At 35.0% G+C, this 103606-nt stretch overlaps 4 protein-coding genes across 6 annotated transcripts; 1 reads left to right on the top strand and 3 right to left on the bottom strand.

The window, feature by feature from the left end:
* Nucleotides 1–10462: 10462 nt before the first annotated feature.
* On the bottom strand, nt 10463–29019 carry LOC147070915 (insulin-like peptide receptor). The gene is made up of 5 exons (XM_085948980.1): nt 28128–29019; nt 19330–19532; nt 16769–16906; nt 14265–14439; nt 10463–12945 (listed from the first exon to the last, which is right to left on the bottom strand). Exons 1-5 carry the CDS (start codon nt 28521–28523, stop codon nt 10828–10830), a joined length of 3030 nt encoding a protein of 1009 aa, XP_085805106.1. The 5' UTR covers nt 28524–29019; the 3' UTR covers nt 10463–10827.
* Nucleotides 29020–40234: 11215 nt separating this feature from the next.
* LOC147070914 (26S proteasome non-ATPase regulatory subunit 8-like) lies at nt 40235–50046 on the bottom strand. The gene is made up of 5 exons (XM_085949079.1): nt 49870–50046; nt 46876–47051; nt 44122–44329; nt 41973–42137; nt 40235–40427 (listed from the first exon to the last, which is right to left on the bottom strand). Exons 1-5 carry the CDS (start codon nt 49978–49980, stop codon nt 40296–40298), a joined length of 792 nt encoding a protein of 263 aa, XP_085805205.1. The 5' UTR covers nt 49981–50046; the 3' UTR covers nt 40235–40295.
* Nucleotides 50047–60933: 10887 nt separating this feature from the next.
* LOC147070912 (nuclear RNA export factor 2-like) lies at nt 60934–84735 on the top strand. Of its 3 annotated transcripts, XM_085949078.1 has the most exons (12): nt 60934–61046; nt 61641–61688; nt 63518–63752; nt 66599–66691; nt 67951–68185; nt 69104–69230; nt 69707–69923; nt 70804–70990; nt 71667–71800; nt 72532–72729; nt 83542–83654; nt 84144–84376. In XM_085949078.1, exons 3-12 carry the CDS (start codon nt 63558–63560, stop codon nt 84223–84225), a joined length of 1581 nt encoding a protein of 526 aa, XP_085805204.1. In that variant the 5' UTR covers nt 60934–61046; nt 61641–61688; nt 63518–63557; the 3' UTR covers nt 84226–84376. The 3 variants fall into 3 exon arrangements, with proteins under 3 accessions (XP_085805204.1, XP_085805202.1, XP_085805203.1); XM_085949076.1 differs by lacking the exon at nt 61641–61688 and having other exon boundaries at nt 60934–61091; nt 84144–84735; XM_085949077.1 differs by lacking the exon at nt 61641–61688.
* smid (nuclear valosin-containing protein-like smid) lies at nt 76062–79348 on the bottom strand. Its single transcript, XM_085948712.1, has one exon. It carries the CDS (start codon nt 79238–79240, stop codon nt 76397–76399), a length of 2844 nt encoding a protein of 947 aa, XP_085804838.1. The 5' UTR covers nt 79241–79348; the 3' UTR covers nt 76062–76396.
* Nucleotides 84736–103606: the final 18871 nt, after the last annotated feature.

Here is a 103606-nt window from a genome sequence, read left to right as displayed (position 1 = left end):
CTTGAAAAATAAAAGTAAATGCCACTTCAACATCATAATGGGAGATTTCAATGCACGTATTGGATCATACCAAAGAGATGACGTAGCGGTCGGACATTTCGGACATGGCTCAAGGGATGGTAGAGGGGACATGCTTGTGGAGTTTGCTGAAACCAACAATCTTCACATCATGAATTCCTTTTTTCAACATAAACCTACACGTAAATGGACGTGGAGAAGCCCGACAGGAAGGACCAGCGAAATCGATTACATCCTCACTGACAGAAAATATACATTTTTAAACTGTAAAGTGATCAATCAGTTTAACACCGGCAGTGATCACCGGATGGTGAGATGTAAGATAAGATTGAACGTCAAATCAGAAAGATCCAAACTGCAGAAGAAGTCAAATGCTCGCGTATACCTGCAGAACAATACTGAATTCCAAAATGAACTCAAAAATGCACTATCGGCTTTCTTAGATGAGAACGAAACCGTTTCCCTATCCAACGCGGAGGATATAACGAATATTATTCTACAATGTGCAGAAAAAATAGGCGTAAAAAACTCAGAAGTTACACTTTCCACCAAGCTTTCGAAGGCAACATTGAATCTTATGGAGCAGAGAAGAAAAACCAAGAGCGATAGACAGGCACAAAACGATATGGAGTTTTCATCACTTTGCAAAACCCTCCGAAGGAAGATTAGAGAAGACCTTCGTAAATTCAATGTAAACCTCATACAAGCAATTGTGAAAGCAGGCAGAAGTCTAAACAAAAACAAGCAATGCTTGTCGATAGGAAAACGTCAAATCACAGCACTAAAAGCAAAAGATGGTTCTATCGTCAGAAATTGGGAACACTTGTTAAGCCGAGTTGAAGAGTTCTACAGCGATCTCTACAGTGATGACACTGACAATACGACTATAGACTTAGATCTTCAGAGAAATGGAAATTCGGAAGACCATACTCCCGAAATTACATCCTGGGAAGTAACCCATGCTTTAAATTACATGAAAAGTGGGAAAGCCCCCGGGGAAGACGGTTTAACGATAGATATCCTCAAAAAAGCAGGAAAGGATGCAAATGAAGTACTTGCACAATTGTTCACAGCCTGCATATGCAAAGAGGATGTCCCAGAGGTATGGAAAAATGCCAGCATTGTCATTCTTCACAAAAAAGGTGACAGAGAAGACCTAGCAAATTATCGTCCAATAAGTCTACTCCCTATTCTCTACAAGACGTTCACAAAAATTCTCTCAAACCGTCTGCAAAATGTACTAGACGAGAACCAACCGAGAGAACAAGCCGGATTTAGAGGAGGATACAGCACTATGGACCATATCCAAGTCGTCAGAGAAATCATAGAGCGGTACCAGGAATACAAACTGCCACTATGCATGGGTTTTATAGACTATGAGAAGGCGTTTGATTCGATAAAGAAATGTTCAATACTCGACGCACTCAGAAAACAAGGAATCCCTGGACGCTATATAAATATTTTCAATAATATATACAGTAGCGCAACAGCATCTGTAAATCTCCATAAACCATCGCGCAGATTTCCTATCAGCAAAGGAGTCCGACAAGGTGATACAATCTCACCTAAACTATTTACAGCTACCCTTGAAGACTTATTCAGGCAACTTGACTGGAATGACAAAGGGATCCCCATAAATGGAGAATACCTGAGTCATCTGCGCTTTGCCGATGACATAGTAATTTTCTCGCAAGACTCAGAAGACCTCCAAAGCAGAATGCAGGAACTCGCTGAAGTAAGCAACAAAGTAGGTTTGAAAATAAATGTAACAAAGACGAAAGTCATGTTCAACTGCTTTGCAGGCCAAAAAGAGATCCTCATCAATGGCACTCAGCTCGAACAGGTGAAAAGCTACATCTATCTGGGACAACAAGTATCTATAGATGGATGTATATTTGATGAAATTGTTCGCAGAGTAAAGCTAGGCTGGAGTGCTTTTGGCCGCCTGAATAATGTCTTCAAAAGTGACCTTCCACTGTGCCTAAAGCGCAAAGTGTTCAACCAGTGTGTGCTTCCCGTGATGACATATGCGTGTGAAACATGGGCCCTAAGTAAAAGAGAGATCCAGAAACTTAGAGTAGCACAACGTGGTATGGAGAGGTGCATGCTGGGCATAACGCGAAAGGACAAAAAGAGGAATGAGTGGATAAGGAAGCAGACAAGGGTTTGCGATGTAATAAAGTTTATTAAAAGCCTTAAATGGAGATGGGCTGGACACATAGCTCGAAGAAGAGACAATCGTTGGACAAATCTAGTCATCCAGTGGTATCCAAGAAGTACAAAACGTCCACAAGGTAGACCTAGAGGCCGCTGGATCGATGAAATGATAAAGTTCTGCGGAAGTACGTGGCAACGCAATGCACAGGACCGAGAGAAGTGGAAGCAACTTGAAGAGGCCTTCATCCAGCAGTGGATAGATTCAGGCTGATGATGATGATGATGATGACTATTACCTTATGACTATATTATAAGTGAGCAAGTTACCACGGGCGTGTCATTTATGTTAGCAATACCTGTAGAGTAGGAACCTTTAAAGTCTTAATGCGACCCTGTGCTCTTGGATATATGTCTTTAATTTTCACATATATAACATTTAATAAATAACACAGAATATCTAATATTATGTTAAAATATTTACCTACATAATGTAATGATATCTATTCCAGTCAATAGATGTTGTTTTAAATTATAAAAATTCTTTAAAAAGCTGATTTGATTTTATTGTAACGTATATTTAAAATAAAAAAATGCCATTATTACTTTAATTTGCAGTTTATTTGTTTCCAAAAATAAACCTTAGCCATTAATAATTATTTAAGTTTGAACAAAAAAAGATTTTTTTTAAATAGATTTTAATAAAATAAAACATTGAAAATAAAATTAGTCTTTGTCTTTCGTAGTAATACGTCATACTTGTTGGGTAAGTTTTATAAGCGAAGAATGTTGCGGATACCGTTATTGATATCGATCGATACACTTTTATCCTATCGATGTCTCCGGAGAATCTTCACGCTCTGTCATGACGTTGCTGTGGTTTCCGATGAAACCAATCTTCAGGGATTCATTGAGTACACCCTCTTAACTCCTAACATTTAATAAAGGAAGCTACTCCAAAACCATCTCATACTTGTGACTTAAAAATAATTAAAATAACATGAAATTAAATTGTAAACAATAATAAACTTGTTTTTATTATTCAACGAATAGTTTATAAGATTTGGGATTGTAACTTTTTTATAATTAACATACATAATTTAAAACCCTTCAAATAATATATACTGACTACGAAAATATACGATGCCAGCGTGACTCGAACCCACATCCACTGGATTCGCGCCAATATACATACCTTACCAACTGAGCCAAGTGACGTACTCGAAGCTTAGTATAAAGTTACTCCAAACGTAATGTGCTATGACTCACTACCGTAAAGCAGCACCGTCAGAATATGTAAATGTTAAGGTTATTTTTATTTCCAGATGCATTTCAAACAAATATTTGCTTAATACATATTTTCTATTAAATACTTCTTTGTTGTATGATTTTCAACTGTGTACTACAATTTAATTTATAATGTACGCAGACAATTTTAGTTTTATATCTTTGCGGATAGACACTGTATGTTTCAAACTACTATTTTTCTCCGTCGCTACGTCGTTTTTTCTTCACCGTTAGACGTCGCTATAAATTCAAGTGTCAAACAGGTGGTTTAATCAAGTACAACCGTGACTTCCATACAATACGCATCGAGTTGAATGTTCTCCGAGTCAATCCCATTTGGATAACGATTTCTGTTTGAAAAATGTAAAGTATAGGTACCTAATTTACAAAAATCTCCTGTAGGGTGTATGTACTTTCAAGTAGCACTTTCAGTCCTCTTGTAACCAGTCCATCTAATAGTATTAATATTATATTGTGTTAAAATTATATTCTACCAATCGTGTACTATTACAATTATACGTCAGCTTACGTTTCGTCCGGAAAATTGAACACGCAGGATCCATTATAGATTTAGTCTTTACAGCGATTGCAACATTTCGTGATCATGGTGCACCCGGCCAAATAATTTTTGGAGCAGCCGGGTGGGGGACCAAGGGGCCCTGGCGCCCCCCAAACATGAAAATGATCAGAATGATTTTAAATATTGAAATTGAACGCCAATAAACTATAGCTTTGGGCTTAGACAAATAAAAACACAGCAAGAAAATGATTTGTAATTCTCCAGCACCCTTTTTAGAAAAAAATCTTAGATTTTAATTTCTAACACAAAAATTTCGAAACACTAATTTCAGGTTTTTTTAGAAACCCAATCCCTAATGGAACTGTCAAAATTTCTTGGTGTCCACCCGAATTCCGGAGTGGTGTAGGTCATGGCTGGGGAGGGCTGATAGACCTCTAGCCTGAGGGCCCGGGCTGTGGGGGGGCCGGCGTATTGGGTTGACCAGATAAGTGAGATAAACACACATCATAAATTAGCTTTAATAGTAAAAAAAGTCGCCTGCGGCGCTATTATACTTCTTGGGCATGAACATTTTCAATTACTTATATAATTGTGCAATATATTTTTTGATTATTATGTGTCGATACTCGAGAGCTCCATTATTAAAGTAGATGTATTAAAAATCGCCAATAATTCACAAGTACCCTTAATTTGAACCAAAACACAATTTGAAAAACGTTAATGTAGTGTTTCACACTGCCTTTAATCTTAGCGGTAGGTAGGGGGCCCGCCAAATATCCTAGCCCGAGGGCCCGTTTCAGGATGTGGGGACCATGGTGTAGGTACACTGAGTGCGATAGACAAAAGACCGATAAACTAGAAATTAGGCTGTGAAGAAGATAAAGAGCCTATGGGACTAATTTACATTCTCCTCCTTGGCCTCCCCCCCAATATTAAATCCTGGGTGCGCCACTGTCTCTGGCAATGTCTAGAAGTCAAGCAACTACGTGAAACGCAATTCAAAACACGAGAATGATCTATACCAGTGATACAGAAGGGGTGCTTCGGCAAAATTTTCAGCAGCATTCTAAGCTTACCAAGAATTATAAAAAACAATTAAATAATTTAAAAAAATTGAGATTTCCTCTGCTGGTATCTGTCAAAATTGAGTCTAATAGTAAAGGGGACTTTTGTACGTCACTGCCTTATGCTGTGCGCGTCTCTTTGGTAATTTAACCCTTCGGATCTTAATGTGTCATCCGGGTTGGGGTTCCTTGAGTTTTTATAAAGTGATTCAAGATTTCCGCGAATCAAAACACATTGGAAAATATCATTGCTCGAAGGAAAGATGAAAATTGAAAATAATAAATGTACCTACTGCACGTGTTGACATAATAATAATTTCAAAAAGAACCATAACCACGGACATCTGATGTAGGTAGCAAACATGGCTAATTTCTCAATTTTATTAAGCGATGACTTTTATTATTTATGGTATTAAAAATATTTTACATAGTCAATTAATGTTAATTTATAAAATGAGGAAAGGTAAGATTTCTCAATGATATAATATTCGTTTTCCTACAAAGTCGTCAGATTACTATTTAAGCAAAGTTCCCAAATTCTTTACAGCACTTTAATCCTATCATTTCCTTCAATAATTAATTTATCTTATAAACATTTTATTGAGTTTAAAGAATCATTTTAAAATCGTTTAATAACCATTATATTTATCCACGTGCAAACTCGTGAAATGGCGTCGTTCATGTTATGCTATGAAATACATTATCAATAATTAATAATAATAATAATAAATATTATACATAATAAATATACACGTAATAGTGACAACTGCATATTATAAGTGCATAAGTAAATAATAATGCATCAAGTACTTCTCAGGTTGCTTATTCAACTGATACAAGTATTAGGTACCTATCTACCTACTTATCTAAAAGTAATTGCAAATCCATAAATTTATTAATTGCAGTGTGCTGGCGATTTAACGGGTACATGTGGCATATGATGGTAAAAATAGTGAACTTTACAAATTACACATTCAATAAAAATAAACATTAAAACATTAAAAAAACAAATAAAACAATATGTATTAAAAAACAGTACATACCTCTAAAGAGTAAATACAAAAATTATAAAGTAGATTAATGAAAATATGCCCCCCTATTTTAAGATTTGTAAAACAATGTCCACATCATGGCCCCCACAAGGGGGGGGTGTTAGGGTGTTGGGGGCCCGGCGAGGCGAGTCGACCAGATAAGTGAGATAAACACACATCACAAATTTGATTGAATATTCTCCTAAAGCAATATTATTATTTAAAATTATGTGGTTGTATGATACAATTTTTAATTGTGTATCAATACTCGACAGCTCCATAATTCAAATGGATGTATTAAAATATACGGCGTACACAATTTGGAAAACGCTACTGTAGAGCGTCACACTGCCTTTATCCTTAGCGATAGGTAGGGGGGGCGCCAAAGCTCCTAGCCTGGGGGCCCACTTCACGATGTGGGGCCCATGGTCCACATAATATTATACTCATCCTCAGGTAGATAGAATATATCAATATGCGAAGCGATTTGATTGGAGATATTGCACTCCCAATTGGCATCACCAATGGCAGGTTAGTTCTACATCTTGGAAGAACAAACAACTAATAAATGATGCTGATTTCTAATATAGTTATCATGGACGCATGGTTCAATACTACCAATAATGGCAGCGTTCTCATTTAAACCCCGTATAAGTCAGTATAAATTAATACGTGGCCAAATATAGGTATCATACCTAAGTAAGCATACATACCTAGAAGGGCCCGTAAACGAGCCACTTTTTACGGCAATTTGATACGGCAATTGTGTCGCCGTTAATAGTTCCCCAAAACTCGACAATAGTAATCTACGTTGCCGAAACTTTCCATCCATTGCCCATGCTCTCTGGCAACATGGTTGGTCGATATTATGTAATATCGAACGCAATCGAAAATACGGCAATAATTGCTAGATAAATAAATCTATTTCATTCTCGCTCTTCTCCATGTATGCGTCTCTGTTTGACCTCACCCCCAGCAACAATAAAAACATTGTATGTAGTGACAGCCGATTAGACGTGTCGTTATTAATATTATTATGGTGTAATCACTAATCGTCAATTCACACTACCTACGTACAATAAATAAATGGACAAACGACAGGGTATTGGAGCTTATTGATGTGGTTTATTTACGTCCGGAGCTTTGGAACACCGAATCCAAACTATAATGATCCTAATATGAAAAGGCCAACTACAAAGCTGCACAAACGTAAAATTTTGACATTCTTTTAAAGTTTTCAATTACATAATTATCAATAACTAATTCCTGGTTTATATTACTTATAGTTTCACGTTTGTTTAAAAGTAGGGCCCGATCCAAATCTTTTTTTTCATTTTGGATTAGTTTGTTTATGTGATTATTTATATGGTGCAGAAACTTCATTTCCGGCCGTTGTTGTCACGTGTACGCACAAAATACATCAGCCTCACTTACCCGACACTGTTGACGGGTCATACATTGCCCAGCAAGTAGCAATAGTTGCACCATTTTTTTGGCAATTTTATCGGCAATCTGCAATTTTTTTATGCTCGTTTACGGGCCCCTTAAAAGTAGGGAAATTGGATATAACCAATGATGGTATCCATACAGCCTCAAAAAACGTACTAAATGAGTTTTCCATCATCAATACTCATCTTTTTATTCGTGAAACAAATTCGGGAATTCAAACTTGTAGATAGCTGCTTTGTATAAAATTTCTAATATTGAATTACACATATTTCATCGATGTAGTTTGTAGGTAAACCATTTTGTTTACATTTCCATAGCTACGTATATAATCTAGATTCAATAATGTTAGCTCTGAACTATCCCCCTTTGAACATAAAACATTAACAAAACATAACGAAATCAATATAATATTTTCATACAACATTACAAAATAATACCTCATTTATAGGTAGTTGCTGAAAATTGTCGTGTAAATTTGACAATTACACATTTAAGGCAAATGCGAATGCTCACCCTACCAGAGGCACCTAGTGGAATAATACGATCCTTGCAATTTGAAACAATTTATTCATATTTTACAATTTTTACTTTCACGTATAAAATGTTGTTACAAAAGTCATACCCTGCCAAATTGAGCAAAAAGCCGTTCGAATGAAAAAACTATGACTACATCCAAACTACCTACTCATAAACTAATAAACGAGCCAAGTCAATGAGTTTCATAGTTCATCATTTTATTACAATCCAAGACTTATTCCTATTAGATTAGAACGCCAAGAGACCTACAAGGTCTAGCAAGGCAGCTGGCTCTGCTAGTCATAATTAATAATTTCTGAGCTGGATTAACTATTAAACAAAATAAGCATGTGCTTATGCCACAATGGTAAGCTGAGCATCACATATATTTTCCATAATCGTGCAAAACTGATGTAAGTGATACAGCTGAGCCACACAAAGGGGCTACTTGTTTTTTTTTTAAATGCATAGGTACATAATAAAAGCAATAATATAATAGTAATAATAAAATTGATCTTAGTAATATAAATCAATTTTGCGATCACAACAAAATTAGAACCTGGTAACTATCACACGGTCCTGTCTGTCTAAAAATGCGCATTTAAATACTTACCTATCTACTGTACTTAATGTTATTTATTATGTCCAATATTTTTTTTATTTTAAATTAAAAATCAAATTTGATTTTATTGTAATATCTTAATATTTTAAATTAAAAATACCTTGGTTATTTTAATTTGCAATTTATTTGTTCCTAAAAAACATAACTTAATCACTAATAATTATTCAGATTGAAATAAAAACAGTTTTCAATTATAGATCTACCATCGTAAGTTGGCGGCCGGTCGAATTTGAAACTAAAATTGTCTATCGAGGATAAATTTGTTACAAATGCCATTTAATTTTACAACATGTTTGGATTGCATAATATTTGTACAGAAATCTATTACCAATAAAAAATTATAAATTACCATTTTTTTGTTAGTTATGTTAATATTCTCAATGTCATACTAGCGCCCTCCCTGAAACGCCAATTTATGATGGTAGATCTTTACCATCTAATTTAATATTTCAATACATTTTAATATTTAAACTAAACAATAAAACAATTAGGAACTTCTTAAATCGGCAGTAAGACGAATCTATTAAGAACAAAAAAAATCAGTCTTGAGCAATAAAAACAATATTTTATTTGCCTACTTAAATTTTTTCATTGAAACTTTTCAAAGTATTTTTATATCAAACTATATGGCATAATCAGTGGCAGCTGCTCTAACGTCGTGCTACTGCAACGCACTCCTTCCATTTTTTAAAACATCGTTCATTATTGTGTAATTCTTATTTATTTGGGTATTATATGTACTCACTTACCGCAATGTGAACCATATTCCTACTACAAACGTTATCAATTTGACGTTTTGATATACCACATACATTCGTTATACATACATACATATAATATACTGGACGTTTCTCGTTGCATGATAAAAGTTTGCATACCATTAACCAAACATCATTAAATAACCAATTAAACACTGTTATCAGATTTATTGGTTTCGTTCAGAAACTTAACTCTATGTCATGTTTTGTGTATTTATTTGTATTTTACTACTAATCTAGGACCCAATATAAATATGAATTATGTTTGTTTTTATTAAAGTAGTCGAAGTAGCTTTGCAAAGTATTTCTATCAGTGTCGAGTGGTTTATAGATGCTGTGGATGCCGTGCATCCCAAAAACATATAAAACATCCATAAGCTAAATAACATAAACTAAATAAGGAGATTTTTATCATAATATAAATATATTACACATTTTAAAAGAAAAAATAATATTCGATTAATCACACTTCTTTCGATATGAACCAACGACATTATAATATTATTTTTCAAAGTATAACTATATTTTCCGTACAAAATCTACATATTTATATAATCAGTAGAAATAAGGAATATAATATTATTAGGTAACTAATGAATTGTTGTTTTGGTAGATAAAAGAGTGTCTCCGATATTAAAATTCACCGCATGCCACTGTTTTTTTTCTTAAATATTAATTTTATATAATATAATATGGCTTAATGACACGTATGATATAATAATATACGTCGATAAATCAGAATTCAAATTGACATATAATCAATTATTAAAAATCACATTTCAAAAAATCTTAAAACGTAAAATTCACAAAAATCCATGTTTCTGATTCACAAAAATATGGTTGAAAAATTGATTCAACAAACTGTTCAATTAATATTACGTAGTAAAAAATATTTTTTCTTTAATTTGGTTCGTATACACATTTTTATTACCTACCTAATCTATTAAGAGTAATTTTATTTCATTATAATAATGATTGTAATACCTAGGTTTACGCGCAATAGTTTTTATCAATTATATATATAATAATATTATTTCCCATTTAAAAATTAACACAACGTTAAATAATAAAAAAATAACTCTGGAATAAACAGCAGTTCTACCGTAGTACATGTTCGAAACAGGACACCCCCTAATCACATTTTTCTGTTTGCTCACACTCTGATTTGATAGGACTTAAAAGTTACCTATTTCTTCAAGGTTGGAAATCACCTCGATTACTGCAGAATATTTGAATTGAATAGAATTGGACGAGTACAGAACGTGGTGAAATTTTCTGTACAGGTGTTTTGTAAATAAAGTCCACCAGTTACTAACTTATTACTAGTAAACTCTTAATAAGGCTAGAAAGTGGACTGTGTGAAAGAAAATCACAAATTTAATATATATCTCAATAGCATAATGATATTTCAAAATATTTCAACAAAATCTACTCTACCTTCGCTAAATTCGTCATCAGCAAATCGTACACCATAATAATCACGAGGAATCAAGACATCCAAGTCGTCAAGGAGGGGGCAAAAGCTTCTTCTTCGCGTATACAGATAGTAAACAATCCCCGCAACGAAACAGAGTGCAATCAAAATGCCAAAGAACATGCCCCAGTTAAATTTGTTCAAATTACTCCGCGCGTCAGATATTGTGAAGTAAGTAATACTAGTAAAATTTCCATCGCCCGACAAAGAAGTAGGTCTCACTCTGACGCTGTACTTCCCTGGCAATAAGTTTGTAACCGTAAAGATGAAATTATTTTCTTCGTGCTGCTTTCTGGTGATGCATTCTAAAACTGGTTTAAAATTCTTCACCTCCAACCTTTTGTATTCGAGCGTGTACGTTAAAATTACCCCATTTACATGCACAGGTTCCGCCCAGTGTACATGCGCAGAGGATTCATTCACAACTGTCACTTTTAAAACGGTTATCGCATCTTTGGAGGCATTTCTTTTTGTTCTTTGCATATTTATTGCAAATGATCCGCAATCGGATGGATCATCTCCCATGCAAAGTGCAAATTTGATCACGTATCTTGTGAACGGCTTCAATTTATAGGCTGTATAATTTTTATGTGTAGTTCGAAAATCGGTTGAGAAATAATGATACTGGTCTCCTTGTGTAACGTTTCTTAGTACAGGTCTTGGAGTTGTTGTACCGTTCTGCTCTATTTCAATCGGCATTTGGAAATCATCAACCTTTCGTTTCCCTCGTTCTTGTACCTTTTGTGGCTTTTCAGGCTTCTCCTTTTCAGTTATTTCTTCGTCATCAGTTGTACATTTCAATTCATTCAGTCTATCGTAAAGTTCCCCTCTGCCTAACGTCGTATTGGTTCGTATGCACTGGAAAGCACCACCTGTGAATAACGCCATCGTATCACTCGATAAGTCATTTTCATCTGCTATCTGTTCCCAGAAAGGTTTAACACCTGAACACGAACAATTATGTTCTGACTCTTCAATTTCTTCTTGTAATGTTTCCAAATTGATTGTTTTTGTGTCTTCTTTTGGGAAAGGATTCAAAGGATGCTCACAATAGTTTCTTCTATCGTATTCTTCTACCACATCAAATTGAATGTGAAATTCTATTAAATGCCTCGTTATTTCACCTTTGTAATCTGGATCTACTTTCCAAAATACTGAAATACTATCCGGTTCAAAACTCGCCGTCATAACATTAATTGGCATCGAAGGCACCGCCATTTTAGTTGTAAAGAATTTTATAACACTCTGGCCGTGCTTTCCCGATGGTCCACCAATATAACCTCTCGTAGCACTATTGTATGTTTCTACGTAAAACGCATATTTAGTAAACGGCGTTAAATGTGTTATATTGTAAGAGAGTTTAGTTGGAAGAAGATTCTTAGGCTCAATATAAAAATAATGTTCCCACCCGTGCTCAAAACAAGAATCTCTACCAAAATCTGTAGAAACGTCATCATCTGGATTTTCCAAGTAATAAATTAGATATCCTAAAATTGTTTGATTGGTAGAATTAGACAAAGGACGTTCCCATGTTATTGTGACACTATTTTTGTCTATAACATTACTATCTGTTGCAACATCTACAAGGTGACAAGTCATTTTATATCCGTTTGAAACAGGTGAAACATCAAAGTCAGTCGTGACTGTATTGGTAATTCTCTTTATTTCTTCAATCTCACTCAAGCATAATTTGGCATTATAATGAAAAGACACAGTGCCGTTTTTTATAATCAGTGTACGCGAATCATTCCAATTCCAGAGGTATTGTAAATTGTTCATCTCGTATACTGATAATGCAAACCTTCCATACTCCAACTCTTCTGCGTGAATTATCTTCAAGCTTTTAAAGAAACTTAATGATGTTATTGATATTGAACGATACACTTTTAAATATCCTCTTATCTCTTCTATGTCTCCGAAGAAGTCTTCGAGTTCTGTCATGACATTGCTGTGGTTGCCCAGGAATCTTATCTTGAGGGATCCGTTGATTATAGTACACCCTCGAAAATGCTGTGCTTCACCAATAGAAGTAACTTCGAAACCATCACAAATCTGCAATTTAAAAATAACGAAAATACAATACACACATACAAGAATAAATTATATACCATAGGTAACTAAGATAAAATAAAAAAGATGCCCATATTTTATTATATTGTCATAATTTTTAAGGCCTATCTTTCCTCTTTTCTCAAACAAATTAATAAAAAACTATGTAAGTATGGGGCTGTACGTCAGTAATGGAAAGCCTCATTTGCGTGAGGGTGAAATTAGATCTTTGAAATAAAATACAACACTGAATTAGTATCAATGTGCTTTACCAATTAACATGTGCATTACATCTAATTGCGATTAAAATTAGTAGTTTTTACATCTTGAAGTAATTAACAAATTGCGTTCATTTTTGGCAATCGACTTTTGTGGTGTAAATACTGTAAATCAAGGAATCAACAATTACTAACTGAAGTCAGGACTTCTCCAAATTTTAGTTATAATGTTCTTGCACTTGCTATTTTTTCTAGTAATTATTATAATATATCTGAGCTCTTTTCAAATTGTATTCAATAAAATAATCTTAAATTCTCAACTCTTGTGAATTACTCCTTGAATAAAACAACAAAATGTCGTATTTGGAGGGGGATTTACTGTTTCATCGGAAACAGCGACGCACGGTCATATGGAAGAACGTTGTTATTTTGTTATGATTAAATTGCGAACATTTAAAATGTGGATATGCGCTGAATTTCAAACAAATGATTGTGCAAGTGCATTAATCATGTAGTGACAGAAGTTTACAGGCAATTGCATAATCTGTTTGCTGGTAAATATGAATTGGTCCGACCTAGGTGTAAAATCTCAACAACAATAAAAATATTAAATATGCATTTGCCTATATGCTGGTCTGGAATATGCATAATAATTTAAAAATCAGGTCTTTATTTACCATGCTCTACCTACTTACAGTGTACAGGGCGTACGCCCCACCGTGGGGCAATTTGAATGTTTTGGGGGGCAAAAAGGTCATCTTGAAAATCATTTGAAGACGAAGCATAGTACAAGGATCACACTAATTTTCTTTCGAGTTGTACTTGTAACGTCATCTGTAAGTATACATATTTACTTAAGATAGTTAAATTAAAAATAGTATATGCATTTTTTATTTGAACCGATTCATATTTTTTCAAAATTAGTTATGTAACTATAAAATTTTGATGGGGCATGGAGATTTTTGAAGCGTTGAAGTGAGTCTTGGCAGAAATAAGGTTGGGAAAAACTTCTCTACACCTTGCTCCATATTTTTTTTCTATCGCTTCTAGTAGTTAGTGTGCAAAAATTTTCTATCTGAGGCTATGAATTTTAATTTTACTTACCATAGAACATTTGTCGTAGCATTGGACGCAAGTTTTCATGTTGTCAACATTTTCTTCGGAAAAACCTTTGGGACATTTGTGTATACATGTGTTGTTCCAGATCCATCCAGCGTTTCTGAACATCATTTTGCAAGTCTTTTCCGAAATGCAATGATTCGCGTCGGGATATAGATACCTAAAAAAATAATATGATTTGCTTTAAAATTCGGGAATATCACAACTCTGATAATCCATTCATTGTGATAATCTACCACTAATTCAGGTTAATAAGACAATAAATCATTGCACCAATATTATAACGACCATCACATTTGTAATAACTCATCAATGGCGTAACAAGAGGTGTAGGGGCAAAGAAGCGGGGTTTCGTTGAACGTGCAAAAATAAAAATTGAACGGAAAATTTTATCTTAAAATGGCCAAATTATGGAGAAAAGAACCTTCTTATAATTATGATAAAAAGTAATGGTTTATTTCAATTCTTTTTGGCGTTTATTATCTTCAAAAAATCTGTTTATGATAATATCGTCACTGTACAAGCCAATTGTCGTAACCCTCACTTTTCACCGAAGTGACATTTCGATGAATGATTTATTGCATATTTATTCTTATATGAACTGGCCAAGTATCATAAATCCCAAAAAAATATTTCATATCTCATAAATAATTCAAAACTATATACCATTCGTAACTTGGCAAAAAATATTCCAGCCAAATGCTGTAACCCTCTAAACGCAAGCCACTGGTCAATAATAAAATTCTTAATTTGTAATAAAATAATAAGTAAATCCAATGCCCACAGTTGTTTTCACTTCTTGAACAATTTGATATTTAAGGGTTTACGCCAATAATTGGCCTGTACAGTGACGATATGTAGTAAAAATTACGTTGTCGATTATTGTTTATTGATTGTTTAGTATTTCGTCTAGTGAATTATACGTAATGTGGAAAATTTATCGACTTTCCTTTATAGCTAAGTATTTATATGAAGAGTTCTATGAGTTTTCAAAATACATGACGTATTAGTTAATAAATCCGTATTATTTAATTCTGTTAACGGTAACCAGACACCATCGAACTTAGAACCTATTTATAGGCTAGTAGTAAGTGTGCATTTTTTTGTTACTTCACCTTACTATGCTCCTGGTTATCATCATGATAATGATGATGAGCTGGGATGTCCGTGCACTAGAGTGTACGTGATTCCTATTCTGATGTAATATATCGTAATCAAGATCTTTCGCTCGTCATAAGACGCCGTAAACTTTTTGAAAGCTGAGAAGCTTTCTTTATTACAATAATTATAAGTAAATATAAATGCTGAATGAAGTCCTTCTCAGAATGGGAGTTTACTTTTGAAGAGAGAAATGTATAACAAACTTACAATATCCAAGTGTCCATGTCCGATCCAAAGCAACCATATTTAGATAAATCATTTATTTTATTCTACTAATAATTTACAAGATTTGAGAATGTAACATTATATATTATAGTGAATATTCAAATATGGGCAATTAATGAAACTTAAATTAAAAACACAAAATCCGATAGTCAACATTAATGCAATTTAATAAACATTTCATGTAAGAAGTAGTAGTAAATTCATCGTAATTAAGTAGTATGCACGTAGTTTAGTTGGTTAAAGCATATGTGCGCGAATCCAGTGGTAACAGATTTTAGTCTTAGGGCCGTATGTATGAGATTCCGAAATTCTTTATAAGCTATTTAACCGATTTTCTACCATATAGCTTATAGCACTGTTTGTGACGTAAGCAATCTGACGTCACACGTCATTCAAAATGGCTGCTTTATATGTCATTTCAATAATGCATTCATTACAACACACGTTTGCTTGAGGCTCTCGTTCATTTTGTAGACTCTGTAAAACAATTGCGAATTTTAAAAACAGTTCCTAATCGTGCGTTTTATTCATTTCATTCATTCATTTAGTCTTATTCCGTTTTTACACCTCATAATAGAAGTGATTGAAGTGAAGTTAGTCATAATATTATAACTGTATGTATTGCCACCAAATGGAAATGTTTACTATTTACTCTATCCTTTCGTACAGTAGAATTATAAATTAAATGTGATAAAATAACTGATAAATTATTTAAAGTTCATAATAATTATTCATTTACAATTATTAAATTTATATGGTACCGTTCGCACACTTTCACACACATTTACAATTCAAAATTTTAAATTAATGATCGGGGAATGAAATTTTATAAGTTTGCCATTATATGTACGCCATGATACATTATGACGTCACATCGTGACGTCGCTAACCAACGGATTACATTTGCACTCATGCATACAAATGAACAGTATTTAGCCTATAAAGTATTTGGGAATCTCATGCATACGACCCCTAGGTATATTATAATATATCTGGGGTGTTTTCAAATTATGTATACTTAACCACTTTATAAAAAAAATATTAGAGACTTGATTGAAACTAAAACTAATTTACTTGTTTAAAAATATGGATTAACAACTTACGTTTCGTTTGGACATTTTGAGACGCAGGACCCATTATAGATGTAGTCCTTGCACCGATAGCAGAGTTTCGTGATCGTGGTGCAGCCGGCCAAACAATCATCTGGACAGCGGGAGGGGGAAGGAAATCTTTGGCAAGATCTATAAATCGAGAAATCACACGGTCACTTTAATCTAAGGATTTATAGCCAACCGCGCAATTCATGTTGTTATAGTGGTTGTGGTGGCAAAGTCTGTCTTTTTAAGGGAAGAAGGTACAAGAAAAAATAGTAGGTAAACGCGTGGACGACCAAGTAGGGAGCGTTAAGCCTAAAAAAGATGAACTTTTGGACTATTTTGTATGGTAACTCCAATGTTTCTGTGTGGATTTTAGTAACTCACGTGTGTTGACTCGATTCATCATTTTTCTTATTTGTGTGTATACCTATAATATATTGGGTTTTGAATCTATTTGTCACATTTATCTAATTTTTCGATTTTTTAGACTTGTAGCCTTTTTCCACGATTATTTGATAATGCTTACGGCCAGATGTAGCCAATTTAAGGATTGTAATACCGAATGAAAATACCAATACCGATAGTAGATTATTCGATATTCGTGAAATATAGGGGGAAAATAGAAGTATCTACCAATAATTAATATAGATATAAAAATCTCTTTAAAATATTATTATTTTATAGCAAAAATATCGAAATAGGTACTTATTTTATATGTAAACTTTTAAAATAGGTAAATGTAAGATATGGTAGATATGCCGATGTTTACAAATACCTAGTAGTTGAACTATTGGTACTTTCTTCATGATTATACAAACTAACGGTATTAAACCGCGATTTCAGATATTATCTACTTCAAAATATATCGGACAACGTTTGAAACCCGCGAGTGACTAGCGAAAATATTTGGATAAATTTAAAATTACAGAAATAGATACCTACCCACCTTTAATACAAGTGCATTTCGTAAATCTGCTCGTGTCATTGCTAGTCACCAACGAAGTCGAAGGGCAACGGAAGTAAACCTGACATCGCATAATCCGACAAAAAATTACAGTCCTGTTAAACTTTTTATGTTGATCAATACATTTTTTTCCATTTTCAATACCGAATATATTGGTATTGTCTGATTTTTAAAACCGGTATTCCGGTATCGAAAAATACTGGACTACCGGTATTGCAACCTTTAGTCGTCATCGGTTTTTTCATATTTTAATCATAAATTACAGTTCATAGAATCATTTTGATTATATAGATGCACACTCTTTGTTCTCACCGTGCATGTTATTAATTTATTAAATAACTCACTAAGTATTTATTTGCATTCATAAATAAGCATAATATTCTATTATTTTAATATAATTGAGTAAGATTTCAATAAAAAATAATGTATTCTTTCAATCAAAGTTATTAATTATTTTATACGATTATTTATTTTTTTGAATTCAAAAATCAGTTTAGTTGATTATAATAACTGATTTGGTCAAAACCAAAGGGGTTACATACTCTCTGCTCTCTATAATATTAAAGTTAAGTTAAACAACGTTTCCAAACAGTTGAAATGGAGATGGGTGGGGCACATTGCTTGCCGAAAGGACAGCCGCTGGACAAATGCCGTCGTCCAGTGGCACCCAAGGGGCACGAAACGGCCACAGGGTCGCCCTAAAAGCCGCTGGATTGATAAACTGGTAAAGTTCGGCGGAAATACGTGGCAACGAAAGACACAGGACCAAGAGAGTTGGAAGAAGCTTGGGAAAGCCTTCATCCAGCAGTGGAGTGGCCCCAGCTGATGATGATGATGATGAAACAACGTTGATATTTTTATTTTCAATATAGGTTGAAATGGTACCTCAGTATATCCTCTGTTAATATAATTATTATGATACAACTTTCAATATACCTAGAAAAGTCTCAAATTGAGAAAATATTATTATCTCCATATATATTATTCATTTTGTCAGTGATGGGGAGTAGTCATTTTTCTTTTAACGTAGTTACTCGATTATTATTATTATTTATCCACGTGTAAACTCATGAAAGGGCGTCGTTCATAGTAGCTATAATATAATTATCATGAAATATAATAAAATACACATATTAAAAGGTTTGCTCTACATAAATATACTCGTAATATTGATAAATACATTTAAGTAGGTATATAAGTAAATAATAATCCACCTTTCAGTTTGGTTATCAATTATCATAAATAAAATTATTCAACATTATACTCATCTAATGCCGTGTTCTCACGTGGCGATTTTTATTGCTCAACTTTATGTTAAATGTTGAAAAATAAATTTATAAAAATTTTCCCACAAATCAATTTTAGTTGAATCGATAGTCGTAAGGAAACTGGCATCGAGTTGATTAATAATTATTAATTCGTTAAGGTCATTTCGTCTGACCAATGTTAATACTTTTTTACATGAAGAAACCATATTTAATTTTTGATTTTCTATATTCCATTTAAAATAATTTATTACTCTGATTTTTTTTCAATGATCTAGCATTTGAAGGGGAAATAATATTAATTTGAGAATATAGAGTAATATAATATTGACTTTTACTTGGAATTCCAGCACATATTATCATCGCATCCACGACAGGTGTCCGATCCAGGACACATGGACGGTCCATTCCCAGCGAAGTAGTGTCCTGCAGTACGTCCAGTCAACACCTCCCAGCTAACGGATCGTACTAAACATAACTTGGAGTTATGATATATTCTCACTGCCCCACGTTGAATCATTGTCAAAGATTTTAGACCAATCTGAAAGATAAAAGAAGAGATTAGTCCAAATTAATCGTTAGACATAACCCCCATATCCTAAGGTGGGGCCCCTGGTCAGGATGTTTGGCGGGCCCTCCTACCTATCGATGAAGTAAGGGATAGTGTGATGTTCTATAACAGTGTTCCATACGTGGATTCCGCGGAACCCCAGGGTTTAAAAGTGAGGTAAAAATAATGGTGGTATTAGGTACATGATGAATTATTTAGCGATTGTTTTTTACAGGGCTCGAAATGGACCGGAACGCACCGGAGCGCCGTTCCGGTTCATAAAATCCACAAAATGATTGCTCCGTCTCGTGGAAATATTAATTTGACCGTCTGAGCTACATATTTCATATAATAAAAAATAACACACTTATTTTTATAAATCACATTTACAATTAATGTAGTTATAGTATTATATAGTTGATATTTTCGTAAAATTATCGAGCGCTCCGGTTCGTAAAATTTTCCATTTCGAGCGCTGGTTTTTTATTTTTTTGAAGAATTTCACTTGAATTATTATTAAGTTGTCGGCACTCATCATCTTATTATGAAGCACTGATCGCGACCCCTTCTGTGGTAACCAAGTAACATGCGTATGCGACCTTCGCCACATTGGATAAAAATATTACATAGTCAGGAAACACACTAAAAATAATCTCTATATATATAAAAATCTCGTGTCACGATGTTTGTGGTCGAACTCCTCCGAAATGGCTCGACCGATTTTTATGAATTTTTTTATGTATGAGAATAGGTCAACAAGTATATTTCATATCGCTAGGTGATTAGGGTATCTCTATCCAGTAAAATTTTCTTTTATTTTTTTGACAATTTTTTTTTTCTATTTTTTTTATTAATTGGCATAAAAAAATACCTATAATCCAAAATTTTCATTTCCTACCCCCACCCTCTCATTTTTTAATCGCGATTTTATTATTTTTGTATGAACAAATTTAACCGTCGTTCGTATTTCAAACAGAACGAAATTATGTATGTTGTTGAATGACAGATGGCGCTACGTCCGAGAAAAATTCAAGAGAAGTGTCGCGTCATTTTGACATTTCATTCGGCATATCACAACGCAGTGCCTGCAAAATTTTGTACGATTTATTTTAATTTATCTATTTTTATGTGCGTGTATTACAGTGCACAATGCCAGCAAGACGCAAGGGGGGCCATTTGGGCCGTCGAACGAATAAAGCAACAAACATGCGAAATAGTAGAGCAGAAAGAACAGACGAACAAATCTAACAAGATAACAAAAACGTGCGTGTAAGCATGTCGCAATTGCGTGCATCTCAATCACAAGAGGCACAAGCTGAACGAAATCAACAACGACAATTGGAACGGAGCCAAGCGCGCCGGTTCGTAGTTAACACACGCAGAGAAAATGACCGACAACGCCAACAAGTACATCGAACATTTACATCCGCTTCGTTCCTTCGTCTCGCATTCGAGTACGAGCCAGATATTGAATATGCTGCTCATCCGAAAGTGCTGATTGGTGCTATGGACAAAGAATGTCCCCATTGTCATGCGCTCAAATTCAAACATGAGTCAGCCGGGATGTGTTGCGCATCAGGAAAAGTGCAACTACCAGAAATTGAGATACCACCAGAACCATTGAATGGCTTGCTCATCGGCACGGTTCCAGATTCAAACCTGTTCCTGAAGTCCATTCGCACATTCAATTCATGCTTCCAATTGACTTCGTCCGGAGCAACAGAAATAGTTCACAATACTGCGGCAAATGGTCAAAAATTCCATTCTACGTTCAAAATTAACGCGGCGCGGCGGTAAGGACATCAATCATGTGGACGCACGTTGCGGCTACAATAGCCTCAATTCGCCTAATGCCAGGCGCATCGTCGGCGAACTAGACGCCCTGTTGAATAAGCACAATGAATTATTGAAATTCTTCAAAGCACACCTACACGAATTGCAAAGTGACAAGCACGCTATTGTCATCAATCCTGATAAAACACCAGCTGGAGAGCACGTACGTCAATTCAATGCGACTGTTGTTGACGACATTGCTGGAATCATGGTTGGCGACCGCACATCGATGCGAGAAATCGTGATTCGAAGAAGAAACAATAATCTGGAGTTCATCGCTGACACACACAGTTCATACGATGCTCTCCAATATCCGCAAATTTTCTGGAAGGGACAAGACGGATATTGCATAAACATTAAACAACGAGATCCTGTCACAGGTAATTCATTCATTATGAACATCATTACTCATTTTGAATTGAGAAAATGAATGGTTGATGTTTTTTTGTTTTTATCGGCGGTCATCGTCTACAGCGCTCTATTCCTCTTTCTGTCATAGATCCCATCCCCACAGACTTACGATAGATTCGTTATTTTTTATTTAACAACCAAAATATTCACTAGAAATAATTTATATGGCAGAACAACGTTTGCCGGTCAGCTAGTTTTAAAATAAAATTCTACACAATAAATCATCATTTAATCATATCAATCATTATCTCACATCAAATTTCATCGCATAGCCACATGTTTTTAAGTGTTTATATTGTTAAATAGAGCCTTCTACTATCAAAGCAAATTTATGGGGTGTGTTCCTCTCACTTGACTGCTCGACCCGCCTCACCAGGTCCCCAGGCTAGAGCCCTGTCAGCCCCCCCCCCCTCCCTGCTTGTGAGGGCCATGACCTTAATCAACACTCAGACATGACCGATAACCACAACCACTTGTGGTTAACATACGCTGTGACAAATTTTTTGTATGTGTCGTTCACAGACACGCTACGCACGACAGCATTGGCTTGACTTCCGATGCATATTCGCACATATAACCACAAACCAATGCCATGCGTCTGGCCAGTCACCGGGCAACACGTGTGCTAAATACGTCATACATTCCAAAATTGGCAGCCATTTGTGGTTGCGGTCAAACACCGATTGGTTTATTTGCGTTAAACCTTTAAAAAAAACATGATTATGGCTTAGACTAGTTCTTCACGACACTGACTGGACGGTGGACAGCTGGACGACGGACATCAGGGTGCCGTTACAGACGAATGAACAACGTTAAAAAATCCTATTACATTATGACTTGAAACAGCGTGTTATCAAGTTCATCTAATGTTTATTTATCTAATAATAATAGATAGTACCTACCTATAATAAAGACTTTTCGAATTGTCACAGTTTTCATTTTCTTTAATGGTGCTATCTGTCAATTCTTAGTGTAAAGCCATTGAATTAATTAAAATACAATATGCATTAAGTACTTATATCACATAGTTTTATTATAATCAGGTAAATTTAATTGATTTATTTTAACATAAAATTTTATTTTATTATTAGGTAGGTAGTTATCTATAGCTTTAAAAAAATCAAATTTTATTAGTATAAATTACATAGCTTTAATATTATATAATGTTAATATATATCCGTTGACAATCTCCTATAGAAGCGAACAAAACCAGGGCAGATTATTTATTTAATATATTATGTATATTTATAATCGCACCGAGGACATAATCAACTCAACGCTATAAAGGAACATAACTATAACCTTATTATAATGTATTTAAAGATGTGAGCAATTGTATCATCAATGGTTTTACAATAGTAAGATAAACTATTTTAATTAATCTGTACGGCGCCCAAAGTACCGTCGTCTAATTGTCCTGGCGTCCAGTTGACGGCGCATAATATTTTCGTAGATCCGTATGAGCTTTATGGAATACTATCATTTTCATATATTCCGATAATATGTGGATTTAATGAGAGAGAAAATAGAAAGATCACAAAAAAAATGTGCTAATATACCGATTTTATATTTAAATTTAATTTTAAAAAGTTTTAAATGCACTGGTTTAACACTAAACGTTACACGATTCTTCAATTGCATATGTAGGTATACTATATAACAATGTATACAAAGAATTTTATAATAGCTCATTATTTTTTAATGTTTCATTCATTACTCACTACCTCATTATTGATTGATTTGATTGGGGTTACTTTCAACTGGTTTTTATTGGATATTAGAAAGATGACATATTATTTCATTCAATTATTTTTGATTAAGCCATCACCGTTTATTGCTCAATGTGCATTCAATAAATCATATCATTATCATAATACCTTGTCTATGGACTTCGTAGAGCAACAATATGACCTTCCTTGAACGGTTTCTTATTAACATTAACGTGACCGCAAAAATTAAATAAATAAATAAAAAACACACGAGTACTTAGTTACCAATATTATTTTTGCACAAATCTTGATAAGATAAAAAGGTATAACTTCGCATTATATATTTAAAAAAATAATCGTTTACTGACGTAGTATCCTACTAAATATTAAAACCACAATAAATTATTGCTCGATATACATTCTAGTGAATAATTAAACGAAAAAATTAACTAGATTTTAAAGTAGAAACATATGTGAAATACAAAAAAAAATCGTTACTTACTAGGTAGGTAGCATTTTGTATAATTGTTTAATCAAAACTTATTAAGTATTGATTCCGTTCATTAGTGTACTGAATGATTATTATATTTATTTTTTGTATATTACATCCAGCAACAGAAATAGTAAGTAATCAACCTTCGCTGGAAAGGCAAGATTTAAAAAAACCATACAATTATTATTAAAAACCCAATCAACCAAAACTAAAATTTCCCAGCACGTCAACAAATTAATATGTTGGTTTTGTGACATCATATATGGATGATCCCTTACTTAAATACTTTCTTTGCATAATCGCTTAAGCATAGATTGATTGAAATCTAGGTTTTTAGTACTGACTAGCAGAATTTTATTGTCTGACAAATGATCTGACAGAAAAAAAATATCAGCATGGCGTGTTCTGATATATTCTGATTGTCGGAATTGACTTTAATTTTATGGTACACTATTTCCTAGGACTTGTATAAATAAGATACTTCAGTTTATTTAACTTAATCTAAAGGCTTGACACATATTCGTAGTTAGTTCTGATCATCGGGATATGGCAACTCTGTCCGGAATATAATCGTGACCAGTATGTTTAAAGAAAGTAATATATTGAATTTAATAGTTTAATATAAATAGCCTGAGCAAACAATTCTAATATGTATAAATTTTCTAAAAGTGTAAATTTCGGGAGATTTCTATAGAATATCACTTATTTTTAATGACATAAATAAGTACAGTCAAAGATATTAGAAAGGTTGAAGAAAACCTTCTTGTATAATAGAGATGGAGCCTAAACATATGAAAATTATTATGACACAAAATCACCACCGTGACCACTAATGTTCATACAAACTATTGTAAATGTGATTTATATTATTTATTTGTTTCATACAAAAGTGACACCTACGTATAGAAAGGCTCAGTTTGGTATTTTATGGATATATAATATAATATAATACAATATATGGATAATATATTCATATTCCCACAACTTGTACATAAAATTATCATTACTTACTGTTTTCGATAGTGTTTTCATGGGAATAGTAAATATGTAGTTAAAAATGAGCAAAAAGCTGGTATTGGAATTTAAATCAGGACACTCGATAGGAAAAAAATTTGATGTCCATTCTGTAACTCAGCGCAGTGACGTTCCGTGGGGGTAGGCAGATCATAAGTTGCACAGTGATGGCACATCATAAAGGTCGGCGAATGAAGAAACGAATACAAGTATTACAACTTTTGAGTAGGTTTTCTATAAAGCAGACGATTAGGTTGCTTCATTAGAAGTATCGACAAATCCAGACAACATAGCTATTGTTGTATTTTAATAACCATTGTAATCGCACAGGGGAAAAAATCACAAGGGTGCATCCAAACCTATCTGCGCTATATTGACATCCAATTGCTTAAAACCACCATTCTGTTTCTGTAGATTTTGTAGACTGTGTGTACGTCAATTTAAGAGCATTTGTGTATCTGTCTGTTTAAGAGTTTAAAATAACTGAAAAATTTGCAAACACAGTTTAAAGTAAAAATAATTACAAGATAAAAAGAACTTTTTATATACAACGTTTTTAATTTTTCTGTTGAATCATATAAACTTGACTTGACTAGCTTAAACGATCAAAAAAATTTGTACTTGACAGAAATAATACTACTGAAATGTCATTTTGACATGTCATATTGATTTCCATAGTACCGCACGTATATATTAATAATTTAGTTAGTAGGACCCCAGACCCCTAGCAACCAATAATGGTGTCGAAATAACTTTTCATACAAAACAGAATTAACTGAAAATGAATTCAATTCTACTTAAAGATGGCTAAAAATATTAAAAAATGCATTGGCATCGTGTTCTGATATATTGTAAAAGTTTCAAATGTCTAGCTAGTCGGGAAGTTAGTTAAAAATCGATTGCAAGATTTGTACCGGACAAAGAACCACCGGACAAATAAGCTAAAAAAAACGTTGTAATAATAAAAGGGGACGGGAATTAATTTATCTAGGGACGTCACTGACTGCGTTGAATGTGATGTTCAGGAGGTCTTAAATGTACCCTGGCATTAGGGACACACATTAATTTATTTATTATTATGCATTTCAAATACGATAATAAAAAGTAAACACAACATACATAAAAGAAATATTAGTTTCACAAAATTGTGTCACACTCGTTTATTATCTCACATCATTTATTATGTTTTATTTAAGTATTAATTTTAACGCTACGTAAAATAGTCGAAGAGATGGTCATTTATGATTGAGCCAATTATTATTTCACGTGCTATCAAGTCGGTTTTGATTATTATTTATTTACTTTTAGAGATAAAACATCTTGTCGTAATTTTAAGATACTATGCTACTGAGAATGATTCAAACAATTAAAATTGGCAACGTTACATTTTATTATATTTCCCTTATTTATTTATTTAAGATAATTTTTTTCTCGGCAATTTCAGTGGTTTTTTTTTTGAAACAATTAAATGCGGCGTCATCGTTTGATTTTTTGTTTATTTCCGATTATCTCACATTTATTCATTTTTGAATTTTATAATTATTATTAAATTTAATTAATTACTTGATAAATACGCAACATTATGTGTAAATTACAAAATTATAGACATTATACTGTCAATTATTAATCATTGTATACAATTATTGAGAGTGATCCTATGACGTCATATAATTGTAATTGTAATAATTAAATAACTATTATTTCATTGAAAGATTTACTCTTATCCATTTTGTCTATCGGCGATTTGTTTCTAAGCGGTGACGTAGAATGGATGAACAATATACTCGTATTATAATTGAAATATGTAATGACTACTAATAAAACCACTCTGTACAATTCAATATACATATTATCATTTTACAAAAATATTGCTGTATTGCTATGACCGATTATAACGGTACTGTGGTGGCAGATGGTTATAACCTTATAACTGCAGTTTTTTTTCACTTTTTATGTTTTCTTTCACAACATGTTCCAAATTGTACATTTTTTGGTTGTGGCAAAATTTTAGAGCTGCAACTTTATTGATCGCAAAGTAATGTTAAAAGATATCTGCATCTGACCAAATGTGAGAAAAAGGTTCATAAGACAAAAATATATACTTATGTAAGTATCTGCTGAAGGGCGGACGTGCTCAGCGTGGGTCAAAATTGAGCTTTTATTCTATTTTCAAAGCATGATCCTGGACATTCCTTAAACGTTGTAGATAATCTATTTATATAATTTTGAAGCCTTATTATCCTTTATATTTATTATAAACATTTGATGACTGCATAAAGTATTTTTATTACATAAAATAGTATTCTTTTAAACCTCTCGCTCTAATGTTTTAGAATATAGTCATATTTCAGTACATAAATGTGCAGTGGTGTTAAGATTTTTTACATTTATTAATTTTTAAACGCATTTATAAAACCATTAGTATAATTTATGTCGACATTATTATAGTGAAATATTTACGATAAAAAATCATATTGATAATCTCTGTGATCCCAAATTTGACAAGAATTAGGCATTTTATTATTCAAAAAATGGGCAAGATTAACATATTTGAAGATAATTCTAAAGATATTAATTATAAGCTATGTTTTTGACCATTCAAGTGTGATAAACATCCTACGAATAATGATTGCTTTATAATAATTATTGACCGAAGAATATGGTAGTGTTTTTTTTTAAATACGCCATTTCTTTTAGCATGCCCCAGTGGTTAAGCTACAACATACGGCCGTAGCCATAAAAAAAACACTACCTTATTCTTAGGTCCAGTTTGTTCAATATTGAATGTATGTTATAATGTTTTATGACTTTTAATATTTAACTGATCATTCTTTCAACAGTATTCACAGTTCGTAAAACTGTAAAAATAGCAACAAAACTGATTTATATCCATTATATTTTTTAATTGAGAACATAATTTCTTGTGAAATGGGTAAATATGTAATAATAATTTTGTAATTGTAATGCTTCTGGTTTTACATACTCTTACGATGTCTACGCCGCTGTTTAGTGATGGATAATTTTAAACTGGGCCCCTCAGGACCCAGTTTATGGCTGGAAACAAGACTGAATTATTATAAACACGATAGAATTACTTAATCAACATATTACAGTATTAATGCCTACCTCTTCGAGATCCATCATGTGATAAATTACGAAAGAATAGTTCATGAAAAGTTTTTGTCCTCTTATTATAACCAAATTCGGAAACAATTGACCTAATGATCGCAATCCGTCAACTTTGTAAAACAAAACGTACTGTGTCACTTCTCGCAATTCGGGAAAACTGTACGCGGACATTTGAGCGTCGGTGGCTCCTTCTATTAACACAATGTGCAGAGCTCCCACGATAATTGAGCAATTTCTCAAATCCTCCAACGCTTTGACGCTGTTTCTTATATCCTTGCGGCCGCAGATTCCTTGGTTCGGCAGAACATCGCCGTCCAACTCAGTAGCGGCTGTCAAAATAGGTGGGAAAACAAACGCGCCAACCAACGCCAACGAAATCGAAAGGAAAATCATTTTCACAGTCAGAATATCACACTTTTATCTAATAACGTAATAATCTGTCATTTTTGTTTAAAATCACACGCGCACATACACCACTGCCGCATTTTCCGGCGTATTGCCTCACAAAATAATAGTAACATGATTTTGTCTATGATTATTGTTAAATAGTTACCGGCTACTAAACCGTGTTTAATAAAAAAAGAATGTCACTTGTTCGAATTCAAATAAAAGAATGTCGCTGTTTATTTTCAAATGAAAACACTGGCATTTAAAAACGTTCTGTTTTTAAATATTTACGTATGATTATTATTAAAGAAATTTAATAATGTCCAGTTGTATTTTATTATTATCTGGTGATTTATTGCTTATATTAAAAACAAACTCTCGCGTGATGATAATGAATGTATCATCGAAGGAGCGTATCGCGCGATATTGATACTGATATTGTTTATTAAATGCAACTTGCCGGTCACCGGTGAGATCGGAGTGAGACTGCCCGCCGTAACTCGATAAGTCATAAATTAAACCGCTTGTCATTCACAATAAATTAATAGCGATTTTGCCATATTGACATAGCTTACACGACAATCAGTAATTAAATACCTACTGAAACGTATTACACGCCACCCATAACAATTTTATATTCGACGCGCGAAAATGTTCTTTAGGTAGGTACGCTGTTTCATCAATGGTGCATGTCTCGTTCGATTTTTAAAAAAATATAAAAATCTCCTATTAGGTATACTTAATCATTTATTTTTAAAGAATATTTATTCAGTACCTACCTACCTATATTATAATTTCAATTTAATATGTACATTTATTATAAAGTCTACAATATATAGTATCCGTAAACAAAATAAACACTGTACCTATACGATATTATTGCATAAAAACGGGGCCCAGGTAATCGACGCACTCTCAAACCTACTTTAAAAGGTGAATTTAAAGAAGATTTAAAGAAGAAAGCGTGTGGTCCACAGGTGCATCCTAAAAATTATCAATAAACTACTATATTAAAAAATGTAAGTAGATAGGTACCTACGTGTGTAATTATTTTATACTTACTTAGTAAATTGTAATTAACTTTACTTCTTCTGAAGATTCTATATCACTAATATCACGTAAATATGTTTAGAATAATATATCAGAGATCAGAGCTACCAACGCTGCAATACCATACACCACAACTCAATTAGCTACAAATTCTAAGAAAATAATATGTACCCATGACCCACATAAGGAGGGGGCTGACAGGGCTTTAGCCTGGGGGCCCGGGCTCTTGAGGGGGCCAGCGTAAGGATATATTTTACTTGAAGAGTATTAATTTTTTTAAATGTCTAGTTGCGTGATGCTATTTTTGATTATTGTGTGTCGATATTCGACAACTCCATAATTCAAGTGGATTGATTCAAAAATGCAAAAAAATCACTAAAAATACACCAAATATCCTTAATTTTACCTGAAACAACATTAAATATAGAAAATGATTCTATGTAGATCATCAGCGATTGGGGCCCGCCAAAGATCCTGGCCTGGGAGCCCGCTTCAAGATGTGCGGGCTATGTATGTCTACCTACCTACCAAATAATAGTTATATAAAAAATGCATTTTTTCAACAGCATCCCTCCAAGCATGAGTCACCTCACGCCACAGTACAATATTCTACGGAATTTGTTAATACGAATCAAATATGGGAAATCACAAAACTGAGACATCACAATACTTAAAACATTACTTTAGATAAAAAGAGATAAAAACTATACACAACGAAATTTAAAAAAAAATATTTTTCCTTATGACAAGCTAGAGAGGATGACGAAATATTGTAAATTCTTATGTATCACCACGATAGTGCTAGTAGAGTAAAAGTGGGCTCTATGAGGTTCAAGGGGAGTCGTGACAGACAAGTTACGATTGGAAATCAAAATGAACAAATAATAAAATTATCTGAATCATTTTATGAGGCTTACAATGTTTTTTTCTTCATTAAGTGAGATGTTCTGCTTATAGGTATTTGAATAAATATCGCATTTCCATATAATATGTACCGGTTCTTACTAGTATAAGTATTTTTATATGATACTTTCACAATGATTAGCTATCTTTATTCATATATTTTTAGTCATACTTGACTATTATCAGCAATTATTATTTAATCATAGATTTACTTTATCTGATGCAATATATATTCAAAAAGCAAGCTGCATTAGTTACCTAAGATGCCTGCTGAGTAGAACAAAACATTGCAGGCGCAATACTTCGTAAGACCAGATATTTGTCAAATTAAAATAGGAAGGTATGGCAGTATAGATAGGTAATAAAACAATAAACATATCGTTACAAGAGGTAACAATCCGTCGTGAACATAATTAAGTATAATTCAAAATTCATTCATAATCGGCTGTCATTCTATATCCATTAGTTTCATTAATAAAATAATAAGAATTTAATTAAAATACTATTACGTAGATACCTGCTGATTGCAGTTAAATGTTAATCGTGTGCTAACGATATTATATTTGAACGAAATAATAATATTATATAAATAATTTTTACTTTTACAACTTTCTCTTCCGAGGAAAGTTCCTCAAACACAAAGTAATTTAGTTTAATACAAATCTACATAGACCTAATAATTACAAGTCGTTATAAACAGTAATTTACTAATATTTTTCTACAGAAGTGAGCTATAGCTACAACTATTGTAAATTACTATAATATTCTGAATAGTCTAATCAGAAAATAGATACTTGGTAGTATGTATTAATAATATTAGTAATTACATAAGTGCGTAGTAATTATGTTAATATCACCAAGGGACTAAAAGGCTGTTAATCCCTTGATCCCTTATTAAAAACCAGTTGGAAATCCCTACATTAAAGCAATTTTTAAACTATTATTGGAAGTAGTTGGGGTTGATAACATAATATTTGCAAATGTGTTCACATCACCACTATCGCACGGCAAGGAAATAATATATTATTTACATTACATAATACAGAAGATGGATCCTTTTTGATTAAAATCGCTGGTTCCAACTTGATGACGTGTAGAATGCCATTTTTATATTAAAAAAAACAACCTCAATACCTTCTCACTTTTTATGGAAATCAATATTGTGGAATTCCTTTTTAGCTACATATCGATTTTTTTCAATTTTTTTGATTACGTTAGATTCCTTTATAATATACAGGTCCGTTTTAGGGCGATTATACCGATTGGGCCCAATCGGGCCTCCCATCTCACGCTCTTAGATGACATCGAAAATAACAAGAAAAAAATAAGCAAAACAAATCAAACTACAAGAGAAAATTTAGTTTTAAATAAATATAGGTGGACAAATATTTGATTCTAAAACATTTAACACGCAGGATCGATCCCATAATGTAACAAATTTTTGACGTGTTTCTAAAAAAAGATAATATCCAAGACTACCTCGGAAAACACATTAAATATTAATTGGTATCATCATATCACAGACTTAGAAATTGCATCTTTACAAACCAATATCAATGACTGGAGAAATGAATAGGTCAACACACTCCAAGAGAGACTCTAGGGAACAATAAAAGTTGAAGATTAAAGTCGTCTTGATAAGGTAAGTACTTAGCTGGTTTTGTTAAATTATTAAAATGTTCAACAAAAACAGAATAAAACTACTTTTTTAACGTAAACCATTCGCACTGCCGTAAGTGTTAAGGATAATACAATTTTCACTCCGTACCTAGGGGTCTTACGTACAATATACTACAATCGGTCCCCGTACTTACTAGAACCGGTGCTAAGTGTATTTTTACCTAAGAACCTGTACTATAGATAATATACTCGTACCACCATAAATCGTCAGGTATTTGAATTTAGAACTGAGCTCATCCCAGTATAAAAAAAGTTATTGAATGATTTTAAATGTCAGCATGTGGCGCCCTCAATCAGAGGACAACTTATACTGGTGGATCTATACCTATTGGTTTGCCATATTATAGCAGGCATCTCCAACTTCAAAATTAGCAGTGATCTTACCACACTCTCCCATTATAATTATTAAATTTAAACATATTATAATGCCTCAGGACACTGAGGGGTAACAAATTAAGCAGAAATACTCACTATCACAAATAATTAATATATAATCTCCCAGTCTTCGTAAAAAATACACGATTTGGTATTCTTTTGGGCAGTCGTTGCACTCATCGTTGAAACTATTATCCTACTAAGCGCACAGCCTGTTACGTGACAGTAAGATGAACTACGCCTTCGTTTAAAGCGCGAAGATTCTCATCTTCTCTTGCTCTCACTTCTGCGGCAGGCTGTGAGTTATGACATATGAATCTAGTGATACAACGGGGTTATGCAGGATATATTATGTTAATTTTAAAACGCCTTCACGTAAGCTGGTTAATGAAATAAAAATAGGAATGGTTAATGATTCTCCTTCAAAATCTCAAGGGAATTATAATTATTATATTACATCTGAATTTGCACGCTTTTTACATTTTCACGACTCAGTGTATATGAGTACATAATATATACTGCGACTTTTAGCTACTCGTAAATTCGCAAAAGTCTAACGCGTTACAGTTTTGACGTTTCGTAAGTCAGTGAAAGCTGTTTATTGGTGGGTCCATTGGTATTTGATGGATTATACAGCCAATGAGGTAAGGTGCAGTTGAGTCAAACCTAAAAGTGACGTATACGATTTTTGCTCGTAAAGGCGTGTCCACAGTGCCGCAAAAAAATCAAACCTCATCGGGGCTACGCGAATAGTTATTTGCACATGTATATACCGATTCACAATCTTATAAAAAAAAACTATTGAAACTTAACACTCGACTCGCTGCTATATACAATTAAAGAATAAATACGAATTAACATTGCTTCACCATTTTCAACGTAACATTTTACCTTCAATAATACAAAATGGAATGTCGTTATACAATTAAAGTCTACAGTCAATCAAATGAGTTGCACCAGTAGATGTTCCCTTTTATCAATTCCTGAATAATGCAACAATCATAGAGTAAACAAATATTACCTTAGTTAATTAAAAATATATCTTAGTTTTACATTTACACTCAATAAAATTCCCCTGCGATGAATTTATCGCGAATCTTTTGCTACCAGGGCTGGATTTAACTCTTTGATTGAACTCAAAAAACAATCCTATAAAAAAAATCTAAAAATCTACAATTTGTTAACAATACTTTTTGTTTTTTGTCAAAACAAAATCATTTATTATTTCAGAAAAAATATATTCCCACTAGAGCGATTGAACTTATTCGCAATATGCGTGTTAGATGGCTAATGGTGTTTCACAAATTATTTGTTTTACATTTATATCAATCTGGAAAATTTACTTTCGCCCAAAAATAAACGACTTATCTCTGCTTAAGTATCTAAGAAAAATTATAGAACAGCTTGAAAATTGTTAATACTTAATACCGCTCGCAGCCAGCTGGAGTCTCTAGCGGCCGCGCAACTTCTGTGACATTATTTTTCGTTACGCCTGTGCGATTTTTCGTAACTAATTCGCCAGGGAGGTCAAGAAAAAAGCATGTTCCATGCTAAAACTATTTAACTATACACTTAGCGTATCATACATGTATCTTCAGTGTTAATAATTGCGCGATTGTCTACTATGCTTGGTCAATCGTCTGTATTTAGATATTGCCGGGCGTTGGAGTCTCATAAGCGACGCTGACGCTGATGCTGATCTGACTCTGTAGTGTATCTGTTCGACGAGACTCATAAAATTCTACATACCGACCTACCTATTATGTATTTCACGGCCCCTTACCAATTTGGAAGGTTACACGTACATATTAAGTACCTACTTATTATATTTCACCGTAGTACATTTTACCGTGAGCTGTCTTACTGTAAAGAGATGGCCGTATAGCATTGAGATCAAAAAATGATGCATTGTTCATTGCACCATGTTGAGCATTGCAAACAATATTGTTTCAATTGTATTAGATCCAATAAAATATAATATTGATTGTTATTAAATACCTGACAATAACGGACATTATTATCAGATATTTGATATGTATTTACGAGCACCTACCGGAATTTACTATGAATTATAGGATATGATTATATTTCTAATTTATTTTTCTACGGGGCTCGAAATGGAACGGAGGGCACCGAAGCGCCGTCCCGCTTCATAAAATCTCCAAAACTATCACTCTGTCTCGTGGAACAATTTATTTGACCGTCTGGGCTAGATAGACCATATATTATAACAAAAAATCTAACACGCTCGTTTTTATTAAATTAAATAACTACTTAAGTATGTTAATATTTTCGTAAAATTATCAAGCCCTCCGGTTCGTAAATTGTCCACTTCGATGACTCCTTTCCTACCTATTTTCTCTGTACTTGTATTCCAGTGGTTTAATAACGTATTTTGTCAGTATTTTATTTAGATTGTATTCAGTGACGTCCCTAGATAAAATGCCCACCTAGGCAGCACCAAAAAGCCGCCTCGTTTTTTATACAGTATTTTTATCATCCTTTCATGAGTCCAATATCTAATAAATGTGTTGTATGGATGCATTACTAATAAAATATCAGACTAATTATTCGCAAATTTGCACGAGTCGTTTCTGATCACCAAGTAGGTCAAAGGGCAACGGAAGTAAACTAGATATCGCGAACTCGATAAAACCAGTGAGCTGATTTTGTTGATGTAAAGATATTTTCGTTATTACTAAGTTTAGGTAGCTATTTCTATATAATCCAAATAATTCTCCTCGATTTGCCGCCCTTCAAGTAACTGCCGCCCCCGAGCGACGCTCAATCTGCCTACCCCCACGGGACGTTACTGATTGTATTTCCGATTCAACACTTCACGATGAACCGTGATACGGACAACTGCTTCCGTAAAATTTTCCGCACACGAATTTGTGTGTCTTGGACTATAGCCCATTTAACCCTATGGTAAATCTGGTCCTGTTTTCTTCGTATGGAAAATCTGTGGAACGTTGTATACCTAGGTTGGTATATTGTTATATTCGTTTTACCTCATATTGATAGTATTATCATGGAATATAGCAATTAATACTAATATATTATATACAAATCATGTGTGTTATTATAGTAGAATCATCTCACTACACATAAGCTTAATACCTATTTTAAAAGTCATATTTTACTTTCTATCAGGGTTGCCAATCTATATAGCCACAATTTTAATAATTCGATTTTTGTGGTAGGTAAGACTTTAACTGTAAAACTACTTAACTATATCATGATACTGCCTGTATTCATCATCATTATTGATGCTTCAACACACCAGCCTTGATAAATCCCTGAAGACGTCACCAAGTTGATTCCATTCCTCTCGGTCCTGTAACATATAGGTACATCGTCAGACTTCCACAATTTCTTGTGATAACTAGAAAACTAGATTTTTCCAGCAGTTGTCTATTCTTCTTCTTCGAGATATGTCTCGCGCCAATAATTTTACCAATCTCTATTACCTGCATGTCCTTGTTTGTTCCCATACTTAATTTCGGAGTTCGTCCTTATGCGTTACTTTCCATACCACGCTACGCTATTCCAAGTTTCTGACTCCATGCTTACACCTGGTTAAACATCAGGATAATATTATATAAATGTTTCCTCATAGTTTATTAATGAAATATTGCATTTCAAATGCCTTCTTCGAGTGGTGCTTAGAGTTTGGGATTTTTCGTTAATTTTAGATTGTCAAGCCTCGAGAATAATTTTAGAATTAATCAATATTTCATTAGAATTTGAGATTCTTTTATTGAGTTCTTGAAAATGTTCGCGATGCATTACGCAAGGCTTATTTTCCCGTCAGGCAGTTTCTCCTCGTTTTTTTTTCCATGGAAACGAGCAGTCTTTTAGCCTGTCTTTAAAAAAATCATGCAGAATTTGTAACACACCAAACAAAATTCCCCCATAATATAACTTTTGATTTTGAGAAATAATTGTGTCAAAACGTGGTTACAAATTCGATAAACAAAAACGTAACACCTGTTGTAGTTGTTTCCGTTTTGTTTGATTTCATTTCCATGAGCGCTGAGGAACTTAATTCGCAAAACGATGGTCCAAACGGCAAAAGTGAATTAATGTTTCTAGTAGATATATTTTCGAGAAATATTGACTCTACACGAAAATTTAAAATGAACTCCAAACTATAACTCAGAAAATGAGGCTTTGTGCGTATTTCGTTTCGTTTCTCGGGTTTATTAAATTTAATGTTCGGTAAATGTGCCGCAGAGGTGGACATGAGATTTTACAACTTTCTTTTTATACCAAACCAAACCAAACCTAACCTAACCTAATCTAACCTACCCCAATCTAATATTACCTCATATAATCTTAGTTTGTGATAATGGTGTATCAAAATGTATGAAAATTTCAAATTTTCAATTAACGATTATTGGATCGAAAAGCCCATGCGCCGACAGAAAAAGGTATTTATTATAATAATTGTCTACATGGAGCTGTTTTCGTAAAAAAATATATATAAAAGCTCGTGTCCACCTCTGCGGCACAATTACCTAATGTTCTTCCACTGTGAAATGTCAGGTGTGTACCAATGATAACCCACACGTTGACTTGATAATCAAGTGATGAAAATGCTTGGAAAATGGTAGTGTACGGTTTTCTAACATCTTCTACACTTCTGACAAAATTATAAACTTGTTTGAGGACACGTCTACGGCTGGAAAATTGTCAAAGTGTGAGTTTTTAACTTTTCTATTCCATGGACGATGACTATAGAGTGTTATAGACAATACGGACAGATTCACAGACTTATTCTCTCGGCACAATAGTGTAGAATCAACTTTTTTAAGCTTTATAGCGCCTGTACACGTGCCTGGATATATTTGCAGCGATAGTGAATATTTTAAACTATCGTGACAATAACTGTTTACACCAAAGAGATTGAGTCCAATCTCTTTGGTTTACACGTAAAAGTGCTGACTGTCTCTCCAATCTCATTCTTCAATAGTGAACGAGACGCGATGTTGTCATTTTATCGTACTATTTGACAGGTCGTAAAAATCGGTTAACCTCAAAATGAGTCTCTGCGCGATGTAGTTCGTTTTTTTGCCGGCAGGTTCGCCACTATCGTTCTACTGCGCAGGCACAGGTCGAAAAAATCTCAACTGTCGCATGAAAATTCAGAAGTTTCCGAACTTTTTTTGATTTATGCATGCAATCTTGCAACTTGCATGACAATACGTGTTTACACAAATGCATTTTCTTATGGCCCCGATCACACATTCTATCATGCATGTGTAAACGGGGTATTACTTTCAATTTTTATTCAACGAAATTGAATTACAGAATCCGGACTCGCGAATTGAATAATATAGAAATTGCCTGCAGAAAATTCCTAATATTAACAAGAATTATTTTGTACACCTTTGGCATGGCCCCCACAAAGGGGGGCTGACAGGGCACTAGCCTGGGAGCCCGGGGTCTGAGGGGGGGCGTCGTGGCGGGTCGACCTAACAAGTGAGATAAAGACACATCACAAATTTTCTCTAATGGTAAAAAAGTCGCCTGCGGCACTATTTTACTTCAAGAATAATTTAACATTTAAAAATGTGTGGTTGTGTGATGCAAATTTGTCGATATTCGAAAACTGTATACTTAATTCAAGTGGATTTATTCAAAAATACAAAAAATAGCTAAAAATTCATTGAATGCCCTCAATTTTACCTGGAACACCGTTTGGAAAAACACTTCTGTAGAGCGTCACACTGCCTTTAACCCTAGCGATAGGTAGGGGGGCCGCCAAAGATCCTGGCCTGGGGGCCCGTTTCAGGATGTGGGAGTCATGATCTTTGGACAAGCTTTCCATCTACTGTTATAATACTTTTAATTATAGAAGAATGTTCTCTTTATCTTTGAATTGCACTGATAAATAATTAATAAAATAGGTATCTATTTAGATAAATTATTCAATAATTTTACAATAATAAAATGACTATTTCAATTTAATTTTTAAGTAAACGGTAGCCCTGTGTACAATTTTTAATAAGTGTCATCAAATTAACCCCATTTGATCTCATATCACAGTGGTGACCTTTATGATCACTTCATTATTCTATACTGACACACTTAATGTTATCTGTATATTGAATAACCCAATACATCTAGAGCTGTGCCTACGCAATTGGAGTTTGATATTAATATTATTATAATAACATTATCAATTGGACATGATTACAGCGATGTGATCAACTTCGTGAAATCTCTCTAAACGGAATCGACCACAAAGGTATGATCTATTTTGCTTGAAACTGGCTGAAGTGACAATAAAACTTTACTGATTGTAATGTCTAATGTGCTGAAAGTCTGACCAAACAGCATAACTACCCCATTGTTAAATAATACTTATCTTGAAATAGCGACCGCTCCGGTCAATGGCGCCCGCTGCAAACAAATGATCAGGTACCTACCTACTGACTTTTCGTGGCCGAAATTGGAAGATTGCGATTTGAAAAAAATGTGTTCCAACAAGATGGGGCCACATGCCATACAGCTCGTGAAACACTGGGTTTATTGGATGAAAACTTCAATGGCGGTTTTATTTCAAGCATCGACTTGGCCATCAAGATCGTGCGATTTGACACCTTTTGATTTCTTTTTGTGTGGTTACGCGAACGGCAGCGTTTATATTTTATATACCAACAATCTGCAAACTCTTGTCTTGCTAAGGACAACATCCGTGACGTTATGGGTCAAATAAAGCCCAAAATGTGTAGAAAAACTCATCGAAAATTGTGAGCTGAATGATATTGTGTTCCATGTGTAATTAATTGTAGACTAAATTATCAATTGAAATAAATATATTCCCAAAAAGTTAACAATAGAAACGTGTTTTATTTTAAAAACCAATTCATACCAGAACTTCGATATCCCTTTATTTGAAGGCACTCGACTGGCTCTCTATTTTCAGCATTTTATAACCTGTCATTAAGTCATAAACCAAAGTTGCCTTCCAAGTATTGGTCTATGCCGACTTGCTTTCGCATTTTATATCTTATTAATCTGTTAATACTTTCTTGAGTCACAAACTCAAGGAAGTATTCCTGGTTGGAAGGAGAGGAGCTAGTTCAAAAGAATGACAAGTCCGAAGACGTCTGATGCCGTAAATGGCAGGCATTTGAGATAAGGAACACATAAATTGTCCATATTACATTTTATACTGTCGTATGAGAAAAAGATGGCCATATAGCATTAAGATCAAAAATTGTCACGTTGTTCATGAAGCGTCGAGAACAGTATTAATGTTCTAATTTTATAAGATTCAATAATAATGTCAATTTGATATTGATTGGTATTGAATATTTGAAAATAAAGCTGTCATTATTATTTGTTTTTATTGCTATTTTGAATCTACCTATTATTGTACATATTAGTATTTAGTCACAACACACTCGGTCCACCATGGCAAACAATCCTAGATTTACATTGTCAGGGAAATATGTGTCGAAGGGCGGCTCTCGTGGTGCAGTGCGTAAGGCACTGGCCTTCCACCCGAGAATTCTGGGTTCGATCCCGGTGAGGACACAATATTTATGTGATTTTCTCAAAGCCTGGGTGTTTGTGATTGTTCAAAATTACTAACCTTGTATGAAAAAGCAAGGATATGGTTATCAATAATTCTAAAAAAAAAAAAAGGGTCGAAGACTCTCCCTCAATAAAAATTCATTGTGAATAAAAAAAATTGATTAATGAAAGTACAATTTATTTATTTAATATATGATTTATAAAAAATATACAATATTTTATTCACACAATCATTTCAAGTTCTGTGGCATACGAAACGGTCTGCTCAGCCAATTCCAGGGAAGGAAATTTTTCTTCAATATCCTTTTTATCCAAATCAAACTGGTAAAAGCCATCTTTATTTAATTTCCAGTCCTGAAACAATAAAAAAAATATTATAATACAATCCAAAAAGAAAAATCAACCGTAAACACAAAAGAAAGAACTTCCGCGATTGATATAAGTGCAGCTTCATCAAACAGTACCGGCTAGAAGAGGATAAAGCAAAGATCGAGGGCCCGATGGTGGTCAATCTCCGATATGGAATGGCACGAAAAGAATTATAAAACAGCAATGGTCATAAAACCGAACAATATAAAGATAGCGGTAAACTAATACCAACAGGTATATTCTCAACAGTTATCACTTTAGCACGTTTCTCTAATTCGTAATATGGTGAAAAATTAGATTGGTAGACATGTCAGTCAAATTTGGATATCTTCGTGCTGCCGAACCCAAGCGGATAAGATTGAACACAAGCAGATAAAGCCGACCCAGCGCCATCTAGTCGCATATGAGCCGAACAGAAGAATTTTGTATTGGCACGTCAGACATATCAACATAACCTACAATTTTATTAGTCATGTCATTGCGATTGCAGCAAAACAGTAGGATGTTGTGTCTCAATAATTCTCAATATGAAAAATTCACATACTCTGTATCGTTCTCAAAGTTAGCACAGCCAACAGAGGGGCTCTTAAAAGATATCACCTTTTAACAGTTCAGACGGTTAACTTTTTTACATAATTAACCGCCAGAATACGTAAAGTGATATATTTTATCATATTTAGCCTTTTTTGATCTTAAGTGATATGTTAAAATAGGCCTGCTGCGATTGATTGCATTGCTATATAAGGGTAATTTATTTTCACTGAATCCACTACACAAAGCAACAAGGATCGGTTGTAAGTCATTCACTACTTTGGCTGCCGACTTTGGTATGTAAATATTACGAAGATAGGTATATTAAAAATAGCTTAAACGAAACGAAATTTACAACGACATATTTTAGGATTCTAAATGCATTCTGGGCGTTTGAACGACAAATACCTAGTACTTTTTGGGATATTTTTTTATAGGACACTACAAGGGATTCTTTTAAAAAAAATCAGTTTTTCATCTCAACGATATCAGAAAAAAAAACACACTTTCCTATTCAATAATTTCATTTTGTCCAGCCGAAATTCTAAAAAATTTAATCCACCAAATATTTTCATTGACCAGTAACCGTAACCACACAATACTGCGGTACTGGTGACAGAAAGGTAAGAGACAACACAAAAGAAAGAAAGAAAGAGAAGGGAATGTCCATCTACATTTCAGTACCGAGGCACAGACGGACCTCGTCCGACGCTCAGGCTCGGCCCACTATAGCGCGAACTAGTTCATACAAAATGTACGGCCCCGGACAACATCCGGTTCAGAAACGGCCCGGCATAGCATGAATCATCCTTTATTCTTAATTTCAAACCCTTTTATGATACCTAATATCAAAATATATAATATTATGTTGATTTCTGAGATGAGAAAAAATTGTTTATAATTAGCATCTAAGGATACCTGAAACTCTTCACTTTCAACTGTTATACGGGCCCGTAACACTCTATAAATACTTAATTAAAAGTAACAAATAATACTAACAGCGCGATAGTTGGTTATTTCCTTTAAGTCAACATTTAATCTTCTGGCTGCTTCGGCTTTGGATATTTTATGGTATGCTTTCTCAACGCAGGTTGCTATTTCACCTCTCACTGTGTCCAACAGGATGTCCATAAATAGGGTGTAGATCTCGGACGGCACATGGCTCTGGAAATATATAAAACAACTCATAAACACATTGTTCACATAATTATTCAATGACAGACTTTCAATTACCTAGTCCAGGGGTTAGCAAACTGTAAAAAAAATATATGGTGAATGTTTCAGAAATTTTCTGCTTTCTTAATATCGAAAATACCGTTATTTCAGATTTTTTGAATACCAGTATCGCAATCCTTATTTCCAACAATGGATAGGCATATTCCGTACACAGGTTGTGTAAAAAAGTAGTTAATATTTTTCATAGCGACCATAATAGTCCGGCGCGTAAGGCGCTGGCCTTTTATCCGGGGGTCCGAGTTCGATTCTCTATGAGGTCACAATATATTATTGGACATGGGTGAGTGATTGTTTCACTTCTACTCCTCACATAACTGTTTGTGTATACCAGGGGTCGGCAAACCGCGGCTCTTTGGGTATTGGCAAGTGGCTTTTTGCCAAATTCCCAATTCACATTTTTTATAAAAAAGATATAATTATTGTTGTCGTTTTGAACCCGCCCATTGCAAAAGTCGATAAATTAAATTTTTCTCCATTTCATATTGACACGAGCACTTTTGAAATAGATTTTTTTTGGTGGATTTAACAAGCAAAGAGTTAAGTAGCTTCAAATTTGTAGGTCTTGCCACCAAAATTGAGGATTTAGAGAATGAAAAATGCAATTTAATTTCACAACACAGCGGAGCGCTCCAAAAGATCTACATAATAAGGTAGATACTACGATTTTTAATACATGGTATAGCTTTCCGAACTCATATGTGCAATATAAATAGCATTTAGAGAAGCCAAATAACCGATGAGAATTTGGAGTCGCGCTAAAATTGAAAACTACAAGTAACATACCAAACATACAGATACTCTCCAAAGAAATGCAAGGAAGGTCATTGTTCACATTAGTTTTAAGGAATGCGTGAAAATTGTATGTAACTCATTTATTGTAACAATAAAAAAACTTATATTTGCGTTAGCTTTATTCGCAAAATCTTCTTCACTTGATAAATAAACAATAACATTCACTGAAATAAATCATATTTATAAAAATATATGTACCTATGGCTCTTGAAAAAAATTTTAACCGTTGTGATACTCATATTAGGCTCTTTTGGTCCAAGAGTTTGCCGACCCCTGACCTAGTCGTATGAAATTTGAAACTGCGACGGATGACAACGTGTTGGAGATATGCGACATTGATGAGTATGTCATGAACTGGTGTTTCATCTTTATATTTTTACGGGCACAATATTTTTGATTCCCGAAAAGTTTTGTGCCATAATTGAAATTGGATATTATAGCGAAAAACCATACAACGAGCGGCCATGTAGTGAGGTATAAATGTACAATTATATTATTAAGCAGGGTCCTCTATACATTGATTATATACTATTGGGCACACTAGGACTTATGGTACTTTATGGTGAACGGCAGAAAACTCATGGGTAATTGATAATAGCAACTTCATTTACAGTTGGATCATACCAAACATATTATTTAGTTTGATACTAATTTACACATTCGACTTATACCAATGGCAAAGAGTGGAAGTAGGCTATTAACGTCCAACATAAATAGTGCACACTAAACTTTTTCAGTCATACTTATTTGTTTTCATTGAACTAAAAATACATTTTGCAGATGGTGCTGGTCAGCGTACTTCATAGGTGAAGAATAGTAAATTTAACATTGTTGTGACATAATCTCTAATATGCATAGCTAAAAATGTTATTTTTTCATCCATTGGTTCTGCAGGCCGCCTCACTAAGAGCTTTCCTAAGAGATTTTTAACACAAAATGAATGTTAGCCATTTTTGCTCAACCTATTAGATTCATATTCAAAGTCCAACACACACATTGAAAACCAACATGTGAATTTACCAGACCTGGGATTCGAGCATAAGACTCATGACTTCATAAGCAAACACGTTACCACTCGTCGATTACTGATGATCTATACTAATATTATTACCAGACTCACCTTGGCCAAGAATATTTTATTGTAGTTTCCTTCCATCAGATATTGTTCAAGGGCCAACGGATGTCTGATGAACGGGTCTGATTGAATTTTTTCAGCTGGCAACAATTCTAACTCGGTGTGAAATTCGGCAACACGGTTTTGACACAGTAAAAAGAGCAAATTTAATCCTAATAATTGGAAGGCATGAGGGGATTCCGGGATCTGATTCCTGAAAACAATTAACATATTATTATGCAGATATTTTTTAATGTTTTTCAATTATTTGCATTAAGTATTCAGAATTCAAATTAAGTTAAAAGATAAACTCATTCAAAAAGGTATATAGAATTTCTTTCGACCATGTCCGATCCTAATAGGATCATATGGGCCTCCACATAGAGGAGGTTTGTATTGACAGATTTTTTTTGACACCCACGATGGTCGCGTGGCTTAAACGCCGGCCTATAAAGTCGAGGGTCCCAGGTTCGAATCCTGGGTCTGGAAAGTACACATATTGTTTTTCAATTTGTGTATGAGTCAGAGTATGGACCTAATAGGTTGAGCAAGTGGCTGACATCCATTTCTCGTAAAAAGAAAAAAAAAAAAAAAAAATCTGTCAATAAAGAATAATAGTAAGTAAATAGATCAATAATCCTCACTATGTTGACGAAACAGTACTACTGGCGGATAATTCTAAAAGCCTTGATTTAAGTAAGACATTCGGACTCAAAATGAATTTTCCAAACGTTTTACAAAAGATCTAAAATGTCCAGCTGGATACTGAGTGCAAGACGGTTTAGCTTTAGATAGTTGACTAGAATAGTGTAAAATACCTTGGTTACCATCTGATTGGAAGTCAGGAGCCAGATCATGAAGTTAAGATTAGAAATAAGGTAATCGATATTGACCCAAACATTGAAGAAGCATGTATAGTTTTAACAAAATCTAAGAAATATTTACACGCAATATAAGGAGATTCTTAAGGATACGACTATTACAAAGATAAGTCACAAATTTTTTAATGAAGGCACTCCTAGTGAGATGTCCGGGGTTCCAGCGGCTAGCTCAGGTGTCCATCGAACCCCGGATTCACAAAAAAATGATATTTTTGGTGCAGGAGAAATTAAATGAAACCACGTCTGTCTCGTGCGTAACTTGGTATTATCTTATATTTTAAATTTTCTTTACAGGTTTAGAGATTTTGTTTTTACAATATGTTTCGCAGGTCCGTACGTGTTGGAAAAGGACGCTTACTAACTTTCTTTTTCTCTTTTTAAATTTCCCGTACCCACGCCGACCAGCAAAAAGGACTCTCGTGATTGGCCAAATTTTATCGCGTGATCTTTTTGATTTGACGAATCACGAGGACCACCTCAGCGCATGCGCGCGGAGATTTTAACGTTACCGCCATGCGCGGCAAGATTTATTATATTTGAATAAGTACTTATATTTAATCTTAAAATTATCTCTTTCATCCATCATCATTTATACTTTTTAAATTAAATTAAATTTATCTTAATTACACCTCCGCCCAATATGTGATTTTCACACACCGGACGAAGGCCTTTACTTATGAATAAAAAATACTTACGTGGTTGAGCAAGGAATCAGATTAGATGTTTTATGAAGCCGTTTCTAGAGGTCAGGGTTACGTTTCGACTTATAGCTACTAAATGATTATTTTACACCGGGAGAAGCCCGCCTGTAACAGGGGTGTATCACTAGTACTAATTAATTATTAAAACGAAGTAAGAACCAGTTACTTTAGAAACAAGCAGTGAAAATCCTTAATATCGCGATGACAATTGAGGTGCTGACGATTAAACAAGTCCAAGTGACAGATTGGTAAATGCAAATAGTGCAGTTTTCATAACACAATTATTTATACATGAAAAAGAATTCATGTGTAAATAACAGTAACAAGGAAATTATAAACATTTTGTACCTAAAATTTCGTTATATCCAGAGGACATGGTGTATAAAATATTGTTATAATATTATTTGCATAGCAACGTATATTATAATTTGAATGTTTGGCCCTAACTTGTCCTCCTGAGGATCATTTGAGAACAAAACCTCATTGACAGAATGTTGAAAACAGTTATGTAGAATTTATAATCACATATTAAACTTTGAAGTTGATTTACTCAGCTTGCACGTGCGTTGTATTCGTTTAATTCTCAGCACCTCTCAATTAAGCTATGGATATAAATTATTTTTATTGTATCCTTTATTCCTTAGCCGGCTCGCACATCACAACTCGCCTCGTGTGCCTGACCGCCATACATCAAAACTTCCGAAAACGGGCAGCCGGTGTTCCATGATACAACCTCGCACATCTGCCTAGCGACATCGACATTCGCCGCATCGCGGCTGCTCCGAACGCGGCGACAGTCTGGAGAGAAATGGCCTATTGTGCGGCTGTGCGCATGCGCGGAGTCGATATTGGCCGATGTCGACATGCAGACTCTGGCCAATGCAACTCGACGCATGCGGCAGCGTCGCAGCGTCGCAGTTGCATCGGCCAATCTGCGAAGCTCCATTTGATAACGTTTGTTTCTTGGTTTACGATGATGTCACATCGACGAATTCGTCGAGTTCTGATGTGCGAGCCCTCTTATACATAATTATTAAATGCATAAATAGAGGAATATTATTTTCTGTCCTATAACGTTTCAACCTACTCCATCATCATCAGGAGCATGACAACCGATGTCCTCCGACCACTCTCTCCTCCTGACCGTATACAAAATAGCATAATAAATCTTAGCATACTTATAGTCGAAGTAGTAACATTTCAGCTGAGCCATAAACCTCTCAAAGGAGGTTGTGTCTTTCACCGCTACGGCCCATTGACAACCAATCTCCAAGATATCTCTGGCCAAAATAAGTTCCTCATGACTTGCAACATCAGTGCTGATGGGTAAGAATGCAATTCCAGTTAATGCAACCTGAAAAGTATTCACATGCTAAATAAATATCAATGGAAGAGAATGATAAGCTTGCGATGGATTATTGGGGTGGTTTGAGCAGGTTCACCCCTCACCATTGATATACTACTGGATGAATCATATGCTTCTTAAAATGATGCCCGATTTTCAGCGACTCGGCCTAGCACCCTTAGGTTCACTATTCCAAGAACGCAAATTTAGTTTTACAGCCAGGGCAATACGGGTGAAATTCGGGAATCCGTGTTAACGGTCTTAACGCATTATACCTACAAGGAAATATTATAAGACGATATTCGGTACATTTTTAAAATGACACTTGTATGGGAACTGCTCATCTAGTAGTATATCAATGTCCCTCACTGTATTTTCCCCCTAACATCATAGGTATAAACAAATCAATATTATACATAATTTGAAATATTGTCATTTCAATCATTTATTTAAATTCTTTCAAAAGATAAACATTATGTCTATGTGAATAGAAGGCAATGGTGATGGGTGGAGGTAAACTGTTAAGATCCAACATAAATAATGCACACTAAACTTTGTTAGTCATAATTATTAATGTTTTCATTGAACTAAGAATACAAATTGCAGATGGTGCTGGTTAGTATTAAAAACTCATTAAACCCTGCCTAAAGCAAACCACAATAGTTTAAGTATGTGCAATGGGCGATCCGATAATAGTGCATACTTTTTCAGTCATATTTTTTTGTCAGTTAAGAGCCCATATGCACTTGCGGCAGGTCGCGTCGCGGCTAGCCGCCTATCGTTTTTTGTATGCAAAGTGCCTACACCATACGCACTACATCTCGGCGGTTTGGCTACCGCGGCGGTTATCATGCACAACGCGGCCCGCATGCGGTCTACTGCACCGCGGAGCGCTACGCACTAGGCGGTTAGACGACGGCTGACCGCTTTTGTTAAAAACTTATTCCGATATAGATTTCGACACGGAAAAATTTATACACGATGTAGAAAAACGACCTTGCATATTATGGAACATGAAATGTGCCGAATATTTAATTTATTTAATTTAAAAAAATATATTAAATTAGTAGGTACTCACTAATAAACGATAAGAATTATAGTAAAGCAGTGGATCCTGGAATCCTTTGGATCCTTTGGAATGAACACCCAAATATTTTATTTCTGAAATTAATATTAAATGAGTGTACTAACAAACAAGGAGGAGAATAAAACATTTAAATCTCCGATACGTTTAATTTTATAACTATTCTCAGTTGATTCGCCCCTCCTTTAAGTGTCCTAGTTCCAAAACTGTTCAGACAACTATTTATAATTAAATTTGATCTATCTGGGTTCTCAAACATCCTGAGCTAGCTAACAGAACTCCAAGATAAATCACGTTCATTTTGAAACTGACTGCGGCTAGCCGCTAACGTAACCGCTGTCCCCGCGGTCAGCCGCATTGCGGATAACCGCGAATACAACCGTGACTCACGGTTAGCCGCCGCGGCTAGCCGCAAGACGGCCTGCCGCTAGTGCATATGAGCCCTAAGTTTTTAAAATTCATTAAGCCCTGCCTCTTAATGACATAATTTTAATTTTAGATATTTTATAATGATTGACAAATATTTTTTGACTATTATCTATAATGGCTTGGCTTACGCAGGGTTTAGGTAATTAAATTTTACAAACTAACCAACACTATCTGCAATTTGTAGTCTGAGTTAATGAAAACAAATTGTATGTATAACTGGCAAAGTATAGTGTTAACTATTTATATCGGATCTTAACAGCCTACCACCAGCCTTTGCTACTGATACAAGGTATTATATATATATATATATATATATATAGGTATATATGTGTATTTATCCAATTTTCAGATGTTATTTTATAACTCAACTCGAACAAAAACACTAAAAGTTTGTTTCGATCGCTAAAACATAAATTATTGCACATGCCTAATTAATTTATACCAGCAAGAAACTAGTAACAGAAGACCACAATATGAATATGTTTTTCTTTTTTCGACCATGTCCGATCCTAATAGGATCATATGGGCCTCCACAGAGTAGAGGTTTGTATTAACAGATTTTGTTTTTTACGAGAAATGGATGTCAGCCACTTGCTCAACCTATTAGGTCCATACCCTGACTCACACACAAATTCGAACCTGAGACCCACGGCGTGATAGTCCAACGCTTAAGCCGCGCGGCCACCGTGGGTATATATATATATTTAGACAACGAAAAATAAAGATTAAGATATCACATAATTTCGCGTATTCTCACACTGTAATAATAATCTTTGCATCACTTCACATTCTACTATATTCACCTGTTTACAAATGAAAGAAATTTGTATGTCTAGACCCAGATCTAAGTAGCAAGGTCGTTTTGGAAGGCTCTTTTAATCCTCAGATGCTGCATTCCGTGTCAATAATACATATAGCTATTGTGCACATTGGAACGGAAAGGAAGAAAATCCGAACCAGTACCTTGCGCTAAAACTGACCTACAATAAGAGCCCTGAACGAAATTTCAAGTTGCATCCCCATAATTGACGAAAAATATTGATAAATATAGATTCAAAATTGCCATGTAATGCTTCTGTCATCAGTTTCTGCCATGCTTTTTATGGAATGAATGCTCTATATCACTAACTAGCAGAGCTCGTTGTTCCTATAATAATAATTATGTTAAATATATGCAATCCCTAATTACTTAAAAACACAAAAGAATGGATAATTATTTATACTTTCACGGTATACGAATACCCCAAAAAAAGTTTGGTTTACTTGCAGGTCATTCCCGTTAATACCGAAGCAGAAGTATTAGACTAATCTTACCTGTAGTTGGTCTAATAGCCCACCACATTTCTCTAAATTTACAGGTTTCTTTTTCCACTCTGAACTTAAAGTTTGATAAAGAGCGGAAACGTTATTCAAAGCTGAAGACATAATTCTTGCTTGAGTTTGACAGGAGATTACACAGCAAAATATATTTTTTAATTCATAGACAATTTGAATCTGTTGACTTGGGTTGCCCACAAAACATTTTAACTTAATTACCGTTAATAATTATTTACTGTAAAGTCCGTTATAGAAAATCATTGAATTATAATTACTATTGAATGCAACTTTCATCTATTTTTTTTTTGATAATTTTGAATACATTTTATTAATTTATTTTGATTAGATATACTATTTTTGGTAAAATAATGAAAAGAGTTTTACCTACCAATAAAACTCTTATTATTCATGTTGACTTTGAAGTCCTTGAGATAGGGTTAGCTGAATATTAATATATAAATAATTATTACATACCGTAGTATTTTGAATTGTTAATGTCGAGCTATTGAAAGATCGACGTATGATGAAAATTTATATTATTCGAATTTGACTTTGACTTTGAAGTCCTTGAGATAGGGTTTGCCCTTTCTTCTTCGCGTGAGGTTATATTCTACTAATTTATTTTCCTTTTTCTTGTCGTTGGTCATTCCTCCCTTTTTATTTACTGGTCACGCCCGCGCGTCCATTATGTAGGGAGTTTGGGACCCCTTTGTCTTCATTATGATATGGCTCAAGGAACCAGGTAGAAGTTACCTGGACTTCAAAGTCAACATGAATAATAAGAGTTTTATTGGTAGGTAAAACTGCTTTCATTATTCGAATTTGACTTTGAAGTCCTTGAGATATAATATGTTTGTTATCACCTGGTGTTGGGTATGCCAAATTCCTGTATGTGACAATGATTCATTGACACGGTATAGACCATTGTGACTTTCAATGTATATGGTTGAATAGAGAAGTTAATGGGTTCTTTTCCCCTTCTGATGGTGGTGTGTCCATCGTTCTCTGGTAGTTGTCGTGAAATGTCGTCTCACTACGCCAGTTACCTCTCTTTAAGATATCATCTATTGGGTATATTTACAGTTTAAGGAAGCCACCACTGAGCGGACACTGCCTGGTGGTTCTTGTACCCCTGCTTCCAACAGTACTGACCTTATCCAATTTCCTATAACTCTCCTGGTGGCTGGTATTTAGTGGTCCTCTTGAAGATATAAATAATTCCGAAATATCCCACCTTCCTCCCTCCTTGGGTTTGACAATATGCAGACGAGTTTCCGAAACTAGAATACAGGGTCGATGTTCTGACACGTGGAAGCGCTTAGCTTCCATTCCGATTGACGATGCTTGGCGGTATCTGTCTTTGCGCCAAACATTGGCCACACAATTATGTGGTCACCTTTATCCACCAACCCATTGTCTACTATCACTGAGTGGTGTGATGTCATGAACCCTTCGTCCCGATGCGAGAAGCAGCCGAGTAGCTGTCCTGCGAGACGTTTCGTATACGTTGTACTCCACCGGTGTTATTTTCCTAAGATGATCTAGGTACCACTCGTCCTGGATCCCAAACCGGTGGTTTGACGGGTTTGGTTTTATGTACCAAAATTTCCTTTAACATATTGTGTTGTACTACCACGTTGATGCTGATATCTACAATGATCATCGGTTTGCAAAATGTGGCTATGGCTGACTTATGCACCAGGATGGTGTTGTACGACAAACCCTCCGTGCTGTGCAAGTAGCCTAGGTATCTGGCCAATTCCATTGATTGAGGGCTATTATGATCCATTAGGATCGTTTTACCCATTTCATTGTCTTCCATTCGTTCCAAGCTGGTTTGTAAGTTTTTAGAGTCGAAGGCCGCCATCTGGAAGTAAGAAGTGCTCTTTCTTCCACCATTCAATTTGATGTTATTTCACCCCACCCAAAATTACCCATAGTTAAAGGGACAGGTCCTGGGTCCTTGGAGGTGGACGGTTGGTCTCCGTACATACTAGTGTGGTATGTAGGTGAGGTATTGTATTAGGTGGTAGGTACTATCACCCTTTTTCGTAAGTCCACTCCCCAAAAGCATTGTTTTCAGCTCGGTGCCACTAGTAAGTACTTCCCTTTTGCTGAGTTCAGGTGCGCTAGGACTCGTGGAAGTAAGTTTGGTGGGAGAAATATCCTCGCCAGTCTGAAGTCTTATACTCGGCTGCAGTGACGTCCCGTGTGGGTAGGCGGATTGAGCGTCGCTTGGGGGCGGCAATTACTCGAAGGGCGGCAAATCGAGAAGAATCATTAGGTATATATAGAAACAGGTACCTAACTTAGTAATTTTGGAAATATCTCTCCATTAAAAAATACAGCTAACTGGTTGGAAACAAAATGTATTAATTGATATGGAATGTTTAACCGGAGTGTATTTTTTGTCGGATTTGCGATGTCGAGTTTACTTCCGTTGTCTTTGGACGTCACATCCTTGATGACGACCAATGACACGTGCAGATTTGAGAATTATATTTGAATTATAAGCAGGTATATACTCGTACTTATGCTCGAAAAACATCTTCTTGGCTACGTGTTAAAACTGCAACTACAAGCTCCTCCCATTTTTAACCGCAATTCTATTATAAACTAACTAGCTCCTCCCATTGAGTCGAGAACAGCGCTTTCCGCCTTTTGCCTAAATCTTTTTGTTGGAGAGTACCTAATTAATTTATCCAAATATTTTTGCCAGTCACTCGAGAGTTTTGGTAGTTGTCATGTGTATATTGAATTGTACTTATCTGAAAACCGTGGACTCACAATATTGTCTTATAAAGTAGAGATGGCATTTAAATTAGACCTATATATTTTGTTAGTATTGTAACCATACTACACATTTCTTATATATTGAAGTCATGGAAGGATGATAAAAAACGGGTTTGGGTCGAAATCCCGAAGGCCGGAATCCCGAAGGCCGAAATCCCGAATGCTGAAATCGCGAATGGCCGAAATCCCGAAAGCCTAAATCCCGAAAGCCGAAATCCCGAATACCGAAATCCCGAACGCTGAAATCCCGAATGGCCGAAATCCCGAATGGCCGGAATCCCGAAGGCTGAAATCCCGAAAAATAAAAAATACAAACACCAATAATTGCGCAATCTCGAATTGCGCAATTTTTACAAGAGATACAAAAGCCCATTTTTTCTGGAATATTAAAAAAAACGAAAAATAAACATCATTGGAAAATGGGTTTTGCTGATTGCGCAATTTTTTGCAGGAGAGACAATTTTGTAGAACAAATGGATTTTGTATCTCTTGCAAAAATTGCGCAATCTTGAATTGCGCAATTATCGATGTTTGTATTTTTTATTTTTTTATATTTCCATTATTGGTGTTTGTATTTTTTTTATTTTTCGGTATTTCGGCTTTCGGGATTTTTTTTTTCTAGATGCCTTTATGGATACCTCGCATTTACTATCGAGGTTTCTTAAGGACTTTGGCACGCAAACTACTCTACTTGATGCTAGTCAAATGAAAATTGTGCCGGCTGAGAGAATATGCCTTATTGAAAACTGTTCTTCTACCCGCATCGGGTATTGCTAATTTGAATTCGGCCAGGGCCTATGAAACCGCCTTGCAAAAACCCTGGAAAATTTTTAGTAGCGCAAGGCGGAGGTGATTCTGATGAATATTTTGTCGTATTCATTGGGAACTGAGGACTGCGATCTGTAGTCGAGTTTTTTCCCGTGGTAAAAGAAATGTCGCAAAGGACGGGAGGAGTCCAATCTCTTTGCATAGGACTGATATTCTAAGTATATACTTATCCTATTTTATATGATCTGAATGGCATGAATCATCTTTACATGTCAACATTTATTATTTTTATTCTTTTTATTACATCAATACAGAAATTAAAAAGTGCATCTCTTCCGGCCTCGTTTGCCATGGTCCCCGGAAGGTCTCGAATGTCCGCATCTGCCATCTGTAATAAAAAGTTCAGGTTGTGCCGCTCCTTGCTAAAGATTTGACAATCTAGGAGTAAATGTAAGATGTCCTGGTCGCTTCCGTCGTCGCATGGACACTTTCCATCAGATGTTATTTTAAACCGGTGCAGGTATGCTCGCATGACTCCGTGACCTGTAAGAATCTGAGTCATCTCAAAACACAGCCCCTTATGCACCCTGACGTCTCGTGCTGCTGAAATCGAAGGTAAAAACTTTCGGGTCAACTCCCCTGTCGATGAGTTTATGTATCGTGAGTTCCATTCGTTTTTCACCATATCTGAAATTGTAATTTTCGCGTAGCTCAGAGGAAATTTGTCATAAGCTATCGCGGTCTTGGGTTCAGAGGCACCATGCCAAGCCAATTTGTCAGCTCTTTCATTTCCTTCTATCCCGGTGTGTCCCCTTATCCACTTGAAGTGCACCTCGGGGTGGCGCTGTCTCAGTAGAGCGGACTCGCTGTGAATAGAAAAGACAATCGGATTAGTAGACAAGGGATCTCCAATTGCTTGGATTGAGCTTTTGGAGTCCGAATAAATACAAATACTATGGTTTTCAGTGAGCTTTCGCTGGATTGGATCTGAGCCTGCCCACTCCAGATCGCATTGGATGGCATAGAGTTCGGCCTGCATTACCGTACAATAGCTGGCAAGGCGGTACTTACGAGCCGCTATCTCACCGCCATTAATGTATGCCACAAACCCTGCACCAGTACCGCCATCAATTTTGCTCCCATCCGTGAAAATCGGCATGTTATTGCATTCGTTGCTTTCCAACGTTGCAGGATAAGAAACCACTTCAGAAAATAGTCTAGCCGGGTGTGGCAGCCTTCTATAGTCCACCGGGCTTTCGGGATTTCGGCCATTCGGGATTTCAGCATTCGGGATTTCGGCCTTCGTGATTCCGGCCTTCGGGATTTCGTCCGGCACCCATAAAAAACATTGTATAAAAAATGGGATGGCATTTTAGCCCTGCCTAGGGGCGGCATTTTGTCTAGGGACGTCACTGCTCGGCTGAAGGCGTCGTGAAACAGCGCGCCACTGTCTGCAACGTCTTGTGAGACGTATGTTGCAACGACATGTGCTGTTTCGCTTGCGAATAAATTCACCTTGGGAACACCCCATCTTTGAAACAGGGGGGTGGTTGCGGTGTTGATGAGGCGCTATTCGGGAATGAGTTGTCTGCGGGAGAGATGATCTGCCACGTAGTTGTAATTTCTGCGGTGGTATTGTGCAGTAAACGTGATGTTGGCTCGACTGGTAAATACTAGTATCTGTCGGCATAGAGTTAGGAGGGTGACAGATTTTGTGCCTCCCTCGTTGTTGATGTATTTGTTGTCTGTCTGGAGAAGCAGATCTGATCCTATGATTGCTTCTACCCGAGATTGAATTGCAAACATTTCCTTCCTGTTGGAATGCCATGCCATGCTAACTGGTCTCGTGCCCACGTACCTGATAGGTGGTGTTCATTCAGTTGGGCTCCCTAGCCTGTGTCGGCTGCGTCTGTCGTCAGGAAGTGATTGAATGTCGTTCTGTGTGTCAACTCTGAGGAGCCTATCATCTGGAGCTACCACATGATGTCATGTTAGACCTGTGGTGGGATTATCGCCTATTGGCGAGAATGGGACCTCGATAATATTGATGACTGGAGCTTTGTAGCCGTTGGCAATGCAACCTTCCTCGTGGAGGTAGTATGCGAAGTTAAGTCGCCCCAGAAGAGATTGAACATGTGCCTGTCTGAGGAACCAATTGCCTTTTTGTACCTGCGTTGTGTCAAATCTGAGAATCCTATTGCCTAGGGCCACAACATGATGTCCTGTTGGGCCTGTGGCGGGATTGTCATAAATTGGCGAGGATGGGACCTCGGCCATATTGATGACTGGAGCTTTGTAGCCGTCGGCAACACAACCTTCCTCGTGGAGGTAGGATGTGAAGTTGAGTCGCCCCAGAAAGGATTGGATATGTGCCTGTCTGAGGGATCAACTGCCTTTTTGTACCTGCGTTGTATCAACTCTGAGGATCCTATCGCCTAGAGCCACAACATGATGTCCTGTTGGGCCTGTGGTGGGATTGTCATCAATTGGCGAGGATGGGACCTCGGCCATATTGATGACTGGAGCGTTGTAGCCGTCGGCAATGCAACCTTCCTCGTGGAGGAGGTAGGATGTGAAGTTGAGTCGCCCCAGAAGGGATTTGGACGCAAACTACTCTACTTGATGCTAGTCAAATGAAAATTGTGCCGGCTGAGAGAATATGCCTTATTGAAAACTGTTCTTCTACCCGCATCGGGTATTGCTAATTTGAATTCGGCCAGGGCCTATGAAACCGCCTTGCAAAAACCCTGGAAAATTCTTAGTAGCGCAAGGCGGAGGTGATTCTGATGAATATTTTGTCATATTCATTGGGAACTGAGGACTGCAATTTGTAGTCGAGTTTTTTCCCGTGGTAAAAGAAATGTCGCATAGGACTGATATTCTAAGTATATACTTATCCTATCTTATATGATTGCAGTCACTGGATCTGAAAGGCATGAATCATCTTTACATGTCACCATTTATTATTTTTATTCTGGATATGTGCCTGTCTGAGGGACCAACTGCTTTTTTGTACCTGCGTTAGCAGATGATGACGGAGTGCTACACACTTCTCCGGCGAAACAAACCTCCGCTTGTTGTGTGTGTCCCACGTGATGTCCAGGAACCCTCATTGTTGGCTTGGGATCAGACAGGATCTTTTAATATTTATTAACCACTCTAAAGACTTTAGGAAGGTTATCCTGTATTCCACCTGAACCGAGACTGTTTCTCGGATTGGTTGACTACTAAGAAGTCGTCTAGGTAAGTGAATATTCTCACCCATTCTTTCGTAGGCGTTCGGCGACCCAATTGGTCAGGGATGCAAATAATCGGAGCGGCTGACAGTACGAACGGGAGACACGTGAATTGTAGGAGCTCCCCTTGGTAGGCTAGTCCCGCTAGTCGAACGAATCGACGATGTTGAGAAGCCATGGGTACCTGGAGGTACGCCTGGCTTAGATCTATTATTACTAGCCAGTCTTCTGTTTGTAAGACGGCTGGAACCTCGTAATGGTGAATTAGTTTGAATGGCTTTGACTGTAGGAACGCATTCAAACGCTTTCGGTTGAAAACAGGGCATAGGGTCCCGTCTTGTTTTTTGATCAGAAACAGGGTTGAGAGAAAACTGGGGGTTGGACCCGCTTCTTCTAGAACCCCTGAGTTATTTAAGTCCTCGATCTCGAGAGTGACCTCTGCTGATTGTTGCGTTTGAAATTATTTCCGTAAAAGTAAAGAAGGACTTACCAATGATGGTGTCCGCACAAAATGTATGCGTGCTACGGCTATTATTTTTACCAATGTTGGGGGGGGGGGGTACACTACGCCATCCAGACTCCCCGAAAGTCTCTTAGGCGGCCCCCAATGTTGTTGGTCGTCCAGATGCGGTCACCTCCGCTTAGAGTACGGATCCCTGGTGGAGCCCGTACCTCCGATGGAGAACTCTCTTCCCACAGGACGTCGCCCCTTGGGAGTACCCCGACCATAATGTGAGTTCGAGGGCCTTCCAGGACTCTGAGCTCGGAGGAATCCTTGATAGTGCCTCCCGAGTGAAGGTATCCTTCCGGTAAGGATCTGAGTTATGTTCTCGCAAATTTTATTATGCGTTGTCCCCAAAACCTTCTTCGATTTTTTGGTATAGGCCCATCGCTGTTATGATGTTTTGAGGATTGGTTACCCAATCCACTAACCCTTGCGTACCCTTCCAGAAGCTGTCCCGTTGGAAAAACATCGCATTCTAGAGTGCCGCGATGGTCCTCTCCTTCAGATGGTTAGCTGATGACGAGTGGTCGCACCGACGCAACTTGTCATTTAGACCTAACTCTACGACCGTAGGGGCCGCCAAGAATTGTTTTTTGGGCGTTGTGCCACTCCTTGCCGGTCCCCCTGCCTAAATAAGGTACGTAACGAGGATACCTCAAACATCAGCATCTTAATCGACGCTCGTACGTAGAACTTTTCCTCCTGTAGCAGTTCTGCTTCGCCGTCTGGTGTCCATTGCTTTTAGAATATCCTCCTCACGGTCATTCAGATGTTGCGCCATAATCACTGATCACTTAACGTTCACTTAACTATCACTTAACTATCGTCCAAGATAATTTTTTGATAATTAGAATGAACTGTCAGACGCAACATGTAAACAATAAGAAAGTCAAATCTAGAATGAAGACAAAGGGGTCCCAAACTCCCTACATAAAAAATGGACGCGCGGGTATGACCAGTAAATAAAAAGGGAGGAATGACCAACGACAAGAAAAAGGAAAATAAATTAGTAGAATATAACCTCACGCGAAGAAGAAAGAGCAAACCCTATCTCAAGGACTTCAAAGTCAAATTCGAATAATATAAATTTTAATCATACGTCGATCTTTCAATAGCTCGACATTAACAATTCAAAATGGGGAGGAGTCCAATCTCTTTGCACGGTATGTAATAATTATTTATATATTAATATTCAGCACTTTCATAAAAAATAAACCTACCATCATCATTTTATTATTTATTTTTATATTGGTTCTAGGTACAATCTGATGTGGATCTTGGCCGCTTTAAAAAGATTTTTTTATAATAATTTAATGGTACTTGATAATATTAATTATGATTTTATAAATATCATCTAATCTTATTATAAGTTCATACGCTTGTGGTACTTACTAGGTATAATGATTAATATTTTTTTAATACTTATTTATAAATACCTACTAGGTACCTATCCGAAAAAAAATTGACGGTGAATCCAATCTTTTAGACCTACCTAGATACCTAGAATACATTCCCCATTCGTGAACGTCATCCCACTGCTGTACATTTGGCGGTGCATCTGGAGAATGGTCAACGAGTTTATTTCAATGCATCGAATGTTGTTCAACGTGCTAAAACACCTCCAGCGACAACATTGACCAGTTTGTTTCTTTTCTGAGATGCCACGTTATTACACTTGGAACGCTTCATCTAAGAAATTTCAACGTCGGAAGCAAGGCGATGCGGTTCCTGACCATCCGGATGTGCGTTCTACTGATGCTATTGGTCGCATTTACACAGTTCATCCGAAGAATGATTAATGCTTCTACTTGCGGTTGTTGCTGGTGAATGTTAGTGGTTCGACATCATTTGAATTACTTCGAACTGTCAATGGTGTAGTGTGCCGAACATTTAATGCTGCATGTCAACAGCTCAATTTGCTTGAAAATGATACTCATTGGGACATGACAATCGCTGAAGCAATTGTTTCTGCATCTCCAATGCACATTATTTGCTATTATTATTTCGACATGCTTCCCATAAAATCCACCTGAATTGTGGAACAAGGCAATGATGCCATGTCAGAAGATATTTTACATCGAATTCGTGTCAGTTCAGGGAATCCCGATCACGATGTGAATGAGGAGATACATAAACAGGATTTGCTTTTAACCGAAGACACGTGTTACCTCATGTGCGGCAGTTTGTTAGTCAAGTTAGGAATGCCAACGCCACATTGTGGAATGAACGACGCTTTCAATCGAGAATTGGAACGTGAACGTGAATATGATCGAGAAGCATTGAACCAATCATTTCGATCAGTCTGTCCAAGATCGACCGCTGCCGATGAAATAAACGCTTGGCTCAATTCATCGAGTCTGTGGCGCTATGTGAAGAAACTTCAGCTGACGACAAACATGCGAGTTGCATTGCTAAACAATCTATCTGCCGAAGATTTCTCGAAGAAATTGCTGACTATCGGTAACGGCCGTGTTCCTATCGACGAATCGAACGGATTGATTTTTTTGCCGCTGAATTTTTGCAATTTCGTCTCAGTGAAGGACGACCTCATCAACAAAGTATTCCCGAATATCATTGCTAACCATAAAAATCACAATTGGTTGAGTGAACGAGCAATTTTTGCGGCAAAGAACAAAGATGTGGATCACTTCTTCACAATTCACTTCACAATTCAAAATCAAATCGTTGGTCCACTGTATTCCTTCAAATCTATCGACTGTGTAACAAACGAAGACGAAGCAACCAACTATCCAACTGAATTTTTAAACTCATTGGATCTGCCTGGCTTGCCACAGCACAATTTACAACTGAAGGTTGGCTCGGTAGTCATCATGCTTCGAAATCTGAACCAACCAAAACTATGTAACGGAACGCGCTTGGTGGTGAGAAAACTCATGGGCAATGTGATTCACGCGACGATAATCAAAGGAATGTTCAAAGGTGAGGAAGTTCTCATTCCGAGAATACCAATGATCCCAACCGATGTGCCATTCGAGATTAAACGAATTCAATTTCCGATTCGTCTTGCATTCGCCATGACGATCAACAAATCACAAGGTTAATCCTTGAGTGTTTGTGGCCTGAATCTAGAAAATGAATGTTTCTCTCACAGTCAATTGTACGTAGCATGTTCACGTGTCGGCAACCATCCGCTTTGTTCGTTGTCGCACCTGACAACAAAACAAAAAATGTCGTATATCACATGTTGCTTCAATGAAGGGAATCGACCCGAGTGCAACCCATCTAGAAAATAGTTTAACAGAAAGTAGTGCAACAATGCTACGCGAATCATTTCGATTCGCTTCAATAAAGCAAATGCCTTGCTGCCGCGTGAATTGCATTTATTTCAATGTAATTAAAATGGGTACTTTTCATTTTGATTTGATTTTTGCACATTTATTGAATTTAATTCATTTTGAGTAGGTATTCATTTTAACTTAATAAAAAACTGAATTTAATTCAGCTAATTAGTTAACACAAGATTTATTGATTCTGAGGCGGTACGATGTTCGCCGGGTCAGCTAGTATTGTTATAAATTAAAAACTTTTGATTTAAATTGGATCTATTATGACGTAGGTAATGGAAAAGTCTCAAAAATATCCATATTTTAAAAATTATTAAAATAAAGGTATTACATTATCATTATGTATATTAGTAAGTATCAAAGTCTGTTTAAGTATCGCTTATTAATTAAATATTTATGTATACCCGGCCAGTTTATTTTTGTTATTATCCACATAATAAATTTGATTCAATTTACTTCTGCAGAAATAAATGTCAAAGCAAGCTCGTCAAACTATCAATGTTTACTATAATAATTGATTAGAAAATACTGTTTGTCTAGTATATTTTGAGTTTAATGAAAGTATTCGTACGTAATTATAAATTTAAATAGCCCTTTTGAAAGCGAACTAAGGTTAATTTAATTTTTTTCAGTCAATCTTGTAATTTTTATTCTGTAGGTTTTAGGAATCAAAATTGACATGACAGTGCCGGCGGCAAAGTAGTCAATATTATAAATTAAATACAATAAATCATTAAATATTGATGAATGAATGATTCTGTGGTTCTTCTGAGATGCCTTGTAAACTTATAAAGTTTTTGGCTGTTTCTAATATTTTCGTCAAAACAGTGATGCGATTTCGTACCTAAACAAAAACAATTATCCAGTATAAATTTTTATTAATAATATATTATCCAAATAACGGCTCTTTTCTGTTTAGTGGAAGCCAGCGACAATTTTTTTTTGAAAATAGTCGATATACTGGATTATTTGTTAGGTTAGGTTATCATTCTTGAATTCATGTTTTTTGCCGAAATCGGCTATGAAAATGGCCGTTGTTCCTGCCTGGCATCCAGTAAACAGACTTGTACCCATATAACTTAAATTCCGAGAAAATCTACATGTTTATAAGCAAAATATCTATCGTAGACCTCTATCTATCTCTTTCCACACTATAAACAGGGTGAAGCCAGGGAACTCGGAAATAATGGGAACTGAAATACCTAACGGGTAAGGCGATAGCAAGTAACCGACTCGAGTAAGGAAGAATCCGGGTTAAACTTACACACGTGTCAAGAATACGTTGTACGTCGAATACTGAAAACTGATCTAGGTTTATGCATTTACGCTCATTTAATGTTGGTGTATTACACACACTATTGCACGTGCATAATGTGTGCTTCATTTTCGTAGGACACTCACACATTCAAAAACCCTGCATCAAAATTCGGCGTATTGAATATAGCCTATCGGTATTCTATTTATTATCTGTTCTGTGGTTGAAGCAGTCATAGTATTTCATACCATAATATTACTTCCTATATTATATACAGTACCTACTCCGTATTATTGACAAACAGTTCAAAACCATTAGCTCTTAGTTTAAAAACCAAAATGATTGCTATATTGGGTTTGTTTTTTTATTTATTTTTTAACACAAAAAAACAAACCCCATGTGGGTACTTATTATAACTAGATAACATAAGCATGGCGTTTTTGTAGTTTGGGTGGGTTCGCAAGTTTTTGGTTAGTTACGAAAACGGCAGCCCATATTACACGTAGCAAATTGTTAAAATTATTGTCAATATGAATTATTAAATTAAGTACTTATAATATAAATCGTGTATTACTATGACATCTCATCTGATTCACTGTTCTGTTCTGAAAATAATAATCATCGCTGTCATCTGACTCCACACCAATGATTATTATCAAGTTTTCCATATTGATGTGTCTATTCCTAAATCATTTGCCCTATAAGAATGTGCGATATTTACATCTCACAGCATTTTTTTCTATTTATTCAGAGTATAATTAAGTAAGGAATAACCGATCAAAAATGTTATGTTCGTCATATCCGCATTACTCTTTTAATGGTGCTAATAGAAACGCCAGTTGCCAGCAGATTTAAGAACACTATTTATTTAAAATTGTACTGTTTTTTCATCACTTTTTAATTTTCAGTGACATTAAAAACAATAATTTTTTGTGCTTGTCTTTGCATAGGTTTTTGTAATACCCCGATAAAAATGGGATATTCATTGTAAATTTGTAAATATACTATTGTATCGTGTAAAACCAATGACATTATTAATGGACAACGCACTCAACACAGTAGCTAGCAAGTAAATTCACGCATAGCGACATTCGCACATGTATAGGTAGACGTCACGCAGTTTCCATTATGCGATATCACGCATTGCGAATTTATAGCAATATCACCTTTATTGTAATGGCGTTAGAACAGTGTTTCTAGTGTCAATGTTCATTTGAGCGAATCCGTTCGAACCGAACCATTCGGCAGACCCGACAAAAAGCATCGGGAATTTATAGCAATATCACCTTTATTGTAATGGCGTTAGAACAGATTATTCCATTCGGCAGACCCGACAAAAAAGTGAATGTCACTTTTTTTTCCAGATGCTTCATCCATATTAATGTCATTGTGTAAAATAGACTTTTCACACAAAGACGCGGCGTTTACACACCTACTCTATGCGCACGAAAGTAAGTGTGCTTCTGCGCAGGTCCGTGCTTAAGCTGTTTAGCTAATAGAACTGTTATGTTTCGACATTAATTTAGACAAATTCTTGTGTTTAATTACCCTTTTCGAGGTTGGCTAAACTTGACAAACATGGTATACAATGTGACTCCTGTTGGCCGTGTTTATTATTAAATTTGACCGCATGTTATAAATTTGATTCAATATTCTATGAAATGCGTACTTTTGATTTATACATTTAAAACTAATTATTTCCAGTCATCTTACAAGTAAGTATTTCTTTGATGATGGAGTATGTACTATAGATTTATTTTAAATTTATACAATGTTGTTTTAGGCACCAGTGTTCCGCTAATTGATTACGCTTTGATTCCAAGATGGAGGTGATTGACAGTAGTGACAGCGGTACCTCCCTTTCGGAGATGGAGGTGTCGTACACCCGGAAACGGAAAGGGCAAAAATGTAGGAGGGACAGAAATAAACAGAAAAATAAACCAATCATTATTTCCGAAGATGAACTCAATGAAATATCTGATGATGAATCCGGGTTGTACACTTGGTGCGCAGTTATTGTAAGAAATGAAAATAATAATTATTTTATATTTAATTATTAAGATATAGTAGAACTCTCTTGCAAAAAACTCATCTAACCATGATTTAAACTGATTTTCATGTAAATTGTACATATACGTTATAGCCATGAACATTTATTCAAATAACAGATACAGATATTTTTAAAATGAGTACAAATCATTGTTTGGTGAAATGCTCGACAAAATACATGCCATCCGGTTTCAATTTGCTATTCTCCCATCTGTAATTTGAATGAATGTTCACGGCTATAATGTATATTTACAATAATTACTGTTTACATCAGTGGCGAAGGATGGAGGTAGGCTGTTAAGATCCGACATAAATAATAAATACTAAACTTTGTTAGTCAAACGTATTTGTTTTCATTGTCATAAGACTACAATATGTAGATGGTATTGGTTAATTGGTAATTCGACGAGAACTAATGAGTATGACTGAAAAAGTAGGCACTATTTTGTTGTATCGCTCATATCATACCTAAACTATTATGGCTTGGCTTAGGCAGGGTTTAATTACATTTCTAAAACTAACCAGCACCATCTGCAAATTGTATTCTTAGTTCAAGGAAAACAAATGAGCATGACTGACAAAGTTTAGTGTGCACTATTTATGTCGCATCTTAACAGCCTATCTCTACCCTTTGACACTGATTTACGTACAATTTACTGGGCACTATTAAAACTATTTGATACGTATTAGTCGCTTAATTTTTTAAATACTTTGTAAATGGTAATCCACGATGGCCGAGTGGCTTAAATGCCGGCCTATAGAGTCGAGGGTCCCAGGTTCGAATCCTGGGTCTGGCAAGTAAACATATTGTTTTTCAATTTGTGTATGAGTCAGAGTATGGACCTAATAGGTTGAGCAAGTGGCTGACATCCATTTCTCGTAAAAACAAAAACCTGTCAATACAAACCTCCACTCCACTGTGGAGGCCCATATGATCCTATTAGGATCGGACATGGTCGAAAGAAAGAAATCTTCTATGCATATTTTTACCATGTGAAATTTATTACGCTATAAATCTTTTAGAATCTATTAGTACTCTCTGGATATGGATGCCAAATTGAAATAATATGTAGAATAGTAGGTTACCATTGAAAGATTCATTTCTTAGATAATTCAGCCAATTGAATTTTGACAAGATTCCGAAAAAAAAATCTAACAGTCAACAATAATCGATTTCACTATGTGAAATTATTCAGTGGAACCCTGATTTTAAGTCCTCGGAATTCATGTTTTCCAGCTTTTTGTACATAGTTTCTTCAGTAGGTACCATTTAATTTTGATACGTCATGTATAGATATACCATCGTAAATCGTTAGATGTTCGAATTTAGAACTAAGCTCATCACAGTATAAAAAATATTGAAGGATATGTAAAATGTTAGCATGTGGTGCCCTCACTCAGTGGACATCTTATACTGGTGGATCTATAGTAACCGGTTTTACATTTTTATTTCCCGCTATTTACATCTGAAATACATATTCAAAATTCCATTACAATTAAAAATTAAATTTATTTTACACATTCATTTATATAAATGCACGGCAATCATTGAAATGAATATTTAGGTGCAGACTGCATCGGCAGTTCTTTCTGCAGACACGTCTGCAGTGTCCAAGGCTAAGCTTACGCAACATGATTGATAATTTTAGTATTGTGTCATTCCCTTTTGGCTCAAATGTTATGGTCGCTTGTTGCTGACATTTTTCATTCATATTGTTTAAATCATTTTTTTTATTTGTTGTGTTGTTTGTTTTTTTGTGCATTAATAAAGTACAAGCCTAAAATATGTATCAAACCAATGTTTTCTCTATTTACGTGTAGTATTCTGGTTCGGCGAAGGATAGGTATTGCAGATGAAAGACGGTAGTAGTTGTTCATGATGATGGAAGAGGCGAGAATTTATTTATTGTTTCAAATAACTATAAGGGTACAATTGATGCAATATAATAAATATAACAGTAATTCGGTGCACTGTGTCTTTAACGGAAACTTGTAATCAAGTGAGATGTCCAATCGATTCTGACCCGCTATGTATTGACTGGCGCACTATGAAAGAATATGTTGAAATTATTATGAAATAATATTAATTCGTAATGTTATAACATTGCAGATCCGCTATCTCATAACTATATATAGGTATTGACTGATTGTATGTGGAAAATGAATATTTAATAAATAATAATATTATAATTGAAATCTGGGTTATAGGAATCCGATGACAGCCACATACATATTTTTTTTAAGTTCCTTCAAAAACGTAAAATCGAGGTTTCACTGTAATTTATTAGTTACTAGATACCTAATTCAATTTGTCAAAATTTATAAAACTTCATAAATTTAGTGTGATTATTTACGTTGTACTGCCAAAATACCCGTTTCTTTACAAAGTTTTTAGATTATATTATACATTTTTGATTAATTACTGTTACCTGATCATTTGGACTACCGATTTTATAGCGCATGTACACGTGCGTGGATTTACTGCCACCAATTAATAGTATGTAAATTCAACTATCGTGATAATAACTGTTTACATGTAAAAGTGCTGATTGTCTCGCCTCGTCAGGTGTAAGTGAGACGCGATGTTGTTATTTGACTGGTTGTGAAAATTGGTAAACATCAAAAGTGCTCTTCGCAGTGAAGCTCATTTTTTTTCCTGCAGGCTCACCACTATCGTTCTACTGCACATTTTATTGTTATGGCCGTGATAATATGTACTGTCAGCAGTAAATCCATGCACGTGTAAACGGGGTTTTACTTCTCTTCACCTTTTTAGTGCAGTTAATTTTTTTCTTAAAAACTTATTATGTTTTAGGTGGAAATGGGAACATTTGCTTCACGGCATCTAGTCCTCAATACAATTATTCAGAATGTCCAACCGCATATATTCATTCCGGTGCTTTGCCAGGTATGTATATCCTATAAATAATATATGTTAAAAAAACCTTAACCTATATATAAATAATCACAAGATAAAAAGAACTTTTTATATACGTTTTTAAATTCTGTTGAACCATATAAACTTGACTTGACTAGCTTAAACGATTAAAAAAATTTGTACTTGACATGTCATTGATTTCCATAGTAACACACGTATATATTAATAATTTAGTTGCTAGGACCCCAGACCCCTAACAATCAATAATGGTGTCGAAATAACTTTTCATACAAAACAGAATTAACTGAAAATGAATTCAATTCTACTTAAAGATGGTTAAAAGTATTAAAAAAATGCATTGGCATCGTGTTCTGACATATTCTAAAAGTTTAAAATGTCTAGCTAGTCTGGAAGTTAGTTAAAAATCGATTGCAAGATTTGTACCGGACAAAGAACCACCGGACAAATAAGAATACGAGCTAAGAAAAACGTTGCAATAAAACAGAATAAAAGGTTGCTTAAAGTAATAAGTAATTACATTAGTTACAAACCATATCTATTGCAAATTCATTCGAAGTCAATTTCACACTCTTCTCATCCAAATCAGCTCTGAAAAACCATGTCAACATTATGAAGACAATGTTAGATTTACTCAATCAGTCAATTCCATAAATTAAATGTGCTATACTATAATATATAATACATAGATAAATCTTGAAACTTGAATTTGTTATGAACTGTGTCGATTCATTATTAATTAAATGAACAATCACATAAAATCGTGAAAATCATACAAAAGTAAACAAAAAGCAAAGCGAAAGTATTAACGCTAGATTTATTTACCAGGGATCTAGTGAGATAAAAGCGCAAACATAAAACAAGTTTTCTGTACAAGGGACCATCAGTATTTTGATGAAGTCGCAATAATTAATCGTAACACAACTATAAAACAAATAATGACATACATAATAAAATGTACATTAAAATAGGTCGCCATCTTTTAATGCGATTATGCAGTTCTACTGTGACATCGCCATCAAGTGCTGTAACATAAAAAGTTCATTATGACTCGTCTACTTGTTGGTCAATGTTCAATTGGCCTATCTGCAGGCTTAACTCATCATTTCATTATGTGTGCAATTTTGTTTGCTTGTTCGATGGTAATCAAATAGCACGGCATATGTGTTGCTTTCTTTCACTGCTTCACTCCACTATGCGTGTAATTTCGCAAGCATGCAAGCAAGAATATTTAATTGGCAATAATATTTTTATGGATTATAATGTTACAGACAGGCGAAATGGTTAATAAATTTTACATTTGCAACTCGGATGCGGCTCTGAGGAAGTTGGCGGATATCAGTTACTTGTGCGTCTTCAAGGAGCTTTCTTTTCAATTGAGAGTCAATGATAATGACATCCCGTACAATCCGATAGACATCAGGAAGACAATCGATGATCTTCTGAAGGTACGAATGACAATGGGCAGCGGTGAACTGGATTTATCCGATTTTCACAACCATCCTGGTAATTTTCTTACTACTTATGTTCAGCAATTATTATCATCATCAGGAGTACGCAACTATGGATGGGTTTTGGCTTTCTCCAACAACTCTCTCCGCTTGTCCGTAGCAGAGGCAAAGACTCCATACTAGGCGATTATTTAAAGCCTACCTTCTTAGGAAAAATATTTTTTAATTGCATATGGATATCTTTATATAATCACTTGATTATTTTATATTCTATAAAAATAATTTATTTTGCCAACAACAGATGTCGTATATTATGTAGGAATGTATTATACAGATGACAAAACAATCTGCAAAGGTTTAAAAAAATATACCACAGTGCCTATCTGTCTTGACGTAAATAAATGTCAGATTATTTGTCAAGTAATTGTAATATTTTTTCTTATGGACTTTACGTCACGTAACCTCAGTCAGTCTATCGAGTTGTATGAAATATGGTAGGCTCCTATTGCAGAGCCTAAAATCTTATTAAAGCACATAATATTGTTGTCATGATTAATAATTAGATAATTTAAAAAAATAATTAATTCAGTCGTAGAAATTCTATCGTACTCTAACGCATATTGCGGAGATATAAGCATGCCGAATGCTTTCTCTCTCGCACTTGTGGTTCATTTTTGTTCAGGCCATAGCAGTTTTTAATACAACCGCGTTTCTCAATTTTTGTTTCTTCATATGTGTAGCTCTCTTCCCATGTAGAATCCGCTTTAGTTCTGGCTAATTAATAACTAAACAAGCTCACCTTTCCAAATAAGCACTCCATTACTTAAATGCAAGTTAAGGTAAACCTTACCTTTAGCCCATTACTAAAAATCTTTCTAGATGTACTTTTGGGTGTCAATTTTTTTGTGCTTTCAAATAAAGGTGTTATTATTATTACAATACATAATTATGAACATTATTTTTATGTTTACAGATATCGTGAATAAATTATACATTCCATTGTGTTTCCCGGCCAATCAGGTTTTGGTAACATCAAGAGTCAATGCACTATCGTTGACGGATTATATTCACACTCTGAATTTGGAGAATAACGGACTAACGTAATTATACTTTTTTCATTTTGTGTACTAATGGTTCTATGCATAATGGCACTTATTTAAATATATCGACTTGTGGAGGATTCATTTCAAGGAGGTGTTGTGGTAGGTAATTGATAATATGAACTCCATTTTTATAGTTGGATCTTACCAAATATATTTAATTTGATACAAATTTACACATTCGACTTATACCATTACTTAATAATATATGGATAATGGAATTGAATTTAACTTATTGAAAGGGGCTCGAGATTACAACGCACTCTGTTGATCCAAAAACAAGCCCGGGGAAGTTACATTTTGTATCATATGCTTGCGAACACGGTAGCAGGACAACTTTACTGGTCTTTTATCAGGTATCAAAAAGGCCAAAAGCGGTTATTTTCAAACAAAAATCAAATAACAATTCAACTCTTCACCTGTCTTAATGATGTATCATTATTACAGCTATGTAACACAATTCTTTTCTTTTTCAGGGACATTAAAGGATTCAGCATGGGAACCGTATTCAAAAATGTCACTACGTTAAATTTATCCAACAATAATCTGCCAAACATGCGTATTCTGTTCCAATGCCGCGATTTGGACTTGAAATGCCTCCATCTTGACAGGAACGAACTGTGCTCCAAGTATTCGACAGGATCAGAGTATATTATTCCTGTGAAGATGTTTTTCCCTGGCATCAAACAATTGGTAAGATTATTTTATAAGCGATATTATTTATCTTTTGTTGCGGTTGCTGGGTTTCGAACCTGTGCTCACAGAAAACTTCTCGCGACGAATTCGCACGCTCTATTTTGCTACTATGTGAATAGTTTGCTCCTAGCTAAAAAAATACCGATTTATACTAGCCACTATGTAAACCAACATATTTGTAATAATAAAACTAAACATGTATTTTACGCACGTTGTCGCGAAAATTATACAAATTTTTAGTCCTTGACGGCAACATTTTACAAGCAGCGAACACATGTAGTCTACAGTGGACTGTCAAAATTAATTTTTATTAGGCCGCGTATAGATATAACAACTAGCCAGAACTACCTGTATCTTTAGGATGTTCGCACACAGCATTAGTACGTCAACCACTTGTGACTTGGTAGACATTGAGTCGGCAGCTTGTGGTTGTAACCATTCACCCTTCACACCTAAATACTCTTCACTATGACGTGAGCTGTAAACACGCATATTGAAACTGCAAGTAATATGTGCAATATGTGTACACACTTGTCAGACCCAGGATTCGAACCTGAGACACAATTAAAAATAATGTTCTCAATATAAGTTATTTTTCCCAGTTAAAATAAGTGATACACAAATAAAGATCCCCTTTGGTAAAAGAAGAGCGACTCGACGGATTTCTAAACAGATTTTTTTTACGAGAAATGGATGTTAGCCACTTTCTCAATCTATTATGTATGTCCATGCGGTGAATCTAACTATACATTGAATAAAATATGTGGATTTGCCAGACACAGGATTCGAACCCGCAGACCCTTGAATTTAATTTTGTGATCAGTCATCAATATTATGTAGGATACAGTCTTCGATTTACAATTTATTATATTTACAGGACTGCAAGCATTTTTCTGAGAATAAGTTCCCACTAACCATTCGGAATTTCACTGTGGACAGAAACGTGACAGGGCTGGTGGATCATTTCATGGAAACTTACTACCGCTTGTTTGATTCTGAAGAAATCGGACTCCTGCTGAAGATGTATTCCGAAACAGCCTTATTTAATATCATATTCAAAAAGAGTAAGTCGTTAACCCCATTTTTCCATCATGAAAAAATGCGTGTATCAGTCGGTTGCTGGAAATATCCCTATAGCATTTACGCACCACTCGTTTCGGTTGTTCTGAAGTGTACTGAATAATGATGACACTGTATTATTTAACAACTCAATTGATGGCATTGTAGAGATACATAATCGACAGGTTGCATAGCAGTAGCACCTGTCCCGGTTTAGATTTGGCAGAGAATGTTGACCATCAGAAGAGATGGCACTTCGCAAATAGAGCTCCGTTATCTGAATGGGAATAGCTGGAGCAATATTCAACATGATGCGGAATATCTGGGATTCACGGTTGTACTCGGTTAAAGCCAAATGCTACCTGTTCTACACTTACATTCTGACAATTCTTCGTTATGGTAATGAGCCATGACACATAATTTCATGCGAATATTTCTTCACCTAAATTTTGTCAGTTGTTTGAGTGAAGTTGTGTCCAGCTTGGCAACAGCATGGAAACCGTCAAATTTGTTCATTCGTTTGAATAATTATTATTATGTAACACATCATAATAATATATGATATTATGCATATTTACATTCCCTGGTTCGCGGATCCTTTGGATCAAGGATTTACGACTAGTGGACTGCCTTATGGTGAAACCTAATACATATTATATAATATTGTTAAATTGTCTGCAGATCTACGGTATTTTAGGAAAAGGAAGAACTTTGATTGCTGTCAAGGGTCGAGGACCATAATCAACTACTTCAATTCCCTGCCGGCCATGCAGCATGATCCATTTAGCTTCTCAGTGGATGTTCCATTCACTACAGTAAGTCCAACTGAATACTTATAATTATTTGTCACAGATGTTTACTAACGTTCCATCTATTCACAATTGCCGCATGTAAAAAAATTGAGTCTATTAGATGTATAATTACAGTGGCACTCGCTTATTACGATCACGGATATAGCGAGATCTTGGATGTAACAAGGATACATTTGTTGACATTTTAGTTTATGATTTTCTCCATAAGTTTATTCACTTTTATAATGAGCTACTATCGTTTATACCGAGCTAAAATATGGTTAAAAAAATTTCTTAAAACTGTTAATGTGTCGATTGTTTAAAAACATTCGACCCTAAGCAATAAAATCCGCCGGAATCGGATTAGGTTTATGACACTAGTTAAGTGTCTTAAGTACCTACTTCATTTTTTTCCTAATTTATAAAATCCCCGCAATGTGAAGTACATATTTTTAATGCATAATGAAGTAAATATTATATACTGTGAAATAATGGGACAAATGTTGTTTTCAAAACTTTTTTAGCATTGCATTTTGTTAAATAGTCATCCTGCATGACTATAATATAAATTTTTTGTAATATTAAACAATCTCAATACTTTTTCTTTCCATACGATGGCCCTAATTGAATGAAAAAAAGAAAGGACGTCGCATGGATTGTTATTAATCTTGATTGCTGTAAATCCATTAACTTTCTGTCGGTATTACATGTTTTACAATTTTAACATTACATGTTTAAATGTGTATTTTTTACAGAACGATGCTGTGTGCATCGTGATATCAGGCGCGCTGAAACTGCCCACGACTAGTCTCAGTGAAGAAGAGCCAGTTTTCGATTTTACGAGGACATTCATCTTGGTGAGGAGTGGTGAGGAACAATACAAGATCACCAATGACATGTTCTACATCTTTTCACGGCAGACCGCGGATTCGGACGCCTTCTCCGTGACAACGGTATTTATTTAACTCTTAACAGACTGGGTGGATAATAATATTGATTCAACATTTTTAGAATACATAAATCCATTTTTATTTTATTTTTACAGCTTTGCTTATCAAAGTCAAATAGGCATCTTCAATGAGATTGAAGAAGGTTCACAACGCGTATTTAAAAATAATTTCGATCAGAGCGATCTGGGTTTGACCTCTGCATCTTAGGCTCTATGCAACTACTTGTAAGTAGGTAGTAGTAAATATACAATAATTGAGAAAGATTAGATTATATTATATTTAGCGGTAGATTCAACGAGTCGTAGGCCCTACTTCGCAGTGGCGGGCCCCCAATGGAAAAAATGTTAATGAAATTTAGAAACACTTACGAAACATACAAAAAATAGGAATAAATTGTAAAAGATTTAAGTTTTGTTCCATTCCATTTGAGTCATTTTTTGCGACCCGGGTTTCGCCTTTCGGCATCTTCAGGCACTATGATAACTCCATTAAATTCCCAAGACGTTGCCATTTTTTTCCAGTATTGATGATTTTACACCTCTTGAATGTATTATTTAATTTATTGATTATTATTTTCGACCATGTCCGATCCTAATATGATCATATGGGCCTCCACATAGTCAAGGTTTGTATTAACAGATTTTGTTTTTTTACGAGAAATGGATGTCAGCCATTTGCTCAACCTAGTAGGTCCATACTCTGGCACATACACAAAATTGAAAAACAATATGTGTACTTGCCAGATCCAGGATTCGAACCTGGGACCCACGACGCAAAAGGCCAACGCTTAAGCCGCGCGGCCATCGTGGGTATATATAATGATCTATTATTACGGTTTAACGATGTATACGTCTATTGATTGTGTTATTAGTGATAGGGGTTTTTTTATAAACACTTCAACTATTCATAATTTGCTTGTTATATTTTTATTGTGATCCTTGACTTAATATGTAGGTGATAAAACTTTTACCCACTCTATTGTATTAATTTATTATATAAGTTATAATTAATTATATTTGTTGTCATTGTGTATTTACCTGTTGGTGAGTGCACATAGTGCCTGAAGATGCCGAAAGGCGAAACCCGGGCCGCAAAAAACGACTCAAATGGAGTAGTATAAAACTTAAATTTAATTCCATCAAGTACCTCCGATCGATATTATTAATATTAAAAATAGGTATATTTCTGAGGGTTTCCCAATTATTTGTGTTGAATAAAGAATGTTAGATTCATAAATTTTGTGAATAATTATTCGTTGATCAAAAAATAGTTTTAAATTAAATTTGTCTAATTACCCAAAAATTGCTGATGACAGTAATAATTTCAAGATTATAATAATAAAAGTAATTATTTTTTCGTCTTTGATACATATTCATTTAAGTGTGCATTGAAAAAATATTGTGAATCTTTGGTGTAATGGAGCTATTTTATTGAATATTTGGGGACAACCTTCAAACCTTCAACACTAAGGTGGATGAGAGATAAAGGAGTGTAAGAACTGAGGATGAAAAAGTGCTTACTCGCAAGAAGTAATTTGAAATTTTGTATGCAAATGAATATAATATGTTATGAACGACTTAATTTTTGCTCTTTCTCACCGAGTCAGCGTTATACAAAACTGCTGATGGCTTGTAATTCATTAAATAAATAAATTAATTGCGCACTCCCCGCATTTGATTTAATGGTACTGTTTATATTTGAGAGATAACTTACTCTCAACTACATAAAATATATTTCTTAACTCATAAATAAACATGGATTAAGATTAAGCAATTATTGCTGTATGAGACTTGTGACATCTGTGGCCTTATTCTAGCCGTACTTCATTGTTAACACAAAATTTAACATTAGTACACACAAGGTGTTAAATTTTGTGAATATTACTGCTAGAATAGGTCTACTGGTATACAATTTATCGACAATGAAAGTCAAGGGCATACTTTTTACATTGATTCGAATTCAAAAACTAATTTTAATGTCGTATATTATAATGATGTGCGAATGATTAAACTTAATACACATGCCCCAGTCGAGTGCTTAAAGTCAGACAACGTTATCTACGAAAAAGTGTTTTTTTTTTTTTTTTTGAGATAACGTTATTTTACATTTACGGCTACATGATAGTCAAACAACGTTATGTCAATCTTTTCTAATTTCTTATTAAATCATCAGTAAATTTTAACGCTAACTACATAAGTTACCCTTGTTTTCATATTTTTTAAAAACTATTTCTATAAATTTTAACATCATCATAAGCAAGATAAATGTACAATACACAATAAATTATAAAATATTAACATTAGGTTTTAAATAAACATTTCCCTTGTTGAGTTACAAGAATCTAAAATAACGATTTTTGGCTCTCCTGTAAAGTTGCACTTTTGTAGATAGTGTTGTTTGACACTAAGCCATCGCAGTGACCAATCAACTTCAAAGTTTAATAATACATGATTGTAAACTATAATATGTAATTGTTTTCAACGTAAAAGAGGTCATACTCTCAAACGATCCGTTATTTCTATCTCAAGAAAATACATATGTTGATATTTTTTATGTTATTAATGTTTTTGGTATCTGAAGGATAAGTCGAGCCAAAATTTTCAAATCGCAATTCTCTGCTTGCAGGGTAAAAGTTTGTAAGTTGCATTTTTACGAAGTTATGATTTTAATGCCAATGTGTGTAAAGAATTGTGGTCTTTTTGTACTATGTTTATCCTGAATACAGCGGCAAACACATTTTGAAAATAGGCGATATACTGGATTATTTGTTAGTTTAGATTAGGTTAGGACATCCTAATAAATAATCCAGTATATCAGCTATTTTCAAAATGTGTTTGCCGCTGTATCCAGGATAACCGACAGTACCCTCTTTTTTTGTGTATCATAGATTTTGTCACATGTATGCAAAATAGATATTTTAATTTGTAGAAATAGCTTAAATTGAGAAAATCATTTTTAACTTGATTCAAAACATTGAATACAACACTTAATTCTACATAAATAATCTAAGAAATAAAAAAAAGATACACCAATTGACTTCTAAGCAAGAGTATTTTGAAAACCGTGATTTATTTCAAAACCGATTATCTCGCTGCAACCAAACTGACTTAAGCATTTTTATTTTTACCCTGAAACCACAGAATTGTTACTACGAAAATGTTGGAAATTAAGTGGTTTTGTATAAATAGGTACCTATGTGTTGATTTGAAAACTGCTCATTTTCTTTTGTCACTGATACTAAGCATTTCAATTATTTGTAATACGCACCTTACGTGACATCATACAATTTAGTATTACGAATCTTCTAGAACCCATCAGAAATAAAACACGGGAGATAGTTTGTACTCTTACATTTTTATTGTATAAAATAATGTCTGCAAAACACACAATCGCTCAAATCTGCAGTCTACTTTTACTCGTCGGAGTTCCACAAACGTGACCCCGGCCCAAACGCTTCGGAAACTAATTCACAACGAGTCGATCCATTATCGGGACACGCTTAACATAATCTACATATTATAATATACATAATCTAAGTTGGATAGAAGGCGCATTCGCGAATCATAATATCACGCGCACAATTTTCCAAATGTTCATTTTAAATTTACACATGGTGATGACTATTGGTTTAAATTTCTTCAATTAGTCTCAGTATTTTTAAAAAAGACGCTCAGACGGTGTCCATAGATTCTTCTGTGTCCATCTCCACATCGGCCTTTTCCTCCCCGGCAGAGGCATATTTTTGGCGCAATTTCTCATAGTGCTGCTGCTCCTTGGCCGACACGGACGGTCGCATCTTGGCCAGTGCCTTGCGGAAATGGTCGGCCGACACGACCAGAGGAGAATCTCCCGGCGCGTCTCCGGTGATGAAGTCGGTCAGAGCTTGTGTGGCGGCCAGTCTCACCAGTCCCGCCAAGTCGGCCCCTGTGTAGCCTTCGGTTGCGGCCGCCACAGCTTCCAGTTCCACCTCGGGGCTTAATGTTGGTCTGGTTCCTTTTTTCGTGATGGCTTTTAAAATGTCTGCCCGGTCTCCGGCGTGAGGCATGCCGACAAACAGCACGCGATCCAATCGGCCGGGCCGAAGAACGGCAGGGTCGACAATGTCGGGTCGGTTAGTGGCGGCTAGCACGAACACGCCTTCACGTCCCTCCACTCCGTCCATCTCTGTGAGCAGCTGGTTCACGACTCTCGCCGCTCCTCCTGTCTCCCCACCCACCCTTTTCGGGCAGAGTGAGTCGAACTCATCAAAGAATATGACACAAGGTGCAGAGTTCCTAGCCCTCCGGAAGCAGGTCCTGACGGCGCGTTCGCTCTCGCCCACATACATGTTGAGGAGCTCCGGACCTTTCACAGAGATGAAGTTGATCCCCGCCTCGTTGGCCACTGCTTTGGCGAGGAGCGTCTTGCCGCAGCCAGGTGGGCCGCAGAGCAGCACACCGCTCGCAGCTGTCAATCCGAGCATTTCTAACTGCTCAGGATATTTAACAGGAGCGAGCACGGCCAACTGCAGATCGCGCCTTACATCCGTCAATGAGCCAATGTCCTCCCAAGTAGTGTCCGGGACTGTCACGATGCCCTCGCGAATAGCACAAGGCTTCGACGTCTTCAGAGCTGTCAGAACATCTTCCTGAATCAGCCTCATGTCCGCTAGCTGCTCGGCGGTGAAGGGCTCCACGCTATCCAGATATTTTTGGAAATCCTGCGGATCAGCTGAGATAAGTTTCCGTTCGATCGGGATGTCATCAAGAACGGGGGGAATATTTTCAGGGATCATTTCGGCTGTTTCTGCCCCCGGAAGAGTGCCAACCTCTGGGGCCACTGCTGCTTCTTCGACAACCGGCTGTACGTCACTTTGACTGATTTCCTCGGCAGGTTTTTCCAAGGCGGCTTCCGGGTCGATGTCATCAGAAATGGGCTGCACTTCTCCATTGGTGATGGTTTCCGCATTTTCTACGGGTTGCGCAGCGGTTACGCTGTCACCGTTTTCAGTCAACATTATTGATGAGTTTTCCACAATGGGCGCATCGACAACAACTTCGGCTTTAATCAGATTATCTGCGGCAGCTTTGTCTTTAATATGGGCGAAGACCCGCTTGATAGCAACGGTGCAAGACTTGTTAATCAGGGCCTGCAAGTCGGCCCCGACGAATCCGGGGGTGAGCTGTGCGATCAGGTCCAGGTCGACGCTTTGGTCGAGGTTTAACCCTCGGCACATGATGCGGATGATGTCTTTCCTCGCAGCAAGGGTGGGGATGCCGAGAGCTATCTCCTGCTCGAGGCGGCCAGCACGCCGCAGGGCTGGGTCTAAACTGTCTGGATTGTTGGTAGCTGCCAGCACGAGAACCGACACGTCCTTCTCCGCTAACCCATCCATGCTCGACAAGAGCTGGGCAACAATTCTCTTTTCCATGTCTTTTTGGGCGTTCATTCTGTTGGAACAGATAGAATCGATCTCATCGATGAAAAGGACGCATGGCGCCAATACCGTCGCCTTCTCGAAAAGTTCCCTAATTCTCTCTTCAGATTCTCCAGATAGCCCGCCGACCATTTCTGTGGCGGCTACGGCGATGAGCGGCAGGGCAAGGCGGCCAGCTATCGCATTGGCCAGGAGGGTCTTTCCGGTTCCAGGGGGGCCATGCAGCAGAGCACCGCGCGGAGTCTTCACTCCGAGCTGTTTGTAAACTTCAGGATGCTTCATGTGCATGATGAGGTCGCACACCTGCTCCAGCACTGAGTTTATTCCTCCCATATCTTCGAATGACACTTTGCTCTGCGTCTTTTCAGGCGGTTTGTCTGACGCCGTCGATTTGCGCTTCGGTCCTAAAGTTTTTGACGCGTTCACTTTCGGCCTTTCCTCTTTAAGTTCCTTATCGTCGGTCGGTTCGTCATTATATTTGCTGTGATTCGTTTTCCGCCTTTTGCTTTCGACCGGAGAAGGTCCACGTCGGTCATAGCTGTCCAGTTTAGAATTCAAGCTGCTCTCTGTCGTCGCGTTTATGCTGACGATGGGGATTATAGGTTTGGGCTTTTGCTGATTGCTGTCTGGGACGTGGGGGGATATCGTAATTTGGTCGTTGAGTTTCGGTAGTTTCGGAGCCTTTTCATTGTTGCATTCTTCGTCGCTGCTGAGTATATCGATGAGTTCGCTGGTTTTGTCGGAGCCCTTATCCTTCTTGCCGCCCTTTTTGTTCATCTTGTATATGGCCGTCATCTGATTGTTGAGCGTGTTGCTGTCATCCAACAGTTCCAAATCGTCCGATTCCTCTTCGGAACCGTCTGAGGAGGAAGCGTCGTCCAATCCATAGCTGTGCAATACGACTTTGTAAGCGGCTTCTACCATTTGACAGAAGGCGCTATCGCTTCTGTTGTTGTACTCTCTATACCGCTCTTTCAACGATCGCGCCATTTGACTGACGTCGACGAACGTTTTGTCCACATTCTCCGCTAAATAGTTTTTGACACGCGGTACGATCAAGGGATCGCTGAATTTCGTACGCGGCTGATGTTTCTTCATGGTTATTTCGTATAAACTCTGCACAATCGCACGCCGCAAAATGCTTCGGAAGTGGCTCGGATCGGCGTTTGTTTTTTCGTCTCCCTCAGCGCAAACGATGTTGAGAATATTGCCATTGTGCAGAAAATTACGGGCGCATACTTGCATTAGACCCGTGTTCAAATCGCTTCGAAACTCGACAAAAACGTCCAAATTTTTTAAATGAAACAAAAATATAGGTAGGTAGGTACCTTTGTAAAATTCATATTTTTTCATATTTGATGAGTGATAATCATTATTATTTATAATAATACAAAACAATGTCTTTGGTATTTGCTAAATCTGTCTATCATTACGTTTATTTTTAAACAATCTGATTTTTGTACTGATATAAGTCTAGGCGCATTTGATTCATCGCGTAAATTCAACAGCTCCACGTCCTTCGCCATAGACAACAATAAAAATTTGACAGTACGGAATTTTGAACCCATTTGACTGTTTTGTTTATTTTTTCTACTTGCATTAAAACATTGAAAATAATAATAATTTTATCTTTTGATGTGTGTAGTCGTGAAGTAATACGTTTCAATATTTTCATTTTCAGTCAAAACATATTTTTTTTTATTTTACGTCTGTACTTATACACTATTATACAGATTTATGTCAAGTGAGAAGTTAGAGAAGTCCTCATTTTTGGTGATTTACCTTACTACTCACATTATATGTGTATTGGGATCACCTCCGTACGTCACACACAGTGATTCTGAGTGATTGTAACTTTGTCTTGTGTGCTTTTCGAATGTGTAAATATAGCGAAGAAGATGGTTAGATAGCCAAGATACACATACTTTCAATTCCATCATACGAGAGTCATTGTACTAGAAGATATTCGGTTCTAAAATATTTACAATAACTGAGATTTATAATGCTGATGGTGCCTCAGCATTATTAAACATTTTAATAGAAAAAAATCTTTTTGACACATTTACGGAAACGGTTCTACTATTAAACTTAATTTGCACTATTCTGATGACATCAGTTGAAAGTGAAAGATGTTTTTCACACTCAAACGGATCAAGTGTTTTAGCAGAAACACCATCATGCAACCAAGATTGAACGCATTATGTATGCTCAGTATCGAAAAAAGAATGATACAAGAGATTCTTGACACAAACGTGTGATTGAAAAATTTGTGCCGAAAAACAGAAGAATGGATTTCTCATACAAATGAACAATAACAACTCCGAAGGAATCTACTCTCAAAAGTTATGTCGTTCGCATTTCTTCCTCAATTTGCCACCGCCTTATATTACATTAATTTGTGTATTACAGCCCGTAAATTTCAAAGTGAGTTTTAACACAAAATAACTGTATCAATACAGTAGACTCCCGATTATCCGGGCTAATGGTGGCCTAATTGTTACAATAAGTATTAATAATTCAATACTTTCCTACCCTATTTATCTGCTGTAACGGATCGAAAGCAGGCTTGTGTATAAAATAGACCTACTGGATCACATGAATCATATTCTAACCACTCCTCAATATCGAGGGTATACTGACAGAAAGCATTAACTCATTAAAACAAGTTGTGAGATAATCGCAAAAAGAACTTTAATTTTTTTTTTCAAAGCATTCTCCCACGTAGATTTTTTTATGATTTAAAAACATTTTTTCTACTTTATAAAGACTAAACTTTATGGCAAACACAATATATGACATGTTACAAGTCCTGTATTTTTATACGCAGAACGTATTAGGTCATTATCATGCTTTCTATCAGAATAAAAAAATAACAATATGATTTAATAATTTTTCTATTTTCTCACCATTATATCCTATGCCTTTGTGCGTTTTACCAGGACGTAGAGCGTAAAACTGTCTACATTTTGGCATTTAAAACAGAAAAACAGCAAAAACTGAAATAATGTGTTCTGTCAGTATACCCTCGATATGTTCTCTATCAACATTTTCAAAGCCATGTAAATTTGCCATTAGCTCATATATTTCAGACACTACAATGGAACCCTGATCTACTGTTTTCGCATCTTAAATCGTTCTCCCGCACAGATTGTTCATTTTTATAAGTCCCATAAGAACAATGTTAAATAATCCCGCATTAACCGTTCCCCAATTTATCGTTTTCCTCGATCTATTATCTAAATATTATGGTCCCGTCACAAATATTACCCCATTGACCGTTTTTGTTGAATATTTTTCATTTCGCTTTCGTAGAATTATTTATGATACATACTATAACAGACCTTTCAGTCGCATCGCTTTGTTTGAATGGGTCGGTCAACGCTCAGACTTTCCTCGCACATTCGTATTACAAAGTTGTAACTAAAATGCCCCCCATGAAGAAAACTAGAACTGTAGCTGAGAAACTGAAAATAATTCAAGACGTCAAAAAAATCCATGAGAAAGACGAGTTTTTAAAAAAAAAAAATGTATATCCCGCATTTATCGTTTTTTTCTAGGGTCCCTTGAAAATCGTAGAATTGGGGTTTCACTGTTTTTCACTTGTCTCAGGCTCGATATCCGAAAAATTACTTATTACATTTGGTAGAATTTTCCTCCACGATCAAACGAGTGTTATTGGCTTTTTGTACCAAGATTGAGTTACTCCATGTATCGCATCCAGTATTGTCATTTTTTTCCAGAATTTAATCAAATCGTCGTCTTCGTAACAAAGGCTTTTAACATATTCGCGGACATGACGTCTATAGACGTCGTATTTTGTGAGATGTGATACGACAGGATGTCCATTGACATCCTGTACTGTGGAATGGAATACAAGACGACATTTATAGAAGTCGTGTTGTGGATTGAAACAATATATTGTTCCCTGTTACTTGTGTCACAGTGCGAATATACTTTCAATAGATAGTGTCATATCTTAAGGCCATGCATTAGTTGAGGCACGGTCTAAAAAGATCGTTGCTAGGCGATGCGCGGATTGCGGGTCGCGGGTGCAAATGACGCCTGTCAAACGAAATATTATTTGTCATATAAATCCAACATACGTCCATTTTATGTTCTGTTTATTGTTCTATTAGTAACAATAATAATATATTCATTGACATGTTTTCTTTTTAAAGTAAATGGGTAACGTTTTTAGTCATCTTTACACGATTTTAGAATTAATCGACCCGTCGCCATCACGCAGCAAAGTGACGTGTTTCTGGCTCGACATTCTCTCACTGAATGCGAGCGAGTCCAAAATTTCGTCGCGCCTACAGTTGAAAATTATTTGGTGTTTCACTGATGCGTCACCTTAAGACAACTCATTTCTATACTTATATCTAAATTGAAAATTTAAAAAATAAAATTTTTAATATGTGTCATATCACTAACATGTGTCCGCGAATGTGTTAAGAAGGTTGTTGCGGTAGTGTCGTTTCATTAATGAGATTACCCCTCTATCCATGGGTTGAATTAAAGATGTAACATAAGAGCGAAACCACACGGGCGCTGCGTACGCGCTGTGTCACGAGACCGCTGTATTCCGACTGCGAGTGGGAGTGAGTATGCAACAGCGATGCGTTCTCACTTCCGCTCGCAGTCGGAATATAGCGGTCTTGCGACGCAGCGCTCGTATGGTTTCGCTGTAAGGTGGTAAAAATTTTGCAACCATAAGGCCGTCGTCCGTTTTCAATTTGCTTTCATTTGGATGAGAAGGAGCATTATCTAATAACAGCACTGCTTTCTGTGGCAACCTCTTCGTTTTCAAAATATCTCTCACTTCTGGAACCCATTTAGTTTTGAACCAATCTTCAAAGATCCTTCTATCCATCCATGCTCCTTTGTGATTGTAATAATCAACAGGAAGATTTCTTATTGAACATATTTATAGGTATAGTAAACATGAAAGCGAGCTTCATGTTTACGAAAGCGACCGACTTTTTTAAAAATAAAATTCATGCACAGATAATCTGCAAACCAGATAATCAATCCTCACATGGATAATCGGGAGTTTACTGTACATAGTTAAATATTATTACGATATAGTGGGCGTTGAAACAGGACGATTCTTGCTTTTATTTCTCCAAAAGCAAACTTTTATTTTGCTTGCGATGGGTTATAATAAAAATAAATAGCCTCTAAAGATAAGATTGATGAACAAAATACTGAAGAATATCCACGTAAATATAATATGTACGTATCTTTAGACTAAAACATATTTTTGTTTGTTATGAAAAATAGTGTCTCGAAACCCTGCAAATTTTTGGGTTTCACTCTTCTTCTTCCTATTAAATAATACTTCTTATTTGTTAAGTCGGTTTCTTATTTTTTCTGAAGTATTATTTTTAAAATTCCAGGTATCCAAGGCAAGATTGACTTTGACTCCAGAGGTTTTTTCTGGACCCACTAAAATCGGACTTATTGAACTTCTGGTGAAAATTACACATATGTCAGAGAATGAAGCCGCTCAGTAAGTATTAATGTATTGTTGTGTCATTTTATCCTGTGGATTTCAAAAATCCATTGAAACTTTTTATCAGGAGACAGTTGAAACCAATAAGGTATGATTTTTTTTGCTGCGCTCATGTGGACGTTCTTACAAATGAAAATCGTACATTATCCTCATTCAGTTTAGGCAAACTTGATATAAAAACTCATTGGCTGAAAACCGCTCCATACTAATTAGTAGATACCTCATTGGCTGTATACTGTTGCGTAGCGTAACAATACGCCGACCAATGAATGGCTCTGAATGCTTTACAAACTATCAAAAAATTTGTATGCATAAAATCTATGTGAATTCAGCTAAAGGGCCTATATCCTATATAGTGAATCAGTGGTAAAAACTGTCTAATTATTTTTTTAAATAGAACTTTGAAATTTAAAAAATTTAAAACTGCAGGTACATTATGATCCATACTATCACTAGTTAATTTATTTATCTATAAAATTTTTACAGGTGCTTGGAGAAAGTGAGCTGGAACTTTCAGAATGCGTTGCGGGACGTTGTTGAAGTGCTTTCAAGCAAATTGAAGCAATAATCTCAAATTGCATAATTTGTAATCAACTTTTACTGGTGTTTACGTTTTTGTTTACATTTGAACAGAATTGTGTTGTTTTAAATTGAAATATTAAATCAAACTTGACTACTTATAACATTGTCTTAGTATAAATGGGGTCTTGAGATAAGCCACGTAAAGCGTTTCATGTTTAATGGTTTTATGGTGCGGGAAGACCATGACTTCGGTGACTTGATGGCTGCCTATGAAGACATTTGTAAGCACGAAGAGTGTGCTATGGAAAAGGAGAGCGGAAGACCTGTCACAGGGGAAGAGTTTGCTTGAGGTGCCAAGATCCACCCTGGGCTATAGTGTTAGATAAGAAGATTAAACGAGTACAAATTACATACCTAACCTAACCAATCGAACTATTGAAAACTGGGGGGTGGGGGTGATTAGCAGTGGTGAGTGGTGTAGGTAGGCTGTTCCACAGGCACAGTAGGCACAGATTCGACATAAATAGTGCAGACTAAAATAAAATTTGTCAATCATTCCTATTTGTTTTCATTAATCTAAGAATGCAATTTGCAGATGGTGCTGGTTAGTTTTTAAAGTTCGATTAAACCTTGCTTAAACCAAACCATGATGGTTTCGGTATGTTATGGGCGATCCGACAAAAATAGTGCACACCTTTTAAGACACACTTATTTGTTCCGTTGAATTACTAATACCATACTACATAATGGTGTTGGTTAGATTTTTTTAATTCATTACGCCCTGCCTAATGATGAGCCTCCAAATCCGCGGCTAGCTCCGAGGGTTGGAAGTGGAGGTCAGTCATGCAAGGAGTCGCAGGCCAAGGTCTTGCAGTAGGTGGTGACCACATAGGTTACCAGAATAAAACTCATAGCAAAATTAAACAGGTCTATATCGTCGCCCTCAAGGAAGAACTCACCAACCAACAAAAGTAAAATCCTGAGATAATCGACTTTTAAACTTTTTGAAAATTTTAAATTGCTCTCATTAGAAAACGAAAATACATAGAAGGAAACGGTTTTTTTTGTTTGATTGGTTATTTTTATGTTTATGTACATTACATTTATAAAATGTAACCTTTTTCCTGACTTTTTCCATAACACAAATATCTTTTCTATGTAGTTGGTGAATTTTTTGTTTTTGTAATTTTTAACATAAAACCTATAGATAGAATTTTGGTGATTTTTTTCTAAGATAGAGTTAAAAATTGCAAGATTTTCTGTATAAATAACTCATTTTGAGCAAAAACTGTATTTGGTGAGTTCTTCCTTGAGGGCGACGATATATTGTTTACATTCACAAAAGTTCACAATGTTATAATTTATTATTGTTCAGAAAGTTAATATTGTTCGCAGAATTATTAGTACACAATTGCACAGTCGCACATTAATTGTCAAAGTACATCGAAATTCAGAAAACGAGAATAATTAAATTCGAAAAATTCACAATTATTTCAAACATATACACGGGCCGCTACTAATAGACTTGAAGAACCGATGTTTGAATGAAATGAAAGTTTGGAAAATTTCGGGGCCTCCATTGAAAAACCGCTGTACGAAAACTAACTTCGCGTTCAAAAAATGATCAAGTACTGGATAGGTATTTATCTCAAAAATTTTTCTCGCGATCACGCTAAGTCCCGTTTAGGTATTTATAAATTATTTTCTCGCCCGAAAAACGACAGAGTCCATTTTAGGTATAAACCTGAAGTAGGTATAGGGGGAGTTGGGCGGACCACACTCCTGTGCAAACTTGCACAATATATCACTTTGTATGAAATGGATCAAAGCACGCTCCGACATGGAGTCGCGCTGAGATGATAGAAAGACTGGATAATGAATTCAAAAATCCTGGGTTTTTATCTAAAAATGAATATTTCATCCCCCAGGAACAGCGTTCCATGTGTCACAATCTCGCGCAACGGTTTCGCTATAAAATTTGCATTTAATCGCTCGCTACGCGAGACCGCGAAGTCAGATCATTACAAAAACATATGTACCCAGAACAGCCCTCGCGGTATTCTAGAACCGCGGGAAAATCCGCGCTTTTATTGCGCGAGATTTGTCTACTCCACGTATGATATTTAATATGGGCGTGATGAAAATTATAAAGTCGGGGATATTAGGTTCCTCGTAAAGAGTTTAGATACTATGTTGATGTTTTGTGTGAGGCTCGAGCTCGGATTGATTTTGGGTTAATTAATTTGATAAAAATGACGATTAATTAATATCTAGCTTAATTCGCGGTTTTAATTATGTTAATATTATGTTCTAATTATGATAACGATTTTACATACTAATGCCTGTCTACAATTCTACACACTGATAATATCTAATCTTTGCATTTACATGGTACATGGTTCATTTCTTATTAATTACATTGTTATCATTAATCGAAGCCCAGTACATGATTAATCTATTTTTAATATTAATACACTTATCAATTACTTATTTAACATCAAAATACCTATCACTATTGTTGAAATACCTATTACTAACATCTTAATTAATTCAAATTCAACCATCAGATTGTATGTCTATTTATCATATTAATTTACGTTAATTGTTATTATTATTACGTCGTTATCTTCATTCTTACCATCACTCTTCCTGGTCCTTGTGAACGACTTATATCTTCCACAGTTCACCCTGAGAAGTGGTGGGACCTGCCAGAGCAAACTGCGGGACTTCTACATTTATAACATATTGCTCTGCTTTGTCGAGGGTCGTAAGCACATAACCGGTGGCACATTGACTACTAGGATCAGAACGAGCGGCTGGGTGGTACTACTCCTTATGGGAGCACCCCCACAGGGGTCTATAAATTAGGTGTGCGTCACTAACCAAACCATAATTGATAAGAAATATACTTCTATCTATTAAATATCCAAAATTATGTATGGCTTAATTGCATAATTTTGAACATTTTTGACTATTATCTACTATGGCTTGGATTATGCTGGGTTTAATTGAATTACCAAACCATAATCGATAAAAAATATTCTTACATCTATAAAATATCCAAAGTTATGTATGATTTAATGCCATAATTTTAGATATTTTATAGACGAATATTTTTTAACTATTATCCATTATAGCTTGGTTTTCGCAGGGTTTGATTGAATTTAAAAAACTAACCAACACCATCTGTAAATTGTAGTCTTATTTAAATGAAAACAAATACGTCTGACTGACAAAGTTTAGTGTGCACTATTTATATCAGATCTTAACAGTCTACCTCCACCCTTCGCCACTGGTGATTAGTCATTGAAATAACGGTGACACCATTGCTCATAACCCCTAACTATACAGGCATACTCACAGAGTCACAGACCTTAATTTATGTCAAATTCACACAAATGATCATCTCGATAAATCTTTCTTCATGTTTTCTTACTTCAAATATCACTGCAAATTATTAGAGATTGTATTTGGACAAGTAACAATAATTGCTGATCATAAAGTCAAGCAAATGTCAGCACATTTCATTGACAACTTCCGTCAATCTCTCACCCTAATAGTCAAGTAAGGATGGGCTAAAATATAAATGTTTTTATTATAATTATTATACAACTCAAGCGATTCAAAATCACATTGATCGGACCAGATGATAGGAGGAAGTTGGCGAGTCTGCTCGTATGATGTGGGTATTTAAAAAAGTTTTTGTGGAATCTGCCATCAGATAATTAATTCTGAAGTCTTTACTCAACATGTTATGTACTTACTTGGATCCTTTTAATCCTTAATTGTAATTGAATATAAACATAGGCATTATAACCATTCATAAGTCTTATGAGTTATTACCTAATAAGTACCTATGAATAAAGAATTTATTTGTAGAGTCGAACTCGGTTATTACGATAACAAATATAGCGAGATCTCGGATGTAACGAGGAAACATTCGTTGACATTTTAGTTTATGACTTTCTCCATACTTCACTTTTAAAACGAGCTGCTTATCGGGTATACCAAGCTAAAATATTGTCAAAAATGTTCTTAAAACTGTTAATGTGTCAATCGTTTAAAAACATTTCAACCCTAAGAAATAAAATCTGACTGGACAGGATGCTGCCGATATTGGATGACGTTTATGACACTAGTTAAGTGTCTAAGTACCTACCTAATTGGTGTTTTCGCCGACATTATTGAAAAAGTATCCATGCATATGGTTGAAATTCCATGTAAAAAATCCAAGGTTTGTGAAGTCTGTTCCAGCGTTCATTACAATAAACAACTTCTTTCGTAGTTTATGAATGCCATGCTTGTTATGGGGAAAAATTCTGATTGTGTATTTTTGTTTGAATTGCGACTTTTTGTGTTATGTGACCGCTCATTTAAAAATACCTATTCTCTGATATAACGAGTAACGCTTATAACGAGCAAATTCAGTCGGTCCCATCTTCCTCGTAATACCCAAGTTCGACTGTATATTTAAAAGTGAACTAATAAGTATTTTATTAAATTTAAAATTGTAATAATAACTATTTATTTAGTCTCCATTACATTTTGACTAAGAGAACAAGAGCTGCTGAGTATTAAACGAGTACAAGCAACATAAAAAATAATGAGTTCGGAACAGTTTTCATATCGCCATTTTTTTCCCAACATTATTGAAGTACAACCCATGTAGGGCATGCAAAATAAATCAACGGTAAATTGGTAAAAATATGTAAATATTGGTTTTCTGGTAATTAAAAGATAGGTATTAAAATTAATAATAATTGAATTAGGTAATTTAAAGTATTAAAAACTCTTGAATGATTTTAATGATATTAAATATATCTCATTGTAGTTGTAAATAATAACATAGGTAGGTATTTATTTTATATAATTCTTGATTGAAAGAGAAATTGAAATATGTCTTGTGAGACAAAATATGACTGGACTTCACGTGATCTTAGCGTACACTAATGAAGGATTGATAAGAAATTGGGATATCCATGTACGATAATTTGTGGGCCAAATTATATATTCTAATATCTCTTATTCTTCAGTAATAAACTAGTTGATAGCTAAGTGAAAGTGAATCAGTGGGTATTTTGGTTAATGGGAAACCTATTAACAATATACAGTATGCCGTTGACACTGTGCTGATAGCTTAAAAAGTTTGCATCAACTGGTAGGAAGGGTTAATGAGGTCAGCAATTCTTATAGTTTAAAAATGTACCTCAAGAAAACAAAACTATTACTAGTATCAAATAATTACAAGATAAAAAGAACTTTTTATATACAACGTTTTAAATTTCCTGTTGAATCATATAAACTTGACTAGACTAGCTTAAACGATCAAAAAAATTTGTACTTGATGGAAATAATACTGGAATGTCATTTTGACATTTCATATTGATTTCCATAGTAACGCACTTAGGTATATATTAATAATTTAGTTGCTAGGAACCCAGACCCCTAGCAACCAAGAATGTTGTCGAAAATACAAAACAGAATTAACTGAAAATGAAAGATGGCTAAAAGTATTAAAAGAATGCATTGGCATTGTGCTCTGCTATATTCTAAAAGTTTCAAATGTCTAGCTAGTCGGGAATCTAGTTAAAAATCGATTGCAAGATTTGTACTGGATAAACAACCACCGGACAAATAAGAATACGACCTAATAAAAACGTTGTAAAATAGCGACTCCCACCAACATAAGTTTTGTCATTAACAGCGAACCAATTGAACGTGTGACCCATTATAAATATATAAGTACACGGGTCAATGAGAAATGGAACCAGTCTCACGAAATAAAATCTAGAATTGAGATCGCAAGGAGTGCCTTTCTCAAAATGAGACGCCTCTTAAGCAATTGAGACCTTAACGTAGGTCTGAGATGCGTATGGTACGTTGTTATGTTCTCTCAATTCTTTTCGATGTCAACCAAGAGATGTCACGAAGAGTTGAAGCTTTCGTGATGTGGCTGTATAGACGCATCTTCAATTCCTTGGACTGACCGGGTAACAAATGTTGAAGTTCTCAATTGAATGGGAAGGACCGAGGAGTTCTGTTTAGTATCAAAACCAGGAAAATTCAGTACCTCTGCCACATAATGAGAGGACAAAAGTATAGCATAGATAAGGATAGATCAATGGTAAGCAAAGCAGAGGACGACGCCGCATTTCATGGCTTAAGAACCTCCGTGATTGGTACGAGTGTAGCTCTACTGAACTGTTCCGGGTAGCAGATGACAAACCCAAGACGCCTTGATGGTGGCCGACCTTCCCTAGAGGATGGCAGAATAAGAATAACAGCTAAGTTTGACTTTTAGCTTGTGATAGTATCCCGTGCAGTCCTGAAGTATAATTTCAGGGTAAAAAGACACTCCTGCTTGAAATGAAAATTTTTACAAACTGGAGCACTCGTTAATTTTCTGTAAATAATAAAATGGTTTTTTTGTTATATACCTACCTAGCTCAGACAGGCAAATGAAATAACAGTCTTTAGCTTGTGACATGCAAATGTTATCAACGCCGAAAGCAAAAAAAAACCGGATTTCAACACATAAATGTTATTTTTTACCATGATTCTGACAAGTTTCATATTAAACTTTAAAGCAATATATTATAGTTAATATAAAGTACTTAAGTTTTTAATAATTCATGAACCGGAATACAATAGTTAATTTTTCCATGAGACAGAGCGATAATTTTGGGGATTTCATGAACCGGAGCTGCGCCCTGGTGCCTTCCGGTCAATTTTGAGCGCTCCTCTCGCACCTTTTCGTTGCAGGTACGAATAATTTTGTTGCAATGCAAACAATAATAATTGAGGCATTTACTTACAAAAACTGTCAATCCCACAATTCAATATTTGTGATAAATTAAAAATTTTGTGTGTCAAGCACTGATTGGTTTGAAAACAATTTTTTTTTTCTATACTGATTTACCTATTTGCAATAAAAATTATGGAAAACTAACTTGAGTGGACCGTCGAATAAGCAACCTACCTTTTCTGTATGGACCCTCGAACCACACAGGTTATGGCTGACTATATAACAGTCCTCCAGACGTCTATCCGAGCTCTCTCTCTAGTTGTTACCCGCCTGTCTCTTCCGGGGCTCGTTTTCCCGAGTTCCTTCATAAATTTTATTGAGAACTCTACATCCATCACATCTAATAACGTGACCAGCCCGTCTTGAGTCTTTGTGCTCTCAAAAAATATTGAGGTACATATCGACGGCCCCAGGAAAAACCATGATAAGTCTAAAATCATAAATGTTCAGGAGAGCGAAAAAACTAAAATATTTACGCTATTAAATTCATCATATAAAATGAGTAAGTTTTTTCTTATCTTATTTAAGTAAATCAGATAGACCATTTTATGGTCTATATTCCTATCAAAATTTAATGGTGATTCATTAATTAACAGCTGAGATAATGTCCAAAAATCATTTTTATTTGGAATAATATTACGCACTTTATATTTTGACTCGATTCAACATGCTTTTGCGCGGACGAAATAGATTACTGACTCCGCATAACACATTCATATTCTGAGATAGAAACCTTATTTTACGTCGCATTTTTCTTACTCCATACGATTTTATTAATTACAACTATAGTTATAACGCTCTTTTACGGAAAAATTGACATTGCGCAATATTTAACTCGAAATAGTACAGCGTGTCTATAAAATCTTAACAAGGGATATAGGGACATATTGATATATATATATTTTTATACGGAGTTTTTATAATTTAAATGTATTTAAGTATGACTTTTTATGTTTTTTTGCAAATTATTATTGATATTTTTATAAATAATCAGAATATGTACATTACGAAATAATAAACATTCAGGAAAAATGTTTATAATGGAATAATAAAGAAGTTATGAGGAAATTAGTACATAACACTACTTACTACACCATCAATAAAATATCTATTTTTTATACCTACTTCGTAACAAATGTTTCATTAAAAATATAGAATAGATAGAAAAAAACAATGTAATGTTAATGGTCATGTATATCGCTAGAACAATTTTAATTTAATTAATATTCAGTACAATTATCGAAACCAGAGATATAATATATTTCATTAAATAAATCATTATAAGTTCGTTAATGGTTTACATAAAGGATATACTGAGTGAATTAAATTAGCAATTATCACTTTAGAACACACATAATTATTATTGTTCAATACAAAAATACAAAAATATTAAATAACTAGTGGAATATAATATTATACATAACAATTTGGCACAAATGTACCTACCAAAGCATCGAAATGTTGGAAAAAATATATTTAAGTAGGTTTATTAGTTTCAAAAATTTTAATACTAATAAACCTAAGGAAAGTGTTATTTATAACCTAATAATTATTATTTAAAGACAGCTGAATTCACTTTCGTTATCAAATGACATCGCATTATTAAAATGTTCATCAGCAGAAGTTAAATTCATATAAAATTTATACTAGGCTTGTATTACATACACATTCTATAATCACGATAAGGTAACTACCTATCTAAAATAACATTGATACAACATTATGTAGTTCTGCTGTAGCAAGAGTGATAACCTTTTCAGTACCTACCTTCTATTCACTTTTTTCAATTCAATTTTTGCAACATAATATCTTTCTGTAATTGATCTTGTAAAATTGTAATTAAAAGCTTATAAATACTGATACAGTGATCATATTAACTTTCGTTTTGTTTTTCTAATGTTTATTGTTGATATGAGTTTAATTATCGATTAGTAAACATAGTTGAATTATATTTAATTGTCAACATAAATCATGAAACATCAGTATAAGTACGTCTTAATTGAACTCAGTTATGTTAATTAATACGAGGTGTCATGATTGCAATAATTTATTTGGAAAGATAAAATAAATATGTACCTCCCCAACATTGTAATATTTAGTTTAAAATTTAAATAATCGTGGTACGAATCTGCATTTTTCTAAACGGTTGGCTTTTAACTAGTATTTTCTTTAAATGATACATTATATTGTTATCTAATCTAATCGATTACGTAGAGTTTTAATAAATACTTTCTCAAAAAAACATCGTTTAATATCAATTATCAATTATCATTCATAGCACTTTATTTAACTTACTATTTTGATCGATCTATATAACTCCGACCGATTTAACTTAGATAAAATAGTAATTACTATTTATGCTAGTTTTCATATTTTAAAACAATCATATTCAATAAATTAATACGAGGTAAGTATATATGTGAGTAGGTACTAGATTTTTCAAAACCAATTGATATTTTGTTTGATATTATACCTACCGGGGATACCACAATATGTTAATCCCATCTCATACATATTATTTACCTAGATTCTAGACAACAATAAATGATTCATAAACTGACTATTATACACGTTTTTCGGTAAAATTCTATTGAAAATAATAGATAAAATAAGTTTTCAAAAAACCCGGCTAATCTTTTCTTTTAGGTGACCGACATGTAATAATAATTTATAATCCACAGAGCTCGTTTTCGAGAAACATTCAATGTACAAAGTAATAATAATATATACCCTTTTATATTATTGCAAACATAAAATTAACACGTCGGACGTATTTAAGTTTTACAATGAGCTTAAGTTGGTCCCAATGTGTACAAATCAATTAGTAAGCCTTTCGGAAATTCTCACCATTTGAAAGAGTAATAAAAATGATTTTTTTCACTTTCTTAAGTCATAAATATTATTCAGTAATTAGTAAGAATTTTACTAAGAGAATAATAAAATAAACTCTCTTGTATTTGCTAGCTAGATAAGTCCTTCCTTTTAAATAATAAAATATTTTGTAATTTAAACATGAAAATACTGCCTAGTTGTTATTATCGATGTACAAGACTAATTTAATCAAAATGTGTCATACTGTACCGAAAATAAAATAATTTTTTGAAGTTAAAACATAATATTATAGGTATAAGCATCGGCCTATAACATCGTGGGTTCCGAGTTTGAATCATGGGTCTGAAAAATAGATACAAATTGTTTTTCAATTTGTGGTCGGAGTCAGAGTACGTACCTAATAGGTTGAGCAAGTGGCTGACATCCATTTCTCGTAAAAACAAAACCTGTTCTCCAATCTGTGGGGGGCCTCATTATGATCGGACATGATCGGATATTTTAGGTGGGTACATTTTTAATTGCAAAACAATTTGTTTTCTAATGATAGGTAATAATATTTAATTAAAATATGTCGTTTTCTGCTGGGTATTTATTTAAATTAAGTTTATTTATAATTACATACTTTTTTTACTCATCTAAATAATTGAAACAGTGAATTATTATAATGATATATCCATATCGTTTTCTATTGGATATTTGTTTAATATCAAATAATATAACAATTTCAAACTTAAACATTACCTACAACATTGTTTTTTGGGCATCTAAGTAGAAGAGTAATTAACCGAAAATAGTCGAAGAAAGCTTGTGGAGGTCTTTATTTTGCGGTGGATTGAAATTGGCTGATGAATCAATATAATGAATAATCAATATTTAAACATTATTACTGTGTCCTAGTATAGTAAAAGTACCTACCTATATCAGTACAAAATAATTATTTTCTATTTTGTTTGTTTTATATTCAATAATATAATATTTTGATAATAAAACACTAGTACTGGTGACTAGTGAGTAGCTTTTTAACTAAAACTGCATTTACCTACTACAAATTCCAATATTTTCCGAAGATAAACCAATATATTTTTCAAAACTAATGTGATACGTCAATATAAACCATGCCGTCCGTATATTAGGATCTCCGTTAAAGACTGTTATTGCAAGTATAACAACCTTCTTACTCGTAAAATAAAACGCAGTACACTTTTTTTATTGATATATGACTATACTCCTCGGATATTTATGTGAACACAAATTTGGTCGATGCGATATGTAGATATAGAGCACCATTGTCGAAAACCTAACTTTGTCAATTTTTATGCTAGAGACCTGAAATTTTTACAGGACATGCACAAAAAATATGATATTATAAAAAGCTAATAAAACTTAAAACGCTATTTTCAGACTTATCATGGTTTTTCTAGGGCACGTCGATATGTATGTATAGTATACGGTCATCTCTTTCCGATAGAAAGCTCACGGCGAACTGTGCCAAAGTGAAATGTTTTACGTACAGTTTATGTGTAACCACGAATGTATGGATTCTCCATCTTTAGTTTTCTTTTACCGGTCCAAGTATTCCTTAGAGAATTTTGTCTGCTCTTGTGTCTCTGTTAGGCTCCAAGTTTCACACCCATACACAACGATTGGTTTCACGGTCACGTATTAACTGGAATTTTGTCTATTTTGACAGTAAGTTGCTAGTAGGTTAACCTCATTCTTAAATAATTATGTAAGTATTTACTGTTTAGCATTCTTGAATATAGTTTGATTATCTCGCAGCTATCTAGGGTAGGTTTGTATCGAAGTATTAGCACTTATTGTGACAATTACAATAAGTAAGTTGTAATTGTTACAATAAGTGCTACGTTTTAACAGCACCTCTCTTGGCTATGCTAAATTTTAGAGCTAAATAGACGGTTTTGACTGTTTAGAAGGCTAACTTATTGTAATTGTTACAATAAGTGATAATACTTCGATACATCCCTACCCTAGATAGCTGCCGTAGCGGCCGAAAGCAGTCTTGTTGTATAGAATAGATGCACTGGTGTCCTTATGAGGTTTTCTATAAGCATATTTTAGAACGAGTCCAAAAAAAAATTCTTCAATGTCTTTATTTTAAGACATATAACTATTTTCCTTTCGATAATTCGTCAAATGATTATTTTCCGACTGCCTTTCGACAAGGCATGCTTACTTTTCACTCACTTGAATCTCGTAGGTCACTTCTGCTCTTGAAACATTTTTGCCTGTTATCGCAAGGGATGGTTTGCAATCCTGGTGTCTTAAAGAATTTGAATTTACGCATATGCGCCTGTCAATTACTTACGTGGTTGAAGCCATGATTTATTCTGGATTGGAACTGCTTCCTCGTGTCAAGCCTATCAGGCGCCATTAGCGAGGGGCCCATATGATCATATTAGCATCGGACATGGTCGAGAGAGCAAGACTAGTCAAGGCTCTCCCCAAAGACGTAGACGTTTTCAATGAGATGCTATAAATATATATATACTTATAGTTATAAAGTTCATAAGCTTTGAGTCCAGACGCCTGCTTTCAAAAAATTCTCAACCATTTCTATACTTACTCAGGTATTTGAAATAATTTTAACTTTAAAATTTGTTAGTATAAATGGCTGGACGATTGTATATTATTTCGTATAAAGTGACAATGTCCTATTGGAGCAGACGAAATCAGTAATAAAATAATTATTAAATTATGTGAAATAAGTAATAACATGTATTACGTTTTATTTTAATTAATACAATGTCTTTCCGCCAAGAATTGACAATAATTAACACCATCAACAATAAGATTGGGTAAAATTTTCGTTTATGGTAAAACGGAGGTCGATCTACTGCCTGATGAAGGACTCCTCTAGTTCCTTTTATTGTTTTATCCCTCCAAAGCCTAAAGCTAAGTTTCCTCGTATTTTTTGTGACTTTCATGATCCAGAAGGTTAACAAGCCTCCTTACCGCCAAAATAATGTGCAATCTGGATTTAGGTACACAGGGATAAGCGACAATGTTTACGCAAATAAAAATCAGGAAAAACTATCTAAGCTATATTATTTGGTTTTGAGGTGTAGGCGTACAATAATACTAACTATACAAAGGTTACTTTACTGTAAGGTTTAACAATGTAAGGGAGGTCAGACACATTTATCACACCCAAGAAAACTGGATGAGTTGACCATGTACACAATTAACATAAAAGTAAAAGAGTTTAAGTTTACATTTTTGTTTAGTCATTTATCTAAACGCCACAATATGTCCAAAATTCTGTTGTTTAGTAATAAAATATCACTCGTTGGTCGTTGGTCTCCAAATTACCGTTGGGATAAGCGACAGTGACACAAAAGTCATCGTTAGAATATGAAACTTAAGCCCAAATCAGACGATTCCAACGATATAACTCAATTTCCAAAAATCTGTCGCTTATTTCATTTTGCCTTTCATAAGTAAAATCATAACGACGTGACCATAGTGAAGGGATTTTTATCATAATCGAGCTATGTAGAGGTAAATCGTTTTACAGTGGCACCATGGGTACGGCAAATGCGGCTTGCAGTTGTAGTGGTATTGTTTGCTAGCATTAAAACAGGCATTGTCGCAAGCAATTCAATACATGCGTGAATCGCCTATGGTGCCACTGTAGAATGATTTACCTATACCTACCTCAGTATTGCCAACTGTACTATAATTATAGTACAATACTATAATTATTTTGAATCGGTGAAAAATGTATAATTTTAGGCAAACATGCCAAACATACTATAATTTTGAAGGATTCGAGATGAAAAATGTTCCTGTACTGTAGTTTTTTCAGAAATACTATATTTTTTACGCTTACTATAATCAACATAGAAAAAGATGGCAACACTGACTTCATGGCCCCCACATCCTGAAGCGGGCCCCTAGGCCAAGATCTTTGTCGAGCCCCCCTCCCTATCGCTAGGGTTAAAAACAGACGTTCTACAACGTTTCCCAAATGGTAAAATTCCAGGTAAAATTAAGGGTATTCAGTGTATTTTTAACGATTTTTGTATTTTTCAATAAATCCACCATAGTGGTTGAAGTTTTCTTAGTAAGTTGAAGTAAGCTTAAGTAAGCTTAAGTAAGTTGAAGCTTGGGTTACGAAGTTTTAGAATTTCGACACACAATAATCAAAATTTGCATCCCAGAATCACATATTTCAAAATGCTCAAAGTAAAATAGCCCGCAGGCGACTTTTTTACCATTAGAGCAAATTTGTGATGTGTTTTTATCTCACTTATAAGGTAGACGTGGCATCCGGGGCCCTCTCAGAGCCCAGGTACCCAGGATAGAGCCCTATCACCCCCCCCTTGTGGGGGGCATGACTGACCTACCCAGTGACGCCCCTAGGCAGTGCCAAAATGCTGCCACATTTTTTTATACTTGCAGTACTTTTTATCATCCTTTCATGACTCCAGTATCTAAGAAATGTGTGGTATGGATACATTACTAACAATATCACTAATTTAAATGCCATTTCTGTTTCAATAGAGAATATTGCGAACCGACGATTTCAGATAGGTAGATTTAAAAATACGCCTGACAACTTCTAAAACGAGTAACTAGCAAACATGTTTGGATAAATTTTAAATTAATGTAAGTATGTACCAACCTACAATTCAAATATTATTTGAAAATCTACACGTGTCATTGCTGTTCACTAAGGACGTGACGTCTAAGGACAACGGAAGTAAACAAGACATCGCGAACCCGACAAAAAAATAAAGTCCTTTTAAAATTTTTATAGTAATAATTAATACATTTTGTTTACAACCAGTGAGCTGAACTTTTTAATGGAAATATATTTCCGTTAAGTATTACTAAGTTTGGGTAGCTATTTCTATATATAAATAATGATTCTCCTCGATTTGCTGCCCTTCGGGTAACTGCTGCCCCCAAGCGACGCTCAATCTGCCTACCCCCATTGGACGTCACTGGACCTACCTACTCAACAGTGTTGCTAACCGGACTATAATTTAAATAATATAAGTATTTGTACTATAATTTTCGTCTACGTACAATGTACAATATTAACAGGCATAGTTCGCAAAAAATACTATAATTTTGAATATCGGGAAAAATACGCAAAAAGTAGTAAAGTTTCATTTTCGTCCTATAAATTGATGCAAAGTACTATAATTTTGCAATATAAGAAATGCGTTTTTGGTCGGAAGAGTAATATAAAGGGGTCATGGAATTTCTCAAATTCTCAGTTATTTTTTGGTGAGAAGACAAAAACCTATACATTTTCTACATTCCCATTAACTCCAGTTTTGACTAAATTGAGATTTTAATGTCATTTTATATAGAAAAGGTAATGCTGCTTGACTGGCATAAGTCACGATTTAAGATTATTGAACATATAAAAAAATAAAAGTAATGAAGAACTCAAAAAATAAAAATTTAACAACCATTTTAAGAAAAACAAAATCACAAAACATTGATTATCTCAGAACTGTGTATGTGGATTTAGTGACTTCTGCCTGTACGCCCACGATATGACAACTCGTTCTATAATTTTTGCCGAAATACTATAATTTCTTGGACCGCGTACAATTCGGTGACAAAAAGAATGCAACACTGCCACCGACACGGTTACATGTAAGTTGTACATATGCAGTTCTTCGTGGGACACTTATTCGTGCGCCGCAGTACGTGACACATGAGTTCGTGCAACATTTAATCAAATGACGAGTTCTTTGTTGAACATTTCACCGTGGAATGCGTAATCTACAACATGTGGTGCTAGTTTGCTGTTCCAATTAGATTCAATACAAATTTTATGAGATGTCTTTATTGCTTTTAAATAATTTAATGTTGAAACTACATACATAATATACCTATACGATGTGATTGTATTTATAATCTACTTACCTACCTATTTTTTAATGTGTGTTCCTTGTATTACGATGGTTTTATTACGTATTTTTAAGTGTTTTATTTAGACATTAATATTGTAAGTTACCGAAATAGCAATATTTTGCTAAGTAAATAAATAATATTATATTTATAATTCCCTGTGTAATATATTAGTATTAGCTAGTATTAGTATATTAGTAAGTAATATTGCACTTTAATGGTATAATTATCAACAGCTATTGGTGGTAATTGGTAAAATATTATATTAGGAGATTATCTTTATTATTAGAATATTATGGTTTCAAATGTTTTATTCAGATTCCTATAATCTTACCAAAACATTTGAATAAAAAAATTATGTGAAAAATGTTCTCTTATTGTATTAGTATGTATATTTATATTTGTATTATAAACCCAGATCAAATGTTTCTTATACACATAAATTTTGCGTGTGGACAATGGACTAGTTGATTTGAAACCTTTAGTAAGTAGGCATTATTGAAAATACAAAGATGGCAATACCTACCTACTTTAACTTTTACTATAGATAAATGCTGTTATTTAATTCATTTAGGATATTAATGATTTTTATAGATAAGTACGTAGTAGCGTGAAGACCCAATGGGTTGGGCGAATGGCTAACAAATGACAACATTCTTTGTAAACAGTTTATTTATTAATATAATTTCCATTCAATGGAGCCCAATGTATTGCGCTTTGGAGCAAAAATGTTAATTATTTAGCTAGTTCCAGTACAAGCGATTGTTTAATACCGTTCAGACTTGGTAATTGATAATTTTAACAATAATGATGCACTATAGATGTTTTTGTTGTTTTTAATACATGTAAATAATGTGGACAAGACTAAAAAATAAAGCAATTTTTGAAAAATTTTAAGAACTTTTCAACACTTAACTTAGTACATATCTGACACTTTTACTATATTATGTGTATAAGAAACATTTGATCTGGTTTTATATACAAATATAAATATACATATTAATACAATAAGAGAACATTTTTCACATATTTTTTTTTCAAATATTTTGGTAAACTTATAGGAATCTGAATAAAACATTTGAAACCATAATATTCTAATAATAAAGATAATTTCCTAATATAATATTTTACCAATTACCACCAATAGCTGTTGATAATTTATACCATTAAAGTGCAATATTACTTACTAATATACTAATACTAGCTAATACTAATATATTACACAGGGAATTATAAATATAATATTATTTATTTATAATATTTAACAAAATATTGCTATTTCGGTAACTTACAATATTTATGTCTAAATAAAACACTTAAAAATACGTAATAAAACCATCGTAATACAAGGAACACACATTAAAAAAATAGGTAGGTAAGTAAAGAAATGTATTCCACGGTGAAATGTTCAACGAAGAACTCGTCATTTGATTAAATGTTGCACGAACCCATGTTTCACGTACTGCGGCACACGAATAAGTGTTCTACGTTGAACTGTTTACGTACAAATTTCCGGATACGCACCGACACACCGTCAGTGCGTCACTGTTTATAGGTCAACCGTGTCTTTTGCTGGTTTTTCGAATCGTTGCGGATCAGATCGTATTTCATTCATCTTCCGACAAGAGATTTCATTTATCTTGAGTTACGTAAATAAAAACATACTATATCACAAAAAATATTGCCTGAAATATTGTCGTAAATCAATTAACCCACTCGAAGGCTTCGTGGCTTGTCTGCGAATGATCGATGAATTATGTGTGGCGTAGACATCAGACTTGTTAGTAATTAATACTTCAGCAATCTACCTTTAGACTAGAGCCTAATACATGAGATTATAAGTGGCAAAGATTCATTAGGTTTAACCTCAGAGTAATGATATATTATAGAGAGCGCATATTTTTCGGCAAAATGAAGCCGTGTTTCTTGCGTATAACGCACAGTAGAATTTCGATTTTATTACTGTTAACTATACCATCGTGTTGATTCTCAGTACGACTACCAAATTTAAACACATCATAGTTAACAATATTATGTTATACTAAATTAACTAAAAATAATTATCACTAACTTTATATTTAACACAAAAACAATAAATTTTAGCACATGCTCGCAGTTTTTAAATGAATGTACCTAATCAGTCTAATCCATTTTTACCGGCGACGTTTTGAAAAAATAATTAATTCAGCCGTAGAAATTCTATCTTACTCTAACGCATAGTACAGAGATAATATTATATTATATGCGTGCCGAAGCTTACTCACTCGCACTTATGGTTCGTTTTTGTTCAGGCCTTGGGTTTACCTCAAAAAGTATATTTTTAATTATTAGTAATAAACCCAACTGCCACAAAAAGTGCAGATTATTTGTTTTTATAGGTATGTGCTACCGCGATAACACCTAATAGTTCCCTCAAAACCGACCGCCCCGCATCACACTCGTTCTTAATCGAGCGTCTCACGAAGTCTTACGTCTGTTTGTGAAGCATCAGCAGTAAGTATGTTTACGCCTGGGAATGTCTCACCCAAGACTCTGAGGTCGCCACGCTCTCAAGTGAGTTTTAACTGAGTTTAATGAAAGACGTAATTTAATAAAAAAAAAATTGCCATGGGGGAGAAAGAAACGAAGAACTAACACAAAAGAAAATTAATTTAAGTAATTATAAATATAATACAGAAACAAAGCTAAATATTACGGATATACTATTTGAAGAGATCTTCACGTCCGCAATAAGAGTGCCAGCGCTTGAAATGGAAAATTTTACGAACCGGAGCGCTCGATAATTTTACGAAAATATTAACCTATTTATCTAATTTTATAGAAATAAGTGTGTTATGAACCGTAACGGCGCTCCGGTGCGCTCCGGTCCATTTCGAGCCCTGAATAAGACGTCATCTCTTTCCGATACAACAGCTTATGGTACGGTACATAGGTACGTCGATTCGTCGATTAGCGTCGTAGTTTGCTAAAAATCTCAAATAGAAATGGGCTGGACACATAGTTCGAAGAAGGGACAATCGTTGGACAAATTTAGTCATCCAGTGGTATTCAAGACGTCCAAACGTCTGCAACGTAGTCCTAGAGGGCGCTTGATCGATGAAATGATAAAGATCTGCGGAAATACGAGTACGTAGCGACGCAACGCACAGGAACCGAGAGAAGTGGAATCAGCTTGGAGAGGCCTTCATCCAGCATGATGGTGGATAGACTAAGACTGACGATGATGATGATGATGACATACGTCGAACTGCACGCGTGCAATAATTTACATGTAACCATGTTTTAAAAATAAAAATTGAGGTAGGTAGTAAAAAAAAGTGTTCTTGATTTAATTACCTACCGAGTTCAATGTATATTTTATTAAAATAATTACAAGATAAAAAGAACTTTTTATATACTTACAACGTTTTTAAATTTTCTGTTGAATTATTATACTCAATATGCTCAAACTTGTACTTGATATGAAGTAACTAAAAAACAAAAAACAAACAAATATAGAATACTGAAATGTCATTTTGATTCCCATAGTAACGCACGTATATATTAATAATTTAGTTGCTAGGACCACCCCCTTAGCAACCAATAATAGTCTTTTACTTTTTACGGATTTTTCTGAAATAACTTTCCATACAAAATAGAATTAACTGAAAATTAATTCAATTCTGCTTAAAGATGGCTACAAGTATTAAAAGAATGCATTGGCATCGTGTTCTGATATATTCTAAAAGTTTCAAATGTCTAGCTAGTCAATCGGGAAGTTAGTTAAAAATCGATTGCAAGATTTGTACTGGACAAACAAGAATACGAGCTAATGAAAACGTTTTAAAAATAAAAAATGGGGTAGGTAGTAGAAAAAGTGTTCTTGATTTAATTACCTACCAATTTCAATGTAGGTATA

This window comes from Rhyacophila brunnea, unplaced genomic scaffold (assembly GCF_057557595.1).
Source record: "Rhyacophila brunnea isolate RB1 unplaced genomic scaffold, BYU_Rbru_1.0 scaffold_21, whole genome shotgun sequence".
Classification (NCBI taxonomy): domain Eukaryota; kingdom Metazoa; phylum Arthropoda; class Insecta; order Trichoptera; family Rhyacophilidae; genus Rhyacophila; species Rhyacophila brunnea.
The sequence above is the reverse complement of the archived record's forward strand: the minus strand, read 5'-3'. Positions and strand labels throughout refer to the sequence as shown.

Excerpts from the sequence above, each read along its gene's own strand:
- LOC147070915 (XM_085948980.1), bottom strand. The coding sequence starts at position 28,523 with ATGATTTTCCTTTCGATTTCGTTGGCGTTGGTTGGCGCGTTTGTTTTC. Across the intron at positions 16,907-19,329 it reads AATATGTGCTGGAATTCCAA|ATCTTGCCAAAGATTTCCTT; the intron begins GTAAAAGTCAAT and ends CTCGATTTATAG. Across the intron at positions 14,440-16,768 it reads TCAAAATGTCCAAACGAAAC|GTATCTATATCCCGACGCGA; the intron begins GTAAGTTGTTAA and ends TTATTTTTTTAG.
- LOC147070914 (XM_085949079.1), bottom strand. The coding sequence starts at position 49,980 with ATGTCTTCAGCTTTGAATAACGTTTCCGCTCTTTATCAAACTTTAAGT. Across the intron at positions 47,052-49,869 it reads GGCTATTAGACCAACTACAG|GTTGCATTAACTGGAATTGC; the intron begins GTAAGATTAGTC and ends AATACTTTTCAG. Across the intron at positions 42,138-44,121 it reads ATAAAATATTCTTGGCCAAG|AGCCATGTGCCGTCCGAGAT; the intron begins GTGAGTCTGGTA and ends ATATATTTCCAG.
- LOC147070912 (XM_085949076.1), top strand. The coding sequence starts at position 63,558 with ATGGAGGTGATTGACAGTAGTGACAGCGGTACCTCCCTTTCGGAGATG. Across the intron at positions 69,231-69,706 it reads TTGGAGAATAACGGACTAAC|GGACATTAAAGGATTCAGCA; the intron begins GTAATTATACTT and ends TTTCTTTTTCAG. Across the intron at positions 70,991-71,666 it reads TAATATCATATTCAAAAAGA|ATCTACGGTATTTTAGGAAA; the intron begins GTAAGTCGTTAA and ends AATTGTCTGCAG.
- smid (XM_085948712.1), bottom strand. The coding sequence starts at position 79,240 with ATGAAGAAACATCAGCCGCGTACGAAATTCAGCGATCCCTTGATCGTA.